General features: G+C 35.4%; 2 protein-coding genes and 1 long non-coding RNA gene across 9 annotated transcripts; 1 reads left to right on the top strand and 2 right to left on the bottom strand.

The window, feature by feature from the left end:
* Nucleotides 1-5,720: 5,720 nt before the first annotated feature.
* On the top strand, nucleotides 5,721-22,276 carry LOC127871332 (fibropellin-1-like). The gene is made up of 9 exons (XM_052414140.1): nucleotides 5,721-5,785; nucleotides 11,998-12,111; nucleotides 12,448-12,561; nucleotides 12,921-13,052; nucleotides 14,149-14,325; nucleotides 14,713-14,889; nucleotides 20,484-20,617; nucleotides 20,952-21,093; nucleotides 21,981-22,276. Exons 1-8 carry the CDS (start codon nucleotides 5,722-5,724, stop codon nucleotides 21,090-21,092), a joined length of 1,053 nt encoding a protein of 350 aa, XP_052270100.1. The 5' UTR covers nucleotide 5,721; the 3' UTR covers nucleotide 21,093; nucleotides 21,981-22,276.
* A 7,466-nt stretch (nucleotides 22,277-29,742) lies between these two features.
* LOC127871333 (uncharacterized) lies at nucleotides 29,743-98,965 on the bottom strand. Of its 7 annotated transcripts, none has more exons than XR_008045287.1 (4): nucleotides 98,772-98,958; nucleotides 95,474-95,859; nucleotides 35,611-36,304; nucleotides 29,743-30,613 (listed from the first exon to the last, which is right to left on the bottom strand). XR_008045287.1 is itself a non-coding variant. In XM_052414146.1 (4 exons), exons 1-4 carry the CDS (start codon nucleotides 98,776-98,778, stop codon nucleotides 30,530-30,532), a joined length of 477 nt encoding a protein of 158 aa, XP_052270106.1. In that variant the 5' UTR covers nucleotides 98,779-98,965; the 3' UTR covers nucleotides 29,743-30,529. The 7 variants fall into 7 exon arrangements, 6 of the variants coding, with proteins under 6 accessions (XP_052270106.1, XP_052270105.1, XP_052270103.1 ...); XM_052414146.1 differs by lacking the exon at nucleotides 35,611-36,304 and adding an exon at nucleotides 36,710-36,820 and having other exon boundaries at nucleotides 95,585-95,859; nucleotides 98,772-98,965; XM_052414143.1 differs by lacking the exon at nucleotides 29,743-30,613 and adding an exon at nucleotides 36,710-36,820 and having other exon boundaries at nucleotides 34,981-36,304; nucleotides 95,585-95,859; nucleotides 98,772-98,962.
* Nucleotides 47,595-52,308, bottom strand: LOC127871338 (uncharacterized). Its single transcript, XR_008045290.1, has 3 exons — nucleotides 52,158-52,308; nucleotides 51,214-51,303; nucleotides 47,595-50,459 (listed from the first exon to the last, which is right to left on the bottom strand). It is a non-coding gene; the product is annotated as an uncharacterized LOC127871338 (long non-coding RNA).
* Nucleotides 98,966-131,212: the final 32,247 nt, after the last annotated feature.

The raw sequence follows: 131,212 nt of genomic DNA, 5'->3' as shown, positions 1-131,212 counted from the left end.
CCCCAGTGTCTTGAGAGTTTTGTGTGAAATCAAGGAAAAATGTATGAATATGATTGTTAATCGTACAGTCTGGTTTGTTTGCATAAGGATCACATATGAACAATACATTGAATCATAGAATATACGTGGAGTCGCATACTTATCAAGTCGATTATGATTTCTTTTGACAAAAATAAAAGCGGTTGATCAATTGAGGCTATGTAAATGTTTTAAAAAACTGAATGATTAGACCTAAGATTGACTTAATAGCAGATGATAAGGCTTGATAAAAGTGTGTGTCTACCAGTATATGTTAATGGATTGAATGCAAGCTAGAGCATTGACTCATGAGATACGTGTTTTTGTTTTGTTTTTAAACGGATGAATAGTTTTCATATGTCTAAGACTGAAGATTAGATTTGATGAAAGAGAGTTTAGCTACCAGCTTGATAATTTGATCAGAGTTTAAAATGTCAAGAAATGACTAACTGTTTGAACATGTTTAATTCTTGTCAAGTTTTAAAAGTTTATATGTTAAGACTGTTCTAAGATTGATTACTATTGTTAAGTGATCTTCGTTCTTTTATAAGTTAAGACTATTCTTGGAGTTAAAACAATTGTCTTTATAAGAATTGATATTGTTAAGGGATTGTAAGAACATTGTTTTTAAAGAAAGAGGGATGTTGATAGATAGATGTTATATTGAAATGTGACTGGTAGCCAGTCTATATAGTTATACAAGATTTATGTCCCTTTTGTACTCTTCGTAATAAAGTAATCAACATTTTCTAAGAACGTATTTCCACTAAAAATGGTTTTAGAAAAATTACCTAAAAGGTCTTAGAAAAATTCGTAGAAGAAGATCTTAGAAAATGTTTTCAAGTGTGAAAAAATGTCAGAATAAGAAAAATCAATGTTAACTACCATATCTATTTCGTCTGCCCAAATTCTACCGGGAATTTTACCGCATATTTTTAGTAAACCCTTGTCGCGTACTTTCGATTTGAGGCTAGTAAATCCTATTTGCTATCGCAAATAATCAAAAAACCTTTAGCTTTATTGAATTGAAAAAAGTCGTTTTGAAGAGGATTAATTAGTTTTTCAGTTGTTCATGTACACCTACGAGCATCTATTTAAAGTTTTGATAATATCATATCTTGAAACCGATTCAACTTGCCATTTAAAACGCACTTTCGCAACACTTGCGACGAGTATATAGTGTCAGTCATCAATTACACTCGACTACACTCTTTTGATTTACAGGAAAAAAATTGGGTACGAAAAATAATTTGGTTACGAAAATAAAAATTGGGTACGAAAATTTTGGGTACGAGAAAAATTATGCCCCAAAAAATTTGAGTACGAACATAAATTTGGGTACAAAAATTTTGGGTACGAAAATGTATGACCCCTAAAAAATTTGTGTGTAAAAAAAATGGGTACGAAACAAAATTTGGTTAGGAAAAATATTTGTGGATACGAACAATTATGCAAAAAAAAAATTGGTATCAAACAAAATTTGGTACGAAAATTTTGGATACGCAAAAATTATGCCCCCCAAAAATTGGGTACGAAAAAAATTTGGGTACGAAAAAATATTTGGGTACGAAAAAAAATTTGGGACGAAAAAAAAAAATTGGGTACGAAAAAAATTGGGTACGAAACATTTTGGGTACGATTTTTTTTATTAGGAGAGATGGGGAAACTGTAAGTATACCGGGGTACCCAAAAAAATCATTTGAAAATCGGTGTACGGTGAAGTATACTTCAAAGTATCCGGGGTACGGGGAAGTAGTACCCGTGGGGAACTTGACCCATTGCCAAACTTGCGTGGTTATGGCATACGTGTAATTGACACGTCTAGTTTTATTTCAGCAAAACAACTTTTCTTGCTTACCCATTCCCACCAGACAATTTCAATTTACAACATCACAACAGTAACTCTATTAACGAAAGCATGCTTTTCTTAATGCACAGCTACATGCAGTTTCATTCGAGCGTCCAAAACATGTTAACGAATATTTCTTTTTTTCCTTCTACGAAATCCCGTTGTAAGGTCCAATGCAATTGGTGTTTAAATTGCTTTTAGATCTAGTTCTCTTCTCAAAATTGGTCGGTATGGGTAAAATTAGGATTTTATGTTTTATGATAAAAATCGTGATTAAATGATTTACCGATTAACGAATAACTCAAACCCAGCCTGGGCACCATCCCTTATACATACGGGTAAAATATTTTGCAATTTAGTTGGAAAGGCGACAATAACATTTCTATGAATCTCCTTATGTATCCGGTTATTTATGTGCTATAGTAAACATCGTTAAATCTGATTAAATCTTAAATTATACGGCAATAATATTTAATGAACGTGTGTGAGCTCTATATTTATAGAAATTAACCGTAATGTTTGCATTCCAAGAAAAAGAACGATGACGCTTATTGCACCTATTAATAATAGGTTGGTTAATTTACAACCTAGCGTTAATATTTCATATATTAAAAATGTTCGTCATCCAAGGTATTGCTTGTGTTGACTCAGCAGTATTAAGAAATATGAATGCATTTTAAAGACTTTTAAAAGTGGACAACCCATACGCTAAAATGTTGCCGACAGTTAAGAATCTCGTAATATCACATATGCGTGATACCTTTGTTCAACACCAGGTTGTTGCTGAAGAAACGCTATATCTCTTAGCTATATATGATTATTCTTGTTTTAGTTTCGTTTCAGTTGTAATTATTAACTACAATGGTATTACTTGAAATAATTCAAACTCCAAGCACGTACACAATAATTAGGTATATCAAACAGTGGATGGAACAAATTTACGAGCCCGGTACTTTGTTCAACTCTAATCTTATACGCATAAGGCAGCATGCACCTGTTGCGAAGGAAAGGCTTTTTGAACCAGAGATATTACAATGTGGTTGTACATAATCAACATCATCTGCTTTCGGTCTATGTCTTTATCATGCTTCCCTAAAATTCATCGTATATATTTGGTTGTTGTGGTGACGAGTCTGCTTGTTCAATGTATGGTTATTACAGATGCAGTTTTTTTTAATTGCCTGTCTACACCTTTCGATACTTTTGTTCAACTCTAATCTTATACGCATAAGGCAGCATGCACCTGTTGCGAAGGAAAGGCTTTTTTGACCAGAGATATTACAATGTGGTTGTACATAATCAACATCATCTGCTTTCGGTCTATGTCTTTATCATGCTTCCTAAAATTCATCGTATATATTTGGTTGTTGTGGTGACGAGTCTGCTTGTTTAATGTATGGTTTATTACAGATGCAGGTTTATTTAATTGCCTGTCTACACTTTCGATACTTTTGTTTGAGATTCTCTCTTTTTTTAACGCTTGAAACAAAATTACCGATAATATCAACATCAAGACTCTTGTATCCGGTAATTTAATGATTTTCTCTTATGTTTGTGTTTTCTTACACTGAATAGAAACCGGTAGTTGGGGTTTCACTCTTCCTTTGCTTGAAAGTGCGTAATTATGGCCAACCACAATAAAGGTAGATGTGGATTATTCATTCAACAATTTAAAGATTCTTAAATCAAACGAATAATGTATTGATATTGTGAAATATCGTTAAATTCAGAAAAAAAACTGACAAACCACGAAATTGTCATGGGCAAGGCATTTAAGGGAACGTCTATTAACTGGAATTTCTATGTATGATTGCTCACCATGACCCGATCATATGTATAAAAGGTGACTGGTTTTGAATTGTTTATGCCACTGCGCTAACGTTAGTTTGAACTTGCGTGATTGTTCAGAGACACAGCGATAAAAGGAGGCGTTTACAGTCAATTCTACGAACGTAAGTTCTTTTTAATATTTTGGCTGTATCGTGTATTGTTTCATACGGTGTTTGTTTGTTTGTTTTTAATCAACGTTGCAATATTTTGTTTCTTTTTGATTCGATTAACATTCCAAATTGGTATAAATTTATTCATGATTTCATAAGTATTGTTTATGATATCGTCGGTCCTAACAAACCTTCTTAACCACTTTCAAGAAATCAATTAAGTGACACATAAATAATCATCGCTATTTAAAACAAACTTTAACAACAACAACAACAACATTTAAAAATAAAGCTTAATTATATTTACCAATTTAATAAATCAATTTAATTGGACTATTTTTCAACAATGTTTTTTTTCCACTCTTATAGAAATTGAAATTTTGGATTCATTATTTCACAATGAAATTTAAACATCATTTTCGATCAGTTGTTGTTACTTGGACAATAGATAGCATTTATGTGAGAATGATTTCGATTCAAATATGATATATTATTTTTTATATTTCATCTAAATTGTTCTGTATCGGTGCTTATTGCTTTGATGATTGTTTCTGTGTGCCTTTTTGAAGTCGGACGTAATAATATTGGATCAATTGTTATTGGTATAAATTGTATTTAAGGGTTTTAAGTCGGACCGATTTATTGTCATCCATGGTTAAATGGCATCACTTCAGTTTAAGAAAATGAGTTTAACTCCAGTTAACGCTAAAGCAAATTTGGCTTGGTACAAACGTAGTTTACTTGATTCCGATAAAAAAAAACATCACATGGTATCAGCTACAAAGGGCATTACGTTTATGATACATTTATAAACTGACAGGAAGAAATCCTTGCATTATGGATAATCAAGAATTTCATTTCAAGGGTTGTCAAATAGACAAACTAATACGGATATTGATAGGACCCATTCAGTACATTATGAAAACACACACACACATATATATTGTGTAAAACATTAAACCGTATGTATTATACACTATTATTTCGAAGCTCAAATAGCCCAAATGGAGCAAAAAGGTACCATGTGCTTTCTAATTTCAATATCACACGGTACCTTTTTGCAATACAGTTGATTTAACCACCGTTGAAAATGATAAAAGACGTTCCTCAAACGATATACAAAATTGTTAATGCAAATCGATGGCAACTTCTAATGGGCAAGAATAAATGTTTGTTAATTAATATATAATATACATAATAGGTATTAATTTTGGTCCGATCTCTGAAAATTTGGCGCATTCTTCCGTCAATCACAATACGCGAAAAAACATAATGATCCACTTGTCTGAATCCATGCAATCAAAGCATCGAAATATGGTTAACTTGTCACGGTGGGCGATAGTGATTTTAGTCGAGCTTGAGTTAAAACCAGTGTTGTTTAGCTCGATTGAAATTATAATTAAAGGGGCCTATTCACGTTTTGGTAAATTGACAATATTTAAAAAAATTATTCAGATTCGCAAATTTTCGTTGTAGTTATGATAGTTGTGAGGAAACAGCATTACCAAACATTTACCATGCTCTAAAATATCCATTATATGCATCTTTTGACCATTTAAAAACCTGAAAATTATAAAGCGGTTCAGAGCGAACCAATTGAATGATTTGGAGAGTTGTGTTGGTCTAGACGATAGACTTTTACTCCAGGGATCAGTGGTTCGAGCCCAGTTGAGGGTTCCCCTTTTTCTTTCTTTAATTGTATTTTTGTTTTTTTACTGGAGCTTTTTAGATCAAATGTTTACATTTATCAATATAACGATTTTAATCACAAACTTCAATACATGCCGAAATCTGTGAAAAGGCCCCTTTAAATCAATTAACACAGTATTTACAAATATTGAACATCAACCTCTGTTTACGTTAAGTTTGAAATACAGAGATGTTAACAAAATGTAATGCCATTTTGTAGTGACCATGCTGAGCGTTGTTTTCGTAATTGCCGGTCTGGCGGTGGTTGGCACAACAGCACAACCGGCAGGTAAGAAATGCAGAGAAACATAAAAAATTCGGCATTGAATGTGCGTAGTTTCATAGTAATAATGGCGAGGTTTCGATGCCTTTCGAACCACGCCCACAACTATCAGCACGATTTTGGATCGACCAGGCTGAACTTTTAATAATTGATAAAACACTAACGGAACTTATAAACTTTAACGGTTAAAATTAACAGCTTATTTATGTTGGACACACTTAAAAATTACCACTGACTATCTGACTTGGTATCAAATGAGTCTCTTTGAAAAATCTGTTTCACATACTTCTATAAAGACCCTATAATCTCCGATTTAAGTAGTAAATAATTGATGTTTAGAATTACTAGAGTTGCGACACCTTAAGGGTTTCGCGGGATGGAATGGGTGGGGACTAAAAAATGTGGGTACGAAAATTTTGGGAAAGAAAAATGTGGTTACGGAAATTTTGTGTACAAAAACAAAATTTGGCTACTAAAATTTTGGTTACGAAAAAAAATGTGGGTACGAAAAGTTTGGGTACGAAAAAATATGCCAAAAAATTGGGTACGAAACAAAATTTGGGTACGAAAAAAAATTTTGGTAAGAAAAATATGGATACGAAAAAAAATGTGGGTACGAAAATTTTGGGTACAAAAAATTAATTCCAAAAATAATTTGGGTACGAAAAAAAATTTAGTACGAAAATTGTGGTTAAGAACAAAATGTGTGTACGAAAAATTTTTTTTAAGGTACAACAATGTTGGTTCGAACAAAAATTTGGGTTCTAAAACAAATGGGTACGAAAAAAATTGGGTACGAAACATTTTGGGTACGATTTTTTTTATTAGGAAAGATGGGGTACCTGTAAGTATGCCGGGGTACCCAAAGTATAATTTGTAAATCGGTGTACGGTGATGTATACTTCAAAGTACCCGGGGTACGGGGAAGTAGTACCCGGGGGGAACTTGACCCATTCAGCTTTAGTACATATACAAACTTGTACAAAATGTCATTCAAAGTACGGAAAATGTATTTTATATATTGTCAAAACGAAACCAGCAAGTAGTTAACATTTACCAATAGGTGTCGTAGGTGTAGGTTGGGTTGACTGTGCAGGTGGAGTCAACCATCCATCTAAATAAATATAAATACATAGAGATATTAGCTTTTATATGCTATTATGTTTAACGCGACCGTTAGTACTCAAATGGGCCGTGAATAGATCGTAAGTAACGAATTTTTTTTCAATCCCCTAGCATTCACATAAATTTGAAAGGTGCATGCACGCTGTCTTGATAATTACATTTTCAATTTGGTTTATTTCGAACAAGGTGTGGTAACGCCGATTTCCTCCGATTCTGACACTTTCATTATATAAACGATACAATCACACATATAAACCACAATTCAGAAATACCCTTTTTGAATCTAAACCAAGGACTTAAACAAAGGTATAAGTTGTTACGATTATCACTTAACACTTTGACAAGAAGATCGACTACTGTCAAGTTCATGGCCATTATATTTTACAAAATGTTACCTTGTTGACCTGAATAAATAAGTATTCCGGAGTTAATACAACATTAATGAAAAATATTACCCGTTACATTAATAATGTTTCTGTAGACACTGATCATCCAGACTCCTCCGCATTTCTTGGTGCTTTTCCCGGGGCACACATAATTACATTCAGACTCGGGCTTACTCACAACTGTCTGCACGTTTCCACAGAAACACTCTTTGCCTTTCTACTAGGGATGGGACAGAATATCCGAATATTCGAAAATCGGCCGAATATTCGATTCCAAAATTCATATTCGAATATTCTATTTTTATGCAAAGACACTTCCAAAAAAGTACATGTACAAAGTCGCAGTTTTGGTTTCCATTATCATTATAAGTCATTGCTTTGATAACAGCTGCCATCAATGAACGGGGTGATAACTGGCAAACCAGAGGGTATAAGGAGAGGGACCAATCGTAAATTTTCTCTCAATTCAGAGTTATGCAATATGTACAAATTATTTTCTGAAAATTTGTCAAATATGAAAGTCAATTTATGTGAAACAATTACATTTATTGATAAACATTTAAAAAATCTGTGTTTTTAAAGTTTTTTTAACCTCAGCGGTCAATTGTATAAACAGTGGTTAATATTAGCTGTAGTTACTTGATTAGCGCAGTGATTTACATGGATATGTTACCGCCATATATTTGTATTTGTATAAACGATGGTTACACCGTTATTACCCAACCATTGAACTTTTTTAACTTACCACTGTAAAATTACCAACAACGCAATCATGAAAATGACGTCGTTTTCGCGCAAATTGTCAGACGAACATTGTCCAATATAGCCTTCGACTCTGTCTCAAAAGAAATAGGCGAACAAAGGGCTTAAACCTTTAGTGGCCGAGTGGTGGACGTTTTTAAGAACTTATTGAAAGAAAATCTTCATAAAATCAAAGCAAATAAAAGAGTTCACTCGTTACCTAATAAAAAATGGACACCATGCTCGTTGCAGTCAGAAATTTGATACAAGACATTATTAACACTCATTAATACTCAAAATCAACGAATATTTCGTTAACTATTTCATAACTTAAAGTTAACCCATAAAAATCAGTGTTCCTTAAACCAATAGCCAAAATTCGAACGCTAGACGTGGTCTGGTAACATAGATTTAACAAGATACAAATTCATACAATGTTACCAGACCAAATCTATCGTTGAAGTTTTGGCTATTATAAGTTACACTGATTTTTTATGGGTACACTTTATTTTAAGAAATAATTTACGAAATATTCGTTAATTTTGAGTGTTAATCGGGCTTTAAAAAGATCTGTCTGGTTATGATGTTTACGCATTAAAACGCAATTCTCATTAATTTATCGTGAGGATGTAACTATTTTGATAAAATTACATTTATTTAGCGACACAGATTCAATTCACATGCACCGAAGTATGGTGCAATGTTGCAATAAGACGAAACGAACACATAAACTTTAATATATGTTGTCACAAGATGTATTATAGAATCAGGGTAAATACAGTTTCATGCAATTGCAATGCACGTTTTACAGCAATAAAACGAAACTTAAACATGCTTTTTACATAATTTCACGAAATTTATTATCGAATCCCGCCTGATTAAAGTTTAAAGCAAAAACAGTGTGCGTTTTGCAACACTGCGTTTTGCAATATAGATTCTATATTTGAAATATGAAAAGAGTAAAATACACATAAAATAATTCTTTTGAACGAAAGCACTTGCATTGCACATCAAATTAACTGCAGTTTGTATTTTAGAAGCTAATATTTATTTAATGTTCATGCCATTGGGCATTAAATATTGGAGACTTAAAATGATAACTACATTCGTTTCAAGTTACCGAATTAATATACGTACCATCACTAAAATTATGTTTTAGTTAAGCTGTATTTAATTTAATTCTCGCATAGTTGATAAGTCTTCTTATTGTTTTATTCATTTAGCTTACTGTACCTTATATAGCTTGAATAGCGATTTTTTGTGAACTTATAGAAGGTTTAAACGAATATCGGCACAAATTGTCTTATATCGGGACGCCGAGACAATCAACCAAATCGCGGTCCCGTCGAGATCTGGCATATATGTTTTAATTCCGCTATCCATATATTAAATCAATGATCATCTTCTCAGAATGTATTTTCTCAAATTTATACAAATTAAATCTTCGTGGTTTTTAATCCCAGAAAAATAGCGAAGCCAAAAGCATACATATGATCGATGGAAAGTAATCCAAATCAATTAGAAGTATTGTAATAAATTAGAATTGCGGTAATGTGTTTTCCTGAAATATCTTACATCTTATGAAACTAAACAGTATTTTTGTAAAAAGAAGAGCATAATAATCAATGATCTTAAAAAATATATATATTACTCTATCCAACTTTTCAAAGCTGCATAAGATACGATTTATAGTGGCATTTGTGGCAATCAGGAATAGTAATTTGCTCCGGACGGTCATAGGTTCGGACATTTTAATAAAAGGCTTTAAAATCGAATATTCGAATATATTCAAATAATGACAAACGAATATTCGAATATCATTCCCAGTATTCGTTCCCGTCCTTACTTTCTTCATAAGAAATTTGCACAAGTATTATTCCAAACGCATACGTTAAATGCATCGTGTATTGTCTCTAAGTATATAAAACACATTTTTGCTCTCTATTCACCTCGATTCAATTTAACTGAGCTACTGACGCCACGGTGAAACATCGATAACCTTATTCCACAACTTTTCGCTGTAAAGTTGCACACGATTAAGGTAAACAGCACAAAAAGGTCAATGTTTCATGGTGCTAGCCAATCTTTAATAAATGAAACGAACCGTTAGTTTTTCTGTACGAATCGCCAGAACAAAAATTGCCATCCAGTAAATGTGTATATCATACGAAAAATAAAATTTAAAACACAATTATAACTTCCGTTAGCTCGCACTTATCTCGATAAAGTATTATCAATGGTATTTTATGCATAATTACGTTATATGTCAAAGACGATTATTACTCGGGTGTTGGGCAAAATGATTCTCCTTTAACCAGTTCTTGACAAACAATCGAAAGACATAATTTTAAATTCAGACTTAAAGTCTCTTTTACGCTCAAAATCAACGAAAATTTCGTAAAATATTTCGTAAAATAAAGTTAACACCTAAACAATCAGTGTTCCTTATTGTAATAGCCACAAGTTCAACGCTAGTTGTGGTATGTTTACATAGATTTTTGTAGATACAAAATGCTCGTTTTTATTTATTTGTGACCACAATAAATTCCATGTTAATTTCCTGCGAATATATCTATCATACGACACATGAACACTAAAATCGTACCATGTTAAAACCATAATAAAATCTAGCATTTTGTATCAACAAACATCTATTTTACCAGACCACATCTGGCGTTGAAATTTCGAAAATGGCCATAAGGAACAACGATTTTTAATTGTTTAGCTTTATTTTACGAAATATTGTACGAAATTTTCGTTGATTTCGAGTAGAAATGTTACTTTAAAAACTTACCTAAATCCGTTAACTTCAGCTTGGAATTTTGTTGCGGAAACAAATCTATAAAAAATGATTCTGCACTTTTAAATTCCTCAACACGATTTAAAATCGCATGCAATTATCGCATACTATGCGATTACAAATGCATAGTTGTACCCGTATATGTACATCAAACAAGAAGAAGGTTTTGGAAATTGATAAAACATAAATTCGGAAAATGAATTTCTTTATCGTTCAATTGCACACACACAATCCGAAAGAAAAGCTTTATTTTATCTAATGTTTGTAAACATTTTCCGCAAAATATTTGATAATGGTTGTAGATCTCTTTTCTTTCAGACAAAAGTGCTGGCTGTAGAGAGCGGGGTAAGTAGATATTTAAGACATTTAAGACATTACAGTTTGTGCTCTTCATCTCTGTTTTTTTTCTTAACATAAATATTGAACACCTTTGAGTCAAGAACTCTCGTTCATACAGCGCACTTTTCTAAGACAATTTACGACATTTATGTATTACAATTCAGCCATATGCTCTAAATACGAGCATGATGAGATCCGCTTGAGACTCATGCACGGCACGAACTGCACCTCGTTCTGTCACTGCGCTACCTTGGCAACCCATGCTGACGGAACGGTGACTTACTACTGGGCGAGACAGAACTGTGGGCCAGGCACCCAGTTTGATTCGTCGATAGGAGTTTGCAACCATATTGGCGCCTTTGTGTGTGAAGGTAACATTGCATTGGCATATTTAATCACAACTTCATAACATTCGTGACCTCCAAAGCTATTCACGGCCCATTTGAGTACTAACGGTCGCGTTAAACAGCTCTGGCATCGACATTCGGCAAAAATACCGAATATCGAGCTGGGACGAATGTCTAGCCAGCTCTGACATCGCTATTCGGCAAAAGTCTCGAATATCGAGCTGGGGCGAATGTCGAACCAGCTCTGACATCGCCATTCGGCAATAGTCCCGAATATCGAGCTGGGGCGAATGTCGAGCATAAGTCCCGAATATCGAGCTGGGGCGAATATCGAGCCAGCTTTGACACTAGTCCCGAATATTGAGCTCTGTAAACTTGTTTCTTACAAATTAGTAATGTTTTATTAACGGCATTAGCCGTTATTACTTTAATCTTATAATATTGTTTTAATTACTTTTCACATCTGTTGTTTATTTTTAGACATCAATCAATGTTCTCCCAACCCGTGTCAGAACGGAGCCACGTGTGCACATAGTATCAACAACTACACGTGCACGTGTGTAGCGGGCTTCACCGGAAGGAACTGTCAAACAGGTAAGTGTTAATTTATCAAACTTGCTATGAAATGTACAAATCATGTGTTTATATCTCGCTTATTTCTGTTGAGACAGAAAACAAAAGTTGCCTTCGCGCTCCTTGTGTAACGTTGTTTATAGTATAATAATAAAATATGTAGTAAAATCCTTGTAATGTAGTTTTTTCTTCCAAAAATAATGCGGCATATCCTATTCAACAAAGAAATTTGATAAAACTAAAACGTGCCCGGCAGTTTAAAATGCACATATATTGCTCATTTCATATAGTAAGCATATACGTTCGTAAGTTGTTGTAATGGCCTAAAAACAGCAGATGCACATTTTATCTTGTCAGACATCGATGAGTGTTCACCTAGCCCATGTCTCAATGGCGGCCGCTGCTCAAATGAAATCAACAAGTACATATGTACATGCACTTCCGGGTACACTGGTATCAACTGCAGGCCAGGTATGTATTTGATGTGGAGTTTTATGCAGGCACGTATCATATAATCCAGTACAGTAATACTGAATAAGAAACTAAGAAGAATGAAGTAAAAAGCTGTAAAAATTTAAAAATCAAGAATTTACTACTTTAAAATATCATTTTCTTTATTCGAGTCGAAGAAAAGTTCTGTGTAGGTATCACTTGTCCCCAATTGGGAAAAAATCAACAATGTTTGGTTGCGTGTTAATATCTTAAAATCCGTGCTAGTGTCCGCATGACAAACGTATACGATTTCATACACACCTCTACATATATTTAAAAATCAGCGAGAATAATATGGGTATTATGCATGTAAATGTTGTTACTGTGGTATTGAACAGCTGTGCTGGGCGATGACTGCAGCGTCCGACCGGCAGTGTGCTCGAACATCCTGAACTCGCAGTGCACGGGAGGCACGTGCCAGTGTTTGACGGGATACGAGAAGACAGGCGAGGCAACGTGCAGCAAGAAAGGTGCGTATTTGGACGCATGTTTTGAGGTTTTTTGTTTGTTTTCTGTGTGATATCCCGTTCTGTAATAACTGGTTATCGAACAAGTATTCGTATGTGCGCGTACATGTATTAGGGGATCCGGCAAAACTGTCCGATGGGTATTTTTAATAATAAGTCAGACGGGATGGAAACCTCGCGTAGAACTCCGACTTATTTCATATAGTGTATTGTATTCGAATATGTATGGTGGCGATTATCTGGTATGATTGTCCGGGGCTGCGTATAATCGGATCGCAGTTAACAAAACAGCGAAAAAGGGGGAAATGAGTCAAGATTGTCTGGTGTGACATATTAATCGGGAGCCTATTGTATATTTGGAAGATTTAATATAGTGGCAATTGTCCTGGTCGATTGCCCGGATGCCGTTTGTCTAGAGACCAATAAATTCAGGATGTACATTTGATTTGACCAGTATTTATTCAAAAGGAGAATGCCTACTGTGATGCGTCAACGAGCTAAATTAATCATGGATCGGATAACAGTCTTGAAAACTTACATTACAGTCTTGAAAACTTATATAACATTCTCGACACCTTGTATAACAGTCTTGAGAAATAATATGCCAGTTTGGAAAACTTTTATAATAGTATTGAACAAATATATAACAGTCTTGAAAACTTATATTTTAGTCTTCAACGCTTACATATATCACTTACAAAATGGATTTCCGTTTAAAATATGAGCACACACGCGATGAACGTATTCAGATATTATTCACTAATGATTGTCTATATTTCACTGCATTTACCTCAAATCTGGTCAATTTTTTGCACGTTTTGGCCAGGCAATCAATGAATTATGATTCTGAACAAATAATGATTACCGTCGGTAGCTGAATACCAATGAGTTATTCTCCACCCAAATTTCTGTTACAAGATATGTTTCCAAACAGAGGTACTACAAGTGCTTGCACCGAGCATAAGTACCTAACGGTTAGGGTAACACCTTCATTGGGTAATGACATGACACAATTTTTATTTATAGTGGACCATCATCACAAGTTATATTCGAATTCTCAATGAATATTTTGAAAAATAGTTTTGCTTATTGTACGCAGACTGTAAGAGCTTAGGACTGGTTGACAACGGCATCGTCGTATACTCCGGTGGCACGCTATACCAGGCCATTGCGACCTTCACTTGCAACACCGGTTATACGAGGAACGGACCTTCTTCTGTCACGTGTCAATCGGATGCCACATGGAGCGGGGCGAAACCTACATGCACAATAAACTGTAAGATGAATTGCACTTCTCCACATCACGCCGACAGAAAATAGCTGCTTTTCGAAACTTTAGGAAATCTGTGTTTTTCTGCTTATTTAAATGGGGCTTCAAATAATATAACCGCAATCCATTAATATATGTATTGTTTATTAAACTAAAGCAGCCTCAATTGTTCCGTCAATATACGATTATACGTGTGATATAAGTGCATTTGCGTCATTTAACAAATATTTTTTCCAATGGATCTTTCTGGATTCTGAAAATTAATTGTATGAATATTTAATGTTCTCAATATCCGTTAGCTTAGCCACTGAACACATGGGTCTATTAATGAAAAAGCTAAACGTTCTAACGATAATAATCTTTGACATGTCCAGTACGCTTCTGGTTTGATAGCTTGTCCTGATTTGACGGCGCCTATCTACGGAGCAGTGGTTTTCATCCCGAGCAAGGACTATCTAAGCAAGGCAGAGTTCTCGTGCAGTGTGGGCTACACCCTTACGGGTATTTCAACTAGAACGTGTACGGCAACCGGAGCGTGGGATGGGTCCAGTCCAACGTGTGTTATTAAAGGTAAACTTTTTTTCCTGTAAACGTCATACGTCCAAACAAAGACGGACTTCGTGTGAAGTATTTTTGAGACCCTGATGGTTCTTGGAATTGTCAAGCCCATGGTATGTGTGATAGTGACATGTGCGTGCGAAGATGTCAAGAGTATGACATCAATCCAGTTGGCTCATATGAATGTATAATTCTGTAAAATTGATAAGTTTATGAAATACTTAAGAATCTGTATTTATATCTACACGCCACGATAAATTTATTTATCCGTTTTCAACACTCTCACTTAATATTATGTATGAACAAACACTTTAAAAAAGGTATCTAATAAAACACATGCTTCAGATTGTAAGCCTATCACGATAAGAGATAGCATGATGATGATCGAATATTCAATCCACAGTCATGTATGCTAATACATATGCATCAGGGAAAATACTCATGTAACTTTCCAATCGCCCAACTGTGACAGCAACCTGTTACGAAAATGTAAATTAGGGTGGGGTAAAAGGCGGGGTTAAATGGCGACTAATAGTTTTGATTGACGTCGGTCATGAAGTTAGCGTTTATCGCCATGAATCACAGTTGTACCATTAACGTAATAAACCACCGGTCAATAAAGACGGTTTCGGGCACCATCATCATCATCTTACCTTTTTACTGTAAACAGCTACTTATTGAGAATTTGATAATAATGGGATATTCATTACTTATGGCGAGTAACTTGTGAACACCAATGTCCGGTAACATTTTAATTCCAGTATATGTATATATGTTGTTTTTATCATGTCCATTTATGGAACTGATTCATTGCGTTTTTTGCAGTCACGTGATTATACTTGTAGCTAGAAGTCTATTTGCTATCATCTAAAACGGACACCATTTAATTTCACTATACATGCATGTCATGTAATACCCGTGTTTTGATAAGAGCGCGAAATTGCTGCTGTCGTTAGTATTGTCAAGTTCCACGCATAGAAAGCGTGCGTGTTACAACAGGCCATGCGCTGTAACTAAATGTACACGTGCAAACTCAGTTCATGCAGTATTTTAGACTGAAAAATTAACATAAATACACCCAGTGAGAATGTATTGACCCAGTGACATTCAAGAAACCGGGCGAATGTGGTCCAGTCAAAAGTAGTGCATATCACTAAAGAGTTCCTTTTCTCTTCCAAAATTAAGACCATTTATCATCGTCATCTTTAGTTTTCATGTTGATTGTCGATGTCAGTTCTAACTTCACGCACCTAACTACTTGCTGGTTTCGATTTGACAGTATGTCTGTTCTCAACCTTTATTCATGTAAAATACATTTTCCGCACTTTGAATGACATTTTGTTTAATTAATTGAACCGTTCATAAAATGTGAAATAATGCTAGTTTAATGAAAAACAAATGGATACCTTTTCTGCACGTATTATTATTTTACTGTAAGTTCATAAATGAGCCGCGCGCTAGGAACACAATGCATAATGCATGCGCGTAACGTGTCGTCCCAAATTAATCAGCGCAGTCTGCAAATCATATCTGTTAGTACAAATATACCTTAATGATTATATAAATTAGATTCATGCTTTATTTATAACTTAAATTTTCTCAATGCCATCACCGTTATCCATTCTGTTTACATCTACATAAGACGTAAGGGAATTAAGATCAGATAATGTATGGATTCTTCTTGCTAACTCTTGATAAGTCCTATTAGTATCATATGATTTCTCATAATTATTTGCTGGGTCGGTGAGAGGTTCGTTTGTCTTTAACTGGCAAAATAAACAAAACTTCCAGTCAGTAGGCGCCTTTTCTTTGGGTACCTCTGAAGGTCCAGACAAACTTGCAAGTGTGACCGTTTTAGCCATGGTTAGTATAATTGTTAGTAATATCAGATGGACTACAGCCATAGTAAGCCCCACAGCCAGCATGCCAGGGTAGATAGTCTGTAAGAAAAACAAAAATGTGTTGACGTATGGAGATATGTCTTTTCTTAAGATTTATACCTAGACTGTACATAATTTCTAGAACCCTATGATACAGCTTAGCCTTCGTTTTAAACTATTTTTACATTTGCATATAAGTACCAAAATAACAAATAGAACTTCTATTTATTTTAAATAATTTTATTTATTACATGGCCAGTACTTGCATCAAATTTACTCAATCAACGAAATCCTAGCTTTTGTCACTTAGATCGTTGTAAATACTATTTTCTATCAGTGTCGTTAATTATTTAAGTGTTAGAATTAAACAATATTCTAATCATTCACTAATCAATACAATAGACAGAAATATTATTACCTTATCATCTTTTAATCAATAGAAAACAGTCAATGAAGTTTGCAGTGACACATGTTTACAAATGGGGCTTTGGATACTAAGCGAAGTAAAAAATGTGGTCTTGTAAAAGGTGAAGTAACACGGGCAATGTCAAATATTGACAAAATAAGGTTTGATATAATGATTTACCTATAGAAATTGAAATGAAGGTAAATACTATATGATACGAGTATTAAATATATTTACTTTTAATGTTATACAAGTTTGTACATGTACTAAAGGTAATGCACTTATAATCTCCCCTTTCAAGTACGAAATTGGAGAATTATCATGCGATGCATCAATGAATATCCATACAATTGCAACAATTCTCATTCATAATATTGCATTATTTTAACATTTAAATCATTTTCACACAATAATTGTGACACATAGCAATTTCAGGAAAATCTCTATCTCAGAAGAGCCGTTTTTAACCTCCCTTTTAATGTCCCCCACCACTATAGTGGGGGACATATTGTTTTTGCCCTGTTGGTTTGTTTGTTGGTTGGTTTGTGCGTTTGTTTGTGCAAACTTTAACATTTGCAATAACTTTTGCAATATTGAAGATAGCAACTTCATATTTGACATGCATGTGTATCTCATAGAGCGTGGTGAAAGGTTAAGGTCAAGGTCATCCTTCAAGGTCAAAGGTCAAATATATGAGTCAAAATCGCTAATTCAATGTACTATTTTGCAATATTGAAGATAGCAACTTGATATTTGGTATGCATGTGTATCTCATGGAGCTACACATTGTGAGTGGTGAAAGGTCAAGGTCAAGGGCATCCTTCAAGGTCAAATATATGGGGACATAGTGTTTCACAAACACATCGCTTGTTGAAATTGGTTTAAAAGTAGGTTCCAGAACAGATATAGCGTGTCGTCACGTCTTATTTAAGTAAGGGTATATTAAATAAGCTTCATACAAATGTTGGTGCTTTCTTCAGGAAGTTGAACATCTTTGGTATTTTATATGCCATAACCTAACGTGTTTAATAGTTCAGAGCTCTGTCGATTGTATTACATTTATTTGGCTCTTTGGAGATGTTAAAATTTGAAATATATTTGAGAAAGACAGACAGTTTATTCAGACTTATACAACAGTACATCGTCTTCAACTCAAATATACAAATTATATTCTGTCACGTGAATATGAGTAATAACATAACATTATGTAACATAAAAGTCAATTACAAAATACAAATACAAATAAACACAATATATGTCAAGAACACGTAAGTTCTATCGAGGGGTGATGAAATCTATCAAACAATATTATTTAGTAATGTATTTCTTATTACTACAGGTTCTTTGATATTTTACATACTTTTGAAATTACTAATCTATCATTGGAAACTAATAACTCGTGGAATTTATACACAGATCGGCTAATATAAAATTTACGACTGATATATCTCTTTCTTAAATCTATATATACATATAAAATGGTATTCGTCTTCTAAATCAACGGAATTAATATACAAACAATAACGCTAATTTAGTGGAATGTTGTTCGGAGCATAACTGCCAGTTTGGATTCTCAGAGGATGTGCAGAGACTCTCAATCTTACAAAAAATAAACGCAGACGTCTAGGATGTAAGTCTAAATATTCTTCGTATTCCAAAGAGGATTTATACATTTTGTACATTTCGTTTGCCAATAAATAGTCAATGACAGAAGAACCGTTATTTAAGTAAAAAGTTTGTTTACAGCTATTGCCAACTCTACCATTAACAGTACGTACAATGTGGATTTACATAGATCTAGTAATCTTACTCCATGATTATTAAGTGAACAATCTACTGAGGCCCTAACAGAGGCATTATCTGGGTGGTAATCAACATCATCATTAACAGTATTAATTTAATCATGTACAATATAATCACATTTGTTTCAAACTCTACTATTGAGATCACCAGTAACAAACACTTTGCCAAATTCAGAAAAATAAGTAATATCATTTTCTAAAATTTCAAATAAATCAACATTAAATGCGTTATAAACTGGAGAATCAATTCCCCTATATATAAGTTCCACAGATATAAACATCGTCTGAGATATTAAAAACTGTGTGATCTTGTTTAACCCAGATAATTGTATCATAATGATTTTTAACAATAGCAATTCCATCAAGTAATTCTTCTTTAATATATACAACAATGCCGCCACTATTTCTGCGGGATTTTTCATGTTGGAATTTTCTCAAGAAACTAAAAGACAGGTACCCACTAAAATCGATATCACTACAACTATTCGACCAAGATTCGTACAAAAAAAAACATATATCATAGGAACACAAAATATTAACAAAAGAAGGATTACTTTGTTTACAATTGGTCAGACCATTTACGTTCCACGAAAGAATGGCGATTGCTCCTCCGTCGTACCCCTAATCATGCACTGGTCGCCTGTGGACGTAAAGGGTGTCGTACGAAATCCACGATCGCTTCCCATTTCCTCTGGCCTCTTTCATCTTTGGCATTGGCTCTGGCCTCTTTCATCTTTGGAAGCAGCTTTCGACGTTTGGCAACCACTTCCGGTGGAAATTGTTCAAACACATTATAGTTGGTACCAGTTAACTGTTTCCACTCGCCTAGCACCGACTCCTTGTCTTTGAAAAATGCAAACTTTGCAATTATAGAGCGAGCTTTACCGCGCGTTTGTTCCCCTGGCGATCTGTGAACCCTCTCGAACTTGATAGAGGCCACCGTTTCCTGTGCGATTTTAAGCGCATCTGTAAGATGTTTTCTAAGAATTGAGTCTGTGGTATCAGGCGACTCACTCTCAACTTCCGGCACACCAGTAAAAATGAGATTGTTCCGCATACTTTGCGATTTCATATAAGTAAGATCCTCCCGAAGGCTGTCCCGCTCCCGTTCGAGGTCGTCTATCCTACTTGAGACATGTGCCGCAGCTATGTTTGCCCCCCCCCCTCATTTGAGTTTAAGACTCTGACCTTTACACTATGGAATTCGAATGGAAGATAATTTTATGTTGATCACATCATCACTACAAACCAATAATATAAACTTCGTTGCAGCTCACTAGAAAATGTGTTTCTTTTTGTATGCAAATGTTCTTAATTCGCTTAATAATGATAATGATGACGATGATGACGATGATGATTATGATGATGATGATGATGATGATGATGATGATGATGATGATGATGATGATGATGATGATTAATAATAATAATAGTATTAGTAGTAGTAGTAGTAGTAGTAGTAGTGGTAGTATTTGTACTATTAGTGTAAGTATTATTATTTGTATTATTATTATACAGCTCCTGTGTACCGCGGATGCTACATGGATACGTGGGACCGTGTCTTGCCTATTCAAATGACTCCCGACTCGCCCACAAATGCGCCTTTGGAATGTGCCTCTCGCTGCATTGGTTACGCTTTTAGCGGCGTTGAGGTAAGTAAAGAATCGGTTCAATATTATGTATCCCTTACGGATGGATCACACTTTTGTAAGCAATAAACGAACGGTGATTCAATCATATGTCATTTCATGTTTGCAAAACACATCCATATTATGTAAGTAAAAAGCTTTCAGCAGACAATAAAGCTGTATACAAGTAAAACTATGGTGTAATGCTTTTACTCTCTCTCTCTCTCTCTCTCTCTCTCTCTCTCTCTCTCTCTCTCTCTCTCTCTCTCTCTCTCTCTCTCTCTCTCTCTCTGTATATATATATATATATATATATATATATATATATATATATATATATATATATATATATATATAGTCCGTCGACGAGTGTTTCTGCGGCACAGTACTACCCACATGGCTAATGCTAAGGCCTGACTCCGAATGTAACTCTGCGTGTCCTGGGAACAGCGCATTGATATGTGGCGGGGTGTGGAGAATCAGCGTCTATAGCAACTAGGGTAATGTAGTGTTATGTTTTTCCGGATTTATTCATGTCATTGGTCCTCCACTTTATGGCCTATACCAAACACATGATACCATTGTGAAATCAAGGTTTTATCATATTTAAACCTAATATGTAGTTATTGTAAATTACAATAATATAGTTGTGTGCACTGATTTAAATCTCTCATGATGTCTATCTATTCTGTATGTAAAGTAAGGTAAATGACCTTTGCATAGTTGGTGTAACACAAACGTGTCCAGACTAATACAGGCCTTGCTTATTTTCTATTTCTCATAAAAATCAGAAAGAAATGTGATTGATGTAGTTTATGTATCAGTTCACGGCCTAGTTTGTTTACAAGTCATTATTTCTAATCTGAAACCTTGACTGTTAAACGACGGTACTTTCATGATCAACAATAGACGCATTTCAATTATATTATCAGCGTGTTTAAACAGTCAATTATGTTGATTTCACCTTTCGTTTTTCTAATAAGTTTACAAAACAACAGGTACCGATTTAAAAAGTTGATCTCTTCTGACATGGAAAATTCTATATTTTTACCACAAAATATTAATACAAGTGTAACGTAAAACATTAATAAAACTACTTATTAAAATACTATTAATCGTTCTATTATTGTTTGTCTCATCCATTCTCATCAAGACAACACGACTATTTTGATTGAAACTTCATTCAAAATGAGACGCATGCGTATAATAATGTTTGCATTTTACCGCCAGAAAAACACACAAGGCAAACTCGTTTTGATGCGATGCAAAATTATGATTCATATTAACATTTATATTGACGAATGTATGAAAGTTGAGGAACAGAATACGCTTTCTATCATTTTTTTAAATACTGCATACCAATACAAATGTATAATTTCTATTTCAGAGTGCTGAACAACGTTGCATGATACAAACAGCCCCAAAAATACAACTCTGCGCTTTCTGAAAACTGATGCTGGCTTTTGTTCATAAAATAACGAATATTTCTTACTATCCTTTTCAACTTCCTGATTACAGAGAAAATTGTTTGCAGTCTATTTTACTAAGACGCTTCAACTGTGTTGTTTAGAATGATTTGACAGTTTACTTGGTAATTACATGTTGTCTTTGTCACATTAACATGTGTTTAAAACCAGTTGTGCAATAAATGAATATGACTAGAAAATGCTAAAAAACTACTACTTCAGGAAATAAATCTTTGCTTATGTATACTTTCAATAAAAGCATTCTTCTGCACAGAGATCGGTGTTTCATTATTTATCAGAATCAAACATATTTTATATTGTTTCGCTTCTCCGAAACCACGTGGCACCTTTCTGACAACGTTCCTAGTATGATGAGACACAACCTAGTCTATAACTTAGTTGTCCCCTCTTATTAGGGATAGACTTCCTAAAGTTTTTGCAACACAAAACTACCAAGAGACTTTAAGATGAAATCGTCGATCTTGTCATGATAATTGCCGAGCTAATATCCGGAGCATGTTTCTATGTTGTTGTTTTTTCGAGATAAAAAAGCAAAAACATTGACACTCTCTTATTATATACATTAAGTTGTAAAAAAAACAGCAATCTTTTATTCGATATACAATACCAGTTCCGACACTCGCCAATAATATCAGTTGATGCAATGTAGTTTTAACTAGTCCACTGCTTAACATAAAAAATGTGACCTTTCTAGTAACAATAAAGTTTGTTCTAACATGCTATGGAGTGAATTTCAATGTTTATGAGGTAATTACTGAGGTTGTAATACTCTAATAGTGGTTTAATAGTATGCTAAAAACCAGAAGAGGCGATTCGAGAATTTTATTTTATCTAAATTAAAAACGCATCCCCTGTGTAATATGCTTTTAACTTCTTTTACTTATTATTTTGAACAATCGATATTCCAAGCATGAAATAGCCTTGCAAAACTTAAAAAATCCACTTGTAAACAGATAACCATGTTAACAATAGTAGACACACAAATACATAATCACAAATCAAAGAATGATGAACCATACACAAATTTTCCTACTATTGTTATACAATATAACGAACACTTAAATTGTTTGTATAAACTCTCCTTTCCACAAATTTTCATTAAAGCATTGTTTTTGTTGCATTATGAAACGGATTCATAAAAGGCCGCTTTTATTTTAAACATTTATTATTAAAAACGTAAGTTGCAAGTCAGAACATCGAGTTTTAATTATGAAAGCAATCATGTAAAAGGACTTAATCTTAAATACTCTATGCACATAGAATTCCCTGCTTACCACAACTGTTTTATAATAAATAGGCTGATGATGTTAAAAAAAAACATAAATTATATCATATGGGGATTGAACGCACATCGTGGAAGCTAGATTATGTTGTGACAAAAATGGACAATCTTTACACTTTCCTTGTTAATGCCAGTAAGATAACTTTTTCGAGCTCCGTTAATGTTTAAGAATGGTTTAGGACTAATAATAACATTATAGAAGGACATCGATACAGCGTGTCAATTTATTGGATTTTGACAACGGCAACCTTGTTTGAGTTAATATTTTGTTTTACTGAAACAACACATAATACAGGAAAAAAATAGTTTTGTTACTTAGGTTTGACATTCGGCATGTTGATAAATCGTGCAATATAGCAATATTTTGTAATGTTACGCAAAATTTCCATAGAATTGCTACGGACTATTTCATGTGGCCAAACAGGAAATTAAAACAAAACGATTCGATCTTACAACGTAAGATAAGATTCAATTTATTTTGTACCATTTAGTCTAGTTTTAACAACATAACGTTAATATTGTGTTGGTTTACCGTTAATCAAAAAAATACATTTAAATCTAAAATATTCGAAATGTTAGTTAATAAAACATTTTAGTTTTAATTGCTTAAAACGAGTTTGGGCATATTATATATATATGAGTGCAATAAAGTTCATATAGGCTTCCGAAAAGTAAGTTGAAGTAACTATAACGATTTCAACATTAGTGATCGTTGATTTCCCTCAATACACTATTTGTCAAATCATACATATGTCAGAAGTAATCATCCCGGTAATGAAAACGACAGCTTTATTAATCAAATTAAGCTATGGCAAAAGCAATTTATACAAATAAACCTTTTAAATATTGTTTTAACATTATTGTTGAACCAACATTTGTTTGACAAACATTATGTAGGGCTTATCTCTTGAGACACTACAAAGCAAGCTTCCATTAAAAATAAGTAATCATTTCGTTTCTTTGTAATAACCACTCATAAAACATTAACAAATCAGGGAACATCAAATATTAACAATTTATTCAACAAACTGTGGTAAACATCAATCACTCAAGAAACATTGATGCTGCTGCTGCTGATGCTGCTGCTGCTGCTGATGATGATGATAATGATGATGATGAGGAGGAGGAGGAGGAGGATGAGGATGATGACGATGACGATGATAAATATGATGATGATGATGATGATGTTGATGATGATGATGATGATGATGATGATGATGATGATGATGATGATGATGATGATGATGATGATGATGATGATGATGATGATGATGATGATGATGATGATGATGATTATGATGATGATGATGATGATGATGATGATGATGATGATGATGATGATGATGATGATGATGATGATGATGATGATGATGATGATGATGATGATGATGATGATGATGATGATGATGATGATGATGATGATGATGATGATGATGATAATGATGATGATGATGATGATGATGGTGACGATGGTGATGATGATGATGATTGTTTGAGGTTTTGCCCAATGATGTTGTATAAGGTTTTTGTCCAAGTTTGTTGTTCAACAATTATGTCCACAGTTGTTGTCCAAGGCTTTTATCTAAGGTTGTTGTCACTGGTTGTTGCTAAAGGTTTTGTCAAATGCTGTTAAAGTTTTTGTCGAAGGTTATTTGTCCAGGGTTTTTGTGAGGAATAAAACTCATTTTTGGCCACGGACATGGTAATCAAAATCCATAGTTCTAACAATTAGACGCTATCAGTGGATTATGGGCTATTTTCAATATGGAACAAAATCCACACAAAGGTCTAAACAATTGTTGCAACAACTGAAAAAAATCAGGACACCATCCTGTAAATCAAAAAAGAACTCAAAGTATAGTACACCACCAATACAAAAATGTTTACATCGAAGATGAAAAGAAATTATACCCGTGCCAACGAAATAAACCTGCAAACAATTGCCAACCTAATCGGGCAAATTGTGCGTAAAATGTGCACATATTCTGTAAGCGTATACATAAAGAGCGTGGAATGATTTAACGCCGGATGCCTGAGAGTTGGGTTGATGGTCACTATACCGGACAGTTGACGAGTATAGTGGCTGTGGTGACGAGTCACTTCATCCAGACTTGTGTACCAATAAGTTGATGGTTCAGGCTAAGGTCCAGGCTCTTTTTAATTCTGCTTTCAAAGAACATAGACATGATAAACCGAACGGTGAGGTGGATCTGAATTTTGATGCCGCTAACTCAATGAGGTGGGGTCTAGGTTGGCGTGAGCGGCTAAAATGTACAAAGTGTTCATACATGAGCGATTATCACAATCTGTATGAGGAGATTGAGAATAAAAAAGGTCCGAGTAGGCGTGTCGCAAAGGTAAACATTGGCCTTCAGCTTGGTCTGTGTAATACACCAATGAGTAATACAGGTGTGCGCAGAATTTTAAATAATGCAAACATAATAGCCCCAAACCAGGGCGCCATGTTAAAATTAAGTAAAAAAGTAAACGCAAATATACAAAGTGTAGGGACATGCATGAGCAAAGAGTCACTCTTGTAAAAGAAAATGCCATGATAGGTAAAAAAAATGCCCAAACTGGAAATGTGGAGGGTGACTCTTGCTACATTAACCCTATGTTCAATTCCGATTCAACCCCATATAAGGCGGGGTCCATTGCGACAACCACATTTTGTGAAAATAACACTTAAGACAAGAAAGTAATTGGGGTACATCGCCAATAAACTTTGCACGATCGGAGCTAGATTGCAAAACAAGGGGAACGATGTTGTTTGTCCTAATCATTGGGGTCATTGCTCGGCAAACGTGTCCGAATCAGATCCAATAGGTGACGAAGGTAGATGGTCTGAAATTGTGGCCCGTAACATATCAAATGAGGTTCAAGTTACTGGTTATACTGGTGACGGTGACTCCAGGAGTCATGCAGGGGTAAGCAAAGCAAGTTAACATACAATTCTAAACTTTAAAGACATTAGCCACTTGGGAAATTCACTGAAGCGTGCTGTGTACGCAGCCAACTTTAGTTCAAATATGTTCAAAGGGTCGTCAAACGCAAATCTAAAGAATCGCTTTGCTCTGTCAATTAAACAGCGGTGTGTAGCAGAGTTGAAAATGGCCCACAAATCTTATAACGGTGACCTAAACAAAATAAAACAATGTATGCCAAAGGTAGCCGATGCAATTGTTGCTTGCTTTGGCGGGTATTGTGGTGAGCCCTGCAAAGCATCTAGCTTAGTTTGCTGCGGTAACTATAGACAGGCCAAATCAATATGCCGATGACCGTAAAACTAAGAATGACAGAGGGTGACAATGTATTGCTTTTAAAATGCATGGACATCATGCTGTCTCCCACAGCCCTTGATAAAACAAAATTATTGACATCTACGCAAAAGTGTGCGAGCCGTGAATCGATCCTACCAAACTGTAAACCCAAAAATGATCACCCAAGGATCTTTGCGGGCAGTATTCATGGCCAGGTTCATAAACTTAACAATGGGTATGCATTATCAGTGCTGATAAAAACCAGATCACTGGGGGCAACTCTTACAAAAGGTTCTTCGGTCATACGTCAAATACGGAAGACCAATGCCATATCAAAAATGCCAAACAAGGATGTTGTCCAAAAACTCAAAATTACTAGGTATGACGCACGACAGCGCCGTTACCATTTAAATGAACGTTTGCATTACAATAAAGATCTCACTGACACTGTACATAGTATGAGAGGTGTCGGACTGTTACGAGACCACAATTACGTATAATATAATACGTCGGATACATATTTAAGTAATTATTGCATTCGACATGTTATTTAACACGCCGACGAGTTATTTATATTGTCATTTGCTGCCTTGTGTTTTTATGCATCAATAAATAGCAAAAAGCTATTTTATGCCAATTTTGTATGATTACAAAAAGCATAAGGGGTCTTGGCTTGGTGCTCGGGTGGGCATTTTGCTTTGATTTTCCCATATCTAACCCCCCTATGTCCACTTGGGCACCCGTCCCACATAATAGACCCTTTAACTGGGTCCAAATGACATCTTCCATAATCCATTTTAGAAAAAAACCTGCTTATATACCTCCATTATGTCTTTTTTGCAGACGATAACTAATTCCGGATGTGCTTAAAGGGTACGCATGCGCAATTAATTTCCTTCTATATTACATATAAAGTAATTGAAGTTCGATATCAATTTTTACCATGATCAAGCGTATTGCCACTATATCATCATACATGCATAATCTGTTGAAAACAAAAGATGTGTTTGTCAGAAACACAATGCCGCCTACTGCGCCGCTTTAAAGCCATATATTTGACCTTTGACCTTGAAGGATGACCTTGACCATAACCTTTTACCACTCAAAATGTGCAGCTCCAGGAGATACACATGCATGCCTATTATCATGCTGCTATATTCAATATTGCAAAAGGTATTGCAAAAGTTTAACCAAAGTTTAACCAAGGTTAAAGTTTTTGACAGAAACACACAATGACAGACAGGCCAAAAACAATATAGCCCCCGATCATTCGATCCTTTGGCATAAAAATGCATGTCGTTAATTTCTATACGTTGTAACACAAAATATTAACCTTATAATAGGCACACCAGTTTTGACAGATGTGGAAGCGGCCATTTTGGGCTCAAATAGTATGACTTTCTTTCACAGCCGGTAACCATCAACAGAAAAAGTAGAGCACAAACATGGCTTTTTTTCTTATTGCATACCAATATACCTTCAATTTGATAACAAAATATACCATTTGCAATGTATTTTACAAATCCTAGGCAGCATGCACTGAACAATGTGTTCTAAGTATCAAGTTGACTGCATGTAACCCTGCAAACAGGAGTTCCGGTTTGGGGTTATGTGACCTCTAATAGCGAATAGATAATGGATCACGAATTCTGACATGTTATCTGCTCGCAAGGGGGCGCAATTGAAATACCATCAGAATACCGCTAGCGACCGGTTTTAGTGAATACACCCCGGGTGCTTGATTGTGGTGTTGTTATTTTCTTAGTGTTTACCTCCTTTAAAATATGAGACCTCTAAAACAAAGACGGGGTTAATATGTCAACAAATAAAGATTTTTAGAACAATGTTTATTAATGAGGATAACAATAACAATAAGATTTAGAATTAATGGAAGGAAATAAATTCGTGCCTAATCTTATCCGATTAATTGCATCGGGATTTGGACAATAGTGTAACAAATACGAATACGAATATTTTATTTTGCAGTCAAAGCCACCAGCCCATAATACAGACAGTGTAATTGCATTATTTTATAAAATAAACTGAGTAGTTAAATAATACAAAGTCATATCATGCAACACACACATGCACTTTTGTAGAACAAATACTGCTATACATTATAATTTCAAAAATTTTAAATATCAAAATGAAAGTATAAACATATTTACAAGGTAAGCCACAGCGTATGTTTGATTATCTATGCCAAACAATATAATTATGCAGTTTTTTAACCAAAACATGGTTTACCTAATAATAAAATACCTTTGACAAGTTAGCATGCACAATAGTAACATACGTATAAAGTAATCTAAGAATCATTATTCTATTTGATTCAGCCACTGCGGAATAAACAAATCGTGTCTAAGTGTGTTATACAATTGGCACTGCATATACAAAGGGTACTCATCTTCTACAATATAGACATTTCGCATTAGACAAAATTTACAATATCTATGACTATGCTGTATGTTCAAGTGTCGACCTTTCTCAATCATGAGCTCGTGTCCGGAACATCGGAAATTTGAAAGACATCTTTTTAATGCGTAAGGCAACTCAATTGACAGATATCGTTCAACATTAAGTAATGTTTTGTATTCCCGATAATATTTCGCCTTAGGAGAACTATCCATTTGAGCTTGGAGTTTTTGCAGAGCACAATCTTTAAGCCTGTTTTTGAATAAGAACATGAACATTTTAGCATTTCCGACTTCGTTTGCTAACCAAATATAGCCAAAGCCATTCTCGAAAAATACTCTTTTCACATGTGTAGCCCAATTGGTTTTGCCTGATGAATCGAGGTTTCGAAGAAGCATGTACATTTGTCTCGGGTATCTGTTTGTTGGCATCTGAAGAATCCTGACCCAGTATGCAATGAGTTTACCCGTGTATGTCAGATACAAAGGCAACCGTCCACATTCAGACAAAGCAAAGAAATTTGACACATGTTTGTTTAAACCACAAAGCCGTTTACAGTAGTTGATGTGCACACGTTCAATATATTCTGCGTACTGGACGCCCCATATTTCGGCAGAGTAGCACAGTATTGGCGTGATCATAGCGTCACAAAGTTTGGACGCTTGTTTTGGGCTAAATATCCAAAATGTTTCTGGCTCCTTGTCATTGTCCATGATAACTTCGGTGTAAAGTACGCACCTAAATACTTATAAAAAGACACGACTTCTACATTTGCTCCTTTGTATGTAACATTCAGATGGGTTATATTTACCAAAATTGTATTTGGAAAAAGTTATCGCGAATTATGGAAAACCAGTCTGGGACTATGGCTTATTCCCTTAAGGCCGGGAAACAGCAAACAGGAAGCAAATCAATTGAGAGCCAAAAACGCGTGTTTTGGCGTTGAAAAACATATAACGCAAGAAGATAGAGAACAATGCGCTTCAAAACAATGACTTTCCTGGCGTATTTGGTCTTGAGGTATGCATATATAGTTGATATAGCATTTGTCGGAGTGTCTATGTAGCTAAGTGGCCCATGATTTGCATCGCGAAAATATTTGACGCGGGCAGAAATATTTTGAGTCTGATCAATATATGTGTATTGTATGTCAAATAACCGATACAATAAGCGGTCAACGCACTCCGCTACGCGGCGTGCTTTTGCCCGTATAATCACGAAAATTAGGTCGAATATTAAACTATATCTGCAATATCCAGCTTTTTTGGACTAGTCTTTTATTGTGAGTTAAAGCCCTTTTAAGATTTTTGTCTACTTTGGAAATCACTAAATATACTGTGTCAAGTCTAAGACAGCTCCTTTATGGTTTTCACCATGGCATAACGCTCGACCGACGGTTCTCAAAGTCTTGCATTCTGTCTTCCATTCGTAGACGACTTTCGTCGTTTGTTGCGTTTTTTTAACATTTGTGCTGAAAGAGATTCGCCTGTTGCTATCGGCAACTTTTCTGGACACTATAGCGGAGATTGCAGTGATGGCCCCAAGCCAGAATACTTCGCTCCTTATGTCTTTGCATCTAAAACAGAAATATCTTTTTTTTTAACCAGAACACTTCCTTGCTTATGTGTTTGCACCTGAAACAAGAAATATCTTTTTTTAAAGTGTGGTTGGTGTTGATAAAAGATAAAGAGTTGTATCAATGAGATCAAAGCAAGCGAATGCCTTTTTCTGCGCTGTTCTTAGCTGCATCACACGCAATTCAATTGCGGGGTGTTGCGCCAGATTTCGTGGCTTATTTCGAATAATAAGATATTATTGAAAATTACTGATTGGACGCTGAACAGCACAGTTTGGTGACAGGAAAGTTACCCGAGAATTTCTCGTGGTGCTTCTGTGTCAGCATACATGGCTGTGTACTGTGACTTTCTTATTCGATACTCTAATATCTCTAATCAGTGGATGATCAAGTACCCCATGTCGCTTTTATGGCGATTAAGCGCGGTTAACAGAGTGAATGGCCAGATTAACTGTTGTGATTTGTACGTCCCGCGTATTAAAAAACAGTGTACATGCGGATTATCGGACGTCCAAGCGACTTCCACCATTTATAAAACGGACCAACAACTACCGATTATGGGCGTAATATACGCCCGGACGTCCATTAACGGAAGCGCTGTGTCAAACTTTTCTATCCCTCAAGCCTTTTCATTATAAACAAAATTGTCTCAGGCTGAACACGCAGTTAACATCGTTGCAAAACGCACTGAAGTATCCCTTTTCATACCATATACTTTACAAGAATAGAAAGTCAATTGAATTTCCTATTAATGTAAATGTGATAACTGTTTGTAGATTGCACGTTTTCTATTTCGCAAAGTATCTGGCCTACCGGCGGTCAATTATACATGTATATTCAAATTCATTGGACGCTTACAAAGGTCAGCTAAGGTGAAACGCTGGGGGTTAAATAGCTACGCCGAAAAAGTACTACCGTTACATGCACGTAAATTGTCAGTGTTGAGAGTTGATGCCAATAGTTATTAGATTTTACATGATATAGTAATCCTTCATCTCATGCTTGTTTTAAAATATTTAACTTTAATTTTGCGTGTGTTTTTTAAGGAAACAGGGAAAGAGATGTAAAAAAATGTAGGACGCTTTGATCTTTAGCATCCTGAAGAAAAAATATATAATTATACACCCATTCTGTAACAATGTTACTAACTAATTGAAACGGGTTTTTGGTCAGTTGATATTTAGTGGAATTAATATTAATTAGTATGAAAGTTTTTTATAATCGGTGTCATAGCCCATAATAAAGTCTGTGTAATAGTTCCATGATACGGGATCAATGAAACAATACAGTTTACGATTTTATTGAACCGATAGCTGAACATATTTTCCATGAGAGAACGGAAGTTGTCGGTGAAGGTCATTAAGGATTAAGTCTAGCGAACAGTAGTTCTTAGGAGAGTCATAACGCATACAAATCGATAAATTTAGCAGAAAGGAGATACAAATCTGACAAAAAATTATCAAAGATTTTGTGAGGAAAGTGACTTTGGAAACAATCGGAATTTTTTAAAACGTGAGGAAAAGACGAAATTCCACAAATTTTGAACTTTGAACGAGTTCCTTCGTTCATCCGTTGTGCGGAGAACGAAAGTTCTTGTACTCGCACACTATTGCTGAAATGGCTGAATCTGAAATGGATTTAATACAACAAAATAGTGCTACGCAAAGCTCAGACATTAAATAGGTTAAAAGCTGGGAAAGCCAGTGAAACCGCTTCATATGTGGACTTAGAATGGGGGAAATCCCCGACCACAACTGATCCAGCTAAAAACAGACTCGGGGAACCCCGATTCGTCTCCCGCCGTATTTGGTACTGACACGGAGGAGGCTAGGAATGTGCGTACTACGTCAAAGGATGTGCGTTCTACACTGGAAAAAACAAAATTCAGATGAGGCGCGCAACTCGACGGAAATGCGTCACAGTTTTGGGAGAAACTCTCCAAAATGGAGGAAAGAATGACCAAGTCAGAGGAGCAAAGTACGGATATTCTTTCTCGACTTGTATTTAGTGTTGCTGCATTACAAAAGACTATCGAAGCAAAAGCTACAACTAACACTTCGTCGATGAAAGTTACTGCCGATAGCGATTGTGAGGACGTCAACGATTTGGACGCACTAATGGCGTCCAAACAAACAGATCAAACCAAAACCGAAAGTGTCGTTTCTTAGAGATTTAGAGGAAATCTACGCCGAAAAAAGTGCAATTCGGACCGGCGGTGAGTGAAAAACTCAACGATCTCGTGAATAATGCCATTGATCGGCCTTTTCGTGATGAAGCTTTCAAATTGCTGGAAAAGAAACACCAAACCCCCAGCAATTGCACCCGAATGACGGTCCCTAAAGTCAACAAGGAACTATGGCAGGCTTTCGAGACAGCTAGACCTGCTGATCTAGCTATGCAAGCATGCCAGAAGTACATGGCATTGGTCATGGTCCCAATCATTAAAATTCTGGACATTTTTGTAAATAATGGGGATAAAGAGGAAGTGTAACAGCTTACAAAAGATTCATTTCGCATCTTAGCTCAGGGAATGAATGAAAACAGGAAAGGAACAAAAGGAAGGACTTGATAAGACCCTCTATCCCTGCAAAATACAGAAAAGTGTGTGGAAATGATTTTCCGCCATCAGAATTTCTTTTTTGGTGATAATTTGGAGGAGCAAGTCGACGACGTAGACACGGAAGAAAAGAGATCCAATAAACTCTCTGGACATAAAAACACCATCACCACCACCACCAACAGGTCTTTTTTAGGTCAGTGGAGGCCACAAGGGCCCCATGGATACAAAAACATCAACGCAATCAGAAGCCGTACCACAGAAATGTGCCAGCAAAGTCACACGGGAAACACATGCCAAAAGGGCAAATAAGGAGGAAATAACTGTAAGTACAATTATTAATGTACAAATTACGCCAGAGAATGTTTATGGTGGCCAAATAGCAAAATACATTGACAATTGGCGTGATATAACATCAGATGAGTGGATCTTACAGACAGTGCATGGTTACGAAATAGAACTAAACAGTATCCCTAACCAAACTTTTGTGCCAAACAATATTATTAAATGATAGAGAAAGAGACATGATTAATTCAGAAATGCAAGCATTTTTAAGTAAACGTATCATTGAAGAAGTTAAATACTCTCAGTATAAACAATTATATTCGAACATTTTCATTAGACCATAAAAGGGTGAGTCTGTACGCGTCATACTAAATTTTTGTTTAATGAAAACGTACACAAAATTCATTTAAAAATGGAAACACTTACGTCGGCAATAGAAATCATTCAAGAAAATGACTGTTTGCTTCTATAGATCTGAATGATGCATACTTTAATGTTTTAGTGCAGCAGAAAGATAGAAAGTATCTTAGATTTATGTGAGAAGGGAAACACTATCAATTTCGTACACTGCCACAAGACTAATCATGTAGTCCTCGAGTGTTTACAAAATTACTGAAACCGGCATTTGCATGCTTGAGAAGTATGGGACATTCAAGTGTTCCATATATCGATGATAGCTTATTGAGTGCAAACACTAAAGAACAATGTCGAGCAATGTTACAAACAAAACTCAATTAATGGACAAACTGGGCTTTACTGTCCACCTAAAAAATCAGTTTTCGATCCAGTTCAAATCATAGTATTCTTGGGGGTTTATCCTCAGTTCAATAACTATGCGAGTTATAGTTACAGAAGAACGACGTATTGGAAAACTAATCATGTTAGGGACAACAATAATTTCTTGGCAAAGGTTACCATACGCGAATTTGCACAGTTGTTGGGGAAAATGGAAGCTTGTGAAGCTGAAATGCAGTATGCACCTCTGTATTATAAAGATTTAGAGCATGAAAAAGATCAGAATCTGAAGCAGTGTAAAGGCAATTATGATGCACATATAGTGATTTCTGACAATAGCAGGGAAATGATTTCAGCATTTCTCAAGTGTAGTAGAAACGCATATAAGCCGATTACACGAGAGGCTCCCGCTTTAACACTCTATAGTGATTCTAGCTAAACAGGGTGGGGCGGGGTCAATGTTACCCAAAACACACACACACACATGGGTTTTGGTCTGAACAAGAAAAACTTGAACATTTTAGCGTACTAGAGCTCAAAGCAGCATCATTAACTATAAAATCATTAACAGGAGTGATGCAAGATGCACACATTTCAAATTGGTATGGACAATACAGCCGCAATATCATATGTAAACAAGTTTGGGGGGAAAATGCCAGCATGACACTCTATAGCCAAAGAACTTTGGTGTTGGGCTACAGACAGAAATTTGTGGATTAGTGTAGCCCATGTTCCGGGCGTCGAAAACAACGAAGCTGATGATTTAAGTAGAAAAATGAACGATGATAAGGAGTGGATGTTAAATCCAGTTTATTTTTTTGAAAACAAATTTCACCCTAAGCTAAAACGTGTACACTCAAACAACAAATGGTATATAATTAGTTTTGCTTACATATATTTCTTATTGCTTATACAAACTATAGTACGGTGATCTTAAAAAAATATTGATAAAAAGTTGCACAAATAATATATTGTTCTGAATTGGAAGGTGAAAACACCAGCGTATTAGAATTTGTAAAAATCTTTTTTTCAGTCCAACCAAGTCATCAACACATATTAATTATATATTGCTCTAAATTGGTTAGTAAATAAACCAAACAAATGGATATTATCAATATTAACAAATATTGGCATGCACAAAAGAAAGTATTAATAGAATTAAGGGCGTTTCTTAATCAATAGCCAGAAGCATGTACCGGTACTCACAAGCATAATCGTAAGTAAATGCCCTTTAATACAAGTAGCGACTTTCGAATACACTGACGCAATTATCGACATAAAAGAAGCCAGGCATACGATAGACAGATAAACAACCATATCATACAAGTAATGCCTGTTGAATGATAGTATTGATGCACAAACTCTCAGACTTTATATTCATGTATGGTTTTGAGCATTCCAGTACAATCAACTCACTCACCGACACGAATTGGTGTATTGCAATGTACATGTACGGTGTGTCAACGCCAACCACACGAATTGGTGTATTGCAATGTAAATGTATATTATGTCAACGCCAACCACACGAATTGGTATATTGCAATGTACATGTACGGTATGCCAACGCCAACCACACGAACTGATGTATTGCAATGTACATGTACTGTATGTCAACGCCAACCACACGAATTGGTGTATTGCAATGTACATGTACGGTATGCTAACGCCAACCACACGAAATGGTGTATTACAATATACATGTACGGTATGTCAACGCCAATCACACGAATTGGTGTATTGCAATGTACATGTACGGTATGTGAACGCAAAACACACGAATTTTGGTGTATTGCAATGTACATGTACGGTATGTCAACGCCAACCACACGAATTGGTGTATTGCAATGTAATGTACGGTATGTCAACGCCAACCACAAGCTGCACACATCTCAATGTCGAATGACGCTTCTCAGAGTCTCGCATATTGTCTTGCATTCTTTGACGACCGGTATCTGTGTTTTGCCTTGAGACTCGTCTCATTTGCGCTGAACTTTGGAGCTTTACAATTTTTTAGCATATTTCAACGTCAAGGTAATTGCTGTGATGACCCCTGCAAGGACCAGCAATAGCACCAAACACCCGATGCATTTTCTTCGTTTGCTATCCCTTTGCATCTGTAAAACATGGTACATGTACTTGTCTGTAAATCAGTGGTAAGGTTGTCATCCATGGTACTTGAGACTATCATTGTTACAGTAATCCTTTCTATAACGCATGCTATAGAAAATAACAGGTTACTACCTGATCGTTTTGTTATGTATCAGGTGAGGCTTAGAATAAAATGACGATGATTGTCGAGCTGTAATTTTATTCGTGTCAAGCCTGACATATATAACAAAACGATCAGACTGGTGTAAACTAGTCATTACAAACTAAGGTAAAAGGGCGTTCAGGCAGTTAGTATGCGGTGAAACGCATTATATCAACTTGCACAGCTAAGCAGAGAATTCATTTTCTACCACTTTTTTTATTTGTCGGCCATAGATGCGAACACGAAACTTATATATTGTTATATTTACCATCTTGTGTTGTTGTGTTGGTGTCAGTATCACCATGGGGCGACCGATGTACACGCTCGAGTCTCCAGGACGGCGCACCGCGTGATGTGGGACTAATAACGGAGGGGGAAGGCCCGAGGAAACGGAGCTTCCGTAATGACAGATTGTGTACGGGTCAGCTCACAATGCGCGTAATTCTTTATCAATCCCGGGAGTTGACTATGAGAAGGTGTTCGACAGCGTGGATCGATAGTTCCTTTGAAGATTACTGAGACACTACGGAGGGCCATAAAAGATCCCAAACATAAGCAGAAACTCTTTTAAGGGGATGACCTGCAGAATTGTTACTGGCTGAGAGCTCACCGACGCCTTCGAAGTAAGAAACGGAATGAGGAAAGGCTGCTCAATCTAACCATTCAGACTGGGCAAACTATATACAGAGGGAAGAAAAATGTGTAAAAGACCAACGAACCCAAAACACACCCATCACAGACTAATGGGGAGACGCTGGAAGAGGAGGAAAGCTTTACCTATCTTGGTCGTATCCTGAACAACAATGAATGAACGGATGCATACGTTAGAACCAGGATCGGTAAGGCAAAAGAACCCCTCCATCAGCTTAAAAACCTCTGGAAATCCAGCGAGATAGGCATCACCACCAAGATCAATAGCATCGTGAAACCAACGCTACTCTAAAGAGCAGCGACTTGTAGAATTAATGCCACCACCAATAAAATATCCAGGTAAACATCAACACATGTTTAAGAAAGATCCTGGAGATCCGTTGGCCAGATAAAAGATCGCCAACGAAAAAGTATAGAGAAAAACAAATCAGCAGCCAGTTGAAGACGTCATCCTTCAATGACATTGGCGATGGATATGCAAGCCTGTATTCAATACACAAATCTATCACCTGGAACCCCACAGCAAATAGGAAGAGATCATGGTCTAGACAAACCTGGTGCGAGAACTGGATGCAGAAGCCAAGCAGATGGGTAAGACACTGCGAAAGCTGGAGAGACTAACACAGAACCGAGACGCCTGAAAAAGGCGAAGAGAAGAGATGAGATACGAGCAACTGTCGAGAAAAATATCTAAAACCTATACAATATGCCAGTATAGCCGTGACATTTTTGACGTTTACACTCAAAAACATATAAAGACGTAATGAAAAACCTAAACATAACTGCAAACTTTGCCTCTATGTCAGCCATATTATAACTATTGTACGGTCTTCGAACGATTTACGTTCGGATATTCCTGGTACAGGCCGTGATATAATACAACGTCTATTTACCATTGAAAAAATGATCAATAAGGAAATATGTCGCGCTAAAGGTTTTTAAAAAATGATTTGCAAAATGTGTATTGGTTCTCCAGTCAATAGATGTTCTATTGAACATATATCAACCAGAGAACCAATACACGATTGTGGTTTTTTAAAATAATAAATCCTTTAACGCGACATATTTCCTTATTGATAATTGGTTATTTATGTCGTGTTTATTCGTGCAACACGTGAGCTACATATTTCAAAAAGGTGAAATTTTCACAAAGAACACAAGATTTGCTCGCCATAAAAAAAACTCAACATAAGTATTATAAACAACGAGAGCGCCGATGGCGTTGAAATTGCAATAAATAAACTTCGAGTACTGCGTATCGGTGGGTACGACGTATCGATGTAATCCGAAACATATCTGCCACAAAACGTCTTAGTTCCTGTGTCGATTGTTTACAAGTTTTTTTTTCCCACTGTATTATAAACAAAAATATCCGGTAAATGGTCTATCTACGGGTAAGTAAGTTCTCTTTTATAACGCAATACGATGTCATTTACAAAATCGTGCACAGTTGCATGAGTTTTGTTAAGGATTGAGAAAGTAATTCACGATTTTCGATTGCAATTTTACCGAATAGAAACATGCCATTGTAAAATGACGTCACATGGTGATGCGCGTGTTAGACGGTGTTGAATTTTTACATATATGGGCTACTACGATTACGATTACTCGCTCAAATTGCATAGATCTAGCAGTCAATTGAAATAGAATGTTGTTTTTTTTCTCGAATATTTTTCGTGCGTGTTCCAATTAATATGTTTTTATTTCCAATTTCCCGCCATCACCCAATTCTAGCTGAAGAGAAGTCGATGTATAATTTGTTAAAACTATACTGATATAAGAGGACTAGAAGGTCAAAGTTATTGCTAAGTTGTTGTCGTTGAAAACTGTATTAATTTTTATATTATATTATTTAGTTGTTGTTTTTTATAAAATGCACATATATCTTATATATCAGACATACAATATGCAAACTAATGAAATAAAAGGTACAAAATTGAATGCACTTTGTTTAACTAACAATTTCTCTTATCTGGTACACCAATGACAGGTCCGAACTTTATGCTAGTAATCTACAAAGCGGCTAAACATTAATACACCGATACGCAGTTCTCTTCATAACAAACAAAAGTGCGTCCGACCGTAAGCAGAACCATGCCGATATCGAGATAAAATGTTCAATCATATCATAATGAAAATGTTCCATCATATAATAATGGAACTTAATTTATTCACACAAAGGATAAAATAACAACGAACCGATGTTTTTTTCTTTGATTTATTACGATAAAAAAAATCTATTTGAAGACAAAGGATCAATACACCGATACGCGGTATCACTAGGCTACAGGGAAGTTTCTTCTGAAGTAAATGTTTAGGGAACAGTTGACTAAATGAAAATCAAAAAGGCTATCAAAAAGTAGCTTTTTAAGAATAAGTACAAATAAATGAAACAATAAGTTATGAAATATTGCAGAACACCCTATATCAATCGTAAAATCAGAAACACGTATCAAGGGAGCTTGGTATTTTGCGAGCAAGTACATGCCCGGATTTAAATGTTATTTCTGATTTGCTGGACATGTATTTATGCTCTTTTAATTTGGAGAAAAATAGTTCCCCACAGAACTGTCCGTTGTTTGTTTATTGAAAAGATGAAGTAAATATTTCTCATAACTATTATATGCTCCTTAAATATATTTGCACTGGGCGGTAATTAACGCCATCATTACATAATAATTATTAACGAGACTGAACGACTTTATATATTCGGAGGCTAAGGCCAAATTTATATCTTTTTTTTTCTTGTTTTGTTTGTAACTTCTCATTATACTGTTGCGATCGCTTGATTTGCATTGAAGCAGAAAGTAAACATAACACCTTTAGACAACCTTGGTCGGTGAAATTTTCTTAGACAAAATGTTTACTAAGAATTTATATTTTATGTATATTGTTTTTACTATATCTATGATATTTTCTCAGTTTTTGTCTTACAAAACGTGAAAGTTTCTTAGAATTTTCTATGATTTGCCGGATTTGAATAAAAAAAGTTAGAAACCTATAGACCTGTCTTAGACGGTTGTCGGCTCTTTCGGCACCTAACTTTTTCGGCCCCTGTTTTTTTTTTCAGCCTCATTCGGCTTATATAATTGGCTGCGTTTTTTTTCGTATGCGTTTCAGTGAGACCCTCGCTTTTGCCAATTACAGAATTGTTTCACGATCGAAATTCGTTTTATTTTCTGTTGATAGATAGATGTTATATCGAAATGTGACTGGTAGCCAGTCTATATAGTTATACAAGATTTATGTCCCTTTTGTACTCTTCGTAATATATAAAGTAATCAACATGGTAGCCGCCTAGTGGGAATTTTCTCGCCAGAAAACAGAAAAATAGACACTGTTTCCGACCTCCGATCGAAGATTGATCAACGCGAGAAGAAAGATGGCAGAATCGTCATTCACACTGCCTAGTTCGCTGAACTTCACCGACGGCAATGTGACGGAGAACTTCAAGAAGTGGAAGCGGGAATACGAAGTCTACATGACGGAAACCGGGTCTAACAAAAAGGACTCTAAGGTGCGTGTCGCAATACTTCTGCACTGTGCAGGACCAAATATCCTTGAAATATATGATCAGGCAACGTGGGAAGTCCCGAGTCACAAAGACGACCCCGTCAAGGTTCCACAAATGATAGAAATCTATTGTAACCCCCGCAAAAATGAAGTTCTTGAATCGCACAGATTCTGGTCAACGCCTGTCCAAGAGCCGTTTGACAATTTCTTAACAGAGTTAAGAAAACGAGCCTCAACCTGTAACTTCAAGGACACAGACAGAATGATCCGTGATAAGAAAGTATTTACCACATTGGGTAAATTACCATAACTATTATTAAGAGAAAACGAGCTTGATTTAAACAAAGCGGTAAAATTGTGTCGAGCATATGAACAACCATTGAAACATGTCCAGGAAATAAGAGACAAAGATGTAACCAAAGTACAGCAAAGTACAGCCAGACCAAAAAATAACAATGTGCGAAACAAAACAAGCTACCAACCAAAGCCGCAATCACAGCCGTGTGATTATTGCGGTAAACTCCATGCGCCGAAAAAGAAAGAATGCCCTGCATGGGGCAAGAAATGTTCCAAATGCGGACACATGAATCATTTCCAAGCAAAATGCAGAACTAATGTTAACATGGTCCAAAATTAAAATGCCGAACTTGAAAATAATGAATTCTGGTTAGCCTAATTTGACTTGAGAACCCAAGTACTAGTAATAGTTACAATGTTAGTAAATGACTGTAATGTGAAATTTCTAGTCGAAACAGGTGCTGAGATCAACAAAATTAACCTGAAATTTGTGAGAAAATCACAGGTCAAAGATAACGAGTATTCACTAAGAATGTGGAACAGAGCGACGATGAAACCACTAAGTGATGTGACACTTCCTGTAAAAAAAATCCAAAAATTGATTGGGTTGTCCTGAACTACTTCCAGAACCAGTTAGGGTTGAAAACTGTGAAAGAAATGAACCTGATAAACATTAACACTGATGCCTTTGTGCTGAAAGTTGAGAAAGATCTTGGTGATTTAATTGAAGCTAAGCTCTACGTAGAAGAAGTTTCCCAACCAGTTGGTTTGCCAGCACAAAAGCACGTAAGATACCAATCGCCATCCAAGGCCAAGTGAAACAAGAACTTGACAAGCTGCGTATCTGCTTAGACCCCCAACCTCTAAACAAAGTGTTTAAAAGAGAGCGGTACAGACTTACCAAATTTGATGATGTCTTGCCAAATCTCAACCAGGCAAAGTTGTTCACCAAAATGGATGTCAAAGAAGCATTCTGGCATGTGCGATTAGACGAAGAGTTGAGCAAGCTCACAACGATAATAACCCCTTTTGGACGATTCCGATGGTTAAGATTACCATTTGGGCTATGTGTATCAAGTGCGATCTTTGCGAGAAAGCTAAACGAAGCTTTGAACGGTCATGAAGGCATTTTTTGTGATCGCAGATGATATCATCGTCGTTGGCTGCGGTGAAAAAGAACAATCAGCAAATCGGACAATGACCATATACTGAAATCACTTGCAAAACGATGCTCAGAACAGAACATTATTCTGAATGAAGAAAAGACAGAGGTCGGAAAAGACGTGAACTTTCATGGACACAGAATAACAGACAAAGGTGTTTAGCCCGATGAGAACAATGAAAGTGAAAGCCATCAAAAACATGCTGCAGCCGAAAAATGTCACAGAGGTTCGACAACTCTGCGGACTAGTGCAATACATGAGCAAATTTCAACCTGATCTTGCATCGACCACGGAACCGATTCGTCAACTAACGCGTAAAGATGCCAAGTGGAAATGGACAAATGAGTGTGACGAAAGCTTAGAAAAAGTGATAGCGCAAATCACGAGCGCCCCAGTTTTGGTGTACTTTGATCCTGAAAAAGTATTCGTGCTGCAAATGGTCTCATCGCAACACGGACTGTGTGAATGTATTCTGCAGGGTGGACATCCTGTGGAATTCGCCTCGCGTGCTCTAACTCCCGCTGAGCGAAAATGGGCGCAGATCGAAAACGAATCGCTAGCGTCCATATGGACTGACGCGATTTGACCAATACACCTTTGGGATCAAAGTAGTAGTGCAGAACGATCATAAATTAGAGACTATTTTGAAAAAGCCTTTGGGCCAAACGCCAAAACGACTTCAAGATGTAATAATGAAACTCTTGAAGTATGACATCGAGTTCCAGTTTGTGAAGGGGTCAGATCTCGTGATCGCGGACGCTCTGAGTCGTGCATACGCAGAATCAAAGGAAAATGAAACTGCAGATTGGTTGGACATTCGAAATGTCAAAAATAGTGCATTCGACCAGTTTCCAGATGCAAGAATTCTGGAAATCAGACGTGCAACAGAAAAAAGATTCGTCAATGCAAGAGCTTCAGAACTTGATAATCACTGTATGGCCGGGGAAAAGTGACATTAGTGTTGAACTCGGACAATATCAACCTCTCAGAGATACTCTCAGTGTACAAGATGGAGAGATCTTCAAAGGTGAAGCAATAGTTATTCCAAAAAGCCTGGGGAAAAAAATGCTGCAAATACTGCACAAAGCACATCTAGGTTATGATAGTATGGACAGAAGAGCCCGCGGAACGAAATTCTGGCCGGGTATGAGAGCAGAACTGAAAAAATTCTAGTCAAGTTAGTACAAGTTTATATGTTAAGACTGTTCTAAGAGTGATAACTATTGTTAAGTGATTTTAGTTTTATAAGTTAAGACTATTCTTAGGGTTAAAACCATTGTCTTGATCATTTGAATTGATATTGTTAAGGGATCTTAAGAATATTGTTTTTAAAGAAAGAGGGATGTTGATAGATAAATGTTATATTGAAATGTGACTGGTAGCCAGTCTATATAGTCTCTATACAAATTTATGTCCCTTTTGTACTCTTCATAATAAAGTATTCAACATTTTTTTTAAGAACGTATTTCCACTAAAAATGGTCTTAGAAAAATTGTTGAAGAAAATCTTAGAAAAAGTTTTCAAGTGAAAAAATGTCAAAATAAGGAAAATAAATATTAACTATAATGGGCCGTATTCCAGTAGCTTCTTAAGTTAAAAATAACTTAAGTTGGGGTATTTTTTACTTATCTCCACTATTTTTTTTCTTAAAAATAAAATTTAACTTAAGTCGTATTCCAGTAGCATCTTAATCTTAGAAATTTCTTCAATCGATATATTTTTATCATATCTTTAAGATTTATTTTATGTCCCTTAACTTAAAGAATTTTTTAAAGTTTTTTTAGCAGCCTTCTTGAAACGCTTAAGCTTAAACGAAAAACAATAATTCCTCTGTGAAAATCATCTAATTTTTCGTGATTTTAAAGAAGAAACAATTTTCCAACTATCTGTCAGGCGAGTTTATCTTTATTGTATCAAGGCGATCTTTTTACTACATAACTCTATCCGCATAATAAACTTCATGACTGAAAGATAAGACAACTCTTTAATGAGCGTCATCGAACGCTGTGGATTTTAATTTCTTTTTCTTGTGTCTAAAACTGCGCGAATGTCTAAATGGTTTATGCTGATAATGCATAACAAAATATGATGTCTGTATGAATATTCCATTTACGCTTTGTGGACTTAAATTAGAGAAATTAATTTGGATCTTCAATGCAGCAATATCGGACAGGATCTAAGTTCGGACACTACGGATCACACCGAGTATTTCCACACTTTAATTTATATTGAAATATATGAGACAGACGACAGATTTGTTGACAGCAGGGGTTAAATGTATACTTTGCTATTTAAACTTGTTTTCATCGTTTTGATCGTCCTGTCAAAACTGTGAACTTACGATGGCACTGTCTTCTTCCTAGTTCTGGCAACCATAACTTTAAATGTCGCTTTTTATGATTTTTGACAGGCGCGACTTTATAGTTATGGACCAACTCCATTAGGAAAGTCAACCAGAAATTCCCGAAAAGTTGACAGTTAACAAAGACCGGTCCAGAACAGCTTTTAAATGAAGTTATTGGCCCAAATTAACAACTTGATCGGAAAGATTGACATTTTTTCACATTTAACTGATATATTCTTTCACAAAATAGTATCTTAAACATTAAAAATATATATATTCTGCTCTTACATATCGAGAAAAACAGCGATGTGACAGACTTTCTTGAAATGCGAGTCTCCCGAGATTTCACGGTCATATGACGTTATTTCTATTTTTAGCAACATACCATGTGCTCAAGTGTTTTCAAATTCAGAATGACATTTACCGGTATTTCAGATTATTCTGGTTTGTTTTGTAAACAAATTGTAGTGTAAATAAAAACTCAAAGTAAATATTAATTAAAACTACCTGATTCACACTGAAATCAGTCTTATAATCCACCAGACGTAAGTTGTTAATCACAAATAATAGATTTCATAAAACGAAAGTAATGTTTACAATTTCAGCATAAAATGTCAAGGTCGAATCGAAAGTATCCAAATGAAAACCCGTCACGTGACAAAGCGACAATGGCGTCAAAATTGTGAATTTCAGATCGATGAGAGTTATTTTCATCTATTGTAAGATGCATTTGAAACATTTGAACCTTAAAATATTCCCCGATGCAGTATTTTATATTCATTCACTAATATACGTAGAAATGTATCCAAGAAAATTAGCTTTCTTTGATTTATAGCGTGACATAAATATGTTACGGCTCCCTGGGCCCCGTTTCATCAAAATTTGCGATGCGATATCATCGCCGATTGCTGATAGTTTACCTGCGATTGCGATATTTTTTTTAAAGCGTTTCATCAAACATATCGCAGATTCTTGCCGGTAGTTTGCCGGTAGTTTAGTGCTATGAGCGATAATCGCTCACAGTCTATTATCAAAATGACGTCAAAACGGGCACCTGCTGAATCTCGCGCAACCTGTCATATTTGACAGACGATCAAACAACAACAATGGCAGCCCTTGTAGAAAATCGAAGTGCCGCTTGGCAGCCTCGAGAATTGGAAGAGCTGCTAGAGGGAGTTCAGCAAAATTATGAAGTGTTGTTGGGGGGGGGAATTTTCTGCCACGTTATCTAAGAAGGACAAAGACCGGACATGGTCAGAAACTGTTCAAACGTGAGTTAAAATTTAAATTTACATTGACATGGCCATAATTGTCTTGTTATGTTTACCATCTTAAAACATAGTTAAATTGGTATGGACACATTAACGTTACACAGGTTTTGTGTTATGATCATCTTATCAATTTAAAATCATTAAGTTCAAATGCAGCCTGAGTGCACTGCACAGAAATTGAGAAAGAAATGATTTGAAATTGTTTAGTTTTCAGCATTGATATTCCTTGACATTTTGATAGGGTATATGCACACTAATTCCCCTTGGTAAAGGGTATATGCAAACTAATCCTACAGTTTCCTACTTGGTCACTTCTCCTCCTAAGTATAGTTGATCTATAATTACCCTGAAAATTAGAATTCATCTATTTATGAAGTGTTTATGAATGAAAAGTTATTAATTGTTTTAACATCAAAGTGTATGTGCCAATGGAAATGTGTGATCATACCTTGTAATCAAATCAAACTGCATGTTCCTGGGGAGTGACATCCATGTGGAGTAACGACTGGCTACTGCGATGCAAAAGAAATGTGCGATATTTTGGCATTAAAGTTGCGATGCGATCGTTGATGAAACGGGGCCCTGGTTGACTTTCGATATGGGATTAGCTTCAGCGTTCAGGTATGTCAATACTATATAAACTGTACGCTGAAGTTTCTTTAGCTATCTACTTCCCTGTGTGGTTTGACATCAAAGGAAGAAAGATACGTAAATGTTTTCTATGTTAAGGCGTCTCTCATGGTAATTAAACTAAGGTCATAAAGCAGTTAAAATGTTGTTGTTTTAAAAACAAAATTTCGAACTAAGTCAAAGAATGTAAGTATTCAAATCAAGTATGTTTAAATTTACCAATATTCAAAATGAACAGATAATGTTAAATCTTAACAACTCTTACCATGTTCCCATTACTAACACCTCCCAACACCTCTTAAGCAGACGATATTTGAAAACGTTGAGTTAAAATGAGAATTTACTCATGATGAATAAGTTAACTTTTTACATCTCAAGGTTTTCATTAAATTTAACAGCTATTTAGAAATCGATCTAATATGCTTTGTGTTTAACAATAAAGATGCAACTAAAGCTTACTCTGCTGCAAACTTCCTAAAACATTGAAAGGGTTAACTAGTTTTTGTTATGCATACACCAAATGGTGATAGCTTTTGAAATCGTTACTAGTTTCATTATTTATTTCAAATACAGGAATGCCATTACATCCGCCACGCCTGGACATGCTAACTGAATTAACAGACCACGAAATTATAAAAAGATACAGACTGAATAAAGCAGGCATAAATTATCTAGAGGGGTTGATTGGGGCAACTTTAAGTCCCCGTACGGCCAGACATAAAAGCTTGTCTGCTCTTGAAATTTTTTTGATAATGTTACGTTATCTTGCCTCTGGAGAATTCCAAATAAATGATGGAGACCTTTATCAGGTCAGTCAGTCAACGGTTTCAAAAGTAATAAGTGAGGTTCTTCAATAACTAACATCATCAGACATGGTCCGGGAGCATATACGTTTCCCGACATCTGTGCATGACCTGGATGCACAAGTGGCTCAATTTGCTGGTGTTGCAAATTTCCCAAAAGTTATGGGTGTGATTGACTGCATTCATGTGAAAATCCTGGCTCCCTCTTTGGAAGAGGAAATTTATGTGAATAGAAAAGGTTTTCACAGTATAAATGCCCAGCTTGTATTTGATGCTTTTGACACAATCATAGATGTTGTTCCGAGGTGGCAAGGATCCTCACATGATAGCCGGATTTTACAAAATAGTGGGGTTAGACAGCTGTTTGAGGAGGGAATCATCCCCGTCGGGTGTCACCTACTTGGAGATAGTGGTTATTCCTCTCGAAGATGGCTGCTTACCCCATACGCAAACCCTCAAGCAGGACAACAAACCCGGTACAACAAGTAATTATATATTTATATTGCCATGTATAGGATATCACATTTATGTTGCCCATAAAGAGAATGACACACACATTTTAAGTGTAAAACTTTTAATAACATAATGAAAATAAATCTTAAGCCTATAACTCTGAAATTTCATAACAGTAAATAACAAGAGTGCCAAACTGTCACAAGATACGCCCATTAAACGGTTTTGGACAACTGGATAACTTTACCATGACCCATATTTAAATTTGACCTTCATATCATCTAGACACCACTTCTGACAAAATTTGGTGAAGACCGGATGAAAACTACTTCAATTAGATAGTGGACACCATGCTACATGCTTGAAATGCACTAAGTGACCTCGTAAGTGATCGTAAGTGACCTCGTGATCTAGTTTTGGACCCGGCATGAACCATATTGGAACTTGACCTAGATATCATATAGATACAACTTCTGACCAAATTTGTTGGAGATGGGATTTATACTACTTCAATTAGATAGTGGACACCATGCTACATGCTTGAAATGCACTAAGTGACCTCGTGACCTAGTTTTTGACCCGGCATGAACCATATTGGAACTTGACCTAGATATCATATAGACACAACCTCTGACCAAATCTGGTGGAGATCAGATTAAAACTACTTCAATTAGAGAGCAGACACCATGCTAAATCCTTGAAATGAACTATCTGACCATGTGACCTAGTTTTTGACCCAGCGTGACCCATATTCCAACTTGACCTAGATATTGTCTAGTGAAACTTCTGACCAAGTTCGGTGAAGAGAGCGGATACTGCTTTGGACGCCGCCGCAAAGGGTGATTTTATAATACGTCCCGTTTTGAAAAACGGGCGTATAATAATTAAGTTACTCTGTTCAATAACAAACCAATTAATTGTGTTACAAGGAAGAATGTCAAGCTCAGTCATTGCATCTCTAACAAATTCGTCACATTGTAGCAAAAGAATAACTTGCTTAAAGAAAGTACATTCAAATACAGTGAAAATGCTTAATGTTCAACTTCAAAATACAGAACTCTTTATTTTAGAGCACACAAAATTACAAGAGCAAAAGAAGAAAAGGGTATAGGGCAACTGAAAAGGAGATTTGGTATTTTGCATGGAGAAATCCGTATGAAACCAGAAAAGGCTTGCAGGTAGTTTCCTTATAATTCACCTATAACTTATTTGTACCTTTATAAAAAACAATTATTTTTGTGAACAAAATCTTTGAACATTTAAATAACTCCTTGTACAATGCAACTTTCTGACATATTGACTAATAATAAAACTACAATCAGGCCCTATGAAATTCACAATATGTAATTATAACCATACATCATATCATTGATGTAGATAAAAAGTGTCAGCTTATAAGGCTGCATTTTTTCGATTGAAACCAAAAACTTTTACCCTTATCGATTACTAATAATTAGGCTAATAATGAGATTTGTCTAAATTTTGTTTTGTTTGGTAACAGGTTAACATATTCCAATATTTCATGATCAGGGTTATAACAGTGTGTTCTGTATTGCACAATATTTGCAAAAGGCAAAATATTCCTCTACCAGATGTTGAAATGGAGGAAAATGATGATAACCAGCCTGAACCCAACCAGCCAGACCCCATGGAAAATGGCCCACAAATGGGACTAAGATACAGGGACTTCTTTGTTAATACTTATTTTTGAAAAAAAGGTACATTGCATTAAATTTCCCATATCCCTTTGAAAATTAATTTCAAAATTCAGAACATCATGGAACTATATAACAACTTACAAAACTTACTGGAGGATAAAGATAAATTGCTCATTTTGAACAACTTTTCTTTATTCTACAATGATTTTTAGAGTAGTTTGCAAAAGTCATAATTCTCATTTTGGTACTGGCCTTATTGTGATATAAGCAAAAATGTGTCAACTAGAGTAAACAAAACTTGACAGACAGATAAACACCAGGACTTGTAGACTGACATACTATGGCAACTTCAGTATCACAAAAGCACACCTTCAGCAAAATACAGTCAATATTGTTTTAAACTTTAAACAACCTCTCTAAACCATGGCAGGAATGCCTGTAAAACTAGGTGACATCTTAACACAGGATGCTAAACATGTGGTAAGCTCCTATCGGAGCTTACTACATGACTAGCATCCTGTATTAAGCTACCATCTGTCTTATAGAACACCTTTTGGAGGTCTTGAAGATGGTCGTTTAATACAAGATTGTCTGTATGCTTCTTGCGAGCTGAAAGCATATTTTAATAACAGATAACATTCATATGACAAGTCAGTAGCTATCACAAGTCAGTAGCATAATATTCTCTATAAATCTCATGGCAAACAAACACATATTCTCTATTTATTTTATGCTTTCCAGTTGTTTATAGAGAAATATATTAGTGAAATAAAACTGATATTTCATTGTTTTAAACAGTGAAAAATAAAGTGAAAAATAACGATATTTTTCACTGTTGTACTGTGAATTTGCGTTATTTTTTTTACCAAATTACGGTGTAAATCCAGCGAAATTATCCAGTTAAACTCTTGCAATGTAAAAAAAACCAACAGATATTTAAAAAAGCATAAAATAAAAAGAAAATGTGTTGGATTGGATGAAATATTGATTTTATTTCACTTGTGATCATAAAAAAATACATATTTTCACTTGTGGCTGTGCCACTCGTGAAAAGATCATTTTATATGATAACTCGTGAAATAAAATCGATACTCCACCGAATCCAACAAATATCTTCCATTTACTTTTCAACAAGCTTCCTTTCGTAGTATTTTATTTGAAGTTTTAGTTTTTCTTCCTTCAATGCTTCAAGTTTCCTGTGACATTTGCATGCACAGCATATGACATCTATTGTGCTGAAAAAAAGAAAAGAGTAATGATTTCCACTGAAAGAAAATGAGTTAACCCTTTCTCTATTACATGTATAAATGCTGTCTAACAATTTTGCAGCCCATGGGAAAATAGTAGAATTTGCTCATCATGAGCAAATTATCTTTTTGTCACTAAGTTTTCAACTTTGATTTAATATCATTACAAGTAATCACAAAGAGTTTGTTTCTTTTGTCTCAATGCTTCCAAAGGGATCTGCTGCAAACCTCATTATACAGGGAAAGGTTAAAAAACAAGAAATCTCATCAAAGTAAATCAAAATAATAATTATACCAAATAATGATGACATAAAAAGAGTGGTTTTGAAGAAAGTTCATTTTTTAGATTCTAAGTTATATAAAGGGAAAATAAGTGAACATGTGTTTAAACTAAATATTGCATTAAATGTTGTTTTTATTGTGTTCACATGTATGACATGTATAAAATAAATTTTATGATTCATGTGTATTTAAACTCATTACCCAGCAACAAATTATGAACTGTCCCAAATTGATTGAGAATTTAGACAACAGTTACAATTTATTTGATTTGTTAAGGTAGAAATCATCGTTAGATAAGGAGAAATTGCTCATTTTTTCAACAATCTTCTTTTTCAGCAATTATGTCTAGAGTTTTGCAAGAACTTTTAAAATCTTGATATTGTTAGGTAATGGTTTAAGGCATAATTCTAGAAAATAAATTGAATTTACACATGTTTCCATCATTTAAGGATGACAATACCTTTCACTCCCTCCTGGTGAATCTCCCAGACTCTCTTTTCCCGGTTGCTGAGGACTGCACTCTTTTCCCGGTTGCTGAGGACTGCACACACTGTATGGAAGGAAAGAAAATTACATCATTATTATTTGATCAAAGCTTCATTTAGAAACTTTTATCTCTAATGATTATTAATCACCTATGTCACTTATGTCAAGGCATTGTTCTCCTTTTCTGCCTTTATTTATACTTTGTTGGGAAATGAGGTGTTTTTTATTGTTATGGGAAAAAAAAATTATTGTTCATTTGAGTAATACTTGTTTTGTTCTAAAGTTACCATCTGTGGTCTGTTTCCTTTTAATTTGCATCTAATGTAGATCTCTATTGCTATCATTATGAGAAAAGTATACCCTCATTTTCAGTAGTAATTAATTAATTTTTTACCAAACAACACATTTTTAACTGTTCCGAAATGAACAGTGTGACCGATGATAGTTTAAATTGTATAACAATATATAGAAAGTATTTTGGTAGGGTAGACATTTTTTTGGATAAGGAGAAATGGCTCACTTTGTGTAATTTCTCATCCCCACAATAATTTATATAGTTATCTGCAATAAAATCATACAATTTTGTCATTATTTATTGCTATGGCAACAAATAGACTAAGAATAGTGCTCAAAATGGTGTGTTTTTTCTGGATCCTGTGATAACTTTAAAAGTTCTAAATATTTGTTCATGAAACTTGGAACATGGATAGATGGCAATATAGACATTATGCACGTCATTTCATTTTGTTCCTACGTCAAAAATTGTGGTTGCTATGGAAACAAATAATAAAAATATTCTGACAATGGTGAAATTTCTGACAATGGTGGAGCCGGTAGGGGACTTTTACTGCTTGGCAATAGTCTTGTTGTATTTGTATTCTAACCCTTTGAGCATAAATATGTTTAATGAATAATTACCTTTGTTGTTTTATCAAGAGCCTGGATGAATCCATGTCTTCAGACAGAGCAATTCCTGATAATGTTTGGGATTTTCTCCCCACAACATCAACTACTGCTTCAGTCAAAACTGATAGTTGTGCAGGCTTTGGTCCACCTCCTAAAAGGAAATACACGCATGTGAGTATACGTAGGAAAAGTGATAGTGAAATTGTTTGGTCCAAGATATCTCTTAAATAGTTGTTTTCAAACAGTCCTAAAAGCATTGTGAGAAAAAGAGAAATGGCTCAAGATAAACAATTTCTTCTTATCTCACAATGATGTCTACCCTTCCAAAGACTTTGTTTCATATTTCAGTATAATTTCAATTATGGTCTACAACCTCTTTCAATTAAGGAAGACCAAAATGTGTAGTATGTTTATGGGCTTACGGTTAAGGGTTAACTGATTGAACAATAAGGATGAGTAACTGATACATGTAACCGAGTACATTTAAATTTAACAGCCATATTTAGCCCAGTACTTTAAAATTTAACAGTACTTAGCATTACTCTTACTTTACAATCTAATTGATAAATATGAGGGTAGCACTTGACAAACATTCATCCAGGAATACAGGGGTCGTGCATTTGAACCCCAGCTTTTCCAATATTCTTTACGAAGTTTAAAGAAGTCTATGATCGATAAGACTAATTCCTTTCTCAACTCGTAATAATTGTGTTTACATGGGAAAAATCAGGAGCAAGAATAGGTGTACTTATCACTGATATAAGATAAAAAAAAATGAAAATGACGTGAACACCTAAATCCAAAAGTGCTTGATGAGATAGATTTGACTATGCAATAACGTACCTGTTTTGTTTGACAGAATAAGGTGCTCTGCAAACAGAGACCAATGAACCCATACAAGGTTGTCCCAAGCCAAACATAAAGTTGCTATATCCAATGGCTCAACAAAGCTCAAGTCTAGACAAAACTCAAAAGTTATGGCAAATGCCAAAATGTATAAGTTGTTTAAAAAACTGACAGACAGACAGACGGCAAAAAACGATATGTCTCCCCAATGGGAAGGGACATACATTTGATGCTTTCTACGATATCAACGTTAATGAAGTTTCACAAATCATTGTGATCATTGAAAACACGGGTACGAACATTTTTAGGGACGAAAGTAGTCGGAATATAAATACAAAATTTTCCAACAATATACACGTAGTAACAGTAATTTGTTTAATGCAAATTGTAAATTAATCTCATTACAAACGAAATTGACATTGCAAATTAAATATTACCTCGAATGCATTGAACATTGTGTTTTTGCCGATGTCTTCCTCTCTGCGATTATTTACCATTGTAAAGTTAAAGGCGTGTTAAGAACTCATACAACACACCTCGGCGCAAAAACCAACGCACGTGTAATATCTATTTGGAGTAATATTTTTCAATAGAACGGGTGAATATCACAGAATGTGCATAATCTAGTTGGGATTTCCTGACCAGGGTGTATCGGACATATATTAGGCATGTGATTCAGTAAAATATTTCATTTCTGATCATTAACATCACTTGTGCTCTATCATGTTGGACTTGATTTTTTCCATAATAAAGAAAGTGCTATATCTATTTTGAGTTATATTTATCCTCAAACGTGCAACGTTGTCTGACCACGAGCGGGTATAAACCATCGTGCATTCTGAGGCATGTGAATGAGTGCAACAATACACTACGGGACATTAACAGAATATGTGCAACATCTTTTTGATGCTATATTTTGCGATAGCGCGCAATTGTGCAATATCTAGTTGGAATTACATGACCATGGTGTAAAGACAATATATATGTACACATTTTGCTTCGATGTGCAACGATGTCTTCCTCTCTGCGAGTATTTACCATTTTAAAGTTAAAGGCGTATTAATAACTCATACAACACACCACGGAGCAAAAAACAGCGCACGTGAATTATCTATTCGGAGTTATATTTTTCAATAGCACAGAATGTGCAAAATCTAATGGGAATTTCCTGACCAGTGTGTATAGGACATATAATTGGCGTGTGATTTAATAAAATAATTTCCTTTCTGATCATTAACATCACATGGGCTCTATTTGCTTTGACTTGATTTTTTTCGATGGTACAGAATGTGCTATATCTATTTTGAATTACATGACAATGATGTATGGACTATCATTATGTGAATGAATTCTACTTAGATATGCAAGGTTGTCTGTCTTTGAGTGAGAATCAACATTTGCCAAGTTTAAGGTGTGTGAAGGAGCTATACAATGCACTTCCGAGCAGAAACAATATATGCGCCATGTCTATTTGGAGATATATGTGCCGAAACCATGAATCGTGCACTATCTTTTTGGAAATAATTGACGAGGGTTTCTGGCAATATGTGTATAAATTATACTCAAGCGCGCAACGTTGTCTGTCCACGAGCAGGTACAATCCATTGTCAAGTATGAAGCATGTGAATGAGTGCAACAATACACTAAGGGACATTAACAGAATACATGTATGTGCGACATCTTTTTGGTGTTATATTTTTCGATAGCGCGCAATGTGCAATATCTAATTGGAATTACATGACCAGGGTGTAAAGACTATATGTGTAACATTTTGCTTAGATGTGCAATGATGTCTTTCACATAGCGATTATTTACCATTGTAAAGTTAAAGGCGGGTTAATAACACATACAACACACCTCGGAGCAAAAACAACGCACGTGTATTATCTATTTGGAGTTATATTTTTCGATAGCACGGTATGTGCAAAATCTAGTGGGAATTTCATGACCAGGGTGTATAGGACATATTTGGCGTGTTATTATGTAAAATATTTCCTTTCTGATCATAAACATCACATGTGCTATATCTGTTTGGACTTGATTTTTTTCGATGGTACAGAATGTGCTATATCTTTTTTGAATTAGATGACAAAGATGTATGGCCGGGCTATATATATGTGAATAAATTCTACTGAGATATGCAACGTTGTCTTTCTTTGAGCGAGAATCAAACTTTGCTAAGTTAAAAGTGTGTGAAGGAGCTATACAATGCACTTCAGAGCAGAAACAATACATGCGTCATGTCTATTTGGATATATATGTGCCGAAACCATGAATCGTGCACTATCTTTGACGAGGGTATCTGGCAAAACATGTGTATATATTATACTCAAACGCGAAACGTTGTCTGTCCCCAAGCGGGTTCAATCCATTGTCAAGTATGAGGCATGTGAATGAGTGCAACAATACACTACGGGACATTAACAGAATATGTGCGACATCTTTTTGGTGTTATATTTTTCGATAGCGCGCAATGTGCAATATCTAGTTGGAACTACATGACCAGGGTTTTAAAGACTTTATGTGTACACATTTTGCTTAGATGTGCAACGATGACTTTCTCTCAGCGATTATTTACCATTGTAAAGTTAAAGGCGTGTTAAAGCGGGTATATACGATCTTGTCAAATATTTATTGATTAATATAAAATGTGTAAAAAACTTATTATACATATATTGCAATATAAACTAAAATAAAAGTTAAGAAGAACATGTGTCGAAAAATGCTAAATAAGCCAGATATTTAATTCTGAAATCGAAAAAGGCTGTACAGCCGAATTCACCAGCATGTATATCATGCATGTACGATGTGAATCTAAATTTAGTTTAACGGTTCATTTGAAATTCCTGCAGCGATATCGATTCATACGACACATGAACACTTACTAAAAAGACGAATGCATCGGTTATTGTAGGAAAATAATTACGAATTATCTTCGTCACAATCGGCTCGGGGCGCTAATTTGTATTTGCTGTATTTTATATAATTCGCCTTAAATGTTTCATTTTTCTTGCATATTGTGTGTTATTATAACATATTTGTATCAATATTTTACAATTCAGCACATATAAAAATCGTATATACCCGCTTTAAAGCTCATACAACACACCACGGAGCAAAAACAACGCACGCTTTTTATCTATTTGGAGTAATAATTTTCAACAGCACGGAATGTGCAAAATCGAATTGGAATTACATGGCCAGCGTATACACGCATACATTTGGCGAGTGATTGAATTAAATATTTCCTTTTTCAATAACAACCAGCATAAATAGCACATATGCAATATCGATCTATATATTTTGTATTTTGCTATAGTACGCAATATGCAATATCTATTTTGAATAACATGACAACGACGTAAACGGGCTTAATATGTATATAAATTTTTCTAAATTGTGCAACGCTGTCTAGCCAAGTTTGAGGTGTATGGAAGAGATATATAAGCCTTTACCACGGATTGTGCGATATCTATTTGGAAGTAATTGACAATTATGTTTTGGCAATATATGTGTATAAATTGTACTAAGATGTGCAACGTTGTCTTTCCCCGGGCGGGTATGATCCTTTGTCAAGTGTAAGGCGTGTGAATGTGTGCAAAGATACACTACAGAACATTAAACTTACACTCATAATGGAATATGCATTAAAACATTATTAACAACAACAGTATGGTATGAATGTTTAAAAGGGCCTTTTCACGTTTTGGTAAATTGGAGATTTTTAGGTCCAATGTTTAAATGCATCAATATTAAGCATTGAATGACAAACTTTAATACACGCCAAAATCTGTGAAAAGCCCCTTTAACATAGTATGTGCTATATCTATTTGGAGTTGTTTTTTCGATAGCGCGTAATGTTTTGCAATTTCTATTTTTAATACATGGCCAGTGAGTGTGGGCTATTTCTTAGACGTGTGAATTAAGGGTGATAGAATGCATTTCTTAACATTAACAGCGCTTGTGCGATATCTATTTGACCTTGTATTTTACGATAGAATGGTATTTGCAATATCTATTTGGAATTGCATGACAAGAACTTCATGTGTGTACAAATTCTTCTTAGATGTGCAACGTTGTCTTGCGAAGTTTGGGGCGTCTAAATGACAGACACCAAGTACTGGTGCTAGGCCCAGGAAACGGACTCGATAGCATTTATATAAGCCTTAGGCTTTCGATTGCAATCGATCTAAAATAAATAGGTTTAAACTAAACTAAAGGAGTTAAATAATGCACTTCGGAGCACAAACAGCACATGTACATTGTATATGGAACGGAATCCGGATAGTGCCATTTATAATGTCGCCTTCTTTCATCAAGGGCGCGCTAGATACACGAAGCGATACGCGATATATTTGGCGACAGTCGCGGCGACGCCCATTATTTTGCGCGACAGTCGCGGCGACGCACGAAATATTTAAAACGATTTATCACCCTTCTAGAATAAGGGAGACCACTGCGTAGGATATTGAGTTCATATAAGAAATTACGTTATTTCCCTTTGTGGGCGGAGTAACACCGCACTACTTTTGAGCAGTTTCTCTTTGAGTGATGAATCTATTTGGAAAACAACGTTCTCGAGTTTCTCTTTGATCTTGATCTTGATGTGTTATGGTAAAACATTGAAAAACGTTTACTCACCGCGCGTGCGTCAAGTAGCTGTGAAACATACTAAGTTTTCGAGCCCCTCTCTAATTTGGTTTATAAACACAGAAACAGGATCATTTGTAGCTGTTTGATATTTGCGAATCAAGTCCGGAGAAATAGAGTTCCAGTCACATATTGTGTTTGGGATGAAACTGAACTTCAGTACGTTTGTCCTTGTCGAAATTCTGTTAAAATGTTCATTATGCATGTTTTTGGTGAAACGAATAGGTCGATGTAGTTGATCCAATGGTAAATTTGCACGTGAATTAAGTCCTTTGCATAGTAATATTAGTCTATTTTGTTTTCTTCTTTCTTTCAAAGGTTGTAGTTCTAATTCTTTTAAAATTTTAGTCATGGATCCTGGTTCATAGTCCCGATAATTAGAAGTGATGAATCTAGCTGAACGCTTTTGTACGCTTTCAAGTTTTTCATGTAAATAAATTTGATGCGGATCCCAGGCCGCGCTGGCATATTCTAACAATGGGCGGATTAGTCCTTTGTATGCCTGAAGTTTTACGTCTTGAGGACACATGGATAAATTTCTTGAGAAGACCTAACGTTCTGTACGATTTGTTGCAGACTTCATTGATATGTTTGCTCCAATTCAGATCACATGTGATATTCAATCCGAGATATTTAATACAAGATAAGAATTCTAGACGAGTATTTTTTAATGTGTAGTCAAAATTTATTTTCCTCTTTTTACGTGAAAGAGTCATCATGTTGCATTTACTGGGTTGGAATCTCATGCCCCAAGAAGTGGCCCAATTACCAAGTTTATTAATGTCCGATTGCAGATCTAAGCAGTCTTCAAAATTATTAATTTCCCTATAGAAAACACAATCGTCGGCAAAAAGTCTAATATTCGAAGTTATGTCCATAGAGATGGCATTAATATGCACCAAAAATAGGATAGGGCCTAACACAGTTCCCTGCGGTACTCCGGATTTAACAATAGATGATTCTGATCTGGCGCCATTAACTACAACGCATTGCTTACGGTTTACTAAAAATGAGTCTATCCACTGTAGAATGTTTACGGGAACTCCATATTTGTGTAATTTAGTTTTTAATAATTCATGAGGCACGGTGTCGAACGCTTTTTCGAAGTCTAGTATAAAAATGTCCACTTATTTGGATTTATCTATAGATGTTGCCCAGTCATTAACGACTGTTACAAGTTGGGTTTCACAACTGTGATTTTTACGAAAAGCATGTTGATTTTTGTTCAGAATAGAGTTGTTATCAAAATGTTGCATTAAGTTGGAACAGATGATGTGCTCTAGAAGTTTGCAACATATGCAAGTCAACGACACAGGTCTATAATTACTAGGTTTTGATCTGTCATCTTTCTTGTATAACGGACAAATATTTGCTGATTTCCAATCCTCCGGAATAGTACCGATGTTTACTGATTGTTGAAAGAGATGCGCTAAGACGCTTGATATACTAGTTGCAAGTTCTTTTAATACTTTTGGATGTATACTATCAGGACCCATGGCCTTGGTTGTATTTAAACCTTGAAGCAATTGTTCTACTCCTTTTTCAGTAATATTTATTAAGTCCATTTTTTCATATAACGGTGTTTCATAAGGAACTGATGTATATTCGGTGTGCGTAAAGACACTGGTGAATTGTTCATTTAAAACTTTAGCTTTATCTAAATCTGATTCTACAGTAGAGCCACATTTTGTTGTTAACGGGGGTATACCCTGTTTGTCGGATTTTTGACAGTTTATGTATTTCCAAAAAGGCTTAGTCTTTTTTAATTTCACCAATTAAATTATTCACATAATTGTCATGAGCATCTTGAACTTCAGTTTTGACTTGTTTTCTTAACAATTTCCACTTATTCTTCAGTCTGATATTTCCAGTTTTTTTTTTAATTTGCGTGAGTTTTATTTCTACGTTTTACTAATGTTTTGATTTCTCGGGTAATCCAAGGTAGAGATTGTACACTTTTAGATATTTTACTTGGAACATGAGTGTCTATACATTTTAATAAGAATTTCTTGATTAATTGCCAATTTTCTTCTACTGTTCTGGAGTTTTGATAACCGTTGAAATATTTGTCCTTAGCAAAGTCCGAAGTTTCCTTTCTCATTGCATCATAATCTCCTTTTGAATATTGGAAATAAGAACGTTTTGGTTGTTTCTTGTACGGGATGTCACACTTCAACGTACCAGCGATAACATCATGATCACTAAACTTGTCTGGCGAGTAGATATTTTCAAATTGACCGGGTAGTGTTGTAATTAACAAATCCAGAGTGTTTTCGTCCCTTGTGGGAAAATTTACGAGTTGTTCAGCACTATGTTCGTCTAGAATATCAATAAGGGATAAGCCTTCACAGTCCGATAAGCATGATGACGTAAATTTATTTAGTTTATTTAGCCAGTTTATTTTTCTGAAGTTAAAATCACCCAATACATGTATACATGGTGTGACATTTTCTTTCACATAATATTTAATTTTACATAACTGATCTTTAAATAAGACAAGATGATCTACTGGGGCATCCGGCTGCCTTTACCAACTGCCGAAGAGGTGAGTTTTCCCTTTTAAAGATAATTTGGCCCATACTGATTCTGATTCATTTTCAACTGAGTTTAACGGAGAAGAAAGTAAATTAGATTTGATGAGTAACATCGTACCACCACCGTTTAAATTTCTGTCCTTTCTATATATGTCATATTCTAAACTGTCTGGTATAATTTCATTTGATTTAATACTATTATCCAACTTGGTTTCCTGTATTGCGACCACGTCCGGATTTTCCGTTGCTAAGAAGGTTTGAAGTTCCAGTTTTTTACCCCTAACACTGTTGATATTTATTGACATAATAACGAGTTTACTCCTATTTATTGTACGAACTTGCTTTTTAATACTTTTATAAGTATCAGATAGAACTTCAAATTGGTTTCTGGTTTCATAATCTGACAATACACTAGAAAAAGATGATGAAATGTTATCTGAGTCACAGTTTGGGCACGACAAAGAGCAGTTTGTGGCTTGCACGATCATATATTCCTCGGGCGATACTACTGCGCAAGAGGTATGTATCCAAAGCTTGCACGAGTCACATTCAATAGCTCGATCTGTCTTTGTGACGACTTTTGTGCAAATACCGCACGGTGAAAACAATTTGGGCAGAACCATTTCTCATCTGAGTTTTGCAAAAGTTTATAGTGATCAACGTCAATATTGACACAGGCTATGTGATTCCAGTGATCACAATCGTCACATTGCACCGCCTTATCCTGACTCCTAACAAGCTTGCTGCATATACCACATCCTTAACGCGGACCAGGGTTGCTCTCAATGTCACCATGCAGCCAGCAACAACAGCATGTTGATATTAGAAACTATTCTACGTCTATGAAAGTACTATAGGTTGTACTTAGCTTGAGTACTCCACAGGTGAATCCCCGATTTTGGGACCGACGAGAAGACCGACCGTTGATTTAGTTCACGAGTTAAAAAATCATTAAAATTGAGTGATGAATCTATTTGGAAAACAACGTTCTCGTGTTGCGAGAGTGAACTTTCGTTTTGGTAGCAAGTTACCTCCCCTAACGAACTTTCACTTTCTCTTTTCAGCTGAGGAATTAAGTACATTGCGTATTTTTATCCCATAAAACTTGCATGAAATAAATGTATAAGGATTTCTTCTTAAAACTCAAGATTTCAATCGCGTATATGCCTGCTAACTTCATCATAAAGGCTACTAAAGAATTCCGTGTAGAGCGGGTGTACCTATTTCCGAACACTTAAGCCACTTATAATGATGTTCGGAATTACGATCACTTTCAATCAAAGGGAGACAATAATCAACTAGATATGTGGATAGGATATACTTTAGTCCAATGTAGAATTATATAATGGTCCAACCAAAAAGAAATTATTTACAAAGCATGCGGACATCCAACTGTTCCTAATTCCGAACATATGTTCGTAATTCCGAACCGAAGTGTTCGTAATTCCAAACATGATGACCTTTTTAAAATAAAAATCCCGGTGATTCCATTTAATTGACACAGTTTGAAAAATACCAACTTAGAAACAAGTTCTGTTATAAAACGATTACATGTAAGTTCGATAAATGACAAGGTCGTTAAAAAAGTAATATAGAGCAATAGATCTGGAGGTTTTGGTAAATTGATATTTTTAAAAACGTCAACGAAACAAGGATATTAACAAGCATTTAGATACTTTACAGTTATTCACGCCCTTTGTCCAGACATATTCAACTCTTTTACCTTTTTACCGAACTGTTCATTTACCAAACTCTCTGTCAATTAGTGAAAATGCAAATAACTCTGTAATCCATTACCACAATAGGATTTTTGTCATTTTTTTCAAACTACACAAATAAACATTACATTTAAAAAGTAAATTGTGGGACTGACAGATATAATTACATACGAATATTTTGGCGAAAATCAATCAGTCTCTATTCAAACCAGGCAGCGTTAATGTCAGAAGTCGCGTTGATGTCATCCACAAGTGTGAAACATAATTTTAGTGATGTTACGTTTATAATTTCGGTAACTTGAAACGAATGAATGTATCATTTTAAGTCCCCAATATTTAATGCCTAATGGCATGAGCACTAAATACATATTAGCTATTTAAATACAAACATCAGTTAATTTGATACTCAATGCAAGTGATTTCGTTCCAAAGAATTATTTTATGTCTATTTTACTCATTTCATATTTCAAATATAGATTCTATCTTGCAAAACGCAGTGTTGCAAAACGCACACTTATTTCTTCAAACTTAATTCAGCCGGGATTCGATCATAAATTTCGTAAAATTATGTACAAAAGCATGAAACTGTATTCACCCGGTATTCGATAATAAATCTTGTGGCAACATTTTTTAAAAATAATGTGCACGTTTCGTTGTAGTGCTTCGTTGCATCCTACTTTGGTCCATGTGAATTACCGTGTCGCTAATGTAGACTAACCACAATAGTTATATCATCCCGATAAGTTAATGTGTTTTGCGACTCAATGCGTAAACATCATAACCAGACAGATCCTTTTAAAGCCCCATTAACACTCAACATCAATACAATATCAAACACAAATAAAACAGGAAATATTAAATACAGTTCAAAATAATAAAGATGCAAACCCAAACACCTTATGGGAAGTAATTAAAGGAAATATACGTAACACAACAATTAGATACACATCATTTAAACAAAAAGAAACACACAAACTTGAAACTGAAACCATCAAATCCATTGAAACACTTGAAAAACAATTGCATCAAACAAACACAAATGATACCACCGACATTGAAAACGAAATAACATTAAAAAAACAAATATTAGATGGAATCTATCATACACATCTCAATGGAATAATACTAAGAGCGCGTGCACAGCATGTTGAACACAATGAAAGAAATACAAAATACTTCGCAAACATTGAAAAACGTAGAAGTAAACAAAAAACTGTACACAAATTAGTAGTCAATGGCAAAGATATAACACACATAACTCAAATACTAGAAGAACAACGTTTATTTTTCGAAACCCTCTATAAACGAAAAAATGTTGAAAATAACACCCTTTTTAAAAATACACATCACGCTTTAAACCAAGAGGAAAAAGAACTGTGCGACGGATTGCTTAATGAATATGAATGTGGATTAGCCCTAAAAGAAATGCAAAATAACAAAAGCCCAGGATCGGATGGCATCACAATCGAATTTTATAAAATATTCTGGAACGATATAAAAACACATCTAATTAATTCACTTAACTATTCATTTAACAACGAAAACTTAACTACGCTACAAAAACAAGGTATAATATCACTTATTCCAAAACCTGGAAAAAACTTAGAATCCTTATCAAACTGGCGCCCGATTAGTTTACTAAACAATGATTATAAAATTGCAACTAAAAGTATAGCAAACAGAATAAAAAAAATATTACCATCAATCATTTCAAAATCTCAATCTGGTTTCATAAAAGGACGTTACATTGGTGAAAACGTACGTCTTATCCAAGAATGCATAAACTATTTCAACAATTCAAACAATCCTGGTCTAATATTCTTTGCAGACTTTGAAAAGGCATTCGATTCGCTTGATCATTCATTTATGTTCTCTTGCTTAGAAAATATGAACTTTGGTGAAAGTCTCATTCAATGGGTCAAACTATTCTATACCGATATTAACAGTATAATCATTAACAATGGCTTCTTCTCAAACAGTTTTAACATCGAACGAGGGGTTCGACAAGGATGTCCACTCTCATCATCGCTATTTATTATTTGCATCGAGTATCTATCACATCACATCCAATCAAATACACACATAAAAGGCATATCACTAGAACCTGATGAAGATATCAAACAGTCCCTATTTGCTGACGATGCAACTTATTTTTTAAACGACAATTACGATTCTTTCCATAACCTAATAGAGTCACTAACCCTTTACGGAACGACATCGGGTCTTAAACTAAACAAAAGTAAGTGTACTGTGCTACGAGTAGGTAAATTAAAACACAGTAATGTCCTATATAAAAAAGAAATGAAATTTAATTGGACATCCGATGAAGCCACAACGTAAGGAATTACTTTCACAAATAATGAAAAGGATACAGTTCTTAAAAACATACTACCTAAATTACAGAATTTTAAAAACTGCTTAAAATCATGGCATCACCGTAAACTTACACTAATCGGAAAAAACACAGTATTGAAAACGTTTGCACTTCCTAAATTAATTTATGTATTAACAGTTCTCCCAAATCCACCAAATGATGTTATTAACGATATAAAATCAGCAATATTTAATTTCATATGGGACGGTAAGCCTGATAAAATAAAACGAACTCAGTTAATTCAATCTGTAGAAAATGGAGGTATCCACTTAACGAACATTGACTCATTCTTGAATGCAATCAAATGCAGCTGGGTTAAAAGATACCTAGATAATACCAATACAAGTAAATGGAAATTATTCTACCAGAAAATCCTAAAATAATATGGTGACTCCTTACTCTTTGAATGCAACATCAGCAATACTATCTTACATGAAATTGCAAACGAAAACATATTTCTGTCTGATGTTCTATTAGCATGGAGTGATGTCACTCATAACCTAGAAACCCAAACCAGCAGTAAAATTATTTTATGGAACAATAAAGACATAACTTTAAACAATAAGACGTTTTTCTATAAAGATTGGTTTGAACGAAGCATTAAATATGTCGACCAATTATATGACTACAGAATTAAGGATTTCTACTCTTTTGATGATATATCCTACATATACGGAATACCTTCAAATAACTTTCTGAAGTACTACACACTAATCAAAAGCATACCCATACATATTAAATCTGAAATCAATACAAATAATACACCATGTACTCAATCAACATTCGTAGAAAACATACTTGGAAGAAAAAACAAACCGAATAAAATATTTTACACACTGCAAATTAAAAACCCTACAGAAAACTCCAAAACCCAAAATAAATGGCAAGTCCTTTCGGAGAACATGAACTTAATTGGAAACACATATTTACCATGCCATATAAAGCAACTATTGAAAGCACACTGAGAAATTTTCAATATAAATACATCCATAGAATTATAGCAACAAATAAATATCTCTTTAAATGCAAATTATCTAACTCAAATCTGTGTGACTTCTGCGGTGAAAACATCGAAACTATAGAACATCTTTTTTGGGAGTGCAAACACATCCAGCCTATTTGGAATCAATTAGTATCTTTTCTTGAACAACAGCAACTAAACGTTAAACTATCTTTCTTAAATGTAAGTTTCGGAATTTATTTATTGAAATCAATAGACTGTAATAATATTGTGAATTTTATTCTTATATTGATGAAATATTTTATCCTTAACATGAAGAACAAAAAACAAGTACCAAATTTTAATTGTTTTGTCCATAGTCTTAAACTAAAAATCCAGATTGAGAAAGAAATAGCCCTCGGTAATGACACATTACAAATCTTTGAACAAAAATGGAATCGGATTAAATTCTCATAATGTTTGTCCACTTATATACATTTCACTCTAATGTTAGTTTATCTTTCTAAAATATTTGTGTATATTTTTTTTCAATCTTATAAGATCATTGTGAATATACAAAAAAAACAAAGTCCAGTATGCTTTCTTCCGACTTTATACAACTCATCATTTTTCATAACTATTCTTCTGTTGTTCTTTTCTTTTCTCTTTAGAAAAAATATATATTAGCATATATATTGTAAAACATGTCTGCACTTTATTGCTTTGTACAATCACTATGTTGTATGATCATATACATGTATACATTGTATGTATTATATTGAATAAAAAAAAAAAAGAAAAAAAAACACTCAACATCAACGAATATTTCGTTAATTATTTCGTAAAATAAAGTTTACCCATACAAAATCAGTGTTCCGCCATAATTTCAACGCTAGATGTGGTCTGGTAACAATGTATCTTGTTAAATCTATGTTACCATACAACATCTAGCTTTCATTCTGGCTATTGTGTATTTAGTAAATACACAATGCTCTGGTCTAAGGCTATTTCTTGTTTCGCACAAAAGGTTAAAATACTTCTTGAGGCATCCATGCTTGTTTTTGAACAACAAAGAAGATGGTTTAATATATCCTCGCGTAAAATATGGTAATATTCACGTTCGTCGTTGTTAAGTATTTCTTATTGAGCTTTCACAATATGGTACAGGCCTAAATGCACACATTTGGATTGTCCAGTGATTTCCCGTTTCATTAGTCCAGCTTGGAAACCCATTGTACCTAGAAAAAGATATAAGGCCAATCATTTACACTAACATACTCAGTAAATTTTGGAAAAAGTTTTTTAGTAAATAAAGAGGGAAAAGTCGGTTATATGTTTTAGAGGATTGACAAATAGACATTCTTCCATTTCTTACAACCTCGGCAGTTTGATCCATCATACAGGGGTCGTATGACTGCCTCTTCTCTCCAACTTGACGGCTCATTACTGCAAAAGAAAAACAAAACCAATTATTATAAATCATCGGACATGCAACATAAAAAAGTATCAAATTTAGTCAATCGTTCGGTATTTGGATCAGTCCTTGAATGTGGTATGTAATTCCGAACACTATCAATTCCTCCTTTACACAACCCTATATCTTGATCATGAGGGTCACACATGATCAGAACATGTTTCTAGATTAATATCTTTCATAGAACGCTACTGAAACGAAATTATGTGTTTTGATATAACCTTAGCAAATAAGTGTAAAAAATTGGCGATCAAATAATTTCACTTACCGGGAGGCTGTGTATATCGGCAAATGTATTTTTCAGAAAAACTGGCTGCACCTTTACCTCAAAATTGCACCGAAAAGAAAGAGAAAGGAAGTGATGTCAAACTAATTACGTTAGATTCCTGATATCTTTTACGGCACATGATTGGATAAGAAATTTATATTGTGTTTGGAATCAGGAACATGGTCGGATTATGAAGCACCCGCTCTAAGTTAAAGTTAAACTAAGAGCCAAGCTGTTTCGCGGCCAAATAATCAGCATACGGCTATAAAAGCCAACACACAGCAAATCCACAAAAAATAAATAAATTGGAATTAAACATTTTAAAGTTTTAAATTTGAAATCTAAATATTGTTATGTCATCGAAGTGACACTGACAGGTCTCGATAGCACGTAAAAAGATCGATATAAGGAGATAGTACTCACTATTTGTGAAGCGATGCTTTGTGTAAGCATGAAAGGTCAAGCCTTCCATGCCACTCTCACTCCTCATTATCTCAGCCAACAGGAGGCAGTCGGCTGTTGAAAAGTTTGCCTATCGCTTCTTCGTCACTTTCTCTTCTACATCAGCCATGTTTACAAAATACGTCTGCTATAAAACATGAGCACGCGCTTTACCCACAACTTCCGTTACTATTTTAAGCAATGGAAAATCCCATTTTCATAAAAAGAATGTTAAACAATTTCTTAACTTTTAACTTAAGTTAAGAATTTTTTTAGCTAAGATTTACTTAAGTTAATTTTGTGATACGACTTAAGTTTAAGAATTTTTTATTTTAATTAAGAAAATAATTCTAAGAAATTTCTTAACTTAAGTGAAAACTTAAGAAGCTACTGGAATACGGCTCATATCTATTTCGTCTGCCTAAATTCTACCTCATCCGGGAATTTTTCCGCATAATTTTAGTTAACCCTTGTCGCGTACTTTCGATTTGAGGTTAGTAAATCCTATTTGCTATCGCAAATAATCTAAAAACCTTTAGCGTTATTGAATTGAAGTTTTGAAAGAAGTCGTTTTGAAGAGGATGTAATTAGTTTTTCAGATGTTCATGTACATCTACGCGCATCTTTTTTTTAAAGTTTTGATAATATCATATCTTGAAACCGACCAAACTTGTCATTTTAAATGCAATTACGCAACACTTGCGACTGGTATATAGTGTCAGTCATCAATTAGACTTGACTACACTCTTTTAATTAAAAAAAAATTCTTACGAACAAAACTTTGTGTACGAACATTTTGGGTACGAGAAAAATTATGCCCTAAAAAATTAGGAACGAACAAAAATTTGGTTACGAAAAAAAATTTGGGTCCGAAAAATTATGCAAAAAATGGGTATCAAACAAAAATTGGTTAAGAAAATTTTGAATTCGAAACAATTATGCCCCCCAAAAATTGGGTACGAAAAAACGTTTGAGTACGAAAAAAAGTTTGGGTACGAAAAAAATTTGGGTACGAAAAAAATTGGGGTACGAAAAAAAATTGGGTACGAAACATTTTGTGTACGATTTTTTTTATTAGGAAAGATGGGGTGACTGTAAGTATACCGGGGTACCCTTAAGTATCATTTGAAAATCGTTGTACGATGAAGTTTACTTTAAAGTATTCGGGGTACGGGGAAGTAGTACCCGTGGGGAACTAGACCCATTTAGCCAAACTTGCGTGGTTATGGCATACGTGTAATTGACACGCCTATTTTTATTTCAGCAAAACAACTTGTCTTGCTCACCCATTCCCACCAGACAATTTCAATTTACAACATCACAACAGTAACTCTACGATAGCATGCTTTATTAATATAAAGCTACATGCAGTTTCATTCGATCGTCCAAAACATGTTAACGAATATTTCTTATTTTTCCTTCTACGAAATCCCGTTGTAAGCTCCAATGCAATTGATGTTTTAAATTGCTTTTAGATCTAGTTCTCTTCTCAAAATTGGTCGGGGTGGGTAAAATTATGATTTTATGTTTTTTGATATAACTCGTGATTAAATAATTTACCGATTAACGAATAACTCAAACCCAGCCTGGGCACCATCCCTTATAAATACGGGTAAAATACATTGCAATTTAATTGGAAAGGCGACAATAACATTTCTATGAATCTCCTTATGTATCCGGTTATTTATGTGCTATGGTATAAATTCGTTTAATCTGATTAAATCTTAAATTATACGGCAATAATATTTAATGAACTTGTGTGAGCTCTATGTTTATAGAAGTTAACCGTAATGTTTGCATTCCAAGAAAAAGAACGATTACGCTTGTTGTACCTATTAATAATAGGTTGGTTAATTTACAACCTAGCGTTAATATTTCATATATTAAAAATGTTCGTCATCCAAGGTATTGCTTGTGTTGACTAAGCAGTATTAAGAAATATGAATGCATTTAAAAAGACTTTTGAAAGTGGACATCCCATACGCTAAAATGTTGCCGACAGTTAAAAACTCTCGTAAAATCACATATGCGTGATACCTTTGTTCAACACCAGGTTGTTGCTGAAGAAACGCTTATATCTCTTAGCTATATGAATATTCTTGTTTAGTTTCGTTTCAGTTGTAATTATTTACTGCAATAGTATTACTTGAACTAATTCAAGCTCCAAGCACGTACACAATAATTAGGTATATCAAATAGTGGAACATATTTACGAGCCGTACTTTTTTCAACTCTAATCTTATACGCATAAAGGCAGCATGCACTTGTTGCGAAGGAAAGGCTTTTTTGACCAGAGATATTACAATGTCGTTGTACATAATCAGCATCATCTGCTTTCGGTCTATGTCTTAATCATGCTTCCTAAAATTCCTCGTTTATATTTGGTTGTTGTGGTTACGAGTCTGCTTGTTCAATGTATGGTTTATTACAGATGCAGTTTTTTTTTAAATTGCCTGTCTACACTTTCGATACTTTTGTTTTAGTTTCTCTCTTTTTTAACGCTTTAAACAAAATTACCGATAAGATCAACATCAAGACTCTTGTATCCGATAATTTAATGATTTTCTCTTATGTTTGTATTCTCTTACACTGTATAGGTACCGGTAGTTGGGGTTTCACTCTTCCTTTGCTTGTAAGTGCGTAATTGTGCTTAAGGCATTAAATTAAGTTTGATTCGTTTTGCATGGCCAACCACAAACAAAGGTAGATGTGGATTATTCATTCAACATTTTAAAGATTCTTAAATTATACGATTAATGTATTGAAATGGAAACCAAAACTAACAATAACTTTTAGTAAAATATCGTTAAATTCAGAAAAAAAAATCTGACAAACCCAACGAAATTGTCAAGGGCAAGGCATTTAAGGGAACGTCTATTAACTGGAATACATCGTTTTCGCCTCAACACTCACTTGAAACTTTGCATCGCTATTCTTAAGTATCATACTCGCTTGTGTGAGTAATGGCTGTACTTGGAATACGTAGCAATTAATATTTTGCAGTCAAATGTAGACGTGAACGAACCGTTGATCGCTACGATTATTTGGAAAGATTAATTTCTGTTTAGCCATGCAACATTAAGCATACATATTTTCAAGCCTTCACAGCGCCAATGTATTTTAAACATATTTAAAAAGCATTTACATTTTTCTTTATTCTTCTTAAGGATTAATAATAGATTTCTAGGTATGATTGCTCACAACAACCCGATCATATGTATAAACGGTGACTGGTTTTGAATTGTTTATGCCACTGCTCTAACGTTAGTTTGAACTTGCGTGATTGTTCAGAGACAAAGCGATAAAAGGAGGCGTTTACAGTCAATTCTACGATCGTAAGTTCTTTTAAATATTTTGGCTGTATCGTGTATTGTTTTATACGGTGTTTGTTTGTTTGTTTTTAATCAACGTTGCAATATTTTGTTTCTTTTTGATTCGATTAACATTTCAAATTGGTATAAATTTATTCATGATTTCATAAGTATTGTTTATGATATCGTCGGTCCTAACAAACCTTCTTAACCACTGTCAAGAAATCAATTAAAGTGACACACAAATAATCATCGCTATTTTAAACAAACTTCAACAACAACAACAACATATGAAAATAAAGCTTAGTTATATTTACCAATTTAAATAAATCAATTTAATAAGACTATTTTTTAGCAATTTTTTTTCCACTCTTATAGAATTGAAATTTTGGATTCATTATTTCATAATGAAATTTAAACATCATTTTCGAATAGTTGTTGTTACTTGGACAATAGATAGCAATTATGTGAGAATGATTTCGATTCAAATATGATATTATATTTTTTATATTTCATCTAAATTGTTCTGTATCGGTGCTTATTGCTATTGATGATTGTTTCTGTGTGCCTTTTTAAGTCGGACGTAATAATATTGGATCAATTGTTATTGGTATAATATTGTTTTTAAGTGTTTAATGTCGGACCGATTTATTGTCATCCATGGTTAAATGGCATCACTTCAGTTTAAGAAAATGAGTTTAACTCCAGTTAACGCTAAAGCAAATTTGGCTTGGTACAAACGTAGTTTACTTGATTCCGATAAAAAAACATCACATGGTATCAGCTACATAGGGCATGACGTTTATGATGCATTTATAAACTGGCAAGAAGAAATCCTTGAATTATGGATAATCAAGAATTTCATTTCAAGGGTTGTCAAATAGACAAACTAATACGGATATTGATAGGACCCATTCAGTACATTATGAAAACACAAATACACACACATATATATTGTGTAAAACATTAAACCGTATGTATTATACACTATTATTTCGAAGCTCAAATAGCCCAAATGGAGCAAAAAGGTACCATGTGCTTTCTAATTTCAATATCACATGGTACCTTTTTTAAATACAGTTGATTTAATACAGTTGAAAATGATAAAAGACGTTTCCAAACGATATAAAAAAGTTAATGCAAATCGATGGCAACTTTTAATGGGCAAGAATAAATGTTTGTTAATTAATATATTATATAAATAATATGTATTAATTTTGGTCCGATCTCTGAAAATTTGGCGCATTCTTCCGTCAATCACAATACACGATAAAACATAATGATCCACTTGTCTGAATCCATGCAATCAAAGCATCGAAATATGGTTAACTTGTCACGGTGGGCGATAGTGATTTTAGTCGAGCTTGATTTAAAACCAGTGTTGTTTAGCTCGATTATACATTGAAATACATTGTAATTAAAGGGGCCTATTCACGTTTTGGTAAATTGACAAAATAAAAAAAAATGTTTCAGATTCGCAAAATTTCGTTGTAGTTATGATAGTTGTGAGGAAACAGCATTAACAAACATTTACCATGCTCTAAAATATCCATAACATGCATCTTTTGACAATTTAAAAACCTGAAAATTATAAAGCGTTGGAGAGTTTTGTTGTTGTCGTTATATTTTGTGATGCTACGAGGTTTGCTTATATAAAGTATAAAAGACATCACTCATTGAAAGAGCGCGGATGGCCGATTATTCTAGACGATAGACTTTTACTCCAGGGGTCAGTGGTTCGAGCCTAGTTTTGTTTTAGATCAAATGTTTACATTTATCAATATAGAGATTTTAATGACTAACTTCAATACATGCCGAAATCTGTGAAAAGGCCCCTTTAAATCAATGTACACAGTATTTACAAATATTGAACATCAACCTCTTTTTACGTTAAGTTTGAAATACAGAGATTTTAACAAATACCATTTTGTAGTGACCATGCTAAGCGTTGTTTTCGTAATTGCCGTTCTGGCGGTGGGTGGCACAACAGCACACGTGGCGGTGACAACAGCACCCCCGGCGGTTAGCACAACAGCACAACAGGCAGGTAAGAAATGCAGAAAAACATAAAAAAAATCGGCATTGAATAGTAATAATGGCGAGGTTGCGATGCCTTTTGAACCACGCCCACAACTATCAGCACGATTTTGGATCGACCAGGCTGAACTTTTAAAAATTGATAAAACACTAACGGAACTTATAAGCTTTAACGGTTAAAATTAACAGCTTATTTAAGTTGCACATACTTAAACATGACCACTGACTATCTGATTTGGTATCAAATGAGTCTCTTTGAAAAATCTTTTTCCCATAGTTCTATTAAGACCCTATAATCTCCGATTTACGTAGTAAATAATTGAAGTTTAGAATTACTAGAGTTGCGACATTTTAAGAGTTTCGCGGGATGGAATGAGTGGGGAACAAAAAAATGTGGGTACGAAAAGTTTGGGTACGAAACAAATATGCCAAAAATAATTTGGGTACGAAACAAAAATGGGTACGAAAATTGTGGGTAAGAAAGAAATGTGGGTACACAAAAAATGGGTACGAAAATGTTGGTTCCAAAAAAAATTTGGGTACTAAAACAAATGCGTACGAAAAAAATTGGGTAGAAAAATTTAGGGTATGAATTTTTTTTATTATGAAAGATGGGGTAGCTGTAAGTATACCGGGGTACCCAAAAGTATCATTTGTAAATCGGTGTACGGCGAAGTATACTTCAAAGTACCCGGGGTACGGGGAAGTAGTACCCGGGGGGAACTTGACCCATTAAGCTTTAGTACATATACAAACTTGTACAAAATGTCATTCAAAGTACGGAAAATGTATTTTATATATTGTCAAAACGAAACCAGCAAGTAGTTAACATTTACCAATAGGTTTCGTAGGTGTAGGTTGGGTTGACTGTGCAGGTGGAGTCAACCATCCATCTAAAATAAATATAAATATATAGAGATATTAGCTTTTATATGCTATTACGTTTAACGCGACCGTTAGTACTCAAATGGGCCGTGAATAGATCGTAAATAACGGATTTTTTTATCAAACCCCTAGCATTCACATAAATTTGAAAGGTGCATGCACACTGTCTTGATAATTACATTTTCAGTTTGGTTTATTTCGAACATGGTGTGGTAACGCCGAGTTTCCTCCGATTCTGACACTTTCATTATATAAACGATACAATCACACCTATAAAGCACAATTTAGAAATACCATTTTTGAATCTAAACCAAGGACTTAAACAAAGGTATAAGTTGTTACGATTATCACTTAACACTTTGACAACAAGATCGACTACTGTCAAGTTCATGGCCATTATATTTTACAAAACGTTACCTTGTTGACATGAATAAATAAGTATTCGGGAGTTGATACAACATCAATAAAAAAACATTACCTATTACATTAATAGTGTTGCTGTAAACACTGATCATCCAGACTCCTCCGCATTTCTTGGTGCTTTCCCCGGTGCACACATGTCACATAATTACATTCAGACTCGGGCTTACTCACAACTGGTTGCACGTTTCCACAGAAACACTCTTTGCCTTTCTACATAAGAAATTTGCACAAGTATTATTCCAAACGCATACGTTAAACGCATCGTGTATTGTCTATAAGTATATAAAACACATTTTTGCTCTCTATTCACCTCGATTCAATTTAACTGAGCTACTGACGCCACGGTGAAACACCGATAACCTAATTCCACAACTTTTCGCTGTATAGTTGAACACGATTAAGGTAAACAGCACAAAAAGGTCAATGTTTCATTGTGCTAGCCAATCTTTAATAAATGAAACGAACCGTAATTTTTTTTCTGTACGAATCGCCAGAACAAAAATTGCCATCCAGAAAATGTGTATATCATAAGAAAAAGTCATCGATTATAGTAAACATCCTTAAAATGACATTATCCGGTCATGATTGAAGTAATGTATCAACTTTGTTATCCCTATTTTGAACTGTTAATTTCCTGTCTAAATGATTGCAAAATGCCGTCTTGTTGCAAATGCCAAATGTTTGTCAGATCTTCAAAAAGGGTGATCCAGCTCTAGCATAGAATTACCGATCGATCTTATTGAAAAATGCCACCGAAATAGTCTTTCAAAGAATCATACGTCAAGACACATTTAACAACCTGCAAGGCGATGACCTGCGATTTGTCAACACTTTAATTAAATGTTAAAAGCATTAGGTATTTGCTAACCCCAACGCCTGCAATTCTGTAGATTCTCATAGCATCCGAGGTAACGGCAATCTGTTAGTAAGAGAACTTAAAGAAGCATGTCCCCCAAATTCAGCATTCATTACAATGATAATGAATTGAGTTACATAAATACATCTTGTAGTTTTAAGGATTATAAGATTTATATGGTCGAACTAATGCCTAAATGGTACGTTAGTATATCAACATAACTTTGTTTCAATATATTCAAGATATGTAAAACATGAATCTGAATAAAAGTTATGATTGTCTTATGTATTCATTAAACAATAAACGTTACGTTATATATAAAATATACTTGACTTGTCATTAAATTATGTAGTATTTAAATATAAAAACACAATTATAACTTCCGTTATCTCTCAATTATCGCGATAAAGTATTATCAATGGTATTTTATGCATAATTACGTTATATGTCAAAGACGATTATTACTCGGGTGTTGGGCAGAATGATTCTCCTTTACCCAGTTCTTAACAAACAATCGAAAGACATAATTTTAACTTCAGACTTAAAAACTTACCTAAATCCGTTAATTTCAGCATGGTATTTTGTTGCGGAAACAAATCTTTAAAAAATGAGTCTGCACTGTTAAATTCCTCAACACGATTTAGAATCGCATGCAATTATCACATAATATGCGATTACAAATGCATAGTTGTACTCTTATATGTTCATCACACAACTTCTTTCAGTCTATAGTAGACGGCAAACATTAAAATAAACTTACAGGAAGAAGGTTTTGGAAATTGATAAAACATAAAATCGGAAAATGAATTTCTGTATCGTTCAATTGCACACACACAATCCGAAAGAAAAACTTTATTTTATCTAATGTTTGTAAACATTTTCCTTACAATATTTGATAATGGTTATATATCTCTTTTCTTTCAGGCAAGAGTGCTGGCTGTAGAGAGCGGGGTAAGTAAATATTTAAGACATTACAGTTTGTCCTCTACAACTCTGTTATTTTCTTAACATAAATGTTGAACACCTTTGAGTCAAGAACTCTCGTTCATACAGCGCACTGTTCGTAGACAATTTACGACATTTATGTATTACAATTCAGCCATATGCTCTTAATACGAGCATGATGAGATCCGCTTGAGACTCATGCACGGCACGAACTGCACCTCGTTCTGTCAATGCGCTACCTTGGCAACCCATGCTGACGGAACGGTGACCTACTACTGGGCGAGACAGAACTGAGTTTGATTCGTCGATAGGAGTTTGCAACCATGTTGGCGCCTTTGTGTGTGAAGGTAACATTGCATTGGCATATTTAATCACAACTACATAACATTTGTGACCTCCAAAGCTATTCACGGCACATTTGAATACTAACGGTCGCGTTAAACATAATAACATATGAAATCTAATATATATATATATGCATTTATATTTATTTTAGATGTTTGGTTGACTCCACCTACACAGTCAACGCAACCGACTCCACCTGCACAGTCAACGCAACCTACTTCACCTGCACAGTCAACGCAACCGACTCCACATGCACAGTCAACGCAACCGACTTCACCTGCACAATCAACGCAACCGACTCCACCTGCACAGTCAACGCAACCGACTCCACCTGCACAGTCAACGCAACCTACACCTACTACGCCTTTTGGTAAATGTTTACTACTTGCTGGTTTCGTTTTGACAATATGTATGTACTCTACCTCTATTCATGTAAAATACATTTTCCGTACTTTAAAACTCCATCATGATGATTTCGCCCTTCGCCTATAATTATCACTATCATTCCTAGTACCTTTATAAGGATTTTTTATATTAATACTATTATTATTAGTGTTGCTGTGGTTGTTGTTGATGATGATACTAATAAGGTTGTGGTAGCGATGATGATGATGATGATGATGATGATGATGATGATGATGATGATGATGATGATGATGATGATGATGATGATGATGATGATGATGATGATGATGATGATGATGATGATGATGATGATGACGTTTAATATTATTATTATTAGTAGTAGTAGTATAAGTATTATTAGTGGTAGTATTTGTATTATTAGTGTAAGTATTATTATTAGTATTATTATTATACAGCTCCCGGGTACCGCGGATGCTACTTGACTCCCGACTACTTTACTCAAATGAATCCCAACTCGCGCACAAACACGCCTTTGGAATGTGCTTCACGCTGCATTGGTTACGCTTTTAGCGGCGTTAAGGTTAGTAAAGAATCGGTTCAATGATATGTATCCCTTACGGATGGATCACACTTTTGTAAGAAATAAACGAACGCTGATTCGATTATATGTCATTTCATGTTTGCAAAACACATCCATATTATATAAGTAAAAAGCTTTAAGTAGACAATAAAGCTGTATACAAGTAAAACTATAGTGTAATACTTTAACTATAGCGTAATGCTTTCAAGAGGAATTTCTCGTGACAATTGTATTCATATTCGTTGCTCTAATCACATTTTGTTCAAATACGCTACATGCGTTCTGCTTTGAGTTACGTACATACTGTGTATTCTAAGAATTCTTATTGAATTGTGTTCATAAAAAAATACTTAAATTACTTTATCGAATATTTTGTTTCTTACAAATGGCTTCACTATTTCTAGAAGGTATTATAAACAACAAATGTTAAAAGGCTATATATTTATATATATATATATAGGCCCATGACGAGTGTCACTGCGGCACAGTACTACCCACAGTGCTAAAGCCTGAATCCGAATGTCACTTTCTGTGTCCTGGGAACAGCACTTTTATATGCGGAGGGCGCGGTTATAGAATCAGCGTCTATAGCAACTAGGGTAACGTAGTGTTCTGTTTTTTATTAGTCCTTTTTTCTGGATGTATTCATGTCATTGGTCCTTCACCCTATGGCTTTTACCAAAACACATGGTACCATTCTGAAATCAAGGTTTTATCATATTAAGCCTAATATGTATTTATTGTATATAACAAGGATATAGTTGTGTATAAAATCTCTCATGATGTCTATCTATTCTGTATGTAAAGTCAGGTAAATGACCTTTGCAGAGTTTCTGTAACACTAACGTGTCCAGACTAATACAGGCCTTGCGTTATTTCGATTTCTCATATAAATCAGAAAGAAAAGTGATTGATGTAGTTTATGGATCAGTTCACGGCCTAGTTTGTTTACAAGTCATTATTTTTTATCTGAAACGTTGACAATTCAACTATGGTACAGCGACTTGCGTCAGAAACACACATGTATATTTCGAACATGTTCATGGTCAACAATACACGCGTTTCAATTATATTATCAGCGTGTTTAAACAGTCAATTATGTTGATATAAAATTTCGTTGTTCTCATGAGTTTACAAAACAACAGGTACCGATTTAAAAAGTTGATCGCTACCTAAAAGGGAAATTCTAAATTTTTATCACAAAATATTAATAAAGCGTAAAACTACTTATTTAAATACTATTAATCGTTCTCTCAGCAATTTATTTGTCTCATCCATTCTCATCAAGACAACACGACATAAAAAGTGAGACGAATGCACATTTAAATGTTTGCATTTTACCGCCAGAAAAAAACCACACACAAGGCAAACCCGTTTTGATGCGATGCAAAATTACCATTCATATTAACATTGATTTTGACAAATGAATGAATATTGAGGAACAGAATACGCTTTCTATCATTTTTTAAATACTGCATACCGATAAAAAATCGTATAATTTCTATTTCAGAGTGCTGAACAACGTTGCATGATACAAACAGCCCCAAAAAATACAACTATGCGCTTTCTGAAAACTGATGCTGGTTTTTGTTAATAAAATAACGAATATTTCTTACTATTCTTTTCAATTTCCTGATTACAGAGAAAATAGTTTGCAGTCTATTTTACTAAGACGCTTCAACTGTGTTGTTTAGAATGATTTGACAGTTTACTTGGTAATTACATGTTGTCTTTGTCACATTAACATGTGTTTAAAACCAGTTGTGCAATAAATGAATATTACTAGAAAATGCTAAAAACCTAATACTTCAGGATTTAAATCTTTGCTTATGTATACTTTCAATAAAAGCATTCTTCTGCACAGAAATCGGTGTTTCATTATTTATCAGAATCAAACATATTTAATATTGTTTCGTTTTTCCGAAACCACGTGGCACCTTTCTGACAACGTTCCTAGTATGATGAGACACAACCTAGTCTATAACTTAGTTGTCCCCTCTTATTAGGGATAGACCTCCTAAAGTTTTTGCAACACAAAACTACCAAGAGACTTGGTACATGAAATCGTCGATCTTGTCATGATAATTGCCGAGCTACTATCCGGAGCATGTTACTATGTTGTTGTTTTTTTCGAGATAAAAAAGCAAATACATTGACACTCTCTTATTATATACATTAAGTTGTAAAAAAAACAGCAATCTTTTATTCGATAAACAATACCAGTTCCGACACTCGCCAATAATATCAGTTGATGCAATGTAGTTTTAACTAGTCCACTGCTTAACATAAAAATGTGACCTTTCTAGTAACAAAAAAGTTTGTTCTAACATGCTACGGAGTGAATTTCAATGTTTATGAGGTAATTACTGAGGTTGTATTACTTTAATAGTGGTTTAATAGTATGCTAAAAACCAGAAGAGGCGATTCGAGAATTTTATTTTATCTAAATTAAAAACGCATCCCCTGTGTAATATGCTTTTAACTTCTTTTACTTATTATTTTGAACAATCGATATTCCAAGCATGAAATAGCCTTGCAAAACTTAAAAATCCACTTGTAAACAGATAACCATGTTAACAATAGTAGACACACAAATACATAATCACAAATCAAAGAATGATGAATCATACACAAATTTTCCTACTATTGTTATACAATATTACGAACACTTAAATTGTTTTTATAAACTCTCCTTTCCACAAATTTTCATTAAAGCATTGTTTTTGTTGCATTATGAAACGGATTCATAAAAGGCCGCTTTTATTTTAAACATTTATTATTAAAAACGTAAGTTGCAAGTCAGAACATCGAGTTTTAATTATGAAAGCAATCATGTAAAAGGACTTAATCTTAAATACTCTATGCACATAGAATTCCCTGCTTCCCACAACTGTTTTATAATAAATAGGCTGATGATGTTAAAAAAAACATAAATTATATCATATGGGGATTGAACGCACATCGTGGAAGCTAGATTATGTTGTGACAAAAATGGACAATCTTTACACTTTCCTTTTTAATGCCAGTAAGATAACTTTTTCGAGCTCCGTTAATGTTTAAGAATGGTTTAGGACTAATAATAACATTATAGAAGGACATCGATACAGCGTGTGAATTTATTGGATTTTGACAACGGCAGCCTTGTTTGAGTTAATATTTTGTTTTACTGAAACAACACATAATACAGGAAAAAAAAAGTTTTGTTACTTAGGTTTGACATTCGGCATGTTGATAAATCGTGCAATATAGCAATATTTTGTAATGTTACGCAAAATTTCCATAGAATTGCTACGGACTATTTCATGTGGCCAAACAGGAAATTAAAACAAAACGATTCGATCTTACAACGTAAGATAAGATTCAATTTATTTTGTACCATTTAGTCTAGTTTTAACAACATAACGTTAATATTGTGTTGGTTTACCGTTAATCAAAAAAATACATTTAAATCTAAAATATTCGCAATGTTAGTTAATAAAACATTTTAGTTTTAATTGCTTAAAACGAGTTTGGGCATATTATATATATATGAGTGCAATAAAGTTCATAGAGGCTTCCGAAAAGTAAGTTGAAGTAACTATAACGATTTCAACATTAGTGATCGTTGATTTCCCTCAATACACTATTTGTCAAATCATTCATATGTCAGAAGTAATCATCCCGGTAATGAAAACGACAGCTTTATTAATCAAATTAAGCTATGGCAAAAGCAATTTATACAAATAAACCTTTTTAATATTGTTTGAACATTATTGTTGAACCAACATTTGTTTGACAAACATTGTGTAGGGCTTATCTCTTGAGACACTACAAAGCAAGCTTCCATTAAAAATAAGTAATCATTTCGTTTCTTTGTAATAACCACTCATGAAACATTAACAAATCAGGGAACATCAAATATTAACGATTTATTCAACAAACTGTGGTAAACATCAATCACTCAAGAAACATTGATGCTGCTGCTGCTGCTGCTGCTGCTGATGATGATGATGATAATGATGATGAGGAGGAGGAGGATGAGGATGTTGACGATGATAAATATGATGATGATGATGATGATGTTGATGATGATGATGATGATGATGATGATGATGATGATGATGATGATGATGATGATGATGATGATGATGATGATGATGATGATGATGATGATGATGATGATGATGATGATGATGATGATGATGATGGTGATGATGGTGTTGATGATGATGATTGTTTGAGGTTTTGCCCAATGATGTTGTATAAGGTTTTTGTCCAAGTTTGTTGTTCAACAATTATGTCCACAGTTGTTGTCCAAGGCTTTTATCTAAGGTTGTTGTCACTGGTTGTTGCTAAAGGTTTTTGTCAAATGCTGTCAAAGTTTTTGTCGACGGTTATTTGTCCAGGGTTTTTGTTAGGATTGAAACTCATTTTTAGCCACGTACATGGTAATCAAAATCCAAAGTTCTAATAATTAGACGTTATCGGTGGATTATGGGCTATTTTCAATATGGAACAAAATCCACACGAAGGTCTAAACAATTGTTGCAACAACTGAAAAAAATCAGGACACCATCCTGTAAATCAAAAAAGAACTCAAAGTATAGTACACCACCAATACAAAAATGTTTACATCGAAGATGAAAAGAAATTATACCAGTGCCAACGAAATAAACCTGCAAACAATTGCCAACCTAATCGGACGAGATAAAGGCACAGCTACAACTATGATGGTCGAGGCGGCCGGGCCGATCGCGACATCCAGCACACTAGTCGTGACTACTACATACGCTATGTAACATGCTGGTTTTGAAATCCAAACGGTTTTAATAACGACAAATGTTCGGCAAGCCATATGATAAGAAAATTGGTTTAAAACAGCATTGACATTGCCATTGTAGGATTAGCAGAAACACATTAAAGAAGAAGCAAAAATATTCAAAAAGACGTATATACATGGTATGGCAACAACCGAAAAGGTATTCACAAGAGAGCCCTTAGAGGCAGTGGTGGAGAAGTATTCTTATCCGCAACACCATTTTGAACCTGTATCATGTACACGAAACAAATACGCTAAGCGAAGGTATTATATGGGTGCGACTAATGGCTTGACGGTCTTCCGGTGGAAGTGTTATGCTCGAAAACTTGTTAAAATAGACTTTTCTGTGTATGCTTTGGGACGGGAAAAATACCTATGCATTGGGCAATGGAACGTCAACACCAATCTTAGGAGACCCTTATACAGACCGACGAAATCAAACAAAATATAAAGGAATAGCAGTTACGTCGTCTGAATATAAAGAATATTGTAGCATACTAAACAATCGTCTAACTAAATAGGCAGAGGACACTTATATTTTATCAGAGTACCAAAACGGATTTCGCCAAAAAAGGAGAACCATTGTATAATTTCTTCATTAACGTCAATAATACAGAGCCTATTGCGTATTCGTAAACGGATAACCGATCAAGTAAAAACAGGCAGATACGGGGGAGTACCCTAACATGAACGGACTTGCCTTCACTGCCCCACATAGCAAATATAGAACAAGTCTCAATACAATGCGACAATGATAAAATTCGCCAAGATATTTTTGTTAATATTTTTAATATTGAACCTGGTTTATTTTAGTGAGATACTTAAGAACAATATTGTCAGTTAATGTCTAATGAGTCCTTTGTTAAATATACTGCCTAAGCCTGTTTTAACTTTTATCTATCTGTACATTTGAACATGTTGTATTGATGTTAATATCACGGTTTATCTTTCCATACTCTCTTGTATCTCAAATTGAGTGGTTGTGAACATTTTATTGTATGTATTTTAGCTAAACTATCTTTTATTATATTTAATTTAATGACACTTGCTCTAACTATATATGCAATTGTATGTACAGAAATGAGACTTGAAAAAAACTGTCTCTCTGGTTCTCCTGGTCTGGTCTGTTCTGTTTTGTGTTTTGTGTACTGTCTGTCTGCCTGCCTGCCTGCCTGTCTTATGTCTGTCTGTCTGTCTGTCTGTCTGCCTGCCTGCCTGCCTGCCTGCCTGCCTGCCTGCCTGCCTGCCTGTCTGTCTGTCTGTCTGTCTGTCTGTCTGTCTGTCTGTCTGTCTGTCTGTCTGTCTGTCTGTCTGTCTGTCTGTCTGTCTGTCTGTCTGTCTGTCTGTCTGTCTGTCTGTCTGTCTGTCTGTCTGTCTGTATGTCTGTCTGTCTGTCTGTCTGTCGGTCGGTCGGTCGGTCTTTCGATCTGTCTGTCTGTCTGTCGGTCGGTCGGTCTGTTTGTTTGACTGTCTATCTGTATGTGTATCTGTCTGTCTGTCTGTCTGTCTGTCTGGCTGTCTGTCTGTCTGTCTGTCTGTCTGTCTGTCTGTCTGTCTGTCTGTCTATATGTCTGTCTGTCTGTCTGACGACGTATTTTCCCGCTCATTGCGCCCGGCCGATGATCGCACGGTCACCGGATCATCTTGAAGCATCGGGAAATCGGGCGGCGTCCGGATTAATTTTAAGTATCACTTAGAATTTTACCCAACGTGGAGCCCGGGAAGGAATGGCGTTGAGATCGTAAAAAGATCGGACGATCAATGCACAGTTATCGCTCGGCGATCCCCGTTATCGGATTTGTTGGGATTCGTTGAACTTGTTTCATGACGAGCTCCGTCCGGCGTCCGTCAGTCATCGTGCGGATGCCCTCCCGCAATCAGACGGTCGCCGGCCGATGTATATGTCCCTGGCAAATACCTTGATTTTTGCCGATACACTTACAATGAATCCGATGTCGGGCGATCGCCGGGCGATAAACGTGCGTTGATTGTCCTTTTTTTCGATCTCAACTCGATTCCTTGCCGGTCCCAACGTCGGGTAAAATTTTAAGTGTGACTTTAAATTAATCCGGACGCGGCCTGATGCAACAAAATGACCCGATGTCCGAGCGATCATCGGCCGGGCGCCATCCTGATGAGCGAAAAAATACATCGTCCGCTGATCGTATTATACTGTATTAGGTCGTCGCTGTTGTCTTGCTTTCAGCTGATATGTAGATTGTGGAGGTACAAAAGAAGATGGAACTTTAGCTATCTCGAGAGAACGAGTTCGTCAGCCAATCAAATTGTGCGTAAAATGTGCACATATTCTGTAATGATTTAACGCCGGATGCCTGTGAGTTGGGTTGATGGTCACTTTACCGGACAGTTGACGAGTATAGTGGCTGTGGTGACGAGTCACTTCATCCAGACTTGTGTACCAATAAGTTGATGGTTCAGGCTAAGGTCCAGGCTCTTTTTAATTCTGCTTTCAAAGAACATAGACATGATAAACCGAACGGTGAGGTGGATCTGAATTTTGATGCCGCTAACTCAATGAGGTGGGGTCTAGGTTGGCGTGAGCGGCTAAAATGTACAAGGTGTTCATGCATGAGCGATTATCACAATCTGTATGAGGAGGTTGAGAATAAAAAAGGTCCGAGTAGGCGTGTTGCAAAGGTAAACATTGGCCTTCAGCTCGGTCGGTGTACTACACCAATTAGTAATACAGGTGTGCGCAGAATTTTAAATAATGCAAACATAATAGCCCAAAACCAGGGCGCCATGCTAAGATTAAGTAAAAAAGTAAACGAAAATATACAAAGTGTAGGGACATGCATGAGCAAAGAGTCACTCTTGTAAAAGAAAATGCCATGATAGGTAATAAAATGCCCAAACTAAAAATGTGGAGGGTAACGTTTGCTACAATAACCCTATGTTCAATTCCGATTCAACCCCATTTAAGGCGGGGTCCATTGCGACAACCACATTTTGTGAAAATAACACTTAAGACAAGAAAATAATTGGGGTACATCGCCAATAAACTTTGCACGATCGGAGCTAGATTGCGAAACAAGGGGAACAATGTTGTTTGTCCTAATCATAGGGGTCATTGCTCGGCAAACGTGTCCGAATCAGATCCAATAGGTGACGAAGATAGATGGTTTGAAATTGTGCCCCGTAACATATCAAATGAGGTTCAAGTTACTGGTTATACTGGTGACGGTGACTCCAGGAGTCATGCAGGGGTGAGCAAAGCAAGTAAACATACAATTCTACACTTTAAAGACATAAGCCACTTGGGAAATTCACTGAAGCGTGCTGTGTACGCAGCCAACTTTAGTTCAAATATGTTCAAAGGGTCGTCAAACGAAAATCTAAAGAATCGCTTTGCTCTGTCAATTAAACAGCGGTGTGTAGCAGAGTTGAAAATGGCCCACAAATCTTATAACGGTGACCTAAACAAAATAAAACAATGTATGGCAAAGGTAGCCGATGCAATTGTTGCTTGCTTTGGCGGGTATTGTGGTGAGCCCTGCAAAGCATCTAGCTTAGTTTGCTGCGGTAACTATAGACAGGCCAAATCTATATGCCGATGACCGTAAAACTAAGAATGACAGAGGGTGACAAGGTATTGCTTTTAAAATGCATGGACATAATGCTGTCTCCCACAGCCCTTGATAAAACAAAATTATTGACATCTACACAAAAGTGTGCGAGCCGTGAATCGATCCTACCAAACTGTAAACCCAAAAATGATCACCCAAGGAACTTTGCGGGCAGTATTCATGGCCAGGTTCATAAACTTAACAATGGGAATGCATTATCAGTGCTGATAAAAACCAGATCACTGGGGGCAACTCTTACAAAAGGTTCTTCGGTCATACGTCAAATACGGAAGACCAATGCCATATCAAAAAAGCCAAACAAGGATGTTATCCAAAAACGCAAAATTACTAGGTATGACGCACGACAGCGCCGTTACCATTTAAATGAACGTTTGCATTACAATAAAGGTCTCACTGACACTGTACATAGTATGAGAGGTGTCGGACTGTTACGAGACCACAATTGCGTATAATATAAAACGTCGGATAAATATTCAAGTAATTATTGCATTCGACATGTTATTTAACACGCCGACGAGTTATTTATATTGTCATTTGCTCCCTAGTGTTTTTATGCATCAATAAATAGCAAAAAGCTATTTAATGCCAATTTTGTATGATTACAAAAACATAGGGGGTCTTGGATTGGTGCTCGGGTGTGCATTTTGCTTTGATTTTCCCATATCTAACCCCCCTATGTCCACTTGGGCACCCGTCCCACATAATAGACCCTTAAACTGGGTCCAAATGACATCTTCCATAATCCATTTTAGAAAAATACCTGCTTATAAGCCTCCATTATGTCTTTTTTGCAGACGATAAATAATTCCGGATGTGCTTAAAGGTTACGCATGCGCAATTAATTTCCTTCTATATTACATACAAAGTAATTGAAGTTCGATATCAATTTTTACCATGATCAAGCGTATTGCCACTATATCATCATACATGATTGGAAAGATAAATGCATAATCTGTTGAAAACAAGAGATGTGTTTGTCAGAAACACAATGCCCTCTACTGCGCCACTTTAAAGCCATATATTTGACCTTTGACCTTGAAGGATAACCTTGACCTTAACCTTTTACCACTCAAAATGTGCAGCTCCAGGAGATACACATGCATGCCTAATATCATGCTGCTATCTTCAATATTGCAAAAGGTATTGCGAAAGTTTAACCAAGGTTTAACCAAGGTTAAAGTTATTGACAGAAACACACAATGGCAGACAGGCCAAAAACAATATAGCCCCGATCATTCGATCCGTGGGCATAAAAATGCATGTCATTAATTTCTATACGTTGTAACACAAAATATTAACCTTACAATAGGCACACCGGTTTTGACAGATGTGGAGGCGGCCGTTTTGGGCTCAAATAGTATGACTTTCTTCCAAAGCCGGTAACCATCAACAGAAAAAGTAGAGCACAAAAATGGCCTTTCTTCTTATTGCATACCAATATACCTTCAATTTGATACCAAAATATACCATTTGCAATGTATTTTACAAATCCTAGGCAGCATGCACTGAACAATGTGTGCTAAGTATCAAGTTGACTGCATGTAACCCTGCAAACAGGAGTTCCGGTTTGGGGTTATGTGACCTCTGATAGCGAATGAATAATGGATCCCGAATTCTGACATGTTATCTGCTCGCAAGGGGGCGCAATTGAAATACCATCAAAATACCGCTAGAGACCGGATTTAGTGAATACACCCCGGGTGCTTGATTGTGGTGTTGTTATTTTCTTAGTGTTTACCTCCTTTAAAATATGAGACCTCTAAAACAAAGCCGGGGTTAATTATGTCAACAAATAAAGATTTTTTAGAACAATGTTTATTAATGAGGATAACAATAACAATAAGATTTAGAATTAATGGAAGAAAATAAATTCGTGCCTAATCTTATTCGATTAATTGCATTGGGATTTGGACAATCGTGTAACGAATACGAATACGAATATTTTGTTTTGCAGTCAAAGGCCACCAGCCCATAATACAGACAGTGTAATTGCATTATTATATAAAATAAAATGAGTAGTTAAATTATACAAAGTCATATGATGCAACTCACATGCATTTTTGTAGAACAAATACTGCTATACATTATAATTTCAACAATTTTAAATATCAAAATGCAAGTATAAACATATTTACAAGGTAAGCCACAGCGTATGATTGATTATCTATGCCAAACAATATAATTATGCAGTTTTTTAACCAAAACATGGTTTACCTAATAATAAAATACCTATGACAAGTTAGCATGCACAATAGTAACATACGTATAAAGTAATCTAAAAATCATTATTCTATTTGATTCAGCCACTGCGGAATAAACAAATCGTGTCTAAGTGTGTTATACAATTGGCACTGCATAAACAAAGGGTACTCATCTTCTACAATATAGACATTTCGCATTAGACAAAATTTACAATATCTTTGACTATGCTGTATGTTCAAGTGTCGACCTTTCTCAATCATGAGCTCGTGTCCGGAACATCGGAAATTTGAAAGACATCTTTTTAATGCGTAAGGCAACTCAATTGACAGATATCGTTCAACATTAAGTAATGTTTTGTATTCCCGATAATATTTCGCCTTAGGAGAACTATCCATTTGAGCTTGGAGTTTTTGCAGAGCACAATCTTTAAGCCTGTTTTTGAATAAGAACATGAACATTTTAGCATTTCCGACTTCGTTTGCTAACCAAATATAGCCAAAGCCATTCTCGAAAAATACTCTTTTCACATGTGTAGCCCAATTGGTTTTGCCTGATGAATCGAGGTTTCGAAGAAGCATGTACATTTGTCTCGGGTATCTGTTTGTTGGCATCTGAAAAATCCTGACCCAGTATGCAATGAGTTTACCCGTGTATGTCAGATACAAAGGCAGCCGTCCACATTCAGACAAAGCAAAGAAATTTGACACATGTTTGTTTAAACCACAAAGCCGTTTACAGTCGTTGATGTGCACACGTTCAATACATTCTGCGTACTGGACGCCCCATATTTCGGCAGAGTAGCACAGTATTGGCGTGATCATAGCGTCACAAAGTTTGGACGCTTGTTTTGGGCTTAATATCCAAAATGTTTCTGGCTCCTATAAATGCTTCCTAACGCTTTCATGGCTTGTTTTGCTAGCATCTCCTTCGTCATTGTCCATGATAACTTCGGTGTAAAATACGCACCTAAATACTTATAAAAAGACACGACTTCTACATTTGCTCCTTTGTATGTAACATTCAGATGGGTTATATTTACCAAAATTGTATTTGGAAAAAGTTATCGCGAATTATGGAAAACCAGTCTGGGACTATGGCTTATTCCCTTAAGGCCGGGAAACAGAAAACAGGAAGCAAATCAATTGAGAGCCAAAAACGCGTGTTTTGGCGTTGAAAAACCTATAACGCAAGAAGATAGAGAACAATGCGCTTCAAAACAATGACTTTCCTGGCGTATTTCGTCTTGAGATATGCATTTATAGTTGATATAGCATTTGTCGGAATGTCTATGTAGCTAAGTGGCCCATGATTTGCATCGCGAAAATATTTGATGCGGGCAGAAATATTTTGAGTCTGATCAATATATGTGTATTGTATGTCAAAAAACCGATACAATAAGCGGTCAACGCACTCCGCTACGCGGCGTGCTTTTGCCCGTATAATCACGAAACTTAGGTCGTATATTAAACTATATCTGCAATATCCAGCTTTTTTGGACTAGTCTTTTATTGTGAGTTAAAGCCCTTTTTGTCTACTTTGGAAATCACTAAATATACTGTGTCAAGTCTAAAACAGCCCCTTTATGGTTTTCACAATGGCATAACGCTCGACCGACGGTTCTCAAAGTCTAGCATTCTTTCTTACATTCGTAGACGACTTTCGTCGTTTGTTGCGTTTTGTTAAAATTTGTGCTGAAAGAGATTCGCCTGTTGCTATCGGCAACTTTTCTGGACACTATAGCGGAGATTGCAGTGATGGCCCTAAGCCAGAATACTTCGCTCCTTATGTCTTTGCATCTGAAACAGAAATATCTTTTTTTTTAAACCAGAACACTTCGCTGCTTATGTTTTTGCACCTGAAACAAGAAATATCTTTTTTTTAAAGTGTGGTTGGTGTTGATAAAAAATAAAGAGTTGTATCAATGAGATCAAAGCAAGCGAATGCCTTTTTCTGCGCTGTTTTTATATGCATCACACGCAATTAAATTGCGGGGTGTTGCACCAGATTTCGTGGCTTATTTCGAATTATAAGATATTATTGAAAACTACTGATTGGACGCTGAACAGCACAGTTTGGTGACTGGAAAGTTTCCCGATAATTTCTTGTGGTGCATCTGTGTCAGCATACATGGCTGTGTACTGTGACTTTCTTATTCGATACTCTAATATCTCTTATCAGTGGGTGATCAATTACCCCATGTCGCTTTTTATGGCGATTAAGCGCGGTTAACAGAGTGAATGGCCAGATTAACTGTTGTGATTTGTACGTCCCGCGTATTAAAAAACAGTGTACATGCGGATTATCGGACGTCCAAGCGACTTCCACTATTTATAAAACGGACCAACAACTACCGATTATGGGCATAACATACGCCCGGACGTACATTAACGGAAGCGCTGTGTCAAACTGTTCTATCCCTCAAACCTTTTCATTATAAACAAAATTGTCTCAGGCTGAACACGCAGTTAACATCGTTGCAAAACGCACTGAAGTTTCCCTTTTCATACCATATACTTTACAAAAATAGAAAGTCAATTGAATTACCTATTAATGTAAATGTGATAACTGTTTGTAGATTGCACGTATTCTATTTCGCAAAGTATCTGGCTTACCGGCGGTCAATTGTATATTCAAATTCATTGGACGTTTACAAAGGTCAGCTAAGGCAAAACGCTGGGGGTTAAATAGCTACGCCGAAAAAGTACTACCGTTACATGCACGTAAATTGTCAGTGTTGAGAGTTAATGCCAATAGTTATTAGATTTTACATGATATAGTAATCCTTCATCTAATGCATGTTTTAAAATATTTAACTTTAATTTTGCGTGTGTTTCTTAAGGAAACAGGGAAAGAGATGTAAAAGAAATGTAGGACGCTTTGATCTTTAGTATCCTGAAGAAAAAATATTAATGTATACACCCATTCTGTAACAATGTTACTAACTAATTGAAACGGGTCTTTGGTCAGTTGATATTTAGTGGAATTAATATTAATTAGTATGAAAGTTTTTTATAATCGGTGTCATAGCCCATAATAAAGTCAGTGTAATAGTTTTATGATACGGGATCAATGAAACAATACAGTTTACGATTTTATTGAACCGATAGCTGAACATATTTTCCACGAGAGAACGGAAGTTGTTGGTGAAGGTCATTAAGGATTAAGTTTAGCGAACAGTAGTTCTTAGGAGAGTCATTACGCATAAAAATCGATAAATTTAGCAGAAAGGAGATACAAATCTGACAAAAAATTATCAAAGATATTGTGAGGAAAGTGACTTTGGAAACAGTGGGAAATTTTTAAAACGTGAGGAAAAGACGAAATTCCATAAATTTTGAACTTTGAACGAGTTCCTTCGTTCATCCTTTGTGCGGAGAATGAAAGTTCTTGTACTCGCACACTATTGCCGAAATAGTGAATCTGAAATGGATTCAATACAACAATATAGTGCTACGGAAAGCTCGGAAATTAAATAGGTTAAAACCGCTTCATATGTGGACTTAGAATGGGGAAATCCCCGACCACAACTGATCCAGCTAAAAACAGACTCGGGCAACCCCGATACGTCACCCGCCGTATTTGGTACTGACACGGAGGAGGATAGGAATGTGCGTACTACGTCAAAGGATGTGCGTTCTACACTTGAAAACCAAAATTCAGATGAGGCGCGCAACTCGACGGAAATGCGTCACAGTTTTGGGAGAAACGCTCCAAAATGGAGGAAAGAATGACCAAGTCCGAGGAGCAAAGTACGGATATTCTTTCTCGACTTGTATTTAGTGTTGCTGCATTACAAAAGACTATCAAAACAAAAGCTACAACTAACACTTCGTCGATGAAAGTTACTGCCGATAGCGATTGTGAGGACGTCAACGATTTGGACGCACTAATGGCGTCCAAACAAACAGATCAAACCGAAACCGAAAGTGTCGTTTCTTAGAGATTAAGAGGAAATCTACGCCGAAAAAAGTGCAATTCGGACCGGCGGTGAGTGAAAAACTCAGCGATCTCGTGAATAATGCCATTGATCGGCCTTTTCGTGATGAAGCTTTCAAATTGCTGGAAGAGAAACACCAAACCCCCAGCAATTGCACCCGAATGACGGTCCCTAAAGTCAACAAGGAACTATGGCAGGCTTTCAAGACAGCTAGACCTGCTGATCTAGCTATGCAAGCATGCCAGAAGTACATGGCATTGGTCATGGTCCCAATTATTAAAATTCTGGACATTTTTGTGACTAAAGGGGATAAAGAGGAAGTGAAACAGCTTACAAAAGATTCATTTCGCATCTTAGCTCAGGGAATGAATGCAAACAGGAAAGGAACAAAAGGAAGGACTTGATAAGACCCTCTATCCCTGCAAAATACAGAAAAGTGTGTGGACATGATTTTCCGCCATCAGAATTTCTTTTTGGTGATAATTTGGAGGAGCAAGTCGACGACGTAGACACGGAAAAAAAGAGATCCAATAAACTCTCTGGACATAAAAACACCATCACCACCACCAACAACAGGTCTTTTTTAGGCCAGTGGAGGCCACAAGGGCCCCATGGATACAACAAACATCAACGCAATCAGAAGCCGTACCACAGAAATGTGCCAGCAAAGTCACACGGGAAACACATGCCAAAAGATCAAATAAGGAGGAAATAACTGTAAGTACAATTATTAATGTACAAAATACGCCAGAGAATGTTTATGAAGGCCAAATAGCAAAATACATTGATAATTGGCGTGATATAACACCAGATTAGTGGATCTCACAGACAGTGCAAGGTTACGAAATAGAACTAAACAGTATCCTTAACCAAACTTTTGTGCCAAACAATATTATTAAATGATAGAGAAAGAGACATGATTAATTCAGAAATGCAAGCATTTTTAAGTAAACGTATCATTGAAGAAACTGATTACTTTCAGTATAAACAATTATATTCAAACATTTTCATTAGACCATAAAAGGATGAGTCTGTACGCGTCATACTAAATTTTTGTTTAATGAAAACGTACACAAAATTCATTTAAAAATGGAAACACTTAAGTCGGCAATAGCAATCATTCAACAAAATGACTGTTTTGCTTCTATAGATCTGAATGATGCATACTTTAATGTTTTAGTGCAACAGAAAGATAGAAAGTATCTTAGATGTATGTGAGAAGGGAAACACTATCAATTTCGTACACTGCCACAAGACTTATCATGTAGTCTTCGAGTGTTTACAAAATTACTGAAACCGGCATTTGCATGCTTGAGAAGTATGGGACATTCAAGTGTTCCATATATCGATGATAGCTTATTGAGTGCAAATACTAAAGAACAATGTCAAGCAATGTTACAGACAAAACACAATTAATGGACAAACTGGGCTTTACTGTCCACCCTTAAAAAATCAGTTTTCGATCCAGTTCAAATCATAGTATTCTTGGGGTTTATCCTCAATTCAATAACTATGCGAGTTATAGTTACAGAAGAACGCATAGGAAAACTAATCATGTTAGGGACAACAATAATTTCTTGGCAAAGGTTACCATACGCGAATTTGCACAGGTTGTTGGGGAAAATGGTAGCTTGTGAAGCTGAAATGCAGTATGCACCTCTGTATTATAAAGATTTAGAACATGAAAAAGATCAGAATCTGAAGCAGTGTAAAGGCAATTATGATGCACATATAGTGATTTCTGACAATAGCAGGGAAATAATTTCAGCATTTCTCAAGTGTAGTAGAAACGCATATAAGCCGATTACACGAGAGGCTCCCGCTTTAACTCTCTATAGTGATTGTAGCTAAACAGGGTGGGGCGGGGTCAATGTTACCCAAAACACACGCACACACACATGGGTTTTGGTCTGAACAAGAAAAACTTGAACATATTAGCGTACTAGAGCTCAAAGCAGCATCATTAACTATAAAATCATTAACAGGAGTGATGCAAGATGCACACATTTCAAATTGTTATGGACAATACAGCCGCAATATCATATGTAAACAAGTTTGGGGGGGGGGGGGGAAATGCCAGCATTACACTCTATAGCCAAAGAACTTTGGTGTTGGGCTAAAGACAGAAATTTGTGGATTAGTGCAGCCCATGTTCCGGGCGTCGACGACAACGAAGCTGATGATTTAAGTAGAAAAATGAACGATGATACAGAGTGGATGTTAAATCCAGTTTATTTTTTGCAAACAAATTTCACCCTAAGCTAAAACGTGTACACTCAAACAACAAATGGTATATAATTAGTTTTGCTTACATATATTTCTTATTGCTTATACAAACTATAGTACGGTGATCATAAAAAAATATTGATAAAAAATTGCACTAATAATATATTGTTCTGAATTGGAAGGTGAAAACACCAGCGTATTAGAATTTGTATAAAAAAATAATTCTCAGTCCAACCAAGTCATCAACGCATATTAATTATATATTGCTCTAAATTGGTTAGTAAATAAACCAAACAAATGGATATCAATCAATATTAACAAATATTGGCATGCACAAAAGAAAGTATTAATTGAATTAAGGGCGTTTCTTAATCAATAGCCAGAAGCATGTACCGGTACTCACAAGCATTATCGTAAGTAAATGCCCTTTAACACTAGTAGCGACTCTCGAATACACTGACGCAATTATCGACATAAAAGAAGCCAGGCATACGATAGACAGATAAACAACCATATCAAACAAGTAATGCCTGTTGAATCATTGTATTGATGCACGAACTCTCAGACTTTGTATACATGTATGGTTTTGAGCATTCCAGTACAATCAACTCACTCACCGACACGAATTGGTGTATTGCAATGTACATGTACGGTGTGTCAACGCCAATCACACGAACTGATGTATTGCAATCTACATGTACTGTATGTCAACGCCAACCACACGAATTGGTGTATTGCAATGTACATGTACGGTATGTTAACGCCAACCACACGAAATGGTGTATTGCAATATACATGTACGGTATGTCAACGCCAATCACACGAATTGGTGTATTGCAATGTACATGTACGGTATGTGAACGCAAAACACACGAATTGGTGTATTGCAATGTAATGTACGGTATGTCAACGCCAACCACAAGCTGCACACATCTCAATGTCGAACGACGCTTCTCAAAGGCTCGCATATTGTCTTGTATTCTTTGACGACCGGTATCTGTGTGTTGCCTTGAGACTCGTCTCATTTGCGCTGAACTTTGGAGCTTTACAATTTTTTAGCATATTTCAACGTCAAGGTAATTGCTGTGATGACCCCTGCAAGGACCAGTAATAGCACCAAACACCCGATGCATTTTCTTCGTTTGCTATCCCTTTGCATCTGTAAAACATGGTACATGTACTTGTCTGTAAATCAGTGGTAAGGTTGTCATCAATGGTACTTGAGACTATCATTGTCACAGTAATCCTTTCTATAACGCATGCTATAGAAAATAACAGGTTACTACCTGATCGTTTTGTTATGTATCAGGTGAGGCTTAGAATAAAATGACTATGATTGTCGAGCTGTAATTTTATTCGTGTCAAGCCTGATATATATAACAAAACGACCAGACTGGTGTTAACTAGTCATTACAAACTGAGGTAAAAGGGCGTTCAGGCAGTTATTATGCGGTAAAACGCATTATATCAACTTGCACAGCTAAGCAGTGAATTCATTTTCTACCATTTTTTTTATTTGTCGGCTATAGATTCGAACACGAAAATGATATATTTTTATATTTACCATCTTGTGTTGTTGTGTTGGTGTCGGTATCACCATGGGGCGACCGATGTACACGCTCGAGTCTCCAGGACGGCGCACCGAGTGATGTTGGACTAAGAACGGAGGGGGAAGGCCCGAGGAAACGGAGTAAGTGTCCATATATCCGTAAGTGGCGGGAAATGTCGCGTGCATAAAAGAATCCTGAAGGTTAGCGTTTGCATAAGTATTCTCGGTGAAATTGTCATAGCTGAATGCGGTGTCGTTAAAACCACCCATTTTTCCACTGTCACAGTTGTTGCTAAACCCTGTGTCGCATGTACTGCTAAAGCCCGCATCGCATGTGCTGCTACAACCTGTATCGCTTGTGCTGCTTATTCCAGTGTCACAGCGGCTACTTGTCCCAGAATCTGAAAAACAAAACACACATGGGCCGTGCTCTGTGAAAAAGAGGTTTAATGCATGTGCGTTAAGTGTCGTCCCAGATTAGCCTGCGCAGTCCGCACAGGCTAATCAGGGACGACACTTTACGCCTAAACTTAATTTTTGCTAAGAAGAGACTTTCTTGAAACGAAGAATATCATAAAAGCGGAAAGCGTCGTCCCTCATTAGCCTGTGCGGACGACACTCTGCACAGTGTCACGTAATCGTTCATAGTTCATGGACGACACATAGTTAATAGCAATGTTCATTTCTCTTAAATTACTAAAATGTAGCGTACCATTCGATTTCTCGTCATGCGCATATTGTCATGATAACGGGATTTGGATTAGCTACCATTTTCCCGTGTCGCGCATGGGACAAGTCCGTCCCTCTCTATTAATGTTAATTTCTCTCCATAATGTGGGATAAATATTCAACAATACCATATATCAGTTTCTAGTCCAATTTAATGTCTGACATAACTTATATTTCAATTATACAAATACGTTGTGATTGCTATATGATTGTGTCTTTTTCCATCTGTTCACCTCAAGATCTAAATGCTAACCGATTATTTTCCTCTAACATTTGCCCCGTGAAACTCAGTTATGAATTCCATTGGTCAGTGTTCTATCCGTGCTTATTGCTGGTTGGCTAAATTACTAAAGATACTGGATCAATGAAGCCCTGGGAACGGGATAAACAAACCACCCAAATATTTACAAGCTTTATCAAACCTTTTGATGAGAAATTTACTGTATAAACACTTTTGCTTGACCAATACAAACATACCCGGCCTTGTGTCAACTATACTATTCTTTAATCTCTCCCTCATCGATAAGCTTATTTTTACATATCTGCACCTTGTTTCCTACCACAATGTGACACAAAGCGCCCAGGTACATATGTCGATAGAAAAGGTCATTAAGTACATAATGATACACAGGAGATTTATGATTTTTAAGATACGACCGCAATACGTCTGTTTAAAGTGCAATACCCTAGGTAAATAAAGTAGCGCATACCTGTCACAAATCTACTGATAGCACGTACGTAAATTATCGAGCTGTTATGCAATGTTTAAAGGAGTGTTTGGAAAGTAATTGGGGTTATAAAGGTCGTATTTACTAAGACCTTCTATTAAGTTGTCATGACGGTATTTAAGGGGAACTTAAGGGGATATTTATAAATGTTTGCCATGGTTTTGAACAACTGATACTTGTATCACCACAACACAGATACAAATATCGAGATTTGGAAACAACGCAAAAGAAGAGCGACTTCGCGAGACAACGCCTTCCACAACGAATAGAAGAAACAAACAACATTATTAGGGTGGAACATCACTGCGTTTACTCTTAAAGTGAATGCATGGTTCTATCGTTAAAGAAGACCCAACGCCAGAAGTTTTCGAAGGACAAAACGTGACGCAACACTGGACACAATACTTGTGACGTTAAACACTATAGAGTAGATGCAGCCGTTCAACTGTTTGACGTGCGTAAATAACGCATTTGGAATGATACTTCCGAGGCCTAAGACATCAAAGAGAACACTGCTATAGTTAATACCTCGTGAGCGTTATGGCCAACAGAAGATCTTAATGTCCCGAGAGAAATGAAGACGCTGGGGCCATCAACAAAAGTACAAACGACAACGAAAACAACAACAACGATGAATACAACGGAAACGACAATCGACGACGCAAGTTAAACATCGGAAAGCAGAGCTGAATCAACAAACGCATTCCAATCGCCACGGACGAACCTACAATCGGCTTATCTTCAGGACGGCGGCAATGACATTAAATAAACATCGTATTCGCCACGCGACGACTTCAATACTACATGGACGACACCAGATGCATTGAAGGCCATCGACCAACAGATGATGTGCTCCGCTACATACCGATTGACATTTATATTGTATACCAATAACTAATGTTATCTATTTCAGCAGAGACGCTTGTAAAATAATAATAATAATAATAATAATTTTTTTTTAATATCATAAAATATTAAAAAAATTAAAATAAGGGGAAAGTTGTGTCATGCAACAGCTTATAACATATCGTTTATTATTATGAGTTTATTCTTATGATGGAAATTAATAAGGGGATATTTCAATAATATGTATATGCAATGTTAGGATGAAGTTTGAGAATTTAATAATACATTTTTGGGAGATATTTGTCATTTACAAATAATTTAAGAGTACACATAAACCAAGCCCTGATTTAAGATTTATTTCAAGTAAAAACACAAATACGTTTACACCCAGGGTGGGGTATAATTGGGATCAATAAAATGAAAAGTCATTTAGATAAAAGAATCGAAGGACATATACTTAACAATGAGTTCAGGGTCAGCATAAAGACACGAGATTAAAAGTACCCACACATGGTCATCAAACAGCACAGATGAAAGGGTCACCTAGTTGCATAGGATAAGTTATGGTACTGACAAATATAACGGGATAAACAAACCACCCAAATATTTACCAGCTTTATCAAACCTTTTGATGAGAGATTTTACTGTATAAACACTTTTGCTCGACCAATACAAACATACCCGGCCTTGTGTCAACTATACTATTCTTTAAACTCTCCCTCATCGATAAGCTTATTTGTACATATCTACACTTTGTTTCCTACCATAATGTGACAACAAGCTAATCAGGGACGACACTGCACAGGCTAATCTGGGGCGACACTTCACGCACATGCATTAAACACCCTTGTCACAGAGCACGGCTAAAATATATTAAATAGTATCATCAGTGATACTCATACTCATAACACAGAAATTAATACATGCTTGTTGTTCCTAAGTAAATACACTACCGACAATAACTGTATATACAAACATTGCAACTAATTCTAAACATTGTTAACACTCACCATCCATTTTTGCTTTTAATATATTCCTTAAGTTATGTTACGATCAAGTCCATTCCGTTATTCTTATAGGATGTTTATTTTTAAATGAGCACATCTTCTAAATGTGTTTTTATATGTAATGCATTTAAACTATGGCTGATAAAGACATTGCGAAATGTAGAAAACATGGTGTTTACGACTCATATCGTGCACTGTACCATGTCTGTAATGTCGGTCGAAAGAGCAGATGATATTTCTGTATCGTCTATCCCAAACATTACTCTTTCGAAATCGATTGAACGGGGATTCTCTTCGCAGATCCTTATGCGCACGTGATGCGTACGTGCTTTTTCATCGAAATTGTATTATTTCGGGATTAAGTTGTACAATATACATGAAATTGTTGGAATTGGTTGTTTAGCAAGTGAATATTGGAAGTTTGTTACAAACAGTTGATATAAATAGAGGGCAGCATCAGTTTCGATATGTTATATATAAAAAACATTTTCCCAAAATCCAGGTAATTCCGAAGTAAATCTAAAGCTGCATGTTAACGCATTATCTGAAAAAAGGCTAGACGAAGGGTTGTCATTATTTAGTACTCCGTTCAGTTTAACGCCGAAAAGCGTTACACTACTATACATGCAGTTCACTGTATAATACTACAAAAGCAACTGTTTCTTTGAAAAGGGCTCATATGTATTTACGATAATAAATAGAGATGCGAAACAGTGAAACTTATCTTACCGTAGTTTATAAACTGTTGAAAACATTTTCAGTATGCTACGGAATCCGGATAGTGCCATCTATAATCTCACCTTTCTTTCATCAAGGACGACACACGACACACGAAGCGATACACGATATTTTGCGCGTCACATAAAGCGACACACGATATTTTGCGCGATACACGAAGCCACGCGCGAGAATATACCACGAAATATCGCCCTTGTGTGGGTAGCCCAAAAGGCGATATGTCGTGGTAAATATCGCGTGTCGCTTCGTGTTTCGCGCAAAATATTGTATGTCGCTTCGTGTATCGCACAAAGTATCGTGTCTCTCGTTGAAAGGGCGACACACGAAACACGAAGCGACACACGATATTTTGCGCAACACACGAAGCGATACACGATATTTTATTTTTCAAATATCGCCCATATTATCCGAATCTCGTATATCGCGGTCTAGTTTCAGACCGCGACACACGACACACGAAGCGATACTCGATATTTTGTGCGATACACGAAGCGACACGCGATATTTGTACTGTTCAAATATCGCTGCAATAATATCGCCTGTCGACTCTCCCGTTTTCAAAAATTCAGGTGAGACAAAACGGGACAAAAAGGGGATATTTTACGTCATCAAGCATGTGCATCAAAAATTACTGTAACACCGTTTAAAAAACGCGAGAGTCGACATTTTGCGCGATACTCAAAGCGACCCACGATATTTTGCGCGATATTGTATCACATTGATTGATTGTGTGACATTGTTACTTGGAAATACATCACGCAATCAACTCATGTGATACAACCTACGTGGATAGATAGATAGATTTATTTCGGTATAATGGTGCAAACACAATTAACAAACATGTTGCATTCATAAAATAATACATAAAATACAAACATGAGTATTAACCATGTCACGCAACACAGTACCAAGGATAGCACAAAAAGTGAGTGATCTCTTATTTCCATTGTGGTCCTTGTTGATGGTGGCATGACAGAGAGACATGAATTGTTGCTTAATAATATATCAAAGATTTAAACTGAGCATTAATAATACTTGAATTGGTTGACATTATTGTAGGAATATCACAAAATGAGCACTTACAAATGAGCAAACAACATGAAGTTAATACATGATTTGAGTAATTAAAATACATGTAGTTATAGCAAATAAAAATTTATCGCAGATAATTACAACATTAACATCACAAACTGTGCTCAACAGTTATGGAGATGGGTGTTAATTTTCAAATGTTGATGCATATATTGCGATTGCCTGTTGGAAGCATCCTGGCGCTTATGCAAGGTAAACTATGATGGCTCTTGAATCCACTTTTGCATGAAAACTGCTGAGAAAACCGTATATATTGCCTAAAGATGCACATACAATAACCCTTGTAAATCGTAAACAACGAGACACTTGCGTAAAAAGTCTCCAATAACTTTTTTAATATTGATAATGCATCAGCAGGATTTATACCGAGGTTAAATGGATATCAGTAGATCATCCTGTGCGTAAGTATAATGTCAAATAAGTATGGTAAATGTACATACCTTTCAAAAATTCCGACGCAAACATTCAAAAATCATCCGTTTACCGCAATTTTTAACAACAGCTACTATTTTTCTCACTTACGTCACGCCAGTTACTTGCGTACGATTCACCCCCTGGTAAATGGAAACAGGCACTGTGTTTCAATTTTCATATATTGATTTTTGTATAATTAAAATTGAAACGAAATATGAATAGGGAAATAAGATTTGTGTTTTGTTTCTATATTAGTACACCGAAAAACGATACAAAGAACTCAACTGTGTTGTGTTTTTGTTGTTGTTTTTGTTCTGGTTATAAGAAAATCGGAATATGAACGTATATGCGTTGATTCTTGTTTTTCGTTGTGTCGAATGCAAAATGAAAGATTCAGATCTAAGAATACGAACGCGATAGGAAAAGGGTACCATAAATCATTATCTTGTTGCGTTATAAGCGACGCGACTGTATCATCACATATAACCACACTAATCAATCATTGTTAAACATGTAAAAATATTTCGCAATAAATTGTAAAAACCTAACGTAGTTCCGGGAGAACAAATGTCAAGGATGGCATATAGGTGTAAGCCAGACTCTCGGTATGTACTGCACGAACTTTCCCTTTTACAGCTTTTCGGCGCGGCACTCATGTATATATCCGGGTTCCGCGTAACTTTCCTGAAATACAGGCGTTGTGTCAAGCACAAGTCAAACGTAACACGCATTTACGTAATGCATCGTTATTTCTATGTAGTTCTTATAATATAAAACTATCAAGAAACAATCGACTGCTGTGTTTGTGGTATTAAACCATTGATAAAAGGATGCCCATACAGTAGCAAGTGCGCATCGAGACTTTACGAAAAACAGCATTAATTAAAAAAAATATGAGAGAAAGTGTGGATTAAAGAATTACTGATATTAAGTTATAATTCATGTGTCCACCCCGTCTTAGGCCATGTCTGGCATATATAGTATGAAGTACATATTCACCCGTGTTACTTATATTATAAATAGAGGTCACAGATAGAACACATATATTGAATATTGAACTTATCACCGGATCAAGTGTGTAAGTGTGATTGAGGACAATGTCTGTATTTTCTTAAACCAGCACAAACATTATTGTTGGTTTAAAATTTTGATTGGGTTGCGGTTTAGCAGAGTGGGGAATTAAGACAGTCAACCAGTGCACTCTGTGATTGGTCTTGATTTTACAACGCACAGACTTGAAGCATTTGTGAAAACTTTCAGCAAAACCGTCAATCTCTTGCACGACGGTTACATTGTATGTGAGAGCAAGGAGAGACAATTCTGCGTGGAGATTGCAAAACCGTTCGCTTTAAGTAAAAAAATAAATCGTGTCACGTTTCAAGGTAAGCCGATACCAGAGCGACATTGGTTATGTGTAGCAAAGTCTTTAGGGCTGTTATGCAACTTAGGGTTAGAAAATATATTTGAGTCGCGCACTTAGAAAATTGGGTTTAATGCATGTGCGTTTAGTGTGAAGTTTGCACCGCCTAATCTGAGACGATTCTTTACTCCGCACATGCATTAGGCCCCATTTTTCTAGATCGATGCTCATTTCTAAAATGGGATTGTTTCTTCAAAAGTGGTTAGTCGAATCTACGTGTATTTAACAGATGTCTGTTAGCTGCTGCTGTTGTTGTGTCGTTGTTGTTTCGTGCTGACCATACACTGTTTCTGCTATTCCCGATTAAGCTATTGTTGTTTTTCTGTACTCTTTCAAACTCGTTAATCAAAGTTTTACAAGAACGAATCTTGCACAAGGATTGCGAACATTTCTTTTAAGGACCATTCCAATTAAATTTGGAAAACAAAATATGTATAGTTAAAAAGTATTTTAAGCCATTGGTTGTACCAACGACTCTATATTTCTGAAATTGTAATGGAAACATTTTGGTTGGACTTTACGCGTAAAAAACAACAACATCAAGGCCTTTTTTAACTGATATGAATTTTAAGTAACAAATATTCGTATTGGTTTAAACCTTGAAACCAATGCGGAGCAAATACGTTTAACAAAACTCGATTTCACGACCAAAATGTATTTAGCGTGTCCCTTTAGATAGAGTCTTAAACTGTAACTTCAAAATGCGGATACAACCGGCCAGCATAAACAGTTAATATTATATGTTAAAGACACACACCTTGAAATGAAGTACATGTTAATCAATACAGATATATGCAATTTAAAAGTGTGCAAAATTGTGATGAAATCTATAGCCTAGTTAGAAAGTAATTTATTTTTATTTTTTAAATTTTAAAACCGAAAGTAGGATTTCTATACATATAAGTCCATTTCGACAAACGCGATTATTTTTAAGTTTTAAAGCGTAAAAAGACGGATTTCTACCTTGTAACCACCAGATATATTCTAATTAAGATAGATTAGATAAAATCTATAGCCTAGTTAGCAAGTAATAGATTATTTTCAAAACGGTGACTCTTTTAAAACCGAAAGAAGGATTTCCAGACGAATACGTCCATTTTCGACATACGCGATTATTGTTAAGATTTTAAGCGCAAAAAAAGACGGATTTCTACCTTGTAACCACCAGATATATTCTAATTTGCATAGATTTAATATGTTTCTTATTTATACTTAAGTTTACTATGCCATTTTTTTTTCTTTCAAGGTGTGTGGCTTTAACATTTATAACGAATAAGCTGCGTCACAGCAAAAACCGTTCACGTTCTTTACCTAAAGTATTTGGAGACTTAAAGGGACGTGTTCACGGAACTTCGTATTTGAGAAAAATGCTATTGAAATTCACATGAAATTAATTGTCACACACACAAAATTAAAACGAACATTTTGGTGGATCTCGTTGAATCTATGTTACCATACTACATCTAGCGTTGAAATTTTGGCTATCGCTATAGGGAAGTTTTTTTTATGGGTTAACTTTATTTTACAAAATATTTTACGAAATATTCGTCGATTTTTGAGTGTTTATGGGGCTTTCAATATGCTTACTAACGAATCTATAATGTTTTAATAGGCTTTACGTATTGAAAGTCGAGGAAATCCAGTTGCATAACAAATTATGCCCTCTCCGGGATTCGAACACCGAACGATTAAAAACGCTGTGTTAGTACTACATGTATTTTCTTTATTACCGAGGAAAAGCGTAACAAACGCTTTATTAGTCAACCGATTTGGATGATGATTATCCATACATGTACCGATATTTAATTTTTTTTTTCACTTAGTCAGAAATGTTATTTCGCGTGTTAACACAAACTGTATACATTATTTTTAAATCTTTAGCAATTGTTTTGGATATCGTTTTTTTGCCAAACTATGAACAATTACTTTTAAAGCCTTATTATGTCAATCATTTGAAAATAATTAAGATTACCCCATCCCCGAATATAGCCGACGTACCTACCCTTTTGAAGATGTTAGTGACAACAAATGAAAACGTATTGTTTGCCTTATTAAAATTGTTATCTATGTATGCCATGTTTTTGTGCAGGAATGTAAACACCCTACGCCTAATCTATATCGCAATGTGGCCATATTCAAACGTCATGTCCATCAAATGTGCCAATAAATACTATACTATGACGATATGCTGGTAAATGATAGAAACACGGCAAAATAAAGCTTTAACTAATATAAGTTCACTATTTGCAACACTGAGTTCGTGTCAGTAGTTTCAATGTAGTGAATATGTACTTTAGAAACGTATCAACTTTTAAAGTGTTTTATGAAAACCGACCTCAGTTCCTGCTCTAACTACCGAGAGATGATAACGCTGTTGTCCATCCCAGGATAGGTATTTTAACGCATTCTGATAAACCGAATGCAAGACGTTGTAGACCCGCATATCCAATCAGCTTCCGAAATGACAGATTATGTACGGATCAGCTCACAAACCTGCGCGGGACTTGACTAAGAATAGGTGTTCGGCAGCGTGGATCGGCAGTCCCTTTGGAGATTACTGAAACACTAGGGAGGCCCAAAACGATACCAAAAACATAAGCAGGAAATCTTTTGAGGGGATAACCTGCAGAATTGTGCCTGGCACAGAGCTCAATGACGCTTTCGAAGTAAGAAACGGACTGAGGCAAGGCTGCTCAATCTAACCTTTCAGACTGGACCAACTATACACAGTGGGAAGAATGTATTAAGGACCAACGCATCCAAAACACACCCATAACAGACCAATGGGGAGACGCTGGAAGAGGAGGAAAGCTTTACCTATCTTGGCCGTATCCTGGAAAACCATGAAGGAACGGATGCAAACGTCAGATCCAGGATCGGTAAGGCACGAGAAGCCCTCCATCAGCTGAAAAACCTCTGAAAATCCAGCGAGATAGGCATCACCACCAAGATCAATAGTACCGTGAAACCAATGCTATTCTAAAGAGCAGCGACTTGAAAACTAGTGCCACCACAAATTAAAAAAAAATCCAGGTCTACATCAACACATGTTTAAGAAAGATTCTAGAGATCGGCTGGCCAGATAAAATATCACCAACGAAGAACAATAGAGAACAACAAAACAGCAGCCCGTTGAAGACGCCATCCTCCAAGGACATTGGCGATCGATAGACCACACCCTTCGCAAGCCTGTGTTCAATAAATGAATAAATCTATCACAAAGAACCCCAAAGCAAATAAGAAGAGATCAAAGTCTAGACAAACCTGTTGCCGAGAACTTGATGCAGAAGCCTAGCAGATGGGTAAGACAGGGCGACAGCTGGAGGTATTAACACAGAACCGAGAAGCCTGAAGAAGCGAAGAGGAAAGATGAGATGAGAGCGACTGTTGAGAAACATATCTAAAGCCTATACAATATGCCATTATAGGCGTGACATGTTTGACGTTACACACAAAAACATATAAAGACGTAATGAAAAACCTTAAAATAACGTCGAACTTTGCCTCTGTGTCAGCCATATTAGAACTATTGTAGGATCCAAAAAGCTATCGAGCACGTGAAGAACGGTTAGTCTGCAGGATCTGTCAGGATATCGTTAGAAGCGCTGAAGGCTGACGTTGAGACTTGAAACTACTCTACTCTTTTTAACAAGATATGGAGAAAAAAAAAGAGATACCAACAGAGTGCAAAAGAGGCCATCTCATCAAGCTCCCCAAGAAAGCCGACCTCAGTTCCTGGTCTAACTACCGAGAGATGATAACGCTGTTGTCCAACACGGAAAAGTATTTTGACGCATTCTGATTAACCGAATGCAAGACGCTGTAGACCCGCACATCCAACTAGCTTCCGAAATGACAGATTGTGTACGGGTCAGCTCACAACCCTGCGCGTAATTCTTTATCAATCCCGGGAGTTGACTATGAGAAGGTGTTCGACAGCGTGGATCGATAGTCCCTTTGAAGATTACTGAGACACTACGGAGGGCCATAAAAGATCCCAAACATAAGCAGAAACTCTTTTGAGGGGATGACCTGCAGAATTGTTCCTGGCTGAGAGCTCACCGACGCCTTCGAAGTAAGAAACGGAATGAGGAAAGGCTGCTCAATCTAACCTTTCAGACTGGGCAAACTATATACAGAGGGAAGAAAAATGTGTAAACGACCAACGAACCCAAAACACACCCATAACAGACCAATTGGGAGACGCTGGAAGAGGAGGAAAGCTTTACCTATCTTGGTCGTATCCTGAACAACAATGAATGAACGGATGCATACGTTAGAACCAGGATCGGTAAGGCAAAAGAACCCCTACATCAGCTTAAAAACCTCTGGAAATCCAGCGAGATAGGCATCACCACCAAGATCAATAGCATCGTGAAACCAACGCTACTCTTAAGGGCAGCGACTTGTAGAATTAATGTCACCACCAATAAAATATCCAGGTAAACATCAACACATGTTTAAGAAAGATCCTGGAGATCCGTTGGCCAGATAAAAGATCGCCAACGAAAAAGTATAGAGAAGAACAAAGCAGAAGCCAGTTGAAGACGTCATCCTTCAATGACATTGGCGATGGATATGCAAGCCTGTATTCAATACACAAATAAATCTATCACCTGGAACCCCACAGCAAATAGGAAGAGATCAAGGTCTAGACAAACCTGGTGCGAGAACTTGATGCAGAAGCCAAGCAGATGGGTCAGACACTGCGAAAGCTGGAGAGACTAACACAGAACCGAGACGCCTGAAAAAGGCGAAGAGAAGAGATGAGATACGAGCAACTGTCGAGAAAAATATCTAAAACCTATACAATATGCCAGTATAGCCGTGACATTTTTGACGTTTACACTCAAAAACATATAAAGACGTAATGAAAAACCTAAACATGACTGCAAGCTTTGCCTCTATGTCAGCCATATTATAACTATTGTACAGTCTTCGAACAATTTACGTTCGGATATTCCTGGTACAGGCCGTGATATAATACAACGTCTATTTACCAGAGAAAATATAATCAATAAGGAAATATGTCGCGCTAAAGGTTTTTAAAAAATGATTTGCAAAATGTGTATTGGTTCTCTAGTCAATAGATGTTCAATTGAACATATATCAACCAGAGAACCAATACACGATTGTAATTTTTTAAAATAATAAATCCTTTAACGCGACATATTTCCTTATTGATAATTGGTTTTTTATGTCGTGTTTATTCGTGCAACACGTGAGCTACATATTTCAAAAAGGTGAAATTTTCACAAAGAACACAAGATTTGTTCGCCATAAAAAAACTCAACATAAGTATTATAAACAACGAGAGCGCCGATGGCGTTGAAATTGCAATAAATAAACTTCGAGTACTGCGTATCGGTGGGTACGACGTATCGATGTAATCCGAAACATGCCGAATATCTGCCACAAAACGTCTTAGTTCCTGTGCCGATTGTTTACAAGTTTTTTTCCCACTGTATTATAAACAAAAATATCCGGTAAATGGTCTATCTATGGGTAAGTAGGTTCTCTTTTATAACGCAATACGATGTCATTTACAAAATCGTGCACAGTTGCATGAGTTTTGTTAAGGATTGAGAAAGTAATTCACGATTTTCGATGTTTTAGAAACATGCCATTGTAAAATGACGTCACATGGTGATGCGCGTGTTAGACGGTGTTGAATTTTTACATATATGGGCTACTACGATTACGATTACTCGCTCAAATTTCATAGATCTAGCAGTCAATTGATACAGAATGTTGTTTTTTTTCTCGAATATTTTACGTGCGTGTTCCAATTATTATGTTTTTATTTCCAATTTCCCGCCATCACCCAATTCTAGCTGAAGAGAAGTCGATGTATAATTTGTTAAAACTATACTGATATAAGAGGACTAGAAGGTCAAAGTTATTGCTAAGTTGTTGTCGTTGAAAACTGTATTAATTTTTATATTATATTATTTTGTTATTGTTTTTATAAAATGCACATATATCTTATATATCATACATACAATATGCAAACTAATGAAATAAAAGGTACAAAATTGAATGCACTTTGTTTAACTAACAATTTTTCTTATCTAGTACACCAATGACAGGTCCGAACTTTATGCTAGTAATCTACAAAGCGGCTAAACATTAATACACCGATACGCAGTTCTCTTCATAACAAACAAAAGTGCGTCCGACCGTAAGCAGAACCATGCCGATATCAAAGGTGGTTAGCGTGTGGCTATGATATTAATAAGTGAAAACATCATTTTGAATGATAAATAATCATATTATAACGAAAAATTAACTTTTCTGAAAAAAAATATTTCACTATCAAATATATATATAACAATGTATGCAACTCAAAATCACCCCAAACGGGGTGCATCGCTTTGAACAGCCATATCTTCATCAATTGTGCAGCGATTTTCACGATCTCGGTCTTATTCAACGCAGAAATAAATTTCCTTTCTGGACATGTATATGTCTTGCAATATTTTTACAAATGCTGGGTCAACTTTTAACAAATAACACGATACACAACACGCATGACCCAGTTGACTGAATGAAAATCAAAAAGGCTATCAAAAAGTTGTTTTTTAAGAATAAGTACAAATAAATGAAACAATAAGTTATGAAATATTGCAGAACACCCTATATCAATCGTAAAATCAGAAACACGTATCAAGGGAGCTTGGTATTTTGCAAGCAAGTACATGCCCGGATTTAAATGTTATTTCTGATTTGCTGGACATGTATTTATGCTCTTTAATTTGGAAAAAATAGTTCCCCACAGATCTGTTCGTTGTTTGTTTATTGAAAAGATGAAGTAAATATTTCTCATAACTATTACATGCTCCTTAAATATATTTGCACTGGGCGGTAATTAACGCCATCATTACATAATTATTATTAACGAGACTGAACGACTTTATATATTCGGAAGCTAAGGTCAAATTATATCTTTTTTTTTCTTGTTTTGTTTGTAACTTCTCATTATACTGTTGCGATCGCTTGATTTGCATTGAAGCAGAAATGAAACATAACACCTATAGACAACCTTGGTCGGTGAAATTTTCTTAGACAAAATGTTTACTAAGAATTTATATTCTATGTTTATTGTTTTTACTATATCTATGATATTTTTTCAGTTTTTGTCTAACAAAACGTAAAAGTTTCTTAGAATTTTCTATGATTTGCCGGATTTGAATAAAAAAGTTAGAAACCTTTAGACCTGTCTTAAACGGTTGTCGGCTCTTTCGGCACCTAACTTTTTCGGCCCCTGTTTTTTTTCAGCCTCATTCGGCTTATATAAATGGCTGCGTTTTTTTTCGTATGCTTTTTAGTGAGACCCTCGCTTTTGCCAATTACAGAATTGTTTCACGATCGAAATTGGTTTTATTTTCTGTTGATAGATAGATGTTATATCGAAATGTGACTGGTAGCCAGTCTATATAGTTATACAAGATTTATGTCCCTTTTGTACTCTTCGTAATATATAAAGTAATCATCATGGTAGCCGCCTAGTGGGAATTTTCTAGCCGGAAAACAGAAAAATACTGTTTCCGACCTCCGATCGAAGATTGATCAACGCGAGAAGAAAGATGGCAGAATCGTCATTCACACTGCCTAGTTCGCTGAACTTCACCGACGGCACTGTGACGGAGAACTTCAAGAATTGGAAGCGGGAATACGAAGTCTACATGACGGCAACCGGCTCTAACAGAAAGGACTCTAAGGTGCGTGTCGCAATACTTCTGCACTGTGCAGGACCAAATATCCTTGAAAGGATATATGATCAGGCAACGTGGGAAGTCCCGAGTCACAAAGACGACCCCGTCAAGGCTCTACAAATGATAGAAATCTATTGTAACCCCCGCAAAAATGAAGTTTTCGAATCGCACAGATTCTGGTCAACGCCTGTCCAAGAGCCGTTTGACAATTTCTTAACAGAACTTAGAAAACGAGCCTCAACCTGTAACTTCAAGGACACAGACAGAATAATCCGTGATAAGAAAGTATTTACCACATCGGGTAAATTACAAGAACTATTACAAAGAGAAGACGAGCTTGATTTAAAAAAAGCGGTAAAATTGTGTCGAGCATATGGACAATCATTGAAACATGATCAGGAAATAAGACAAAGATATAAACAAAGTACAGCAAAGTACAGCCAGACCAAAACGAACACTGTGCGAAACAAAACAAGCTTCCAACCAATATAAAGAAGTGAAACTCCAGCTGCTGGAGCAGTATTGAATTTTCATTAAAAACAATTAGTTGGTCCTTTATTTAAGGCAAGTGACCGATTGCCCAAACATTACAAAACAGCACAATAACAGCTTCCAACCAAGCCGCAATCACAGCCGTGTGATTACTGCGGTAAACTCCATGCGCCGAAAAAGGAAGAATGCCCTGCATGGGGCAAGAAATGTTCCAAATGCGGACACATGAATCATTTCCAAGCAAAATGCAGAACTAATATTCACATGGTTTAAAATGAAAATGCCGAACTTGAAAGAGATGAATTCTGGTTAGCACAATTTGACTCTAGAACCCGAGTAATAGCTACAATGGTAGGTAATGACTGTAATGTGAAATTTCAAGTCGACACAGGTGCTGATCAACACGATTAACTAGAAATTTGTGAGCAAATCACAGGTCAAAGGTAACGCGTCTACACTAAGAATGTGGAACAAAACGACGATGAAACCACATGGTGAAGTGACACTTCCTGTAAAAAATCCAAAAACTGACAATATTTATGATATCAGATTCATCGTTGTCCCGAACGACTTCCAGAAACTGTTAGGGTTGAAAACGGTGCAAGAAATGAACCTGATAAACATTAACACAGATGCCTTTGTGGGGAAAGTTGAGAAAGATCTTGGTGATCAGGGGGCCGTTTCTTAGAACAACGTACGTTCAAAAAGCATACGTGAGTGCAAAACTTATAGCTAGTAGCGTTTCTATAAACGTAAAGTTACGTTTACCGTAAGTTTGCACGTAAAGTTACGGTTGCTCAAAAGCTCGCGTAACTCAGTTATTTTACGTAAATATGGCGGCGTATGCAACGATTTTTCGGAGAACCGCATGTTTGCATCGAAGTTATAGGGAATAATGGTGCCAATAAATGTTTTAGCCAACGAAATCTACGAGCGCAACATCATTTTAGTTAATTTAAACCTTATCTATATTTAGATCTTACTATATGGCAAGGCATGGGAAGATACTGTAACGGAAATCCTGCGTTGATTGTGCAGGATCTATTGTGTACGATTGTGGATTGGAGTTTTGCTAAAAGAGGAATTTTTACATGTTCGAATCGATTGTTGTTATGATTTGTTCGTTTTTCCTTTTGACAATTCATTCATTTTTCGTTTTGGACAAGGCTTTACCCATCACAAGACAAGTTGAACTCAACGAATGTGACGTTTGCTGAGTGATAGAATTGATTCATTGTAATCATGGGTAAAAGTTTACTTTTTTGTAAAAAATTATGTATTAGCATTGTATAATCTACGTGTTTGTTAACAGTTGCATTGATATAATACTGCTGTGTCCATGAATGACAATTATACAGTAATCTATGCTAATATTGATTGATATGCCAACATCGCTTCTAATACATGTGTATATGGTTGTCACTTTATTGTTGATTGGCACATTTACAGTTTAAGCAGAAGGTCAGCGTCAAGATCTATTTCTTTGGAAAGAATATCATGCATTTATCATTTTGTAAAAACTGCGTAAAATATACTTTACTGTAGAGACTGTTGGAAACAACCAGTCGACAGATTCTCTCAGTCGAGTTAGATTGGTCTTTGTCCGCTCTGATACTTATTTGGTTAGATTGGTCTTTGTCGGCTCTGATACTACTTGAAAGTTCCCTGGGTACTCTTAAGTATACTACAATATACCCTGGGTACAGAAAATATACTAAAACGACCCAGGAATACTTTTGCTAAATCTGCCGTTGTTGACTCTATTTTCAAATAAATTATTTTTATGTTTATATTCTGTGAAAGGGCCTCAGCGATGATATTAATTATTAACGAAACTCATACTCAAAAAAGCATACTGAGTTAGGTTTTGTTCAAAGAGGATTTTGTTTGGTATTCAGAAGTGCGTTTTATGACAGATTTTAGGCGGAATAAATCTCTGGTACAGCCTTAATATTGATCAAGTGCATTTTAGTGCACATGTATTTAGTATTTTTCTTACCCAGGGTACATTGGAGTGTACTTAAGAGTACCTCAGGTACTTTAAAGAAGTACCGGGCCAACAATGACCAGTCGAGCCCCAGTTGTTTAGGCGCTGCAATTATTATCTGGAAGTAAAGGTTAAGGCTCACACAATTGGCTAACTCGGCAATGGTTATTGTTGAAAAATGTATCCACAAACAGTTAATTAATATTACTTTTAATTGTCTAATACATTCCCCAAATACTGTCACCGGTAATTACTTTTTTTAAATCCTACAGAATAATAACAGCTTAAACTTAAGTTATCTGAATATTCATAATGGCTAATTTTAAAGAAGGTTTGAAAAGTTTTGACTGTTGAAGTAAATTTACTGAAAACATGTATCGAAATGTACCAAATATGTCATTTTATACAAAACCTGTAAAAATACTAGGACTTTTAAACCAATGAGATTTGTTTTTGGTAAGTTACACATGTAAAATGCATACAGTTTTATTTTTTATTATCAGATTTCATCTGTAATCAATATTGATATCATATTAATGGCAAAACTTTGTTGTTTCTGTATGCTTTACAATCATTTTTCTTAGTTTTTAGTTTTTGTACAAAGGTAACTTAGAACACAAACCATGGAGACAAAATAAAATCAATTCATTTTGTTTTATATATGGTATCATCAACATTCAAAATCTTTTATTTTATTATTATAAATGCAGTTGCCATGAAAAAGGTGTCAAATTGTAATCAAGGTAATTGTTAATCTTTACTGTCTAAAATATTTAATTTCTAATTTTAAGATTATTTTTTTGTTTCCTATAAACCATATGGACACATTAAATGCAATTTGATTGATATGTTCAAATAAAAATTGTTATGTCATAAGAAGTTATTTTAATTTAGAACCTTTTTTCTTTATAGGTTTTCACACAGATTGACAAAAAAACTATCAACAATCAATTTTATTTTCAACTATCTTTGAACACATTTCTTTAAACTCTATACTGTGTTTTTGTACATACAGTAATGTCCATTTATACCATTTAAAGTTCTATAATAACACTGTAAACATTGCAAAACCCACTTTATTGTATCTTATATTGTGAAAAGCAATGCTGCAAATTTTCTCTTTTTTTTTAACATTCACTTATTTTATACAATTTTTTGTTCGGAAAGATTATAATAAGATATACTGTCTTCATTATTATTAATAACTGTATTTTTTAATGTTTTAAAAGCATTAACTTGTACAAATAAATAAATAAGATATACAATAGACAATTTTTGTATTTTGTAAAGCATTTACTACCATTGCAATCAAATGACTTAAACAATTCCATTTTTTTGTTTCTTCACTTTGAACACCATATTTACGCATAATATTAACATTAATTTATTTGTCAAAAACATAACGTATAAGACAATATAAATTCAAAAGAAGTTGTTTGTTTTGCGCTAAATAAAGCTTCTTGCGGACAAGTATGGTAGCAGTGTATGTGTTCAAAAATCAATTGAAAAAAAACCTAATAGATTTGAACTGAAAAAAAAACAGATTTAACATATTCTCATAATTATGTATCTTTCCAAAACACATGAAAAACGATTGAATAACACAATTTTTACAGCTTTTTTTAGAAATTGTAACAGAAATTTAATTTCAAGTATATGGGCACATAATTTTAATAGCATAAGTATTAGGAACTTGCAAGAATAAATTGTGTCATCATGACATGATTCAACCTACAGTACACTATGATTCAAGTAAAATATAATTTCCTGAAAATAGGAACATTTAAAAATGGTTTGCTTTCTCCCTGTGTTTTGTTCATATGTACATTTAGTCAGATGTGTAGAATTGTTTCATGAATTTAAATTGATGCATTAGTTTCCATTAGTGAATGGTATTATGTATAATTATATTATGCGTGACTGACCATTTTCACAAATATTTCAGTCATGTTGGTAAAGCATGTTAAGTGATTCAGGTTATATTAGTGCCCGATTGTCATACCAGTGACCCCATACCAATGACCCAGGATAGATCCCAATTTCTCACATTTTGTATTAAGAACTAACCACAACTGGTATATATATATGCAATCCATGCATTTTTAAAATATTGATCAAAAAAATATAATATGTGTAGCAGCATAGTTTATGATTATTGCAAATGCCGATTGTCGCAAATGAAATGAAGCATTCATGGACAATGTTGTCGCTAATTTATCACAGAAAAAAAGATTCTCATTTTAAATGAATTTATGAGTAAAAATCTGTTGAGTTTTTTTTTTAATATTTGGCACACAAGTATAAATATAAACATGGTAAAAACATGATGTTGATTGTTATAAAACTATCTAGAAATGCGACAAGTGAATACAAGTTACAGAGACCTTTGTTAATACAAATGTACTTCTAAAACCATACTGTTCTGTACATTCCAAATTATTAATCAGTAAATGAAATTATAAAAATACTACCTTCTTTACAGAGGACATTGCTGATGTTCTTCTCATGATAGGACATTCAATTTGTAATTCAGTGACGCACTAAACATAATCAAAGATACCCTTCCAGTAAATTGAATTCCTGTCAGGAAACTCCTTGATTATGTTTCTGTAAATTCAGAAATTCCATCAATTCCAGTTTGAAATATAGATCTATCTGACTAACCTTTCGTATCAGATTTTTTTCAGTAAGAATCATCTCTTCTGTTTTAACAAAGAGCATATCCAGCACAACAAAGAATGGCCACACTTAATTTTAAAAGAATCCAGAGACTGCACTTTGTTTACAGTTAACCTAGTTTTCTCATCGCAATTTCGCAAACACGGGAAAGAACTGTGCTCTTCATAAGGTACTTCTTCAATATAAATGTATAAATATTTAGTCTACCGAAAGTTTGTTAGAGAAAGCAAATGAAATCAACTTAATGAATTTCTTCAAATGTTTTCTATAAGGTCCGCGCAATCACAAGACTTCTGTTTAGAGATTATTCTAGCATAGCAACTAAGTTTTACCCTACGTTCGGTTTATAGAAACGCACTTACGCATTCAGAAAAACATACGTAACTTTATACGTACGTAAATATTTGTCCGTAAAGTTACGCATTGTACCAGAAACGGCCCCCTGGTGAAGCTAAGCTCTACGTAGAAGAAGATGCCAAACCACTTGTTTTGCCAGCACGAAAGATACCAATCGCCATCCAAGGCCAAGTGAAACAAGAACTTTACAGCTTGTAGAAAGAGGTATTCTTGTTCCAGTCGAAGAGCCGACCGAATGGGTGAACAAGATGGCCATGGAACGAAAATCTTCCGGGAGCCTGCGTATCTGCTAAGACCCCCAACCTCTAAACAAAGTGCTAAAAAGAGAGCGGTACATACTTACCACATTTGATGATGTCTTGCCAAATCTCAACCAGGCACAGAACAAGTTGTTCACCAAAATGGATGTCAAAAAAACATTCTGGCATGCGCGATTAGACGAAGAGTCGAGCAAGCTCACAACGATGATAACCCCTTTTAGACGATTCCGATGGTCAAGATTACCATTTGGGCTATGTGTATCAAGTGAGATCTTTACGAGAAAGCTAAACGAAGCTTTGAATGTTCTTGAAGGCATTTTTGTGATCGCAGATGATATCATCGTCGTTTGCTGCGGTGAAACAGAACAATCAGCAAAGTCGGACAATGACCGTAAACTGAAATCACTTTCAAAACGATGCTCAGAACAGAACATTATTCTGAATGAAGAAAAGACGGAGGTTGGAAAAGAAGTGATCTTTCATGTACACAGAATAACAGACAAAGGTGTTTTACCCGATGAGATCAAAGCGAAAGCCATCCAAAACATGCCGAAGCCGAAAAATGTCATAGAGATTCGACAACTCTGCGGACTAGTGCAATACATTAGCAAATTTATACCTGATCTTGCGTCGACCTTGGAGCCCATTCGTCAACTAACGCGTAACGATGCCAAGTGGGAATGGACAAATGAGTGTGACAAAAGCTTAGAAAGAAAGCGCAAATCACGAGCGCACCAGTTTTGGCGTACTTTGATCCTGAAAAAGTAGTCGTGCTGCAAGTGGACTCATCGCAACACGGACTTGGTGCATGTCTTCTGCAGGATGGACATCCTGTGGAATTCGCCTCGCGTGCTCTAACTCCCGCTGAGCAAAAATGGGCGCAAATCGAAAAAGAAGCGCTAGCCATTCTACTAGTATATGGACTGACGCGATTTGACCAATACACCTTTGGAATCAAAGTTGTAGTGCAGAACGATCATAAACCATTAGAGACTATTTTGAAAAAGCCTTTGGGCCAAGCGCCAAAACGACTTGAAGATATAATTATGAAACTCCTGAGGTATGACATCGAGTTCCAGTTTGTGAAGGGCTCAGATCTTGTGATCGCGGACGCTCTGAGTCGTGCATACCCAGAATCAAAGGAAAATGAAACTGCAGATCGGTTGGACATTCGAAATGTCAAAAATGGTGCATTCGACCAGTTTCCAGATGCAAGAATTCTGGAAATCAGACGTGCAACAGAAGAAGATTCGTCAATGCAAGAGCTTCAGAACTTGATAATCACTGGATGGCCGAGGAAAAGTGACATTAGTGCTGACCTTAGACAATATCACCCTTTCAGAGATACTCTCAGTGTACAAGATGGAGTGATCTTCAAAGGTGAAGCAATAGTTATTCCAAAAGGCCTGAGGAAAGACATGCTGCAAAGACTGCACAAAGCACATCTAGGTTATGATAGTATGGACAGAAGCGCCCGCGGAACGATATTCTGGCCGGGTTTGAGAGCAGAACTGAAAGAGTTCACGAAAAACTGTGTACAGTTTGAGGACAGAAAACCTTCCCCTAAACAAGAACAATTGAAACAACATAGTGATGGACTACGACCTTGGGACAAGGTCGGATCGGACTTGTTCCAAATACAGAACAGATTATATCTCGTCGTCGTAGACTACCACACCAGCTTCATCGAAGTGGATCTTCTGACAGCAGCAACCAGTCAGCAAGTGATTGACAAAATGAAGAAACACTTTGCTAGATTCGGAATTCCCACAGAAGTGATAACCGAAATGTTCGTCATCCAAGGTATTGCTTGTGTTGACTAAGCAGTATTAAGAAATATGAATGCATTTAAAAAGACTTATAAAAGTGGACATCCCATACGCTAAAATGCTGCCGACAGTTAAGACCTCTCGTAATATCACATATGCGTGACACCTTTGTTCAACACCAGGTTGTCGCTGAAGAAACGCTTATCTCTCTTAGCAATATGAATATTCTTGTTTAGTTTCGTTTCAGTTGTTATTATTTACTGCAATGATATGACTTGAAATAATTCAAACTCCAAGCACGTACACAATAATTAGGTATATCAAATAGTGGAATAAATTTACGAGCCGTAGTTTGTTCAACTCTGTTCTTATACGCATAAAGGCAGCGTGCACCTGTTGCGAAAGAAAGGCTTTTTTGACCAGATATATTACAATGTGGTTGTATATCATCTGCTTTCGGTCTATGTCTTAATCATGCTTCCTAAAATTCCTCGTTGATATTTAATTGTTGCGGTGACGAGTCTGCTTGTTCAATGTATGGTTTATTACAGATGCAGTTTTTTTTAATTGCCTGTCTATACTTTCGATACTTTAGTTTTAGTTTCTCTCTTTTTTAACGCTTTAAACAAAATTACCGATAATATCAACATCAAGACTCTTGTTTCCGATAATTTAATGATTTTTCTCTTATGTTTGTATTTTCGTACACTGTTCCTTTGCTTGTAAGTGCGTAATTATGCTTAGACATTAAATTAAGTTTGATTTGTTGTGCATGGCCAACCACACATACAGGTAGATGTGGATTTTTCATTCAACAATTTAAAGATTATTAAATTAAACGAATAATGTATTTAAATGGAAACCAAAACGCAACAATAACTTTAAGTAAAATATCGTTAATTTAAGAAAACAAATCTGACAAACCCCACGAAATTGTCAAGGGCAAGGCATTTAAGGGAACGTCTATTAACTGGAAAACATCGTTTACGCCTCAACACTCACTTGAAACTTTGCATCGCAATTCTGAAGTATCATACTCTCTTGTGTGAGTAATGACTGTACTTGTAATACGTGGCAATTAATATTTTGCAGTCAAATGTAGACGTGAACGAACCGTTGGTCGCTACGATTATTTGGAAAGATTAATATTTGTTTAGCCATGCAACATTAAGCATACATATTTTCAAGCCTTCACAGCGCCAATGTATTTTTAAAAAACATATTAAAAAAGCATTTACATTTTTCTTTATTCTTCTCAAGGATTAATAATAGATTTCTAGGTATGATTGCCCACAACGACCCGATCATATGTATAAAAGGAGACTGGTTTTGAATTGTTTATGCCACTGCTCTAACGTTAGTTTAAACTTGCGTGATTGTTCAGAGACACAGCGTTAAAAGGAGGCGTTAACAGTCAATTCTACGAACGTAAGTTCTTTTTAATATTTTGGCTGTATCGTGTATTGCTTTATACGGTGTTTGTTTGTTTGTTTTTAATCAACGTTGCAATATTGTGCTTCTTTTTGATTCGATTAACATTTCAAATTGGTATAAATTTATTCATGATTTCATAAGTATTGTTCATGACATCGTCGGTCATAACAAACCTTCTTGATCACTTTCAAGAAATCAATTAAAGTGACACATAAATAATCATCGCTATTTTAAACAAACTTTAACAACAACAACAACAACATATGAAAATAAAGCTTAGTTATATTTACCAATTTAAATAAATCTTTTTAATTGGACTATTTTTCAACAATGTTTTTTTTCCACTCTTATAGAATTGAAATTTTTGATTCATTATTTCACAATGAAATTTAAACATCATTTTCGATCAGTTGTTGTTACTTGGACAATAGATAGCAATTATGCGAGAATGATTTCGATTCAAATATGATATTATATTTTTTATATTTCATCTAAATTGTTCTCTATCGGTGCTTATTGCTATTGATGATTGTGTCTGTGTGCCTTTTTGAAGTCGGACGTAATAATATTGGATCAATTGTTATTGGTATAATATTGTTTTTAAGTGTTTTAAGTCGGACCGATTTATTGTCATCCATGGTTAAATGGCATCACTTCATTTTAAGAAAATGAGTTTAACTCCAGTTAACGCTAGAGCAAATTTGGCTTGGTACAAACGTAGTTTTCATGATTCCGATAAAAAAACATCACATGGTATCAGCTACATAGGGCATGACGTTTATGATGCATTTATAAACTGGCAAGAAGAAATCCTTGCATTATGGATAATCAAGAATTTCATTTCAAGGGTTGTCAAATAGACAAACTAATACGGATATTGATAGGACCCATTCAGTACATTATGAAAACACACATACACATACATATATATTGTGTAAAACATTAAACCGTATGTATGATACACTTTATTTCGAAGCTCAAATAGCCCCAATGGAGCAAAAAGGTATGTGCTTTCTAATTTCATTATCACATGGTACTTTTTTGCAAATACAGTTGATTTAATACAGTTGAAAATGATAAAAGACGTTCCTCAAACGATATAAAAAAGTTAATGCAAATCGATGGCAACTTCTAATGGGCAAAAATAAATGTTTGTTAATTAATATATTATATAAATAATATGTATTAATTTTGGTCCGATCTCTGAAAATTTGGCGCATTCTTCCGTCAATCACAATACACAAAAAAACATAATGATCCACTTGTCTGAATCTATGCAATCAAAGCATCGAAATATGGTTAACTTGTCACGGTGGGCGATAGTGATTTTAGTCGAGCTTGATTTAAAACCAGTGTTGTTTAGCTCGATTATACATTGAAATACATTATTATTAAAGGGGCCTATTCACGTTTTGGTAAATTGACAAAATTATAAAAAAAATGTTTCAGATTCGCAAATTTTCGTTGTAGTTATGATAGTTGTGAGGAAACAGCATTATTAAACATTTACCATGCTCTAAAATATCCATTATATGCATCTTTTGACCATTTAAAAACCTGAAAATTATAAAGCATTGCAACGCGAACCAATTGAATGATTTGGAGAGTTTTGTTGTTGTCGTTATATTTTGTGATGCTACGAGGTTTGCTTATATAAAGTATAAAATACATCACTCATTGAAAGAGCGCGGATGGCCGATTGGCCTAGACGATAGACTTTTACTTCAGGGGTCAGTGGTTCGAGCCCAGTTGAGGGTTCCCCTTTTTCTTTCTTTAATTGTATTTTTTTACTGGAGCTTTTTAGATCAAATGTTTTCATTTATCAATATAAAGATTTTAATGACACACTTCAATACATGCCGAAATCTGTGAAAAGGCCCCTTTAAATCAATGTACACAGTATTTACAAATATTGAACATCAACCTCTTTTTACGTTAAGTTTGAAATACAGATATTTTAACAAATGCCATTTTGCAGTGACCATGCTGAGCGTTGTTTTCGTAATTGCCGTTCTGGCGGTAGGTGGCACAACAGCACACGTGGCGGTGACAACAGCACCCCCGGCGGTGACAACAGCACCCCCGGCGGGGGTTAGCACAACAGCACAACAGGCAGGTAAAAAATGCAGAGAAACATTTTAAAAATCGGCATTGAATAGTAATAATGGCGAGGTTTTCAAATGCCTTTTGAACCACGCCCACAACTATCAGCACGATTTTGGATCGACCAGGCTGAACTTTTAAAAATTGATAAAACACTAACGGAACTTATAAGTTTTTACGGTTAAAAATTAACAACTTATTTAAGTTGCACATACTTAAACATGACCACTGACTATCTGACTTGGTATCAAATGAGTCTCTTTGAAAAATCTTTTTCACATAGTTCTATTAAGACCCTATAATCTCCGATTTACGTAGTAAATAATTGAAGTTTACTAATTACTAGAGTTGCGACAACTTAAGGGTTTCGCGGGATTGAATAAGTGGGGACTAAAAAATGTGGGTACGAAAATGTTGAGTAAAAAAAATGTGGATACGAACATTTTGTGTACGAAAAACATTTGGGTACGAAAATTTTGGTTACGAAAAAATGTGGGTACGAAAAGTTTGGGTACGAAACAAATATGCCAAAAATAATTTTGGTACGAAACAAAAATGGGTACGAAAATTGTGGGTAAGAAAAAAATGTGGGTACGAAAAAAAAATTGGGTACGAAAATGTTGGTTCCAAAAAATTTGGGTACTAAAACAAATGCGTACGAAAAAAATTGGGTACGAAAAATTTTGGGTATGTATTTTTTTTATTAGGAAAGATGGGGTAGCTGTAAGTATACCGGGGTACCCAAAAGTATCATTTGTAAATCGGTGTACGGTGAAGTATACTTCAAAGTACCCGGGGTACGTGGAAGTAGTACCCGGGGGGAACTTGACCCATTCAGCTTTAGTACATATACAAACTTGTACAAAATGTCATTAAAAGTACGGAAAATGTGTTTTATATATTGTCAAAACGAAACCAGCAAGTAGTTAACATTTACCAATAGGCGTCGTAGGTGTAGGTTGCGTTGACTGTGCAGGTGGAGTAAACCATCCATCTAAAATAAATATAAATACATAGAGATATTAGCTTTTATATGCTATTATGTTTAACGCGACCGTTAGTACTCAAATGGGCCGTGAATAGATCGTAAGTAACGGATTTTTTTTTTCAAACCCCTAGCATTCACATAAATTTGAAAGGTGCATGCACACTGTCTTGATAATTACATTTTCAGTTTGGTTTATTTCGAACAAGTTGTGGTAACGCCGAGTTTCCTCCGATATTGACACTTTCATTATATAAACGATACAATCACACCTATAAAGCACAATATAGAAATACCATTTTTGAATCTAAACCAAGGACTTAAACAAAGGTATAAGTTGTTACGATTATCACTAAACACTTTGACAAGAAGATCGACTACTGTCAAGTTCATGGCCATTATATTTTACAAAATGTTACCTTGTTGACATGAATAAATAAGTATTCGGGAGTTGATACAACATTAATGAAAAATATTACCCCTTACATTAATAATGTTGCTGTAAACACTGATCATCCAGACTCCTCCGCATTTCTTGGTGCTTTCCCCGGTGCACACATGTCACATAATTACATTCATACTCGGGCTTACTCACAACTGGCTGCACGTTTCCACAGAAACACTCTTTGCCTTTCTACATAAGAAATTTGCACAAGTATTATTCCAAACGCATACGTTAAACGCATCGTGTATTGTCTCTTAGTATATAAAGGTTACAATATACCAAAAGATTTCCTTAACAAATTCAATGTAAAATCAACAACTTCAACGAAAAATAAAGTCAAACTTTTGCGCGTAGACACCCCCATACCCATACCTTTTCTTAAAGAGCATGCCAAGCCGAATGGATTTAAACAATAAAAAAGATAGGTCATGCAGTATGTAAGAAAGAACTCGACGCGAATCAACGGTCACTGTTTAAAGGCCACCTTTTTACCGGCTGATCTCCAGTTGATGAGGGTTTCCCGCCATCTGTCAAAATCTCATGTAGTCTCCAACCTATATGCAAAACACTGAATTTGTAGTATACAACAATGTTTTCCCTACCACATGCACACAGAAATATTCAAAAATAAAGTCATGGCAAGTGCACATACAGAGAATTGTGTCTTCAAATAAATGACGTTCCATTTTTTAGAGGGTATAGCAGTGAACACCAAAATGATTTAGTATATTGTAACCTAAAGGAGAAATATATTCTGATTAAAATGTGTTTTTATTGCATATTATTATCTTCCTATTCATATTGCACCAATATATTAAGTTTGGCTGGATTATCTGTCCATTTGGCCATTTTATATCATATTTTCACACGCTGGTGTTTTCCGTCCGAAGAAGGCGATTTTAGGCCTGTTAAAGCTTAAATGTCCCTTTAAGATTTAAAGCTGTTGTGTTCAATATCTGCAACAAAATACCAAAACAAACCAAATGGATAGGCACCTGGGGCTTATGGGGGGTGGGGAAAGAATGAATTTGTTAGATATTTTCACTCTAAGCAATTTTGATAATGTCTTTTTAGTGTGTTTTTTTTAAATAACCCCGAAAATGTCAATTTCAAAGCAAAAAAAAATCCAATTTCATCCAAAACAATAAACAAATTAGTAAAAATGAAAGATCAAAGATACTTTGAAGTGTAGAAATCAATAAGCTTCCAATAACTTTTTGTTGCGCAACAATAAAAGTGTGAAATCTTGAAAGCGCCTTGTCGCTCGGAGCCCCTTTATTTACCAGCAGAGCCAATGATATACTCTAACATATGATGTCATGGGTGCCTTTAAACTGCAGCAGATGGTCAATATGCACTGCCAGCTCTCATTTAGAGGTTCAAGAGAATACAAAATTTGATATTTTGGGGCAAAAAAAAAGTACTTTTGACTATTTGTATGGTGGCAATCAGGTGAAAATGGAGGTTCATAACCGAGCGAAAGAAAAAAATGCTCATGTTGGGGGTTTAGACCGGAAGGAAAGGTTAAAATGAACAAGATACATATATGTAGGCAAGCATTATAAGCTTAGCAATGAGGTTCCATGTACTAGCAGGGCCAGAAAGGAGCTCAGATCAATGTAGGCTTCCTGAAAGGGGTTTCTAGTACTTCTTCTGGGCACACAGCTTCACACAGAATTCTCAACACAACAAATATCATCGATCCATGTCACCTTTGTATGCAAAGACACGCGAATAAGGTCAATACTTCCCTTACATCACTGAATGAGAGAAGCATGTACCAAATAAAAAACAAAACTGGTTGCTGAAAGTGCCAAATTTTGGCAAAAAGATCCCTCTTAGGTAAATGATGAAGGGGACACTTGCTACAACAATCCTATGTTTAAGTCCGACGCGACATCCTTTCAAGCCAGAACATTAACAGTAAGCGCTATTGTGAGAAAACAATACCAAACACAAGCTAATTGTAGGGTTACAAGTAGCAAATTAACTCAGCTGTACTGCATACATGCTTAGGGAACAAGGATAAACCTGTTAAGTGCCAACTTCCGCTGCCAGCAAAGCACGAGCTTTACGTGTCGGGATGCGGAACTATATATTCAAACTGAACAGGGAATTGCACAACGGCAAGGGTTTGAGTGACCACAAACCTGATTATGGTGGTATTTCACACCTTAAGCATCATTAATATGCTTATTTGCTTGTGTACATGATAATAATTTAGTATTATTACCTGTTTTGCGATCAATAACCCTTATGAAGTGGCCCTCGGCTTAGTCGCAGACATTCCTCTACCTGAAAAAGTCAAAATAACCCAATTGAAATAGATATAAAATGAAAAAAACACATGCATTTATGTATTTTAAGTGTATTTCTATGAATAATATGAAGTGATAAAGCTTGTTATATTCATGATTGTACTAAATATGAAGGCTGGCTCAGCTAAGCATCTGCTGCACTGTCCAATCTGTAAAAAAGTCCGCCATTCCATATCGGTGAAATGGGGCTCTGTTTGAATGTTAATGCTTTACGCACAAGCTATTGTTACGTTACTGGATCACGGAGACCCAGGCGTTGAATTCTGACATCATGTAGCACATTAATGCTACACGGTCAACCAATATGCCTTTGAATTTAAGTTGGAAAGCAATTTAGCCCTTATTCGGCTATATAAGGGTGGAGGGTCAACTTGAAAAACAACTATTTTGGGTCAAATCATCTGAATTCATGCATTTAATGCACTTATAATCTTCTCTTTTGCTAAGAAATGACCAAAAATCAGCTTTCCCAGTCATATTTTGCACTTGCAGATGATATTTCATTTTTACCTAAAGTTAGTTTAGGTTACAATATACCAAAAGATTTCCTTAACAAATTCAATGTAAAATCAACAACTTCAACGAAAAATAAAGTCAAACTTTTGCGCGTGGACACCCCCATACCCATACCTTTTCTTAAAGAGCATGCCAAGCCGAATGGATTTAAACAATAAAAAAGATAGGTCATGCAGTATGTAAGAAAGAACTCGACGCGAATCAACGGTCACTGTTTAAAGGCCACCTTTTTACCGGCTGATCTCCAGTTGATGAGGGTTCCCCGCCATCTGTCAAAATCTCATGTAGTCTCCAACCTATAAGCAAAACACTGAATTTGTAGTATACAACAATGTTTTCCCTACCACATGCACACAGAAATATTCAAAAATAAAGTCATGGCAAGTGCACATACAGAGAATTGTGTCTTCAAATAAATGACGTTCCATTTTTTAGAGGGTATAGCATTGAACACCAAAATGATTTAGTATATTGTAACCTAAAACACATTTTTGCTCTCTATTCACCTCGATTCAATTTAACTGAGCTACTGACGCAAATTCTACGATGAAACACCGATAACCTAATTCCACAACTTTTCGCTGTATAGATGAACACGATTAAGGTAAACAGCACAAAAGGGTCAATGTTTCATTGTGCTAGCCAATCTTAAATAAATGAAACAAACCGTAATTTTTTTCCTGTACGAATCGCCAGAACAAAAATTGCCATCAAGTAAATGTGTATATCATAAGAAAAAGTCATCGATTATAGTAAACGTCCTTAAAATGAAATTATCCGGTAATGATTGAAGTAATGTATCAACTTTGTTATCATTATTTTGAACTGTTAATAACCTGTCTAAATGACTGCAAAATGCCGTCTTGTTGAAATGCCAAATGTTTGTCAGATCTTAAAAAGGGTGATCCAGCTCTAGCATAGAATAACAGATCGATCTTATTGCAAAAATGCCTCCGAAATGGTATTTCAAAGAATCATACGTCAAGACACATTTAACAACCTGCAAGGCGATGACCTGCGATTTGTCAACACATGTAGTATTTAAATATTAAAACACAATTATCACTTTCGTTTGCTCGCACTTATCTCGATAAAGTATTATCAATGGTATTTTTATGAATAATTACGTTATATGTCAAAGACGATTATTACTCGGGTGTTGGGCAGAATGATTCTCCTTTACCCAGTTCTTGAGAAACAATTGAAAGACATAATTTTAAATTCAGACTTAAAAACTTACCTAAATACGTTATACAAAATGATTCTGCACTGTTAAATTCCTCAACACGATTTAGAATCGCATGTAATTATCACATAATATGCGATTACAAATGCATAGTCGTACTCGTATATGTGCATTACACAACTTCTGTCAGTCTATAATAGACGGCAAACATGAAAATAAACTTACAGGAAGAAGGTTTTGGAAATTGATAAAACATAAAATCGGAAAATGAATTTCTGTATCGTTCACACAAACACAATCCGAAAGAAAAGCTTTCTTTTATCTAATGTTTGTAAACATTTTTCGCAAAATATTTGATATTGCATGTAGATCTCTTTTCTTTCAGACAAAAGTGCTGGCTGTAGAGAGCGGGGTAAGTAAATATTTAAAACATTACAGTTTGTCCTGTACAACTCTGTTATTTTCTTAACATAAATATTGAACACCTTTGAGTCAAGAACTCTCGTTCATACAGCGCACTGTTCGTAGACTATTTACGACATTTATGTATTACAATTCAGCCATATGCTCTAAATACGAGCATGATGTGATTCGCTTGAGACTCATGCAAGGCACGAACTGCACCTCGTTCTGTCACTGCGCTACCTTGGCAACCCATGCTGACGAAACGGTGACCTACTACTGGGCGAGACAGAACTGTGGGCCAGGCACCCAGTTTGATTCGTCGATAGGAGTTAGCAACCATATCGGCGCCTTTGTGTGTGAAGGTAACATTGCATTGGCATATTTAATCACAACTACATAACATTCGTGACCTCCAAAGCTATTCACGGCACATTTGATTACTAACGGTCGCGTTAAACAAAATAGCATATGAAATCTAATATCTATATGTATTTATATTTATTTTAGATTGATGGTTGACTCCACCTGCACAGTCAACGCAACCTACACCTACGATGACTACGACGCCTACGACGCCTACGACGCCTACGACACCTACGACACCTACGACACCTACGACACCTACGACACCTACGAAACCTACGACACCTACGAAACCTACGACACCTAAGACACCAGAACAGAACAGAACAGAATTTTATTACACATAAACTTTACAGTTTCTAGTGTTAAACAAAATGATAATACGAAATACATGAATATAGTGAGTCGTTGTTTTTTTTTACAGAAATATCATAATTTGGTAATGGATGAACTTTACAGCTATTTTAGAGAAACATGATAACAGTGTATCTAGCTATATATGGAACTGCTTTATTATGTCGTTGTATCAATAAAATAAATCAATATCTATGTAAAGAACAAAAAATAATACATTTTGGATCACAGTAAAATGTTAGTAGTACACAGAATACCGAATTTTATAAATACTTGATGTTAATGCAACAACTCCATCAGCATACAATAGCTACACAACATGATCAAGAAAATAAATCAATATATTTTTAAAGAACAAACAATAATACAATTTGAATCACAGAAAAATGTTAGTAGTACACAGAGTACCGAATTTTATTTATACTTGATGTTAAAGCGGGTATATACGATTTTGTATATGTGTTTAATTGTAATATATTGATAGAATATGTTACAATTACACAAAATAGGCAAGAAAAATTATACATTAAAGCCAAATTTCATAAAATGCAGCAAAGACAAATTAGCGGCCCGAGCCAATTGTGACGTACATATTTTCCTACAATAACCGAAGCATTCGTCTTTGTATTAGGATTGGAGTTAGTGTTCGTGTGTCGGATGAATAGATATCGTTGCAGGAATTCAAATAAACCGTAAAACTAAGTTTAGATTCACATCGTACATGTATGATATACATGCTGGCGAATTCGGCTGAACAGCCGTTTTCAATTTCAGAATTAAATATCTGGCTTATTTCGCATTTTTCGACACATGTTCTTCTTAACTTTTATTTTAATTTATATTGAAATATATATATAATACGTTTTTTACACATTTTATATAAATTCATAAATATTTGACAAAATCGTATATACCCGCTTTAATGCAACAACTCCATCAGCATACAATAGTTACAAAACATGATCAATAAAATTAATCAATATCTTTTTAAAGAACAAAAAATATTACAATTTGAATCACAGTAAAATGTTAGTAGTACGAAGAATACCGAATTGTATTTATACTTGATGTTAATGCAACAACTCCATCAGCATACAATAGTTACACAACATGATCAATAAAATAAATCAGTATCCTTTTAAAGAACAAAAATTATTACAATTTGAATCACAGTAAAATATTAGTAGTACACATGTACACAGAATACCGAATTTTATTTATACTTGATGTTAATGCAACAACTACATCAGCATACAATAGTTACACAGCATGGTTAAATACAGCCTATCACTTTATAGCATAATGTATCATAATGAATTCAGTCTACATTTATACATATAAAACTACAGTTATACATATAACACAATTATACATTACTATGAGTATAAACTTGGCGAATAGTTAGTGCCTCTGATATGAACTTGCCTAACTTGAACATTTCACTTTTACTTTGTGTGGTTAATAACTGTGTGAGTTTGAACATGCTAGGTCTGACTCTATAATAAGTTTAAATGTAGTTTTCTCTGATTTGAACAAATTTGGAGCATTTCAACAGAAAGTGGAATTCGTCTTCCACTTCGTTGCTGTTACATAATTGGCAGAGTCGCATACTTCTTTCCATTGTATCATATCTACCCGTCTGAATTCTAAGGTTATGTGCACAGATGCGTAATTTCGTTATCGCCATTCTTAGATTTCTTGACAAAATCGTCTCGAGAAATGATTCAAAAGAAAATGTTGTTTTTAATGCTTTATATACAATGAGTACCCTATTATCATCAATATCTCGTTTCCACTCTTGTAGGTATTCGTCGATAACTCTTTGTTTAAACAAAGACAAAAAAAGTTGCCTCATTTATTTGTAAGTTATTAGACCACACATAATTGAATTCGTATTAACATAGTAAGTCCCTGACCTTTTCGAACGAGTTACATTTATTATCATTTAAGTCAGCCAAACCTTCTTCCAGTATGGATCGTAATATAATGTTTTCACTTTTAGTTATTTTAAACCAATATTTTACTATGCGTACATATCTGTTAATATATAACGGGTGTCTACCAAGTTCGCCGTAAACGCCTACATTTGAAGTTGATTTCCTTACACCAAGGACAGCTTTGCAGAATTTAAGGTGCAATTTTTCCAACTCGCTACACTTTGAAAAAAAAACATATTTCGCACGAGTATGTAATAATTGAAGAAACAAACGAATCAAACAACTGTAAAGCTACCTTAGGTGTACAACTTTAGTTTTTCAAGTTTGATAGCAATATATTAAGTGCCTTTAGACCCTTACCACGCAGGGTGTTAGTATTGAGATTAAAGTTCCCTGTATAATTTAGTGTTACACCCAGATATATAAAATCGTTTACAATGTCTATGTTTTCGTTACCATATACCCACCGCTCATTACGTTTAATAGCTCCGCGTTTGCGGAAAACAATAATTTCGGTTTTTGGAATGTTAACTTGCAAACCCCAGGTATTACAATATTCATATAAACGGTCGATAGACTGTTGTAGATCTTCCGGCGTTTCACCTATGACAACCATATCGTCTGCAAACAGAAGTAGAATTAAACATATGTCTTGTATATTTTTCCCGCATTATGTCTATTTTGTAAAAACATTTCAAGATCGTCTACGAAAAGAGAAAAAAGTATCGGCGATGTTATCTCCCCCTACCTTAGCCCGACTGCTATATAAAACTATTCGGAGTATGTGTTGCAATGTCTAACACAGAATTTGACTGATTGGTACATACTGCGTATAATGCGCAACATTTTGGCGTCTAAATTCGACTTATATAACTTAAGCCATAAAGCATTTAAATATATGGAATCAAAGCAACGTTTCATATCAATAAAACAACAATACAATCGTCTGTTCATATGAACATATTTTTCAATAATTTAATGGAGTATGAAAACTGCATCTATAGTTGACCTGCCTTTTCTAAACCCGAACTGAGCGTCAGATATAACATCATTGTTTTCGCACCATGTCGATATTCGCTGATTGAGTATACATGTAAACAATTTTGCAAAGTTACTTAAAAAGGTGATACCTCTTTAATTACTAGGATCGGATTTATCACCCTTCTTATGTATAGGGATTATAATCCCTTCTGTCCAAGCTAACGGGAATTTACCTGTATTTAAAATGATGTTAAAAATCGTTGTTATATAACCAGCCAAAATATCGCAGGCTTCTATAAAATATTCGTTTAGCAATTTATCTAAACCAGGCGATTTACATTTCTTTAAGAGGACAATAGCTTACACTACTTCGTTATATGTTATTTGGTTATCAAGGTCACCTAACACATTTTCGAAATTTTCGAAGTCATGGTTCGAATTAAATTCTTCTGCATTAGCGTTATGAGTAAGATTTTCGTCCGAAAGCATTTGCT

This window comes from Dreissena polymorpha, chromosome 3, assembly GCF_020536995.1.
Source record: "Dreissena polymorpha isolate Duluth1 chromosome 3, UMN_Dpol_1.0, whole genome shotgun sequence".
In the NCBI taxonomy this organism is placed as follows: domain Eukaryota; kingdom Metazoa; phylum Mollusca; class Bivalvia; order Myida; family Dreissenidae; genus Dreissena; species Dreissena polymorpha.
Note: the sequence above shows the minus strand (reverse complement) of the source record. Positions and strands in the feature narration are given on the sequence as shown.

Bases quoted from the DNA above. Each gene is read 5' to 3' on its own strand.
- LOC127871332 (XM_052414140.1), top strand. From the start codon at position 5,722: ATGCTGAGCGTTGTTTTCGTAATTGCCGGTCTGGCGGTGGTTGGCACA. The intron at 5,786-11,997 runs GTAAGAAATGCA...GTTTATTTTTAG, and splicing joins CACAACAGCACAACCGGCAG to ACATCAATCAATGTTCTCCC. The intron at 12,112-12,447 runs GTAAGTGTTAAT...TTATCTTGTCAG, and splicing joins CGGAAGGAACTGTCAAACAG to ACATCGATGAGTGTTCACCT.
- LOC127871333 (XM_052414143.1), bottom strand. The intron at 36,821-95,584 runs CTTCCCCCTCCG...GTTTCCTCGGGC, and splicing joins CTTACTCCGTTTCCTCGGGC to CTTCCCCCTCCGTTATTAGT. The intron at 36,305-36,709 runs GTAAATATAACA...CATGTTTTACAG, and splicing joins CAACACAACAACACAAGATG to ATGCAAAGGGATAGCAAACG.